At 46.9% G+C, this 144,179-nt stretch overlaps 1 protein-coding gene, 1 long non-coding RNA gene and 1 pseudogene across 5 annotated transcripts; 2 read left to right on the plus strand and 1 right to left on the minus strand.

Moving 5' to 3' along the window:
- Window positions 1-22,162: 22,162 nt before the first annotated feature.
- Window positions 22,163-97,008, minus strand: LOC144167402 (uncharacterized). Of its 3 annotated transcripts, none has more exons than XM_077696673.1 (5): window positions 96,886-97,008; window positions 51,881-52,032; window positions 35,679-35,746; window positions 27,188-27,274; window positions 22,163-22,383 (listed from the first exon to the last, which is right to left on the minus strand). In XM_077696673.1, the coding sequence occupies exons 1-5, from the start codon at window positions 96,928-96,930 to the stop codon at window positions 22,259-22,261; spliced, it is 477 nt and encodes a 158-aa protein (XP_077552799.1). In that variant the 5' UTR covers window positions 96,931-97,008; the 3' UTR covers window positions 22,163-22,258. The 3 variants fall into 3 exon arrangements, with proteins under 3 accessions (XP_077552799.1, XP_077552798.1, XP_077552800.1); XM_077696672.1 differs by lacking the exon at window positions 96,886-97,008 and adding an exon at window positions 96,723-96,879; XM_077696674.1 differs by lacking the exon at window positions 96,886-97,008 and adding an exon at window positions 88,714-88,790.
- Window positions 62,205-74,833, plus strand: LOC144167401 (uncharacterized). 2 transcript variants are annotated; one of them, XR_013321984.1, is made up of 5 exons: window positions 62,205-62,353; window positions 63,970-64,092; window positions 66,363-66,492; window positions 70,383-70,572; window positions 74,713-74,833. It is a non-coding gene; the product is annotated as an uncharacterized LOC144167401 (long non-coding RNA). The 2 variants fall into 2 exon arrangements; XR_013321985.1 differs by having other exon boundaries at window positions 66,366-66,492.
- A 31,120-nt stretch (window positions 97,009-128,128) lies between the features above and the next one.
- Window positions 128,129-130,093, plus strand: LOC144167403 (uncharacterized; annotated as a pseudogene).
- Window positions 130,094-144,179: the final 14,086 nt, after the last annotated feature.

Raw genomic sequence — 144,179 nt, forward strand, 5'->3', positions numbered from 1 at the left:
GCGCGGGGTGGCAGGGGGACGTGATCGTCGGCGATCCTTACCGCAGCACGGTGTTCGGTGTTCGGCTGCGGCGTCATGGAGTGATTGGAGAAAAATTTATCGACTTGGTCTGCAGATCCAATTATTGCGCCGTTGTCAGTCAAAAAATTTTATTCCCAGAATTACGTCGCGGGAGCAGTTAGGCAAAATGACGAACGCAGCAGGGTACGTGGTGCCGTCTAGGGTGATGCGCGATGTGCAAGTTCCACTCTGGGTTACGAGATGGCCTCCTGTGTGTATGTGCGGACCATCCCATTTGGTCATAACTTTCTTCACCTTAGACACAAATGGTCCGTTCATTACTGAGTAGTCGGGTCCTGTGTCTATGAGGGCGACTACATCAAAGCCGTCGATGGACACCTTGACGTCGGACGCCGCCTTCCTCGAGTTGCGGGTTCGGCGGGGAGTCTCATCTCGGCTTGTGCGTGTTGACGCTCGGGCACTGCGCGTCGTCGTAGTCGTTTCCTCAGCGGCAGGTTCGGTCATGTCGGGTACCCGCCGCGCCGTGTGGTTGACGTTGTGTTTAGGAGTCACGTCCGGGTTAGATCGGCTCTTCGGGCTGAGGGCATGCCGTGAATCTTCGTCTTCCGCGAGTCGTTGCGTCGTTGGAGGGTTTCAACTTAACCGCGGTCGTGCAACTTTACTTCCAGAAGTTGCTTCTTTTAGTTGCCCCCGTGTGGGCTGGCGGACCTTCCACGTGAGAAGCCAGCAGGGCTACGGGGTTTTACCGACTGGTACGGGTAGGGCGACAGTGAACGGCTGAAGCGGGCTGGTCCTCGGTTGGTTTTAAAAAGGTATTCTTCAATCTCAGTGAGGCGCTGGCTAATACAATTTTATTGCAGTCATCATTGTGATTGAGGATGTCGTGTCGCAGCTGCAGAAAGGCATCTTGGGTGGATAGCCCACTGCGAAAACCAATCCAACAATCTTGAAACAAGTAGTTTCCCTAAAAGTGCTTTTGGAGCCTTGTCGTGACAATTTTTTCGTACACCTTTCCTACGAATGAGGTAAGTGATATCGGTCGTAGATTTTCAATTCCCAGTGTCTTTCCTGGCTTTGGTGTTGTTGTAATTGTCGAGTGTTTGGATTGCTTAGGTAATCGGTTCGGCTTCCATAGCTTTAAATTTATGTATGTAGCTAATGCTTCAGCAGGCGTACACAAACTGATGATGACGATGATGACAATTGTATTCAAGCTTACCTTTCTGCTTCAGGTTCCTTGAATTTCTGAAGGATACTAATCAATTGGTAATAGGGGTTTTAATCTAAGCGAAGTTGTTTCCCGAAATAAATTAGTATTTTGAAGTCCTCACTAATTTCTGTAATTGATTTAGTTTGGTACGTGCCAAAAAGTTTCAGGGTTTCATCATCATCATTATCATCATCATTGCTAGCTGACATGTTCAGTCTAATGTGCGGGCTTGTTTTTGTGAAGTTGTGGGCGCGTGTCTGAGGCCATGTGCAGGATTTTTATGGGCGAATTCATCGTTTTATGCTGCTTACGTGTTCCAGGTGGTCTCAAGCCTAAAGCTCAAAAGTTAAATGGGTGTCCACCGGTTGGTAGCATTTTTGCTAAATACTAACTCATAGGAGCATGGCTGTGCGCTGCAAAGCGCTTACTGCATATTGGTGTGGTACACAACCGAACCTACCACCATTTTTAGTGCCTCATTCTATCATTTCTCATCTGGCAAGCCCGCATTTTACGACCGCTTTCAACTTTGGTTACGTTATGCAACATTGCACCTTCACAATGTTTGTGTGTATTCCTCGGGTCTGTGAGCGGCCTTTTGTCCTTGATAAGTGTGGGCCTATTTAAAGCTGACCGTAATCCTTATGGTCTTAGAGATTCGTCTTGAAGGCGCAATGAAACAATATTCAACACAACACAACAGCCCACATCAGCATAATAGACCTTTATTACAACCCTAAAATCAGTCTACAATCACTCAACTATTTAGCATTTAAAATCCTTCCTAGTTTTTTCTTCCAGTGGATTATTCTTTATAGTCACTGCTTTCATCGTACACAGGCACACCCAGCCGTGAATATCTTGGTATTGATGCATGCATGTCCTAGGAATCGCATTTACTTTTTGCGGTAGCGTCCAGAGAATGCATTCTGCAAAAAAAGTCAGTGCTAATCCTTCAAGAGGTGCGTAATGCCGTTTGGGATGCTTCCGTTTACAAAAATGCGAGGATTTAATAACTTATGGTGTCTTGGTATGGGTCATGGCTAGCACTCCCGGAAATAAAAGAAAAATCGGGTGACTGAAAACAGCCCTTCTTTGTGTAGCCCCGCAAAGCAACGCCCCAGGAAAGCTAAGGCGCGTATATTACAGTGATAGTAAAACTTGTGCAAAAAAAAAGCTCATCATATGTGAAGTGAGAATTAATGGTAGTCTTTTGTTAAAGGAATTTCACCTAAGGCACCCGAAATTCAATGATTTGCGATGTCTTGATTCAAAGGGAAAGACCTATCCACACGCTTGCTTGTTCACCACCAAGAATATGTAGTCATTAGACCTGGAAGGGCTTTTGTATTATGGTGATGTCCCGCTTCGGTGGTTTTTATTATTCACGCGCCGTCATTAGAAGGCACATTGAGATCGGTCGTAGACCAAGACTGTAGTTGATTAGCGAGCATTTATGATAAGCCTAGGAGGCTCAACTAAAATTCCTATATCGCTTCTGGCGGGTGAAGCATACGGATTCGAAGTCCGAATGTTACACATTACTCTGGGTCTCGCATTCCCCTGCCCCCTTCACAACAACGTTAGTCTTTACACTTGCGCTGGGTCTCTGGTCACCCAGGCGTTGCAAGGAATGGCCGCGGTCATCGGTGTGCCGAGGAAACTCTTTTCGGGAGCATTACGACGCCCTAGCCATGAATCCTTGCCCTTCCCCTCCGGTTTTTTACCATTTATGACCTTCTAAGCACATGTCACATGTTCCTCCTCTCCATTCCGAGTTTACCCGCCGGCCGAGCTTACCCTGCGGGGGTTGTGCCAGATCACCCGGCCAAATTTGCTGCACGTGGCGACGCGCCGACAGCGGGACTGATTCCCACCTCGACCAAACCAGACCAAACCGCCCGCGGCCGACAGGCCGAAACTTGCATCGCCACAGAGTCGTCTCTCCTTTTCCCGTCGTGGCGTCTCGGCCCAATTATGCATCGGGCGAATGACCGGTAACCGACATGCCGCTTCATGCCTGGAGACAGCTCCACTGAGACGGCGACGGCGTCGTCTTCCCTTTCCCCGTCGGGGCGGCTCGGCTGACGCAATCTCTTCGCCTCCATTCGTCAGATTTCAAACTTCGGCCAGCGAGAGTCCTTATTGGAGCGATTCAAACCTCCCGCGGCTGCAACGGACTTCCGGGGGTATAAAAACCCGCCTGGAGGCACAGCGAGGGCGGCACTTTTCGGAGGCACCGAGGGGAGAGGGGCTCACGCCTTTGTGCGAGCCATGTAACGCATTTGTTACCCTTGTACATAATGTATGTAAATGTTTCTTCAACTCTTTGGCGTCTCGAGAACTTCATTGCTGTGCTGTGCGCCGCGTCGATAGCGGACGGAGCAAGGCAACGTCACAACAGTGGTGACAGCGCTGGGAAAGCCAGTCCCAACATTGGATGGCAGGGATCCACCGGCAACGGCTACTACTTAGTGTGGTAAGTGCTCAATGTTCGCTCTCAGTTCACCAGACTTCTCTAGCACAGGTTATCGTAGTTTAGAGATGGGCTGTGTGAAGCACTGTGTGGAGCTTTGATTGTTTCAAGCCTAGAAAAAGTGTTTGGAAACCAAAGGTAGTGCCGAGAGTGTAACCAAAGCAATGTAGGGAATTACTTGCGCGTGCCTTACTAGTAGAGCGATAGTGTTGGAACGGCAACAGAATTCTAAAGTGGGCAAGCAGCAAGAAGCTTGTGCAAACGATGGAAGACCTTAAAGTGAAGGAACTCATCGAAATTTGCCAGGAGCTAGGCCTTGACTTAGGCCGTGCGAGACAGAAGCATGCGATCCTTGAGGTCATGCGGAAGGAGAACGTAACGGCTGAGGAAGTGTAAAAGTCCAGGGCTGAAATCAAAGAGCGCCGTGAGCGCGAGGAGGCCAAAGAGCGCCGTGAGCTCGAGAAGGCCAAGAAAAGAAAACTCCGTGACCGCGAAGAGGCGGAAAGACAGAAGCAGAGCAAGTAAGCCGAAATGCAAGAACGGAGGGAGGAAGCCCAATGCCAGGAACGAAGAAAGCAAGCCAAAAAGCAGCTAGAGTTGATGAGGCTAGAGTTGAGGCTCCGGCGATGCTCCGCCGAGCCCAGCGTGATTTCTACAACGGTTCAGGCAAGCACTCCGAGCGTTCGGGACCAACTGCCGCCGTTCGTTGTTGCGAGGGCAGGGCCGGAAGACGCAGCATCCCAGGGCAAACCAGAAGCAGAGTCATTGAATGCCTCTCTGGTCATGAAACTCCCGGCCAAGTTTCGTACGGGGACAAAGGCTACCGCGAGGGGCGCCACCGCAGATTGGAGGGCATTGGGCGCTGCCGCCGCGGCTCTGTAGCCAGACCGGCAGGCTGGAACGCAGTAACAGCATGTCTGTTCACACGAAATTTTTTCGTCACTCACAAAATGATCAGTCCATTTCAGCGGCCCACTACACGTAAAGCGAAAGCGCACTGCTGATAAGGTGCCGAGCGTCCGTCCCCTGCCAAAGGCGCTCTGACCAGTTCCCCGGCTGCCCTGCGATCAACACCAGTGCGGCGACGCGGCCTCCCTGGGCAGCGCACGAAGCTCTCCCATAGCGTGACGGCGGAGTTCAATGACCAGAAATGCAGTGAAGGACTCTGCCCGAAGCTACCGCCCTCGTGTTCTTGGACAGAGAAGCGAGCCAGAAAACGAGAAGGGCGCAGAGGCAGAGGAGCCGCTTCGAAATAAAAATTACACCATCTTCCCGTGGGGAGCAATGAGGAGGATGCGAAGCATCATGGGAGTTCCGTGTAGGTTGCATTTTGTTGCTGGTATGTTGTTTCATTTATCGGAGCACGAATGGGAACGTAGTGTTAACCCCCATATAGAGACAGAGAAATGTAGAGAAATGTAGAGAAATGTATAGACAGCGGAGAGACCGACACCCGCGTTACCGGATCGAACACCTCCTGGTTCTCGTCTTTCTATATTGCGTGCTCACGCTCCTCCCCCGCTGCCCGCCCTCTTCGCCCTCTTCTCTGGTTGAGCTGCAAGGCGCGTGGCACTTCCCGCCATAGCTCTCCCAGGAGAAATTCAAGATCCTCCTCTAAAGTTTTCAGTTCGTCGTTTCCGTTTACGTTGAGCTTCGCGTGCCTTCGTTGTATCAGTAGCTTCTTGACGTAGTTTGAATGAGTGGATGACAAAAGGCGCGTTCGTAGCGCATGCTCCCGTCTCGGTTTGTAGCGCTGCGGGAAGAGCGCCACGTACCTCCCGGTGCGGCCAGAGAGTCGTGGGATCGAAACCGGGCGCGGCCTAACTATTTCTTTTTATAGTGTACTGCGCTGACGTCAGGCCGAACGCTGATGGGGCTGAAGAGACGCGCATGCGCAGTAGAGTGCGGACGGCAGACAACAACAAGGGAGGAAGGGACACAGCCACGAGCATGAGACGCTTCGCATCTAAAAGATTTCCAAACGCTCAAACTGTCCGCGAGCAGTTGTCAGTGTATGAAAGTTCGCATGCGGGGAAGCTCTCGCAGAAACGTGACACTTTCCCAGCGAGGGAGACACGAAAAGATACCGAGCAGCGTAGCCCGAAGAACTACAGGACGGAAACTCTCGTGGTGGCTTAGTCGCGCCGCCAGCGGCTGAAGCGGGTTGCGTGAAACCCTTCAGTGAAGAAACGCAGAGGACGCAACCGGGTTACACCAAGAGTACCTTGGCCACAGTGTCCGATCAGCTGTTGCACGAAACCGAGTTCAACGCCGAAGCGCTGCCGATGGAGGAATCAAGTGAGCACGTAGCAAACGACGCTAACAAAGAGAGTACCGCCGTCTCGTAGAGCAAAGAGGTACCCATACGAGATAACACACTTGCTGAGACGACTGATAGAGGGCCGTTCGAGTCCGCTCATCGCGCTACCTGACGTTCAGGAATGGTAGACAAGCCCTGGTGCGCATGCACCAACTAGACATCAAAAAACAAAGATAGCGACCTTTTATTTTTGCCGGATGTGACGTCATGGTTAAAGAAAAATGGCAGCTGTTGTGCGGTTACCCCGCTGCGCTGTTCTCGTCGTAATTTTTATCTGACGTTGCAGCGGTGCATAGGTATTTGGCTTGCGATTGTGATGAGGGCGCTCTAGAAGAACTTCAGAAAAGCACTTATGGTGGTGTGCATTGTGTGATTGGGACGCTGAATGTGTGCGACTGTCTAATTTGCGCGTAGTACGGGCGCTCTGCATCAGTTCTGCCGCCTCGATTTACGACAGTGATGAGTGCGTTCCCGACGAACTTCTGTGCTGTGTTTTATTAGAGCGCTGTGTTGAGGCCGCTGAGCGTTTTGTCGCCTACGTGCCGTGGCGAGAGGCAGCAACGCCGGCCACACGAGGGCACTGGGACGGCGCATGATCACTCCCATCGTAACCAAGCTAACCACTGCAGACGATTCTGTGCGCATAACTTATTTCGCACCGGGCTGCTACGTTGACCACAGGGCTGTGTTTTTGTCCCAGTATAACGGAAGTAACCTGTGCGACGTAAGGTATAATTGTGTGTTCGTAGTCGTGAGGCAGGCAGCCAATGTTCACCATTGCGAAGGTGTAGTAACTATACCATGCTGAATAATCTGTCTGCTAATCACTTTGTTGGTGTGAAACCTTAAGCCAGTTGATAATAGGACATGCAACACGGTGGGAGGGAGGGCTGCGCTCAGGACGAAGTTTTTTTTGTTGTTGTTTCCAGCTGTAGGAGCCAAGCCCTAATAATACACATCCAGGCCTCAAGTAGTGGATGACAAAATGTTAACTAGTTGCGCTTAGCCCTAGTGCCAATCCTTTTTCTCTATGTGGGCCCTCTCAAGTTGCTGTTTTTAAAATATTCCCTTCTGGAGCACGTTCAAGCTGGTATGCTATGCATTCGACAGATGCTAATTCACCCAATATGACCTTGATGTGTGCTGTCAAATGCCGCAGAACAATATTGTACTTCAGTTGGTACTTTTAGGAACAGATCTTATTATGTGCAATGCTTTCAAGGCCATTTCTTATGTGTTTAGCACGACTGAGGACTTGTCTGCAGCAATCTGGACTGTCTGCAGTAGTTATTGCTTGTCAAACAGCACAAAAGTACCACTACAACTTCAAACTGAAATTAGTCAGCGATGAGGTTTTGCTTGTCAGTTTTCTCTCTCCAGCAGTGATGGCAATGGCAGCTGAGTCTTTTTTGTTGATACAAGGACAACTTACTTTTTGTATATATATATAAAGGTGTGTGATATTCAACTTGCATCTGTGAACTGAATACAAGAAGTTAAACTTCACTGTGAATTGAATAAATATCTTTGATTATGAGTAGTAAAAGCTGGCTGCCAATTGAATATTTTCAAACCACACTTTGTTTTGGTGTTCCTTTAGTGTATAAAACATCACTACATAGAAAACACAGCTTAGGCAGTTGGAACTAGACACGTCTCTGTTTAGGAACTTTTGCGTGACACGCAAAAGATTTAATGTAACCGATAAAATAAAACATAGACATGCAAAGCAGTGCAACAAGAATTTTGCACACATTGCCATGGAGAATTGTGGGTTCCTTAAAATACTGTGAACACAGTAAGCATATTAAGTATGTTTAATATGATTGGCAACAGTCTCCCCCCCCTCTCAATCATTGAAAGGAGGCTGGACATGCTAGTTGCTGGTGAGACCTAACCAACAATCCAGCAATGATGCTTGATTTCTCACTCGTGCCATTATATTTACAGGAAACATATTTTGCAGCACAAATGTTGCTCTCGTAGTGTTGCACCTGACCTAACATACACCACACTTAGAAAACACTTGTTTGGTGTGAGGCTTCTACATTGGGCTTTTGGCGCGGCTTCGGTGCCATGCAGAAAAACCAACCCGCAAGGTCTTACCATGTACTGAAGCTTGAAAGTTTGCAAGTCTTAAGAAAGAGCACACATTCGTTGCGCAAATATTTTTAAATTTCAAATATTTGAAACAGAGCCGCAAATAGAATATCAAAAACTATTCGCAAAGTATTCTAAGTTGCGAATGTTCACACACGTTCGATTATACTGCCTGGTCACTGCAGTTTAAGTGTATAATAAGTTTATACAAATAATTTCATGAATAAAATTAAAAATGCCGTAAGGGATTCATTATGCAAGTTTGGCGCATTTATTTGAAATCTTTGATAAGCATTGGGTGCATTTGATTGGACGGTTAACCTCTCTTTCTTCCCTGTACTATCTCCTTCCTTCCTTTCCAGGGTGGGCATTCACAGGGGCACGTGTTGGGTAATATGTTGTGTTGTGTTGTAGTATGTGTGGGTTTGTAGGCATCTGTACAACGGCTTTGTACTTAGAGGTCGGTGAGGGGATCTGGCGGGTATTTCCTGCTTTCTACGAGTCCCTAGTACGTTTGAGGGCAGCAGTGCGTGCCGCCTCATTCCCTTGTAGTTTCATAAAGCATGATGTCCAGATGAGGTAGATGATCGCTAGCTTTTGTATGCGTCGTAGTGTGTTTGAGCTGTGATGCATCCTTCTTGATAGAGGCGACATGGTTACTGGGAAGCATGGTGGAATCTGTCATGGCTATGCTTGCATCTGTTTTTCGCGAACTTTTGGGAGTCGTAGCGGTGAGTGTGGCGGGCATCAAGGGTTTCTTATGAGTAATGAATGGCAGAAGTCTCCGGGTTTTGTGCTTAAATATGCATCAAAACAGTAATAGGCAGCAGGACATTAACCTCCTGAATATAATGTTCCGGAGCTAAGAACAGCCGGCAGCGATTACAAGACACGGGGTTTGACGAACCAAAGCGACGCGCACGAATCACCTTTGCAGGTCGCAATAGTCTTGTCTTGTTATTTCTTAGTCAACGACCGTGTGTTGTGAGAAAAGTTTCGTGCGAACGATCCTTCGCGGCTTGCCACGATAGCAACGCCGTTTGTAGTTGCAGGCATACGCGCACTCACACGTCGGAGACGAAACACCCAGCGGCTTCAAGCGGTGCTCTAACAAAACGCAGCGCAGAAGTTTGTCGCGAGGGAACTCATCACTCTCGCAAATCGAGGCGGCACAACTTATGCAGAACGTCCGTGTTCACCGTCGTAACTCACTACGCGCAAATTAGGCGTCCGCACACAGCGTCCCAATCACACGCTGCACACCACCGTGTGTGCTTTCCAGAAGTTCTTCGAAAGCGCCCTTATCCCAATCTCAAGCCAAACACATATGCACCGCTGCAACGGCAGACAAAAATCACGTCGAGAAGAGCGCAGCGAGGTAACCGCACAACAGCTGCCATTTTTGTTAAACCACGACGTCACATCCGGCAAAAAAAGTCGCTTTCTTTGGTTTTTTGTGTCTAGTTGGCGCATGCGCAGCAGGGCTCGTCCACCGTTCCTGAACGTCAGGTCATCGCGCTCATCTGTCGGCTTCAGGTTCAACGATCTCGGCAGAATGCTCAGAATGAGGGAGACCTTGGAGACGGCTTCCAACTGCAGCGCGCACAGTGCGCGCGATAACGAGGTTTCGCGGAAGAGGGTAAACTGCGAGGCTGGCCAGATGACTCCGCAAGAGCCCCCGGAAAGAGAAGGTGTTCCTTCGCGTGCGAGCTCCAACTAGAGCGATGTTGTGGCAAAACCTATGGGCGGGACACGAAAGACATCGGGCAACGAAGCCCTCGCGGCGAGCGGACGGAAAGCTCTGGCGGTAGCTTAGTCGAGCCGCCAACGGCCGAAGGGGTTACGTCATTAGGGGTTACGTCCCATCAGCGGGAAAACGTAGCTGGGCGCGCCGTGCTAGGCGAACTCTACATTATCCCCAGTCCTGGATCGCTGGCATGCAATCAAGGTAGTGCACAGTTCTGACTTTCATCCGCATTCTAACCCAGTGGAGCGAATGCACTCAGTGCGAAGACGGAAGCTGAGAGCTCTCTGCTTAGAGCGAAAACGCGATTGGGAGGCATGCGTGCCTGCCGCTATGTTGGGCTTGAAGTCATCTCCGCACGAGATTATGGGCGTCAGCTCTGCGAAGCTTGTATGTATGACCGGGGAAAGAGAACGCATTTCAAATGACTAGACGAGCCGGGGTGCGAATAGCTAGTTCTAAGTCGTCATTCGTTTCCCTGTTAGGAACTGTCCGTCCCGTCATGTTGAGCTGCTGTCGCAAAAACGCGCCGTATTGCCTCTCGAAACTAACGCATCGCGTGTTTCGTGGCCTGTCGGAGTGAGCGCTCCCTTACCTCGACGATGTCGCTATCTTTTCTAACACATGGTAGGAGCATCTAGAGCAATTAGAGTCGTACTGAGCAGGCTCAAAGAAGCAGGCCCAAAAGTAAAACCGTCGAAGTGTCACCTTGGTTGCGCCGAACTGACGTACCTAGGCCATGTAGTGGGACGCGGCCGACGCAGACCGTCGGAAATTAAAGTAGCCCCGGTCGTTAACTATCGCCTACCAACCTTTAGGTGCGAGATATGGGCTTTTTTGGGTTTGGTTGGGTATTACCAGCATTATGTGAGAGATTACTCCACACTGGCGAGTCCTTTAACTGACGCTCTCAGAAAGACTGAGCCAGCAAAGTGTAATTGGACGCAAAGAAGGAGCACGCGTTTCAAACGCTGAAACGAGCCATGAGCGAGGAGTCTTACGACTGAGCCCGTCACTGGGCTTCGTCTCATCACTCCTCGGTTGTGCTACGAAGCCACTACGTGCGCCTTCCAAACAAGCCCACCGTGTCGGTGACGCATGTTTTGACGTTTCGACAAGCTTGGGTCAGACGCCTCCCTTTCGGCGCGCTTCAAACTCCGGCGGTTGCCAGCGACACGTCGAGACGCGCCCCAAGGACACATAGGCCCCGCGATCGCAGAGGAGTCCTCTCTCCCCTGTCTCGACTCAACGTGCGCCGATGCTACCGACTGCTCACGAACTCTGGAAAGGGCGTTGTGTGTGTCTGTGACGTTCGTGGCGTGTGCACATCCTAGAGGGAACGCTGTTTTGACCGTTGCCGCTTTTGGGTATAAATAGACCCGCCCATGCGCTGTAGATCCATTCCTGTAAGAGCAGAGAATCAGTACTGTCGCTCTGCTCGAGTCTTGTACTGTTACCTCGCCCGTCGGGGCGTTGTTCTTTGGCTTCGGCTGACCTGTCGCTATGAAGTAAACAGTTACGTTAGCCTACGGCTTCTGGACTTCTTCACGGCTGCAACAGCGGCTGGCCACTCTTCACACCACGCTACTGCACGTATGTCGGAGGCGACAGAGTTCGGCTCGGGTCGGCCCACGCGGTCGCAACAACTGGTGGCAGCGGTGGGATGGCAACTTCGCAACACCTGGAGCCAGTGCTGCGAGGTCCAACACCACGGACGTCAAGGCGGCTTCGGACTTCGCAGAATTCACGGCGGTCAATGGTGAGTGCGAGACTTTTCTTCTGTGAGTTTTACCAGGCTTCTGAGGATAGCTGGTAGGGCGTTTGTTTTGGTCGTGTGGGTTATTCCCGGAAAAAAATGTTTGGAGCAGTGGGAAAGCAGTACTCTATACCGGCCATGAATTTGAAGGCGTTGAAAAAACCGCAGTTGTTGGAGCTTGCAAAAGAGTTGCGCTTGGATGTTACGGACGCGCCGAGAAAGTCAGAGCTGTTGAGGCTGACGATGAGGAGCTGTCGGAATGCATTGAGCTGATCAATGGCAGGGAGACCGCGAAACGTCAGGCCGCAAAGGCAGAGGCTGAACGCCATCGTGAGGAGCTTGACAGGCAGAAACGAGAGCAGGAACGCGAGGAAAGAAAACGGCAGTACCAGGAAAAGATGCGATGGTACGACCTCGAGCTCGAGCCCTTGAAACGGGAAAGAAAGAAACTCGAGGGAGAGAGACTCCAACGGGAGAACAAGAAAATGGAGCATGAGATTCAACTCAAGCGGGAAGAAGTAAAACCTGAGTTAGAATTATTGCTCGAAAAAGACCTCGGTTGCGAGGAAAGCCCCGTGCCAGAGCTGCCAGTAGCAGACGCTCGGGAGCGCGAGTCGGAAGCGACCGTTGCGGCACAGCAGCAGGACGAGGTTGCTAAGAGAGGTAACGAAGGCCCATTAGCTCAGACAGTCGGCAGAGGGCAGTGCGTGTTCACTGAGTGCGATAATGTGTCGGCGTTTATTTTGGAGATCTCCGCAGAGTGTTCGGATGGTTCAAATTCGCGGGAGGCCTTGGGAACGGCAACCGACTTGAACGTGAACGCTTCGCGAGATAGCGATGTTTTGCAGGAATGCGTAAACGATGAGGTTACCGTGAGGCCGCACGAGTCCACTGAAACGGAGTGTTTTGTTCCTTCGGACGGTAGTGCAGAAACGAGCGACGTAGCGGCAAAGCCTGCAGCCGAGGCAGTGAATGGTTTGCACGGTTCAGTTGGTTGTCAGGACGATCTCGCCACTGAGCGAGCCGATTCCGTCCTGCCACCAGCTCAGGTAACCGACTTTGAGCAACGGTCAGCGGAGCGCGTTGCGATTCCGGTGACACGCGTGGCTCAGCCGTCTTTTAAGACAGGGCAGCTTGGATGTAGTGTACTCTTGACAGTGAGAAAAAAGAGCGGGAACACGCTGCGGTCTTCGCGTGCCGAAGCTGTCGATGAAAGGTCAAGGGACGACAAGGTAGTGACTGTTGGTTACTACCAAGGAGGTTAAAAAAATTGCTGAAGTGGAAGTCACCTATACCAACCATTGGGCTCGGCTGAAGCCTCCGGCGGCCATCTTGCTCGGGGAAAGAAACCAGATGCCGATTGCTTTGCAGCAGTATTTGCCGACTTTCTCAGCGGTTTTAAATTCCGTAACAGAATCTCATGCTCTAATTCAACACTGCGAGCCATGTCCGACATCTCCGTTTTGATTTCTACCACAGACATTTTCTTAAAAGTCAGATCTCCGAGTACAGGGACATTGTTTTTTTCACTTTATGGCTCGGATATGCAGCTTCCACAAAGTAAAAAATACATACGAACTCGTTTATCTTCTTTATTCTAAACTGTTCAAATGCAGAAATTGATCGTGAAATTTGTAAGAACAAAAAAAAAAACAAAAAATTACGCCCACCTCCCCTCGCGGGAACCCTGGTGTGATGCAACGCATCTCATGGGGGGTTCTATTGGCGTTTTCCATCGTATTGTTACGCCTATAGCAGGGATTCTAACGCGAAGGGGAGGTGGGTGGACGACCGTCGACTGAGACCGCCGCAGCGCGTCATGCCGCTTTATATTTACAGCGCCCGAAGGAGAGGAGAGCGTGGAAAGAGAGAGTACTGCACATGCGCAGCGCGCGCAGCGCCGAGTGCAGCGCCGAGCGCAGCGCCGTCCACCGGCGCCTAGCAACGGAGTGAGAGCGCGCTGCGCCAACCAGCAGCTTTTTGGCAGAGAGTGTTCGCTATCGGAGAGAGGAGAGGAGCAGAGTCGCAGCTGCGCGAACAACGCCGGACAGACGCAGGAAGGACAGAGGGGCGAGCATGAAATGCGTTGCATCTAAAAGCAATAGAGTTACAGCTGTTAAGTGAAAAACAGCAGTCATGACCAGAAAATGCAGCATTTTCCGAAAAACAACAGGAAACACCCAGAATTATTGTGATAATAGACAGAATGGAGTGACAAAAAACCGATACAGAAAGCTTTCGTGAGTGTATGATAGAAACCAATGCTATTACGTTCATTGCATTGCTGCCCAACCTAACACACAAACTGCAAAAAAAGAACCAACAATCTTTCTGGTAAATCACACCATGAGGTTACATTGCCAGTGACATGAACTACCCAAAAAAGATTAACCAATTTGTATTTTTGGAAACAAAGTGTTTATTTTTTGAAAGAAGACAGAGTTATGATACCAGACGTCAATTAAACTGCTAAAACATACCATCAAATGGCAAACAAAAGACACTGACAAAGGAAAGTGACTCAACATCTTTCGGAAGCCTAGCAGCAAAGAAATTGAACATTGAAGGCGCATACTACGCGACACAATGCAACTAGCATGACCGCAGTTTGGAATCAACTTGCACGCGTGCAAGTTACGTTCGCAATGCGACTCCCGGGGCCGGGTTCACACTGTTTGTACAACCGTAAGCCACACACGAACCAACCATACTTGTTTTCATCTCGTTACATGGCGCGCGCACGAATCAGCAACACTTTTTCGTGCACGCAAGGAACGCGCGCTGCAACAACTACGCGTCTTCTCCCCTAGCAAAATGGCGTCGCGGCGGCTTTTTTTTAACCTCCCTACAAGGTGTCTAAAGAGCTCTGCGTGCCCGTTTCACTACCAGCTGATGCTCCCGACGATAGGCCAACATCGGCTGAGGTAGTTGAGGTTCCTGTGTCGCCTGTGGCTGAGCCGAAGTTGGGAACCGACGTGCCTAGGGGAGAGAAAGAAAACGCGTTCCGACGTTAGTTTGCCGAACGCGTTCGTGAAAAGGCGAGCAACGAAGAGAGAGGAAACACTTCTGCGCGTACTTGCGGCGCGTGTTTCAGTGCGGGCACTCCGAGGGCCAAAGCCGTGAGCTCGCGTCACGCAAAGGAAACGTCGCCTCCAAGAAGGAGTGCGCGCCTCTCGTTTGAACGATGAAAATCCCTCTCGCTCCTCCGCGCGCTCGACCTTTGTCGAAAACAATGGCCGGTGTTCTTTCACAAGGTCGCAGCAGTCCCTTTCAGAGAACGGGCGCACCTTAAGTGCGGTGCAAATTGGGGAAAGCTCAGGGCAATGACGAGAGCTCAAATCGCAGCTCTCTGTGCGAGAAGTGGCCTGTAGACGCCTGATTTCTCAATTGCATTGTTTTTCCTGGAGCAGGTATCGCCCTTTACGATTACGTTTTTTGTGTGGGACATTTCCAATCACGCGAAATGTCACCTTTCAAGTTTGTGTGCTTGTCTAAAGTACTGCTAGGATAAAATATGACAAGTGCAGTTAGTTATTAGCGTATTTTTTTGCAACTAAAAGCCTGGTAGATCTTATGTGTGGATTTGTCATCGCACTTGCCGGCGATGCGGTTGTGTCTTCCTGTGTTGTTCTGTTGCTTGCCTGACCAAGCCGGAGACGTTCTTGGGGAGCCACTACTCGTCCAGTGACCGGTCCGGTGAAGCTCCAGCACGGTGTCATACAGTCCAGGCCTGGAGACGATCATCTGGCGAGCACTTCTCTCCAAAAGCATCCCTCCGGACAATGGTTGAAGACCCTTATCTATCGGGATCTCGGACCCCCGGCGGAGAAGCTGTTACGACTGAGCCTGTCGCTGGGCTTCGTCTCAGCACTCGTCGGCTGTGTGGCGAAGCCACTACGTGTGCCTTCCAAACAAGCCCGACCGTGTCGGTGACTCATGTTTTCACGTTTCGACAAGCTTGGGTCAGACGCCTTGCTTTCGGCGCGCTTCAAACTCCGGTGGTTGCCAGCGACACGTCGAGACGCGCCGCAAGGACACAGAGGCCCCGCGATCCCAGCGGCGTCCTCCTCTCTCCCCTCTCTCGGACTCAACCTGCGCCGATGTTACCGACTGCTCACGAACTCTGGAAAGAGCGTTGTGTGTGTCTGTGACGTTCGTGGCGTGTGCACATTCTAGAGGGAACGCTGTTTTGACCATTGCCGCTTTTGAATATAAATACAGGCGCTCAAGCGCTGCAGATCCATACCTGTAAGAGCAGAGAATCAATACTCTCGCTCTGCTCGAGTCCTGTACTGTTACCTCGCCCGTCGGGGCGTTGCTCTTTGGCTTCGGCTCACCTCTCGCTATGAAGTAAACAGTTACGTTAGCCTACGGCTTCTGGACTTCTTCACGGCTGCAACAGCGACTGGCCGCTCTTCACACCACGCTACCACACGTATGTCGGAGTTCTAATGGCCCCGACTTTTCGAAGGGTTTCGTGATTCAGTGCGATGTGAGCGATCGTGGCCCGGGATCTGTACTATGCCAAGAGGATGCAAATTGCCGGGAACGGCCAGTTTTGTACTTAAGCAGCAAGGTAACTTGCAGGGAAGAGGCTTACAGTACACCCGAAAGGAATGTGGCTGGGTCGTGTGGGAAATGCAGAAGTTGGCTTGCTATGTAGCCGGTTCCCAGTTTTCTGTAGAAACTGATCATTGCCCGGTAACCTGGCCAAATATCATGTCGACTAAAAGTGGTCGTTTGCTAAGGTAGAGTGTGATATTCCAGCACCGCAATTTTGTCGTTCGCTACAAGAAAGAAAAATTGAACGCTAACGCTGACACACTAAGCCGTTCGTTCAAAGTCACGCTACCTTCGTCCTCCCCGTGACTTCCGTTTTGTCTCTTCGTGAACACCTTTTAGCGTAGCAGGTACATGGGAGAAAAATTACTGCCCTCATTTAGAGTTTCCGCCCCACGTGATTTCAAGTTATCAACCTTATTTATGATCATTTCATGTCGTGTGTTATCTTTGACGTATAGTTTGAGTTCTCATTTAAGAGGCTTGCATCCCGCATGGGCCTCTTGGTGTAGAAGGTCCAAATGTGGGATAGGCACTCAGCTAGAAGAGTTTCTTATGTTTTCGAGTCTGGTGTTCTGACGGAGGACGGAGGTTGCTTGCTTGCGCTGGGTGTTGCCTGTTGTCGGTCGGTTCTTTGCCAGCTGCAGAACGATGGGCAACCGGTGCTGAGAAACGAGAGTGGAAGAGCCTTGCGAAGCTGGTGGAGGCACCTGGGCAGTACGGCGATGTATCAGTGATCCGGACCGGGGAGGTGGTCCGGTGGTACGTGGAAAGGAGCCTGGTGGAGCCGCTCTTTTCCGGGAGTACTTGAGGTGAAGCTGGATGAGCCTGGCGAACGAGCACGCCCGGCATCCGAGCCACGTGGAGGCGGCTCGTCTTCCTGGCGCATTGTCTGGCCGCGGGGGTGCTGTTGTGCTAGAGCGGCCGGCCCAAATTCGTTGCACGGGGCGACGCGCCGACAGCGGGACCGATTCACGCCTCGACCAAACAAGACCAACCCGCACGCGGCCGACCGGCCCAAACTTACATCGCGCCGCAGAGTCGCCTCTCCTTTTCCCGTAGTGGCGGCTCGGCCCAATCGTGCATCGGGCGAATGACCGGCAACCGACATGCCGCTACATGCCTGGAGACGGCTCCGCTGAGACGGCGACGGCATCGCCTTCCCTTTTCCCGTCGGGACGGTCCTGATGAAGTAAACGCTTCGCCTCCAGTCGTCGGATTTCAAACTTCGGCCAGCGAGAGTCCGGTCTGGAGGGATTTAAACTGCTCGAAGCTGCATCGGACTCCCGTTGTTATAAAAACCCGCGCGGAGGCACAGCGAGGGGGGTTTTGTAACGGCTTTCGTAGCCTTGCACATACTGTATATAAATGTTGCTTCAACTTTTTGTGGGCTCGAGAACTTCATCGCTCTGCTCTGCGCCGCGTCGATAGCGGTCGGAGCAAGCAGCGTGGCTACACCGGTAACTGCGCTCGGATGGGCAGTCGCAACACTGTGTAGACTTTTTGATGGCCGGCATCATTGATTTATGCTACTTACCTATTCAGCGAGTGAGAACGTGTGTGACAGCGAGCACCCATTCGGCGGCGATCTATGTTCGCAAATCTACAGGATTAGATATGTCCCCCTCACGGAGCCACCAACCCCTGGTTGTGCTACAACTTCATCAGGGTCACCTTTTGAGCGTAGGAGCGTGACGTCATCGGAGCCGACCAGTATAAAAGAAGCGACGCACCAGTTCTGCTTCTGTGAGCACGGCGAATCGAGAACGGCCATGGCCATAACCAAAACGCTGTTCTGCCTTCTACAGGTTGGTCCTTACACAAGCTCATTTCGCAGTGACTGTCGCAGCATTGTTGCTCTGCCGTGCCCCAGAAAATTGCCTGAGTTGTCCTATGGCTGTTTTATTGCCTGTAAACTGCTTGTTTGTGGAGACATTGAAGTCAACTAAGGTCCGACACAGACTGCACTGCTTCAAGAAATATTGGCAGGTCAAGCTTCCCTTCGGAACCAATTGCTCGATATGAAAAATCAGCTTTTAGAAACGAACAAACTAGTCGACGACCTGCACCGCATTGTCACTGAAATTGCAGCCATTGCAGAGAAGCCTGAGCAAATTCATTCAACATTGCAATCTATCGAAAATGTGATGACTTTTCAAACTCGAAAAATTGCTGATCTTGAGGAGCGAAGCCGCAGATCTAACCTCATCATTCACGGAATTCCAGAAGGCGACAACGAAACAGAAGCCAATTTAATGGGAAAACTAGTCGACGATCTATTTAAAATGAAACTTGATGTGAAATGTCAGTCCATTGGACGCATTCAAAGAATTGGCAAGCAACCCGGTAAACGGCCCGTAATCATATATCTTCAAGACTTTAACGAAAAGAACGCCATACAAGGTAATGCCAAAAAACTAAAAGGGTCCGAGGTTTTCATCGAGAACGACGACTCCCGGTCTACCCTAAAGAAATTTAAAAATCTTCGGGAAAGCGCGAAAGACGAAAAGGATCACGGCTAGAAGGTGTACGTGGTTCGCGATAAACTCAAGATTGATAAGGAATTATTTGTGTGAAATGAAACCGAACGCAAGCGCGTGAAAGTGTCAGATCACACCCCTCAGCAAACGCAGAAATAACGTCACCGGCAGTTTCCAAATAAAGAACTATGGTTAGTTAATGTTAACTCTCGCAGCGCAGTAAATAAAACTGACAAGGTCAAAATAATGCTACTACAGGAAGATCCCCACATTGCAATATTCACGGAAACTTGGCTTCGTAGTGAAATAAAGGATGAGGATGTTCCCCCCCCCCCCAATACACCGTGTTCCGAAAGGACAGGTCATCTAGAGGAGGAGGGGAGGCAGTCTTAATCGAAGACATAATTGAGGCCGTTCTATTAGAAGAGGTACCCGAAATAGAGCGCTTATGCATAAAAATTAACTGCTGGGGCCACATATTTGCTTTATATGCTCTTTATCGACCTCCCGATGCCACACTTGATTACCTACAAAATTTACAACTGCACATGGAAAAACATGTGAACAGCAAAATTATACTTGCAGTTGACTTTAATTTGCCAGACGTCGATTGGGAGCACCTCAGGGCGGGTGCACATAACAGCCACCACGTAAACGTGATTTTTGATGTTATGCTGACACATGACATCGAGCAGCTCGTTCATGGGCCAACTCGTGTGCAAGGTGATTCCCGTTCTGTTTTATATCTAGTGTTTTTTCCTGGCGCTTTTGTTGAACACGCCGTATCAGTTGAGCAAAGCCTTTCTGACCACCGGCTTGTGAGCATTAGCACACCCTTTGTACACTCACAGATAAATAAAAAATAAGAAATACGTACTTTCAAAGACTACTCGCAGGCTAATGACGCTAGTATAATGGATTATCTGGAAACCTGTCACCAGGAATTCAGTGACAGTGACAGTGACGTTTGCTCCCTTTGGAACCGCTTCACGACAATTTGTCATTTCTGCATAGCTAAATTTATTCGTGAGAAACGCAAAAAGGTTTGGAAACACACGCCTCGGATGACGCGTGACATAATTCACTTGAAGCGAAAAATCAAAAGACTAAAAAAGAAGCGGTCTTTCACAGGACTGATTAGAAACCTACAGAACAACGTTCAAAACGCGATAGGACGCGCCAGGAATTACTACTTTAATACTTCACTGCCAAGCTTTATCAAAAGCGATCCTAGCAAGTTTTGGAACTATATAACCGAGAAAAGGAGACCTGTGTCCCAAATAATCACCGATGGTACAACCGTTACTGATCAGAGAGGCATTGCTCAGGACTTCAACAAACACTTTCATGCTGTTTTTTCTTCTGCCGCTACATGTGTGACTAACGATGCAATATCCAATTCATATAATGTAGATTTTATTTCCTACACTGGTGTTTTTTCTTTGCACCTCATTTTGAAAACCAAAACTTCCTGTTGTCCAGATAACATCCCTACTGTGTTCCTTCGTCGTTATGCTGAAATTCTCGCGAAATTTTTAGTTGCTGTTTTTCGCGCTTCCTTGCGATCAGCCCAATTACCGGAAGACTGGAGGATGGCCCGCGTGGGGCCTATATTTAAAAAGGGACACCGTCTATTGATAGAAAAGTACCGCCCAATTTCCTTAACTTCGTCGTGCTGCAAAGTGATAGAACATATTATATGCCACTGCATAAATGAATATTTAGAAGAACACCCAATCTTAACAAAATTTCAGCACGGGTTCAGAAAGGGCTACTCTACTGCTACGCAACTAATTATGATTATCCACTCGCTTGCTTCCGCGGTAGAAAAGAAAGATCAAGTGGATGTCCTTTTTTTAGAATTTTGGAAAGCCTTTGGTAAGGTACCTCATAATAAACTAATTTTAAAACGTAGGAAAACTGGTGTCCCTGAAATTTTTGTCTCCTGGATTTCAGCTTACTTGATCAATCGCAAACAATTTGTTGATGCGGGCGGGCAGCACTCGGGCTGTCTTCCAGTCACTTGTGGAGTACCACAGGGAAGTGTATTAGGTCCCATGCTTTTTCTATTATATATCAATGACATTGTAGATGTAGTTAACCCTGGTGTTCAGATTCGACTCTTCGCGGATGATTGTATCCTGTATAGAAATGTTAATTCGGCAACTGATCCAGACGACCTGAACAATAGCCTAGGAAACATTTTGAAATTGTGTGATGAATGGGGCATGATTCTAATGCTAACAAGTGTGTGTATCTTGCTGTCACTCGTAAAAAAGCAACACTCAAGCATGTGTACAAACTAGGTTCATTGCCTCTGGAAGAGGTGAATAACTATAAGTATTTAAGCGTGACACTAACAAATAACTTGTCCTGGAACCTTCACATACACAACGTTTGCTCTTCTGCCTTCCGAAAGCTTTGTTATCTAAAACACAAACTTAAAAGTGTCCCGCCTAGCGTTAAACTTTTAGCTTACGTAGCATTATTAAGACCCAAGCTCGAATACGCATGCACCGTTTGGGATCCGTATACAGAAAATAACACTGATAACCTTGAACGAATTCAAAGAAAAGCTGTGTGGTTTATACATAACAAATTTTCCCGAACTGATTCACCCACCGAACTAATGAAACTTAACGACCTACCTTTACTCAAAATTCCAAGACAGCAATTCACACTTGACTTTCTTTCCCTACTCGTAGGTAACAAATTAGCACTCGACCCTTCACTGTTTGTATCGCCATTAACAACAAGAGTTACCCGGCACCGTCAACCCCACGCGCTTACTCCCTACTTTGCACAAACTAACCTTTTCAAGTTTTCTTTTTTTCCACGCACTATCAGTGAGTGGAATGACCTAGCCACCACAAATGTGCTGTCATAAAGTAGTGTATTGCTGTTGAACTGTGTTCACTTGTATCGCCCAGCCTGCTTGGACGTAGTGTCCACAGTATGTTATAAATAAATAAATAAATAAATAAATAAATAAATAAATAAATAAATAAATAAATACATAAATAAATAAATAAATAAACAAACAAATAAATAAATAAATAAATAAATAAATAAATAAATAAATAAATAAAAAAAAAATAAATAAATAAATTGTCTCATGCATAAAGCTGAAAATAAAGATCGCTGTACGCTGCTCGGTAGTGTTTTTGCTAAAAACTGACTGACTGGAGCATGAATCATCGCTGCAATACGCTTACGGAACATCGGCCTGGTACTGAGCCGAACCTACCACCTTTTTACTTTTGAGTGCGTGATCCTAACATTCCTTTTATCTGAAAAGTCTACTGTTTACAAGTGGTTTCAGCTTTGGTTTCCCCCCGTAACCATTGCGCCTTCACACTTATTGTATTGTATTGCTGGTGTTTTGTGAGCGGTAGTTTGGCCTTTGTAAGTGAAAGCTCGCTGCAATCCTTACGGCCGTAAAGCTTCATGTTGAAGATACAACCAAAAAATATTTAACGAATCGAACAAGTCGCATCAGTTTAAATGATGTTTATTGCAACCCTGAACTAAATGTACAGTCAGTCGGCTGCTTAACATTTAAAAACCATCCATACTTTTTGTTCCAGTGTATTACTCTATGTAGTCACAACTTTCATCGTACACAGGCACACCCAGCTCGCAGATTTCTCTAAATTGATCCATGCACGTCTGAGGAATCGCATTTAATGTTTCCGGTGGCGTCCAGAGAATGCACTCTGCAAAACAGAAAACAAATATTAGTGATTATTCTTTAGGAGGTCGAAGCTGGTGCCATTTAGAATGCTTACATTTACAAAAATACAGGTATTCAAGAACTTGTGGTGTTTTAGTACAAATCCTTACTATCACGCCTGAAATAAAATAAGATGTGGTGGCGGCAAATAATATTGTTTCTCTCTTCACGCAAAGCAGACACCGCAAAGCTGGTGGTCCTATATTGCGCTGATACAGTTAAATCTGGATGTAACGAAGTTGGCAAAAGTTGGCAGTTTTTCATTTCATGCAGGTTTCGAGTCAACCCTCAAAGGAATAAAGCAGAAAGGAACCCAAAATTCTAGACATCAGGGAAAGTGAACTCGCCCCTCACTGATTCACACAGTTCCCACTGAAAAAAATTCCGCCATCTCCACGAAGAGAATGATGATGAGAGGGGCGAAGCAAAAATGCTTATCGGTAAAACCGTGAAACATTCGCCCGCACATCATATAATGACTCGACACGTCAAGCTTTCCACCGCTCCGTTGACAAGCCTGTCGACGACGTCGATGTTTGTGGCGGTTATGTAGGGGTTGTTTAGGACGATGAGAATCTCCATGGGTAAGTTGGCGAATTCGGTGTGTGACATTTTAGCCACCTTGGCCGTCGCCTTCTGCAGAGCGTCTTGTGTCGCGTATGCCCAGTACGTGTCTTCAGCTCGCAGGCGACGAACGACAACCTCTTCTTCTTCCTCTTCTTCTTGTAGGGTAGCAACGAACGCGTTGAACGTTTTGTCCTCTTCGGCCAACCTTTGGTTGGCCAATCCCTAGGGGGATCCTGCCACAATCATCATTAATGTGCCGTGCCGTATACAGCAGCCAGGAGGGACGGGACAGGGCCCGAGCAAGAGGAGCTTCGCCCGCAAAACTGCCTGAGTTGCGGCTGCTGCTTTCGCAGAAGCTTCAGTACTACACGGAGCTACAAAGAAGCAAGGCCATATACCCCCGCAATAACAAACATAACTTAAGAAACATTTTAGCCTTTTGACACTCTTCTGTGCCTTAACCCGTTTCGGAACGAAACTTGTGCTCACAGGGAGCCTTTTACAAACTTGATGCTCTTTACTGTACTCAAACATTGTTGAGATGGTGCTAGCTGCGGCACTGGACCCGGCGTCAACATACTTCTTACTCGCCGGCGGAGATGGCATTTAACACTATGAGCTTGTCTTGAAAAGATACAACTTTTCAATTTCTGGCAGCAGAACTCATCACCAACGAACCGATACCATAGTTAGCAGTAGAAACGCGCAACTACACATCGACTGGACGGCCCACCACCTCAAAATGTAACCCCCGGTATTATGAATCCCTCTATCAAGACGAGTGCCCAGTCTATCAGACCCTTGAAAGCATGTTTAGGCTTTATAAACTAACATTCACTAGAGGGTGTACTCCAACAGAGAAGCCGCTCGGTGCTTTGGAGGAGCCACTCCAAGATATCATCTGTGCTAATTTGAAACGGCCATCCAGTACAATTTGTTCGAGATGACAATGAATAAATTAGGCATGGGTACATGGGCATGCGGGTACGGGCACAGCTCGCGCCTCGTGCCTGGGGCAGCAGTTCGTTTTCAGCGCAGCGAACGGGTGATCGGCTGTGTGGCTCCTTTATGGGTCGCATCTGCGACAATCTGGTGCTGCTAAAATAGGGAGACTGAAGCCACGAGCAGATTTGACTTGATGTGGCGGAGACTTCCAGGGCGCTAGGCGTGGAATCCTCTGCAAGCTACCAGATTCTGCGGGCCTTGTCATCAAACGTGGCCCGCCGCTTCTGCCGCTGCCGAGGATACACGGTCGCCTGCCTTTGGACCGTCTGCAATGGAGGGGCTACCTCACCAGCGTGAAATTATGAGAGAAGCCGTCACAACGGGTGTAGCTGATATTCGATCACTGCTGCAGGAACTCCTCAGGTCGACCAACCAGATCCGCTCGCACCTGCGTGGCGCCAGCAGCATGTACGAAGAATTAAAGTTTTTCGATAAGCACACCCACGAAACCACCGATTTGGACGAACTACAGACCGATCTGTTGGAGAGCTATGAGTGTGACGAAAACGTCGCCGAGATCCGCACGCAGGTCTGCCTCGCCAAACACTCCCCGGTTCCATTGCTAGTTTCTGCCCGGAGAACGGGAGCGCAGAACCATCACTCAGATGTCATTTTGGCACGGAAAGACCTCAGTGCATTCCGGTGAGAACAGGATAGCCGCGGAGGCTGACAAGGTGGCGAACGTGCCCGCTCCGCGCAAGCCTGTGTGTGTTTATCTGTTAGAACGTCCTCATAGCTGTAGATGAGTCTGATTGTCCAAAGCAACCAGCAACAAGAAATTCAATCGAAGGACGACTGATAGTACCCAGGAGCCTGCCAAACGACTACTGCACCGTACTCGCGGGCGGTCACGCAACCGGCCTCCACAAGGACCCCTTTACCATGATGTACGTTGATGCGGCTGACCCGGACCCGGCCATTGTGATGCTCCCCGACGGTTCGGACGTCGCAGCCACTCGTAGGGGTTCCTTGCTGAGAGAGTAAGTGGTTCTTGGTCGTAGTAAGCGGGCGCCGTTCCCACTTGTACGACGGTGGCAGCGTTGCTCCAAGCGCTGGCTTTTCTCTTGGCACCGCTCCTGGCGTCAGCGCTTTTTGGTACCTCCGACACCGATCGGCGCATTGGCGCTCCGATTCGGCTCACAGGAACCGTCAAGTAAACGTGGTTGCCGCGAATTAATGAACGCCAACCGGGCAGCTTTAATGACCGCGCTCGAAAGCCCTCTGGGGTCCTGGAAGGGTCCCTGTCTGCTGCCGCGGCCGTTGTTTTTTCACACTCAACATATTGATCGTACGCAAAGGAGAACAGGTCATTGATGCTTTCTGCCCCAATGATACACTCACATGACTGCACTGTGCCACGATTGAGGTTCCTTGGAAGCTGTTCTTTTTCTTCGAGTAGCCGCGCAAAGATAGCTTTTGCGTCGGAATGGATAACAGAACTGCAGATGAAAATCAGAGTTCTCTTTTCCCAAATGAGACAATGAATGTGCAGTGGGAATATTGTTTTCTGTGCATTAAAAGACTCTGGCGTGGTCGTCGAAGCTGCTGCTGCGAAGCAGCAACCGGAGACATCGGTGTCGGGAACCTCGGCCCTCCACGTAGCTTAGTTGGCTCTTTGAAATCACTAAGGATGAATAATCGACGTTCAAGCTGCCAGCCGCATATCGAAGGTGGCAGTTCCCGGAGGGGGAAGCACAGCCGCAGTGGTGTGGTCGTGGCGGTTTGCGTGTGGGAATGGTTCTTGGGGTTCGACGATGGCACGCCAAGCTTTCAGCCTTCACTTGCCTCCTCCAGGTGGTGCCGGCATCAGTCCAGGAGGGCACGCTCGGACACAGTTTGGTCCGCGTCCATTCTCAGAAGGCACCGTTGGCGATGCAGCCTCTGCTGGGTAGTAGAACCACGGGTGGCAGAGCAGCTAGCGGGGGGAGCGGCGTTCCTAAGGGTCGAGCCGCAAGAGTGACCGCATGAGGCAGCACTTCCGTGGAATCAGCGTCTCGGGCACCGAGAAGTGTCAACGACGGATCTTGGCGATAAATGCGTTCGAGTGGCTTTCGTTGAACTGGTAGCGCCCCACCAGCAGCGTGTACAGCATCACGCCGAGACTCCAGCAGCCGGCCGTCCCGCTACTGTAGCGGCCACTTGTTGAGCTGATCAGAACGTCAGGGCTGACGTAGGCCCATCCGTCCGTCCGTGGCAAGGACGAGCGTAGCGAGCGCTGGGCGGAATGGCTGGCAAAATGTCACAGGTGGTCCTTCCTTGTCGTGTGCTGCAACGCTGATAAAGCTGGACAGCAGCACCACAGTGACTCCGGAAAGACTATCGTAGCAGGAGGCAGGGGCGCTTCCAGGACCATTTCAAGGGGCCCACGAACGCGGCCATTAAAGCTGCCCTGCCGCCATTCACGAGTTCGCCTCTTCCGGAGTCTTCGCCATCTCGTCTCTGATCAGGGGTGGGGGCGCTGGAACTCGTGTTAATCTTATCGATCAAAAAACAAGACACGCCTACATTGGAAGAGCCGCGTACACAAAAACAAAATAGAATTATCATCTGCTACGAAAGTGTGCGTGCAGTGTGGCCAGACCATAAAACAGTCCCCTCTAGTCGTGACGACCTGGCTCGTGTCATTTTTGTGCTCGGCTCAATTACAGAAACTAATATCGCTGAAAATGCCTGTATGATTCCTTAACAGAAAATAAAACGTTAAATTGCTGTATTTGTTTAGCGTAATTTTACTTTTTAAATAAAAATTTTCAGTAACCTCACTTCCAAATTTTTTTCGTTCCTCCTCCGAAACTGCGATTTTGAGGGTCGCTCGAAATGAAGAATTTCCTGGGATGATTGGCATCACCATGTTGATGAAATACGTGATACCTCTAGTGGACGTTTTGCGGCACTCGACCGAGTGGAGGATACGGCAAAATTGCGTGTGAAATGCATAATAGCGTGTAAAATGCAACAATCCTCACCACTGCTTCCAACCAAAATGTCATTACAAGCTATTGGGTATGCGGGCAACAGTAGTTTTGAACAAACTCATTAATGATTCCTCTTCTTCAAAGTATTTCAATGGCAATCCCTAATGTGCTTTGCGTCCGTACGTCAAGGAGGCTCGGATAAAAGAAGAAAAAATATCAGAAACACCGTTACGAAGTGGCATGGCTAATGTATGAAGAGTATTGGGCGTATTAATAAAGCGTATTGGTCAAACGTTTTACCTGGTCTATTCATGATAGGAACCTGCCACACCGAGCACGTTTTGTATTCGGCATAAGCCACTGTGGCAATATTCTCTTCTTCATCACCTGTAAAAAGCGGATATTAAACAATCAGCGTTACTTCTCCCGTTGCACGTGAGTGCCTTGCCAACGCCTCCTGTATAAACATTGCCTGACGCGTGAGCGAAAAATTGCCAAACAGCCACTCTCCTGTTGCTCTCTTCTACCCTTCCCCGCTCCGTAGCCTTCCAGCGTGCTTTCGTGTCCGCCAGCCAGCGCCGCTTCTCGGAAACTATGTGGAAAGTTTGTTTAGCGTCCCCGAGGCGGCGCTCCTACGCCTTCTTGTTTTTCACCATGCCTGTCTGCCTTGGTCTGTCACTGATAAAACTTCCTTTGCCACGAAGCCAAATCCCTCACGCTGCCGCAGGCTGATGCCGGCTTTGCGCGCTTATCTACTCGGATCACAGGCCCTGAAATTTTCTGAGTGGGGCATCCCACCTCTATCCCCTCCGCATTTAGGTATTTTTTTTGACCCCGCTGTTCGCACTCCGCATCGGTACGCACTTCTAAAATTGAGGACTGTACTGTAGAAGCGCCCGGACAGCGTGGCGGGATCCCAGCTGCTTATCCTTTTGTTTCCTATAATTTTCTGAAGTTTACAAGCACATGATATTATTGGAAAGTAATCGTACAAGTGAGCGCCTGAACAAAAAACGTGCACGCAATTTTTTCTTCTCAAAATACTCCAGAAAGAAAAATATCAGTAAACTAATGGCTGCCCTATCCGAAAATATCGTTTTTCTGTTAGCTATATGTCTAACCGACAATCAGTATGTTCTTACACTATTTCAGTCAGCCTCCGTCTTTATCTTTGGAAAAATGCAGCAGGTATGAAGCGAGCGACACGTTGAACGAGATCCCCAGTGCGCCACAGAACTAGCGCCCCGTCGCGGCTAAGATGTAGGTGAAACAGCCCTTCAAGCCCAACAGGCAAGCTGACAGACACACGTCGTAGAAGTGGTTGCAGCGTTCGCGACTCGCGAGCAGTGACGTAAGGCGAGATGTCCGCCGGCACGCGCCACATAGCGGATCAGTGCCTGAACTAAGCGTCTCTACCCTTCCAATTGAAAAGCGCGCGACGCGTCAGGCAATGTTAATACAGGTGGCGTTGGCCTTGTCTACCATTTGAGAAAAGTTTCTGTATGAAGTATACAAGGTGAAGAGGCAATTCTGTTATTATCTTTCACGCTTGAGTAGATACGGGAGTTGACATGCAAGGCTTTGTCCTGCAAAGTACGATGCCGTGGTTTCAAGTTTCCTCAGCATTAGTTGCATGAAATGCCAAGTTCATAATAGACCACGCCCAATGGGAAACCCTGATTTTGTAGTGCGGGAAGGTAGCATGAAAGGGTTGCTTGGCTACGAGTACATTTAGGAGCCATCCAGGGCCTGTCATACCACTGTAATGGGCTGGTATCGGAGGTTTCCCTTACAGGTGCCGAGGCCAAGGCTGGATACTGCGAGCAGCGCTTGAGCCATTGCAACCTACCCCTAGAAGACTCGTGCAGTCATTGCATCAATAGTCGTTCCTTGCTAGGTGCCGAAAGCACCGTGCTTCAGGAGAAATAAAAGCATAGGCGCCTCCTTCTGTCCTTCTGGCGAATGCGCAGATAATTGAAATGGTATTCCACAGTAGGGCGGATATTAGAAATTTTCTGGCTCTTTGGTGTGGCAACGTTAACTAATGACGTGAGTTGTGCGTGCGGAAGAGAAGCAGTTGCGAGAACGTCCGTGCGCAGGGAAGCAGTTGCAAGTGCGTTATTATTGGATACTCCAGCCGATTAGACGGTAACGTGACACGGAGAAAGAAAGTGCACAGAAGCGACACCGCACAAACTAGAGTACGGTTGGAGTGGCTGGAAGTCAGCAAAGTAGAGACTAACTAGCTGCAGGGCTTGGGGATGGCTTCGGTTTTTAATGTACTCCTAGGGCGCACCAGATAAAAGTTTGGTGGACTGATTTGTTGAAGAGGCGTCGTTGCGGCACAAATGGTGGATGTGAGTGTTATTGAATGAAAAATTAATAAAATATCTACTGGGGGATCTAAATTGTTTCCTCCCTGGAACTTTCATGTCGAGCAAAAGTGTTTTGGGCTTTTGCGTAAAGTTTGACACTATAAGCTAACAAGGAAAGAAATTTTTATGCTTGTACAAAATTCCTAAGACAGAAACAGCTGAATATAATGCAGGTATTTCCTTTGATTTTATTTATTAAATACTGCAGGCTTGACTGCCCGAGCGGCAGTGGACAAGAAACGTACAAAATACAAGGATACGTGAGTCACAATTGTGTAGGGATTAATACAAGGTATAAAGATAAAAAACAATGCATGTAACAAGGGTGAGGCATCAGCTTAGCACAGTGGCATTAGGGCTAAAATATGCTTCGAGGGATTCAACAGAAGAATTTATAGGCAGCAATTTATAGGCATGTAATTTCCAGGTGAGAAGGGAAATAGTTTTCTCGACCGAAAATAGTCTATTTACTGGTTTTCTTTACGGCTGCGGCGCACTGTGCCTACAGAAAACTTTAAAAATTGGTAGCTTGAATATTTGGAGATCTATAAACATTTTGACAAATCAGGTTTTCAGTGTTGTTACCCACCCAGTCGTTATACCTTGTTGTCACTCGATCTCTTTCTCTTCTATGGAATCCGGTCTTCGAAAACGCAAAACTGGCGATGTATATTGCAAAAGGCATCCTTGAAAAGCTTTTCCCCAGAAAACCTGCACTTCTGGTTTCGTTCCCAAATACGCTAGAGGAATTCGGTTTGCTGTTGTCAAATGAATTCGGTTTGCTGTTGTCAAATGACTACATTACGGCCGAAAAGCATAGAGAATGCGGAAGCACCCATTCTCTGGCCCCCGCGAACATGAGGCTTGTCCCGATGCGCACGCCTGGTTCGTCGTTAGAAGACAGAAACACTGTATTTATTGCCCGCCCCTAGTACACCGCTCCAAACGCGTCTTGTGTTTACGGTCTCAGTAGTGACGTTTTTTCGCTTTGGCAGTGCAGCTGGCCACCTATAGCTGTTTTTTTGTAAACCAGAATGATCATTCCGTCGCCGTCATTTCCATTTCATCCTGTGACCCTGCGTTCCCGCCATTGTTCATTTGCCAAAGCGTGCAAGCGGTGAAACGTCGTTCCGAAACACCGGATGTTGACGCGTCCGGCAGAGGCAGTTGAGTTTCTTAATATCACCTTGTCACCGCAATAGCATTCCGCCATGTGAATTGTGGACGGTTTGAGAATCGGTAGTATGAGGGCAGGCCTCTGGATTTATTTGGAACCCCTAGTGATCTTTAGCGGGCGCTTAAAGGGGTCATGAAGATAAAATACACGCCTATTTGGTTCGAAATATTTCGCGTTCTACAGTGCATCCAGCGCTTGTCCGCAAGCAAGCGATGTTTTATTCACTGAGAAATTAATCAGTGTAGGCTAGTATTTTGATTCTCGCGCCAAAACGCGTGTTTCGACGACATTTGCTATGACATCATAAGAACAGGTCTTTCAGCTAAACTTGGTGTGGAGCGAAGACTTGTTTACTGTTAGTCAACCGAGATAGCGCCATGACACCGCGGCAAGCCGTTTTCTGTCTTTGGTTTGGTTTTGACCGTATTTTAACTTGGCTTGTTTTTGTTCAGGGAGAAAATAATCGCTTCGTGAAACATGGTGCTCACTCGACATATATAGTCACGTAGGACACCGCCGCTTGCGTCAATGGGCCAGTGTCGTCTGAGACAACCCGAAAGCCCCGCATGCAGTGTTGTGCATCGAAACCAAGCGTCGCAGTACCATCATAAGTACGCATCGGTATTTCTATGTTTTACGTGTACTTTCCTGACTTCCACTTTATGTCCCACTATTATCACTGATATAAAAGAATGTGCCCTAAATTTAAGCGCAAATATTGATTGATTGTATGGTTTAAAGCGCCGACGCAACGCAGGCGATGAGGCGCGCCATAGTGGAAGGCTCCGGATTACTTTTCCGAAATCCACCGAAATCTCGTACACACGGGCGTTTTCGCTTTTCGCCTCCATCATAAAAGCGACCGCCGCGGCCAGGAATCGAACCCGCGACCTCGTGCTCAGCAGCCCAACGCCTTACCCACCGAGCCACCGCGGCGGGTTTAAGCGCAAATAGTTCGTTCGGCAAGCTGATGAGGTCTGACTACTCTGCGTTTGCTGTTGCCGGCCTCCGCCAATCGCAGAGCTGGCTGGTATGACAGCATAGGTTCTGTTGAGGGAAATGAGCTAGTGGGTCGCATGGCCATTTCCTTTTCTGCTGATTATATAGCTTATTTGAGCGAAGTTTATGTTAAAAGTGGTGTCAGTATGATTCTAACGAGGAAATATTTTGAATGAACGAAACGTGCATTTTGTCTTCAGGGCCCCTTGAAGTCTCGACAGCTGGGCGTTTTCGCTTTTGCCTGCAGCTTAAACGCAGCGACCGCGCCGGTGATTGAAGCCACGCGCCAGGGCTCAGCAACAGAACGCATTAGCCAATGAACTACCGCGGCGGGCGACGAATGCATCTCTACTAGAGATGATTCTGTTTACAGGCAAGCTAGAATAGTTAAACGTACTATTAGCGATTTAAAATGAACCCAATATATTGGCTGCGTTAGGGCTTCTGTCATAAAATGAACCCCTGTGAACGAGCAGGCGCCTTACTGATGAAAGCCGCCTCGACTTCTCCTTAATCCTTACGTTTGTGACTGGGTGACACAAGTGCAAGGCGGAAGGAGTCGCTACCTGCTGGGGCTTTAGATACCATGGTGACTAAGCCGCGCTACTTGTAATCTTCAGCAGGGTACGTTTATAATCATGACGGCATAGTCTATGGAAAGCCCGGTAATTGACGACCGTGCAATGGTGTTTATCTTTTGCTTTTTCATTGCAACATTCAGTGAAAATAGGCCATCATAGCTCCAGTGGGAAAAACCGTAGGAATTTCAGGGCTTTCATCACCCTAGATGTTCAACTCGATTTCTGGATCCTCCGAAATGATCTTAAAAGTCGCTTGGCCATGATGATGCACAAGTGGTCAAGTTTGTCGCAGGCCTCTGCCTTTACCGGCACTTGTTCGGGCCGGTCAGATGAGGATAATTATGATGATGATGATTGATAGTGGTATCCCTTTTGTAGCGTTGGGGAACGGCAGGGAAAGATCGGTAATGTTGGCGTGCATGTGGTGATATGCGAAGGTGCAGCTGCGCTTGAACTCCCACCACGCCTCATGTGTCGAGTAGACATTTTAAGGCGAGAACTCAAGCGCCCCATTCTGCCAGAAATCGTTGCTGTGAATGTCCGGTAAAGCAGATGGCCGCAGTTGTTAGGAGCACATAAGAAACGCATGTGTCATTCGATGAACTTTAACCTATGGTTTTTCAGTAGCAGCACAATCTACTACCACTCCACTTTTTTCGCACGTTTCAAGTCGGAGGAAAAACATGGCTGTTCCTTCGTTCGCGGAGCAAACCCACATGAGGGCTTGACCAGAAATCGGGGAGTTTGAAGGACAGAACCCCGCCCCACGGATTCAGAACACTATGAATTGGAAACGTACACGTTGTTGCATAGTGAAAGCATTGACAGGTTTTGAAAATCAAAGTCCGTAAGCAGACTTCAGTACCGCGAGGTACGTTAATGCGTAGCATTCTTTGTGGAGTATCCCTACAGCCAGGACCATGTAACGCCCTGAATTTCCACAAAATGCAAATTTTGCGAAATATACACCGGTAATTCTTATCATGGTGCAAATGGAGGTAATTGGTGAAACAGAACTTTGAAAATAAAAAAATAAGATAAATAGAAAAGGAATCGCGAGACTTCGCGAAGCGTGTGAAGCCCTGATTTTCTATATAAATGGAGATGTGGTGGTAGTTCCAACTGTAATCTCTTTTAAAGAGGAAGTGTAGGTAATTGGCGGAATAGAGTTTTGAAAAACGGAAAAAAAAGAAAAAATAGAAAAAATATTGATAAGAGGCGAACTGTGGAAAGCCCTGCATTTCCACAGTCATGCAGGTGTGGCGGAAGTTCGACTTTAATCGTTATAATAGCGTAAATAGGGACAATTGGTTGAATCGAATTTTGAAAACTCCAAAAATAAGAAAAAAAATAGCGAGACTTGGCGAACAGTGTGGTGCCCTGCTTTTCTACCAAAATGCAAATTTGGCGGAAGTTCCACTTGTAATCGTTGTAATAGCGCAAACAGAGATCATTGGTAAAACAAAATTTTTGAAAAACCATAAAATGGGCTGTGAAGAACTCAAACTCTAGGCAAGCGGCATACGAATGGTAGAGATTAGTGGACAATTCCATGAATTTCCGCAAATTTTGTTTTCATTCACAGGGAGAACTAATGATTTATTTGTTTTTTCACAACTGGATAGAGCTTTCAGTGGGCAATTACCGCGCACAACTGTCTCGTTGAGTATATAGGCGATAAGCGTGACATCCAAAGCAGTTTTTAAAGCGCAACTTACTATGCCGCACTGGTGGCGCCCGGCGCACTGCAAAACGCACTACAGAAATGCCAACATTAGGCGAGCGCCCCAAGAAAAAAAAATCGCTTCCTGCGGTAGGAATCGAACCTGTGTCCCTTGCGTTACAAATTGATTGTGCCATTCCGACATTTTTTTTTCTCTGTTTGATGCATGAAAATTTTAGAAAAACCCAGACTTAATAACTAAGGCTTAACACACAATATAAACACTAACAGACAGCCAAGAGTAAGGATGTGAGTCTAACAAAGATCGGCACCATTTGAAAACTTGGGCAAGCAAAAGCACGCATCCGAAAGTGGCAGCCAAATCTGGTGGATCACTCTGCGCAGCATAAACGCTCCGTAACAACGCCGCCTGTTCCCGAAAAATGCACTTGGTGGGCCTAGGGGGTTCCGCATGCCGATAACTCATGCGGCTATTCCGAAAGCTGAACAATCCTAGAAGAACAAAAACGTCATGTGGCACCCGGTTAACATAATCAAATGAAAGTGAATGGTGTACGGGGTGATGTCAATGTATTTTTTTAGTGTTTGTTGCAAAGCCCTTCAGAAAAAGCCCAAGTCATGGCTCAGCACAAAACAATGTTTAACCAAGGGACATGGTCGGAGCAGTGCAGATTTTAAAGCGAACGTTTCTTCGATCCCTCACCAGATTGCGCATCGATTCGACTCGGTTTGCTGGGGAAGAAAGCTTTGCGCTTCAACTATCCTTGTCGTTAAAGGAGCCATGAAGAGAAAATGCAAGTTGGTTTTATTCGAAAGATTTCGTGTTTTATAGTGCCCCCAGCGCTTGTCCGTATACACACGGTGCTTTATTCACTGAGAAATTAAACCATTTATGTTAAAATTTTGATATTCCCGCTCAATCGTGCGTTTTCGTGGTCCCAAGTGACATCACGGGAACCGACCGCTCTGCAGGCTAGAGTACCTTCATTCACGCATCCGCCGTACAGGGTAGAGGCACGTAACGCTGGCGCCGCCATGTTCGGTTGCTCGCTCGCCGCCGAAGCTAGTCATTGTGTCAAAACCGCGCTAAAATTATCGCCGCAACGCGGTTTACTGAAGAAGTTTGAATCATATTGTCTGTTTCGCGTTACTAGCTCTCGTGGGAAACGAAAAGAATAACGCGTTGAGCCCGTTGGCCCAATTGCGGCGGCACGGGACCGTTCAAAGGTTGTCTCCACCCTGTACAGCGGTGTTGGTTTGTTCCCGCGTTTCTTTACGTTCCGTAACCTAGATGGCGCCACCATACCGTGGCAAGCGTTTGGTTTGTTTTTGCCCGCATTTAAACCTGGCTTGTTTTTGTTCTGGGAGAAAATATTCGTTCCCTGAAACAGTACTCGCTCGTCAAATGGGGTCACGTAAGACACCGTTGCTTGCGTCAATCGGCCAGTGTCGTCTGAGACAACCCCAAGCCCCGTAGTGCTGTGCAGCTAAACCAAAGCATGCTGTGCGCAGTACGAACAGCAGAACGCATCAGTACTTCTATGTTTACATGTGCTTTCGTAACTTCCACTGTTTGTCCCATCATTCTTATTGCTTTGTAAAGAATGTGCCCTAAATTTAAGCGCAAATCACTCGTTCGTCTAGTTTGTAAGCTCTACCTAATTTGCGTCTGCTTCTGCCAGCCTCCGCCAATCGCAGAGCTTAGCCCATGTGACATCACAGGTTCTGTTGCGGGAAATGAGCTGGTGGGTCGCATGACCATTCCCGTTTTTCCTAATTATGTAGCTTATTTGAGCGAAGTTTACGTTAAAAGTGGTGTCAGTATGATTCTAACGACACAATCTTTAGAATGAACCAAACTTGTGTTTTCTCTTCATGGCTCCTAAGCATTTGAACCTTTTGATTTCGCAATTCAAAGAGGGATACAAATCTTTTGGAGCTTTTTTTATAGCTTGTCAAACTGAATGATAATTACCATCGCCTTCTGTTACGAGCACTGTTTCAGGGGCTGGTCCAGGTTTGGCATGGAGGATGAAGCTTTGTCTGAAAGGTAGGAACCGTATTAGTGGTGTTCGTTCCCAAAAATGTAATTAAAAAGATTGATCGAAGAAAAAATTGCAAAGCCCGCAAGGTTCCTATATACGTTCAAGGCATTCTTTAAGGTGCACTTTTAAATTATATGTTGGATTGCCAGGTTCCCTAATAAAGCGTTTCGTGCAATCTTGGCTAACCCAAGCGGCTCATTCCGGCATAGCTGCCGTTCAGATAGTAAAATTCTACGAAGAATTTGTTTCAGACAATGAAGCGTGACGATTGGCGTGCTTACCAACAGGTTAAAGGGACACTGAAGTGAATTAGTCAAGCTCCCGTTTTTGCTTGCACTGCGTAGACTGGCTCAAATTAGCACACTTTTCATCGTTGATCCGGTTGACAAATCGGTAATTATTTTACAAAGCGCGAAAGAAGAAAAACTACCATGCGCGGTTTGCGGCGGCCGCACCAACTAAGGCTGTGACGTTGGGAGGAGGGGCGCCGTGATGGGACGATGCCCAAGGTTAGCAATCAAACAAGTTTCGGTTTCGGTTTCGGTTCTGTAAAACATAACCAATGGCGTTGTTGGATGGGCATTCTCAATATCTCAGTAATCATCGTACCGCGCTTCTGCCATGTTGTCGGCTGTAAAATGCACAAGATAAGCCTCCCAGGACGGCTTGTAGTCGTAGCATTCACTAGCCGAGACCTACGCAGTGCATGAACGCCCTCCGCGTACCCGCAGACGCCCAAATGTCATGCGCTTTTCCCCCATATTTGGAGCTTGCCTCCCTCATGCCTGTATCGTAAAAAGCGTGTTCGCACCAGGCCAAGGGTCTGTTCCTTCTGGCCTGTGCCCACTGCCTGCAAGCAGTCGGTGCTTATGGCAACAGCAGGCCAACGAGAACTCGCTAGCGCGCCAGTGCCAGCCTGCCCGCGTTTTGTGAACTAGTTCGTGTAGCCATGAACATTGCGGCCAAAAAAAATGTGATATCAATATAGAAAACATCGGCGGAAAACAAAAACGTTAACTACAAAAAAAAAAGCACGCACCCGCGGGGATTCGAACTCGTGACTTGCAAAACAATTGCGGTGACATACCCAGCGCCCCAGACCACTGAGCCACTTTTTTTTTTTTTATTGCCTGCTTGGCGACAACACAACACGCACTGTTCAGTACACAAATTACTAGCTCCAGCCACCAATCGGCTGGAGGGATTGGCTTAAAACATCTTAAATTGCGCTAGAACATCCAGAATGGGTAACCACTCAGGCTCTTCCGGCATCACTCGATAAACTTCTCTTATATAAGCAACGCTTTCAATGAAGTACTCTCGCACTGTGCGAGCATCCTCTTCGGCATTTTGAACCGCCATGCGAGCCACGGAGCGGGCCGCGAAGGCCTTGCTAATATAGGGTATATATTGTACAACCGGTTTACACTTTTATTTAGTTTTGGCATTTCAAGCAGCTTAGGTGACTATTTGTTGTAGTGCGATCGTGCAGTAAGCATCGCCCGAGTTTCCACAGTAGCTCACGTCTAGCAATTGCATTTCGTAGACGGAAAAGCGTTGGCAGATGCGTAGTCGTGCTGCTGACCGCTGTGCTTGTTCGCCCAGCGCAAAAAAGTGCTTCCCGCGCCCTAGTTTTACGCTGTACGGTAAATATATCAGTTGATTTTATTTCCTTAGTACCTATATTGACTTCGCTGACTCTTCTCCCGCCTTCAAGAGGCCTTATATTTTCCTACTGGCGTGAAGCGACCTTGACTTGGAGCTATATACAGTGTACAAACAAACCAAGTAAAGAAAGGCACATTCTTCCATTCACAAACGTGTCCTGGCTTCGTTTCAACTAAGCGAACGAATTGCGACCAAGCAATTTTTTTTTTAACCTCCTTGATTGCGACGACCCGCCGGCGGCCGGCGGACGAAACGCTGGGCCGACTGACTCTGTCGGCCGGGGAGCCGTGCAGTAGCGCAGCCGTGGCGCAGCCAATTGCCAGCTCTTCCCCTCCTGACGTCACACGAAAACGCCACAGAAAATGGGCGAGTGTAAAGAGAGGAGGACAGCATTTTCGAATTAGTTTTTCTACTAAATAAAATCGCTTAAACGCACCTAGAGTGGTCTAAACATGGCCTGGGGACTCCGGACTACAATTTGCGCTAGTAATCCCGCAATGTTTACATATCACTTCAGTGTCCCTTTAAGGGCCGACTGAAGTATAAATTAAACGTTTTATAAATAAAAGTTATGCATGTATTCTGCATCATATCTACACAGTCAGACAAAACGCTAGTAAACATCGGAAACATATAGAGAATAAAGGCCGAAACGTTTTCACATTTTCCCTGTAGTTTTTCTCTTTTTTGAAGAAAATCGGAATTGTGATGACCGAAATAATGACAAACACAACCATCAATGTATTCTAACGATTTTACTGACCCTAACTGGTGCTAGCATACTCACACTCCAACTAACTGGGGGAGGAATGGCAGTAGTAGAAGAAATAGAGCCACGTAGACGTTTCTGGAGATTACGACTCATACCTTTGAAATGCACACTGGCTGGCACGTGACAAATTATTTTCATGCGATATATTAGCAGCAACACATGTCATCGAGAAGAGAAATAATGCGCTGTCTGTAACAAGATTATAAGAAATTGGCGCCAGTCCACGCTGTGAAGGTGATTGGAAAGCAAAGCTTTAAATGATACCCACAATTGCCCATGCGACGTCTCTTGACTTCATACACATGGGCCTACAAAGAGTGAAACCAGAGATTCTGCCAGCCGTTACCTGGAATTCGTAGGGGCTGCGTCCCGAACGCAGACGCGTCGGCCACGGCCGGGCTAGAGCGGCGGACGCTGCCGCTGTAGCACGGACGTGCGTCGGCAGAAAGGAAACGGAGAGCAGTGTCATTCGAAGGGTCAGACAGCGGAACGTGTCCATCCCGATGTGCTAGCCAGGGGATACATGACCGCGCGACACAAGCGCGGACACCGAAATAATTCGGCATGTAAGCATAGTGGTTCCCCTTGATACTGATTAAAACTAGTTAGTTTAGTAAGTTTGAGGATTGCGAGAAAGCTGAGGGAACTTCTGTAATCGCTGTTTATCAGAACCAGTTACTCCTTTCGCCTTTTGTAATACCGGTTAAAAAAGAACCCAATTGGTAATCCCCAATTTAGAAAACGGGTCCCACTCGTGGCAAGCAGTGCTTTTCCCTAGCGTTTCTCTAGCGGCCACATGTCTGTATGTGTCTCTATATTTTGTGTTTTCGCCCTGAAATCCAATCCCGAACGGATCTTTGCCGCCACTCGGGCTACTCGGGGTGAAGGGGACCTTCTTTTTAACCCCCAGGCCGTGACTCGAGTGTCTACGACATGTCGAGAGTGGTCGACCCGCGTTGAACCCGAGTGGCGATGGCTACCACCCCCAAGTGTAGGAAACAAAAAAATACCTTAACATAAATACCCTAGAAAGTGGTGGGGAAACAGACCCGCCGGTAGCGTAGTGGTTATCGCGGAAGACCGGTATTCTAAGAAGAAAAAGGATAATAAGGACATACAGTCACGCGGTACGCACATGGGAAAGAAAGAGAGAAGAACCAAATCTTGTTTTGACCCCTCTTTCACCCCTGTTGCCACGGGGGAGGGGGGAATTACCTTGTTAATTTTTTCTGTTTGGTTCTTCTCTCTTTCTTTCCCATGTGCGTACCGCGTGACTGTATGTTCTTATTATCCTTTTTATAATTTTTTTTTCGCTCTCTCTTCATTCTTTTACTACCCACCAACCATGATCCCATTGTACAAACTCTCCCTTCTCTTATCTTGCCCTCGCCCTTGCTACATTTTTTGTATATATATAACTCTGAAACGAACTTGTTCTGTACTCTGAAGAAAGGAAGTCCTCTTCCTTAAACGTCAGTAAACTTATTTTTATTTTCTATGTCTTTCTCGTGTGTCTCTGTCTCTACTAACCTTATTTTTTCGCGCTCTGTGTGAGTTTTTATCTCTCCAGACAATATATATATATATATATATATATATATATATATATATATATATATATATATATATATATATATATATATATATATATATATATATATATATATATATATATATATATATATATATATATATATATATATGTATATATATGTGTATACACAGTAAGAAACCTCGGTAACAGCAGCAACGGAGGGTTTATTTCTACGTTTCGACTTGAGCCTTGAGACAAGTCTTCTTCGAAAATGATGGCTTCGGGAGAGAGTATACATGTCGAAAGTGGAAAGCGGGTCCACGAATGGCCAACAAAGCCACACACAAACGTACATGAATAAAAGAAACACGAAGTGGGTATCTTCCTAATTAGAAGAATGAACAAAAAAGAAAGAGAGAAGCCAAGATAGTTGAAGAAAGCAAAAAAAAAAAGGGAGAGATGGAAGAGCATTGAACAGGAATTCGGGTTGTAGAGAACTAGAGAAGTGTCAGAAACGCGAAAAGCTCAACAGTGTCCAAAACCGGGGTTGTGGAACTCATAAGAGAAGGCAATATACATGCCGCAGCTAGCCGTCGCTATGCAAACGCCCAGACGCGCAAAGGAATCGACTTTTTGGATATTTAAAGCGAGTGCCCGCCCAGGTCAAAAGAGCACATTCAAATTTCTTGACGCCAGTACCTTCAACAATATGTCCTGGTAATTTGTTTCATGCTTCCACAACACCAGAAAAAAACTAATTACGAAAGACGTCCGTGCGAGCAGCGAAAGGGCGAACTGCCGTTTCATAGTGTATTAGGCTGCTGAACTTATTCGGGGGTGTACGTAACGTTTTCTATTTAGTATTATTTGTCCTTGTAATATCTGGAACCGTAATCCTAAGCGTTTCTTCTGTCTTCTAGTTTCCAGAGATTCCAAACCGCTTAGCTTTAACGTCTCGGTAACTGATTCTGTTCCTTTATTCTTCGAACATATAAATCGCCCGGAAAGCCTCAGAATTTGTTCCAGTTTACCCATTAAATCCCTATATATATATGTAAAGATATATAAGGATATAAGTACCCGGAGAAACCAACCGGGCGAGGACGTTCTCGCAGACACGAGAGTAAAGGAGGAGGGGTGTGACCGTTGCAGGAATTTGTTGCGTGCAGCGGGCAAGTGTAATCCACAAAATCTCCGCTCCCGTTCTTTGTTTTTGGAAAGAGAGAGAAAGAAACAAAAAGAGGTGCGAAAGAATGGAAACCGTAGCCGGAACATTTTGAGTGCCGAAGGTAATGCCAAAGAGCTTCAGATTACAGACCCATCAGCCAGCTTTCAGTTATCTACAACAAATTAACAAAAGAAATTCCCATATTTAATAAGTATTACTTTTACACCTTCAACAGCATCGAGAACAGACGGTCTTTAGGTCAGGTTGCTCAAATTAAGAGCATATTCACGCTTCTAACCAGGTAATAGAAAGAGAAAGGCGAAGACGAAAAGCCAACGCCTAGCTCACCTCCATCGTCTCTTACTGGGTTAATTCTCTTCTTGCTGGGTTTTACTTGAATCATATCTCTGATTATCTAGTGTGTTGAGCGTCAGATATGCTCCCCGCTTAGGGCGCGGCCCCAGGTACGCCACCCTCCAAGCCGTGCATAGGTCAACCGCCTGATCAACCGCCAGGCGCTGCCATGGAGCCGGTACCTCCAGCCGTCTCGCTGTTCGTAGCCTTGTCACGCCCACCAGAAGCTACCGGTCGCCCATGTCCTGATCTCGGGTACTCCAGGTCGCCGCTTCCGCTGGGTCAAGTGAGTCCGATGTTGATGCCATCGCAAAAGCCTCGGCCAGATGAGGCAGACGACATGCCTGATTTTTCCGACTCATCATCTGCAACGGTCATCTACGGCAATGAAACCGTTGTTTCACCGGAAAAGTCAAATGCACTGGAGCCTGTGCAAAGCGCTGCCGTGGATCTAAGCGTGTCTACAGGCCACTTGATGTCAGCACAATCGCACGTCCCCTGAGACACGGTGTTGTGGTGATTAAACCTGTCGATTCCTCGAAGGATATCACTCGCTAAAACCCCATTGCTGTCAAGGAAGGATTAGAGACTCTGGCTCCAGATGGCGTGCTACAAGTACGTCCAAATTATCGCCTCAACCTGCTCGCGATTGACATTCGCAATGCGGATGCCACAGAGCGTCTCCTGAAAATCTTCGTTGCTGGCGTTAATGTCCACGCCTATGATCCATGACCGAGAAATTGCGGAGTGGGCGTGATCAGGCGAGTAGCGAAGAAGTTCTCTGCCCTAACATCCTTAGTGCGTTACCAGTCAGAGCGCCTGTCGAATCCGCGTGTAGACTGGGAAAGTAATCAGAGAGTGTGCAGATTGTGCTTGCCACAGAAACAGCACCAGAGCATGTAGTCATGGGATGCACGCGCTATCGCGTGTGTGATTACGCAGAGACACCGATACAATGCAAAAACTGCCAGCGGCTCGGGTACGTGGCTGGCATGTAAAAACTCTCACTTGGATGTTCTCCTTGCGGGGGTACCCATTACCAAGTTCAGCTGAAAATCATAAATGCCCAAACTGCTGCAAAAAGCATGAATCGACGTTTGTTCATGCTCTGTCCGCCGTGATGAAAAGCTATTTTCAGAATAAAGTCTCGAAACAACACTGACCACAAGTCAACGAAATAAGCCCTACTTGAACGCCGTAAGCCTGGGCATAAAAATTCTTCAGAAATCAGGAGGACACATCTGCCGGTCTTGGGTTAATTAACGACGAGGAGGAATTCCCAGCTCTGCCAGTCCTCCATCGTGAATCACAGCACAGCATCCGCTAGATCAGCTCTGCCAGGACGAGCTGCAGCAGCAATAGATGAGTCCCCCTCAAAAGATGCCGCCACGCCTGCATCTACAGCTGCGCCTGCTCGCCCATCAGACGTGACTCCGAAAATAGCTGAACGAACTTCGAAGCGTGCTCTTGCAGCATCTCTGCGAGAACAGCGTGAGCCAAAGGACAACCAGAGTTCCGGGGGCTTGCGATATCAGTTGTGACTTGGCGGCAGCGGCCTGTTCGCAGCTATACCCAGACGACTACGCTCGTTGCAGTTGCCGCGTCCAAGATAACCCGGTGCTTGCCTCATAGACCAAGCTGCTGCTCGACGAAAATCGCGGTGTTAACAACGATTAGAAGCCATCGTTCTCGATTTGGAAATCGGCGGACCTTTCTGCGGAAGGAATCGTCGGACGCCTCTGCGCCGGCGCGGCCTGCAGCATCGGCCCAGCGTAAGCGACGAACTTCCTGGTGGTGGTCACTTGGCAGCAGTGGCAGCGGCCTGTTCGCAGCTCTAACCAACGACTACCCTCGTTGCAGGTTAGTGCCTACTAAAAAAAATCGCGCCAATCCACCCCGTGAATGTGGTTGGAAAGCAAAGCTGTAAACGGCACCCATAACGATTACCCATGCGACGTCACTTAAATTCACTCACATCGTTCTACAAATAGCAAAACCAGAGAGAAGTGAAATGCACTTAACCACACCATTTATTCCTTCAAAGAGATATTTTTGTTAAGGGTAAATCAATGCATGAAGCATGAACGGCGTTTGGTTGAGTTGTATTGGAGTAGCACAAGAGTGGAAACTTTTTTTATAAAATGAAAGTTAGCTCCAACCCGGTGTTAGACGATCTGTATTCTCCGTCTCTGCGCCTCGGAAGGAGGCGACGAGATTAGCGGCAGAGAAGGAAGAGGAGGAAGAAATACTTCTGTTCAGATTTCTGAACGGCCCAGAGTGCAGCCCTGGGGAGTGATTCCTTCGTCTGTGGGGCCCATATGCAGTCCGTGCGGCCTGTGTTCTGTCCACCCGCTGAAGCTGGGTAGGTAGAGAGGGCCTGGAGAGCAGCATCTCCCATTGCTCTTGTTGGTAGTTAGCGGAAAGAGAGGAGGGTGCTCAGAGCTAAAGTCGCACACCCCGATTACGGGGCGGAGTGTTCCTACTTCTGAGCAAAATTTACATTCAGCGTCGTAGGAATTCGGATAGATTAAGTGAAGACGCGTAGGATGTGGGAAGGGGCCGGATTGTATGAGCCGTCGGGTAGTTTCTTGTTCTCTGGAAAGGTCAGGGTAAGGAGAAGGTACAGTCTGTCCCAGAAGGCGATAATGCTGGGTTATCTCCCTGAACGTGACAAGCGGGTGACTGTCCTCATGCAGCTCCGTAGCACGGGAGGTAAAAGCGCAGGTTTGTTGGGTGGGCGTATTTGTTGCCCGCCATTGAAGCGTGAGGGGGTGTCCAGATGAGCTGAATAAAACCGTTTGGGGAGTGGTTTTTTAGCACGCGCAGTGCAGGTCAGGACACCCAACCCTACTGGTAATTCCAGTAGGTGATGATGATGATGTTTGGAGTTTAATGCCGCAAGGCCGACTAAGGGCAAAAAGCGCCAAACAATAGTGATTACATGAAAGTGGCATGGAAGTAAAAGTAGAACATTTCAGTAAAAATAAACAAAGTAAAACGCAACGTAATGAAGGTGACTGGTGGAAAGGGCCAGGTTGTCAACATGCATGATAAGAAATGAGATGTAAAAATTTTACGTCGGTAAGAAACTCGAAAACGCGTTTGATTGAAAACATGGCTTCATCTCCTAAGAAGTATGACGGGTGTCGTGGAATATGTCGCGTGTGTAGTTGTGGGAAGTATTTGTGTCGTGTTATGTCAAGTGCCTTACATTGTATAAGGATGTGGATCACGGATAGGGCCTCTCCGCACCTGCTGCACAGAGGTCTTGGAGACCCCGTGAGAAGGTGCGAGTGTAATTCCAGTAGGCTTGCTGGGAATCGATGACTACCCTCCGAACCCCTGGTTGAGCGAGAACCAAGCTAATGGCTGCCTCTTCTGCTGCCGTCATTTCTTGGGTCCTAAGCGAGGTACACGCAAGGAGGTTGGTTCTGGAGGTAGCCACGATGATGGCGTATTGCAGCCCTCGATGTTTGGAGGCGTCTGTGTAGATACCTGCATGATCCCCACCGAGGGAGGTGTTTAGTGCTTGAGCCCGTGCTTTTCAGTGACCCTCGTCATGTAAGGGGTTCATATTTCTAAGCAAAGGGAGCATATTTAGATTTAGTCGCCAAGAGTCTGGGAGTACGTCAAGCGGAGTGACATTTTGGGCTGCCCAGCCAATCTGGTGAAACATGCGGTTACCCATCGCAGTTCTGAGTCGGACCTTCTGATTAGAAGGATAGGCTTCTATCTGCTCTTCCACCGTGTTGTGGAGCCCCGTGCTAAGCCACCTCTGTGTGGACGCACTCATGAGAAAACCAATGGCCTGCTCGACCGCCTTTCTAATCATTATATAAAGCATCTCTATGTCTTCCTTGTCGAGAAGAAGACAGGGGGTTGACGTAAGTAACTCTTGAGAGGACAAAAGCTTCAATTATTCGAAAGATACCGGACTCCTTTAGGCCTCGCTTCTTGGTGGCAACTGGCCTGATCATGTGTATGATTTGATTAATGCTGTTTTGAAGCGCTGCAAGGAGACGTAACTCTTGGTGTTAGCCTCGAGATGTAGGCCCAGGATCTTGATGCTGGGGCTTGAGTGATGGCCTGGCCATCAAAGAGTATTTGAATGTATTCCTTGGTTTGGCGTTAGGGCGGACGACAAGGAGCTGTGATTGTTTACGTGAACACTGGAGGCGACAGGCTTTAGCACATTGGCCTACTAGAAGTGAGATGTCATGCATTGGTGTGAGCTTACTTTAATTTTTGTAACTCTTAGCATATGAGCAAGGTGCGCAGAGGGCCGGTAGACGGGCGTGAGTGGTCGCGTGACGCTTTCACGTGGCATTCAGCGAGAACGCAGGGGTAAACCCGTAGATGTTCTTGGTGAGTACACCACCTGTCTTCCCAGTCTTCGCGTGGGCTCGTAGGTAAATCGGGAAGACAACGGGCTCTCGATTTGTTAGTCTAATAGTTCCAGGTTCGATTCCCGGTGGTTCCAGTAAATTCTTTTATTTGTTCGCTGGAGTTTTCTGGTGACACCAACGGTCGCGAAAGAACCCTTTGGGGGTAGAGGTAAAAAGCCTTGCCTTAAAAATGCGTTCTTGATTCACGCTTCTGCTACTATTGCTGCCGCTGCTGCTTCTGTTGCTGCCATTGACCGATATTCATTTCATTATCAGTGTGTATGGTATAAAAATTGAACCAATGTCTGACACTTGTTCGTCGTGTAAGGCCGTCTTTCACGAGGATGAGCCGAATGTAAACTGTGCTCTGGTCACAGGAATTTTTGTAGATTTTTCGAAAGCCTTTGATTTAGGAAGCCATGAACTACTGATCAAGAAACAAGCGTGTTACGGTATTTGGGGCACTGCTGTTTTGTTGATAACGTCATATCTAATACAACACAGGTTGTCTACATAAATGGCGCTTGCTCCAGTGTTAGCCCTGTTGTCTATGGTGTCCCGCAGGGCAGTATACTGGGGCCTCTGCTCTTTATTCTTTATTTGAATGACATTGTAAATATTAGTGACACAGCTACATTTGTTATTTATGCAGACGACAATAGTATGTTTTCTGGCTATAATATTAATGAACTTATCGATACATGCAATCTCATGATGGAGGCGCTGCACAAATGGTCTAATGCAAACTACATGCGAATAAACGAAACTAAAACAAAAGCAGTTATATTTCGCCTTAAAAACAAACCGCTTCCATCTCATTCTATTATTAAAATAAATTCGCGAAATTTACAGTTTGTGGATAGCTTCAAATGTCTAGGTGTCGTGTTTTCCGCAAATATGTCGTGGGATAATCATGTTGATCATGTTATAAATGGGTTGGCTCGAATCATTGGTGTTATTGGCCATCTAAGGTACATTCTCCCCAATCTGTGAAATTCCTTATGTACAATTCTCTTTTTATTCTAATTTAAAATATATTCAACTTTTTCGGGGCACCGCAAAGTATTCCTCTTTACATAAAGTTTATTTTCTACAAAACATTTCTTCGTCACGTTTATAACAAAGGTTAAAGGGAGCCAACCAGAGACTGCTTTCTTAAAAGTGGTGTTATCAAAATCTTCAACTTGTACAATTATCGTTTGAGTAACCGATTCTAATTAGAAACCAAGAGAAACATAAACTATATGAGTAATTTGTCCCGGTTGCAACAGAAATAAATCAGTTACCCTTTCAGGAATAAGGAACATTGGGTGGTTACTACACACCGTTTTAACACTGGGAAAGAGCGCATACAATATACCCTACCTTCTCTTTTAAATGTATTTGAGTGCGTCGATTTTTATATCTATAAATGTTCTAAGCGTCAATTACGTGTCCTGTGTACTAAAGTGTGTTATCGTTTCTATGTCTCTAATTTGCTTTCTTCTTTAAGTGTTCTTTTTATACCTGTTAAAAATAACGGGTACTACGTGCAAAAAAGTCCTATTGATAGCTTTTATTGTTACTTTTTTCGGTTGCCTTTATAACTGTGTGTTTTTTTGTCGCGATGCTGCTGTGTGAGCAAAAAGGGGGCTGCGGCCTCGTCAAGCTATGACAGCTTTTTTCCGCGGTTCCTTTTTCTGTATTTGTGTTTATGTATCTGTATCTGTGTTTATGGAACAGAAATAGTTTCAATATTATTATTATAGTAGAGGCTGTGTGCATGTTCCTTGCCCCCCTTTCATCACCGGTAGCAGTCGCTATCCCGACTCTCTTGGGTTATGTTTCACTCTCCTTATGCAATGACGTTAGCTGGTACAGCTGGTGAAATCCCAGTTCCTAGAGCACACGAAATTCGAGATAAAGCTACTATCTTGCAGTGGAACGCCTGCGGACTCAAGCAGCGCCCTTCAGACCTACGTCAATTCACACGAAAAGATCGTTTTCTCCTGATCGCTAATGCTGAATCACGACTGATGGAAGACATACGAGTTTCTGACTACAAAGTTCTGCGGTCGCTACCTGGGATAGTAATGTCAAGAGTTCTACTCGCCGTGAGAAATGACCACACCTCAATAGAGCATGGCCTTTTACCGGATGTGCGGAATGAATACGTGGCAGCCCCAGTTCGCGGCGCTGGCTTTTCCTTCACAATCATCGCCGCCCATTTTCCACCTCGTGTAACACTGGACTCAAATCGCATAGAAGGCATGATCAATACTACACCAGCCCCGCACATCTTGACCGATGACTTCAACGCCAACCACCCTATCTGGGGCAGCAGAAAAACAAAGGCTAAAGGAAGGCACCTTCTGGACATCGCCCACTGGCAGGGTAATGCGTTGTCAACTCTGGAGAGCCCACCCACCTTCTAACAGAAAAAGATGTTGAATTCCCTCGACGTCACGCCTGTTTCGTCACAACTCCTCCTTAGGACAAGCTCGGCAGTGGACATTGAACTGCATGGCAGCGATCATGCGCTGACACATTGCAGTGGACGGTCTTCCGGGCTCTTTTCCTTAACGTGTGGTTCGGTCCTCCGACTAGGAGGGCACTTAGAACTGTAGTGGCGGAAGCCGTTGATTCGGTGAGCTCATATAAAGACTTCGTGGACACGATGTAAAGAGCTCGAAAGTCAAACCACCAAGTGCTTAGGCTTCCGCATAGATACACAGCCGCCAAATCGCAGCATGAGGGGCTTCGCGAAGCGCCTCGAAGAGCGCAAAGATGAGCGAGGCGGACACAAGCGCCTGAAGATATCCAAGCTTCAAGACAAGCCCAGTAGGCGATTCGGAGGCATATGAACCAGCTCGCCAAGCGTAAGTGGAAATCCTTCTGCTGCAAGCAGGACCCCCACAGGCCGCTCTCCGGAATAATGCACGTGCTCCGAAGTTTGAGAATCCATCAGGCCCAGCTGCACCCGTTCAAACCCGTCTGAGCAGGAACACCAGTGACATCCAAGTCGGTGACACTTTCTGCAGGAGAATTACTGCAGCGCCAGCAGGTCTTCTTCCGCCACAATTTCCCCCCAGCGAGTAATGCTCCTGATGTGTTACAGCATGCCTGATTTGGTACCTCTATCAAAACGAACTGTCAAAACGCTAGATTGCCTGCAAACACAAATCCTTCGGGTCTGCATTGGCATTTCAAAGGCAACCTCTACCATCGGAACCCTGACAGAATGCAGGCAGCTCTCACCCCTCGCTCTAAGCACGCAGTAATTGCTTCGTGCGCGTCTGCGGATTGTGGCAACACAGCGGGGCCATCCTCTACCCACAAGCTGGGCCGAAGAAGGGCGGGAAGTTCTGCCAAACGTCTATTAAGAGCCTGCTCTTCTTGAGCACCCGCCCTGGATGTTCCTGCTCATACCAGTGACGCCTACTGCACCCGGCATCACAAGGAAGGAGCATGTTCCGGCTCCTGCACTAACGTTCTTCGCTCTGGGCTACATTTCGTGGATATACAATGACCAAACATGTGTACACTGATGGGTGGCTGTCATTAACATCAGCCACTAAGAATCTGGACACCGTCATCACGCACCACCATAAGTGACATGCTCAGACACAAAACGTCAACTACGGCTAGCGAACTTGCAGCTGTGAGGGTGGCTTTCGCTCATATCATAAGGCAACCCGTAGGAGAGTGGGCTGTCTTCACAGACTCAAGGGCTGCCCTTCAATGTCTAGCGTCATTTCCAAAAGTTCAGCTTGTGGCTGACGTACACGCTTTACATCTCGAAGTTCTACAAGCGCACCATCACATAGCAGTTCAGTGGATTCCAGCCCATTGTTTGGATAACTGGCAATGTGAAGGCGGCCATTGCTGCATCTATTTCGCATAACGATCGTTCATCGGCAACATCCATACCAATCCTAGAAAAGATGCATCTGTCCTTGCATCTAGCGTGGCATGGAAGATGCAGCGCGCAGCCTGGATTGACGTACAACGTCATTACGCGCCGCTATCTTCCATTGATCCAAACTGCACATTCGAAATGCAACCAGGGCCCTCCAAGCGGGTAGAAGCCATTCTAAATCGCATGCGGTTGAATGTCGCATACACGCCCAACTTCCTTTTTAAGATGAAACGAGCTACGTCGCCACTCTGCCCTCACTGTGATGTGCGAGAAACCCTCCAGCACAAGCTCTGGGAATGAGCTCGATTCAGTGCTCAAAGAGTGTCCTTCGCAGTGTCCTAGGGACTGCCGCTTTCCGTGGACATTCATCTAAAGGACGTTTTGGGACCGTGGGCATATCTCAAAAGTAGTTTACGGGCTACAAAAACTCGGATAGAGTACCTGCAACACGCAGGTCTGGACTAGTCTCTGCAAATAACTCAACGTTTCTTTGCGCATCACGTTTTCGAACATCATCGCTATCATATTCATCACGTCATGAACTGGCGTAGAAAGTTAAGCATTTTGGCCCGGCTAACATCGCCAGACTTTACTAAAGATCGTTCTAGATCTCTCGTTCTTTCTAACCAGCTATTAGAAAAATGTTGAGAGGATAAGGCATCGTTCTAAACGGCATTTATTATAGAATGTAAAAAAGCATTTGACTCAGTACACCCACTTCACAGCAATTCAGGTATTACGCGATCATTGAAGCGACCAGCCATCCATTGAGCTTTTCAGTGGTAAATACCACGGATTTGATGCAGGGAAATCAACGATGGCTCCATCAACAAACTGGTAAGTTTTCACTCTGTCTCCGCCTCTCTCTGTGTGCGTAGGGTATATATATATATATATATATATATATATATATATATATATATATATATATATATATATATATATATATATATATATATATATATATATATATATATATCTATATATATAGAATGAAAATGTCACTGCGGCATGTCGACTCTCTCTCTCTCTCTCTCTATATATATATATATATATATATATATATATATATATATATAGAGAGAGAGAGAGAGAGAGAGAGAGAGAGAGTCGACATGCCGCAGTGACATTTTCATGCACCCTTTTTATCATCTCTGATCTAGGTTCTTGCCACAGGCTGGCTACTCTATCATTACGGCCAAGGCTCACCCAGTAAAGCGTAATCCAAGACTACTGCCCTGTACCTCACTTGTGGTTGAGAAAAACTGCCTAAATACCTTGTACCTTCACCCCCGCCAATTGGGTGGTCTTCCAAGCCGGCATGTACAACATTTTACCTTCACTTTACCGCAACGTTACATAACCGACTCCCGTAGCGGTGATGGGCCCTCCCCACCATGTTCATCTGCTGCACTTGGGGAAATTACCAACCGGCACCGCTATGCCCAGATTTTTATCTTGTTCTGTAATGAGAGTAATAAGGATGGGCCAGAAAATTACAAGCTTATCACCTCTGGCAACCTGTGGACGATTCACTTCGCCTGTTGAACGTTGCTTGCCATCTGCGGCACCTATCGATGATATGGTATTTAAACAATGAGTACGACTGCACCAACGAGCCGTAATTTATTTCGCAGCATCGCCTCATCTTCGGCAACTCGACTACTCACACGGAAGCAGCTAAATATAAATACAAGTGCGCAATACAAGACAAGCGCGCAAAAAGCCGGTGAGTCCCATACTTCCTTCATCAAGGATGTTGTAGCATTATGTCGACACGGGAAGAAAACATGGCTGAGGAAAAGCGACTTCGCTCCCAAGGCCTGCCTTCTTTGCTTTTGGCGCTCTCGTAGATTCGAACCCACTAGCGGGACCCATAACAAAATAATGTGTCAGCTCCTTGACGATCTTCAATCACTTCTCGCGCATCCATTTTAGATGGACAGCGTACCGCAAGACCACCTAACCATGTCAAAGATTTGCCTAAAGTTAACTCTCAATCAACGCTTTGATAGATCAAGCCTGAAACATGTAACAGGCTATGCTCTATGGCGATCTCCAGCCGTGTTACTTGTCACGTCCATGTTCCGAAAGGTCAGGTCTTTGTCACGGAACCAAGAAAAAAATATCTTATAAGGGCGGCGGATAAGCGGTGCCTGCTCCGTTAGCCTAATCCTCCGTTAGCCTCTTAAGCTTTCTTTCCTTGATTTGTTCTTGCATCAGATATACCGCTGGTAGAATTATTAACGCATATACCATGTAAATTAGGATAAGAAATTAGAAGGTGCAACATGTTCTTGACTACTGAATGCTTAGTAACCTTTCTTAATGGTTCTTGATTGGATTTACTCACTTATCTTTCCCATTTCTGCCGCCAAATTTAAAAACGTATGTTGCGGTCCGAGCGTCCAGGTCCATTGCTGTGCGCACGGCGTAAAGGCAGTCGAGGTCACCGTCCAGGTCTTGGTCAAATATCGCGAAGGCCATTGGATACCATTCCAATACCTGAAAACAATGAGAACCAACAATGTTATGAGCAACTTAAAACACGCACAAACTATACCATTTTGTGTTCTTCAAGGACACCTCACGACTTTTTTATAGCAGAATTAGGGGGAAAGATGACTTCTCATGCTCTCCAAAAAACGTAACTCTCCCAAGTTGTGATTCTACACATCAGAATAAAATACAGCCGTAAGCCCGTTTGTTGCCTTTGCTGACGACAAAAACCATGTTCTTGTACTAGAGTGTTCTGCTTGTAAACACGAGCATATTCTTCAGATTGCCGTCGGCTAAATTGAAAATGTCACTTATGAACAATGGCCGAAAAGTGTCAACCTGTTGATAAGACTACTGATTACCCGTTATTAATTTTGTGTCGGTCATACAAGTTCAGCTTAGACGGGTGCAGCCCAAACGGGTTCCATTAAACAGGATTGGGTTAAACAGGCCCCGACCAAATGGACCCTAACTCAATGGGTCCAGTCCATATGGGATGCTGTTTCGTAATTGTGTTCAATAGCAGCCGTTAACTAGATATTTCGATAGGAATGTGTATGACAAATCGTGGAGTGCATGCGTTGAACGAGCTCAATTTTGGTATAGTTGACCGCATCCATAGGCTGGGTAATAACACAGCCGGTCGTAATTAGGCGAGTGGCGCTGTTCGAGCCTGCTCAATGTTAAATGCGACATCACATATGGAGACAAATTCGGTGGCACTAAGGTTGCTTTTCGGCTGGATGGAAGGTTGGGCGAGTTTGTGTTTTATATATGGTGAACAAACAGCGCGGTTTGCAGAGAGCGCAAGGGAAAGAACCAGACAGGACGAGCGCTGACAAACAATTAGGGTTTATTAAAAATGAACAAGCATTTATACATTAAATAAACTGCGCATGCGCTTCGTCAGTATCGCATGAAACACTGTAATCGATAAAAAGAAGGAATAAGCGTTCTTCCACATTCAACAAAAATCGCTAGGTGACATCTTTATCGTGTAAAAAAAAAACAGGTCTGACTACTGTATTTGTCACGAAACCTGTTTATGTTTAAAGTCGCTATAATTTCTCGCTTGATCAGACTAGGATGTTGGAACTGTACCAGAGTTATATCGAGATGGGGATGACATGAGCGTGACGAGCACAAACGACAGTCAGCGCGTTTCGCATTTAGTTTGTCGTATTACCCTACCGCATCGCATGCAAGCAGGACAATTCGCCTGGTGGGCTAAACCAGGGTATATGGATATATCCAGGGTATATCCGGTGCGCTAAACCAGGGTATATGGAGAACGCAAGTGCGACTCTCCCGAACGCATGTAATGGCAGTCGCACCGCATTTGCTGAACTGATGGATTGGTGGAAGACACCCACCGCGCTGCCCGCGCGGGGTTCTTCGATTCGAGCGCGCGGCATCCGAACTTCGGACGAAAAAATGCAGCTGCCTCCAGAATAGGGGAACCTGGCGTTGGGGTTTCCAAAAAGTTAGGGAACACAAGCGCAATGCGCTCGCGCTTGGGGAGTTTTAGGAGAGGGGCGCGCCCAACTGCCCGCAACCTGGTGGCATTGCTGGGGTCGGCTCGGGTGTCAGGAACTTTGAACTGTGCATCGCATCGCGACGGATATTTGATCGCCACTCTCTGTGCAAGTGCAAATGAAAACCCATAACACAACGTTTCACCCCTGTATCAGCCCCGTTCTCGTAAGTGGAACTTTATTTTTATGATATTTGCCACTTAAGCGATTGATGACCAAGGCATCTTCCGTGGCCTGTTTTGATTCTTCCGCGTAGGTAGCGCCATTATTCGGCACTCACCGCATCACGCGTCGCGTCGCGGTGCCGGGTCGGATCGTCGAAATCCCGCGGGCTGCCGCTGTCGGAAGGGTCACTTCGGCAGCCGTTCCGACGGTGGCGCGCGACAATGGGATCTTGAGGAAAAGCCGCCGCTGCCGTCGGTCAGACGACGATGATTACCCCTTCGTTGCCTGCTACGTCAACAATCCTCAGAACTTGGCGGAGCCGTCTGCATTCTTAAATGGCATTATTCCCGCGGCATTCTTCCGTCCAGACAAGCCGCCTCCCGAACGCGCCGCAGCGAATTGGTGACGGCCGCAGCGTAGTGTCCGTAGTGCTGTGCCGCCAGACCGAGCGGCGGAGATCTATCCTTTCACGCGCAAAGCCGCGACGCCTGACCACTGCCCTCGGCAGGGGACCTTACAGCTGCTATAAGGGCAATTCTCTGAGATGCGCCACTGGTGACAGCAGGTGTTTTCGACACAAAACAGACTGTAAGGAACGAACACATCCGAATTCCATTTACACTGTTATCACTGCACAAGTATAAAGTGGCCACGAAGACGAAATACCAGTTTTGTTTATTAATATGTCTGTTTTGCGCCGGTAACAACAATACCAATGTTATCACAGGTAAATGGGAAACTAAAGAAAACGTTCAATTCTGCCGAATCTCTGGCTATTATCTGGCAATTTTTATACAAGCTACAGAGGACTTGTGATATTGGTGGGTACGAACCTAAGCCATTGCTGAAAAAAACATTACTGGGCGATTGTAGTGGAGTCTCTAATTCTGTTTGATAGTATCAAGTGTATGCTAACGCTCAGTTAACACACTGGTAAAAATACTAAAAAAACCATATCACGTTACACCTGCCCGTATTACATCACTTTGACGTGAAATTTGTAAGTTTGTATATTTCCAGTGCTTTTTAAGTTAAAAAGCGTCTTCTTCCGCGGGAATGGAGCAAAGTGAGCTACCAAGTTCTAGTTCTTTCAACTAGAACCGCAGTAGTGTTTTGTCTTCACGGGCGGCTTTAAAGTTCTTCCCTGTCAATGCTGTTCTGTGTAGCCAGCATTGAGGTAAAAAAAGAAGAGTGGTGGTGTAGTTTCCCCTCTCTCTTAGGCAGAACAATTGTAAAAGTGCCCGATGACAGTGATTGGCTTTGCTGGTTGGGTTGGTGCATTGCGACTAAAAAAAAGAGTGCAAAGATGGAACATGAAAGTAAAGCAGGATGAGAAGTTAACTGGAATCTGTGTGGGTTATATCTAAGAGAATCTGGAGGGGCGCCTTCCTAAAAGAGCATCAATGCTGAGCCTCTCGGTGGTTCATCTGCTTAAATGAAAGAAACGCAATGCTATATTATTAAGAGTGATGCACTTTCCTTCTCTTCTGCCGCTTCATTTTGCTGTTTGTCGCAAAGAAATATCGAGACACGTAAGGCAATAAATGATTCTATTGCTACACACAAAACACAAGTTAGCCTGAATGGGAGTTTTTTTGGCTGGGATACGTCTTTTAAACTTCTCACGGCAGGTGGCCTGCTCCCACGTGTGGTAGTATGATGGTGGAAAAACTGCCAGTTTATACCGCGGACCGCAAGCCGTCGTAAATAGGCGCATTTATCACGATTTTACCTCTTCACAAAACGCATTATCTAGCTGTGAATACTGCGTTTGTCCTAATGGGAGTATTAAAAACTCCCACGCCTCCTCCATCTCCTTCTTCTCCTCCTCCACCCCTTCCTCTTCTCCGCCTCCTTACAAAATGGCGGCCAGTTGGTGTTGTGTGAGCTCCAGCGTCCAAGAAAATTTATTGTCGATGAGAACTTGCAGCCGCACGAACGGATGTGAAGTTCTTCCCGGCAATTGAAGCTCGTTGCGAACATTGTGGAACCAGCCTACACTGACGTGCGACAGACTGCAACGTCGCCTCCGTGTCACCGACCTTCGAGCCGACGGAATACGCCAGCGAGCCGACGCGAGGCCTCAATGCAGTGATCGCTGAGAATGGCTCGTTAAAAACAACGCGGTTGTGCCTCTGCGAGGTGGTTGAAGGTAAGATTTTCACGTTTTTGATTGTACCCAACATTTTGGGAGACTTGTGCCCCTTCTAGTGTCAAATAAACTGAGCGTGTTTCCCGCGTCACTGCACGGGCGATTCTCCGCAACTGGAGGTGAGCGTTGTGCGTGAAAGACGGCGCCATGCCCGGAACGTCATTGGGGAGGCCGAACAGTGTGAAAGCAATGCGTATTTGCGCGGGTCTCGAGCAGAACACTCACTCATTCACACTCTCGAGCAGAATGAAAACTGTCCGAACTCTGAACGGCTGTTAGGTGTTTTGTGTCTATGGCTTACTGGCAGGCAAAGGTGAAGTTGAACTGAGATTTAATTAGGCTCCAACCAATACAATGCAAAAAGGCAAAAAACCCGACGTTTCGCAGCCGGCTCGGCTTTTTCTTCAGGGGTGACAGTGGCCACGCTGCAGCTTCATCTTATAGTCTCACATTTGCTGGCCTCGCACAAAGCCCCTCGCTGCGGCACGTAATCCGTGTGTGTACACCGAGGGGAGAGTGCCAAGCCAGCGATTAACATTCCCAGGTGTGCGTTGAATATGCCACGATTCAAGGAAAAGCCGCTTCCTCCAGTTCGTTTCTCTTTCGAGGATGGCCGTTCCGGAGAAGTCAATTTTGTGGTCGGCCATTTCAGTGTTCGGCGACTGCGCTGCGAACTCTATTCTGCCTCCGGACGTCGTTCTTGTGTTGCCTAATCCTCTCCGGCAGGTTTTTGGTTTCACCGATGTACGATGCGTTGCACCCCGCGCACGGAATGCGGTAGACGAACCCGGGTGCCTTCTCTATAGTCGTCCGGTCTTTGGGGCGGGGGATTAAGCGGCCTATAGTTGTCGAAGGCTTGTGCGCTATGTATACTCCTACCCCTTTGAAAATTCGGGCCAAGGCCTCGCTTGTTCCGGGGATATACGGCACCGGCACGCGTTTCAGGGGTCCGGCGGTTGAAGTTCTTGAAGAGTTTGTCACCCTCTTCTGCTCTTTGCGGCGGGTTACGGAGTGAATGAACTTTTTCGGGTAGCCGTTTTTCTTGAGGTCCGCAAATACACGGCTTACTTCTTTCTTACGTTCTGATTCGGACGAGTCAGAACGTAAGAAAGAAGTAAGCCGTGTATTTGCGGACCTGAAGGAAAACGGCTACCCGAAAAAGTTCATTCACTCCGTAACCCGCCGCAAAGAGCAGAAGAGGGTAACACACTCTTCAAGAACTTCAACCGCCGGACCCCTGAAACGCGTGCCGGTGCCGTATATCCCCGGAACAAACGAGGCCTTGGCCCGCATTTTCAAAGGGGTAGGAGTATACATAGCGCACAAGCCTTCGACAACTATAGGCCGCTTAATCCCCCGCCCCAAAGACCGGACGACTATAGAGAAGGCACCCGGGTTCGTCTACCGCATTCCGTGCGCGGGGTGCAACGCATCGTACATCGGTGAAACCAAAAACCTGCCGGAGAGGATTAGGCAACACAAGAACGACGTCCGGAGGCAGAATAGAGTTCGCAGCGCAGTCGCCGAACACTGAAATGGCCGACCACAAAATTGACTTCTCCGGAACGGCCATCCTCGAAAGGGAAACGAACTGGAGGAAGCGGCATTACTCGAATCGTGGCATATTCAACGCACACCTGGGAATGTTAATCGCTAGCTTGGCACTCTCCCCTCGGTGTACACACACGGATTACGTGCCGCAGCGAGGGGCTTTGTGCGAGGCCAGCAAATGTGAGACTATAAGATGGAGCTGCAGCGTGGCCACTGTCACCCCTGAAGAAGCCGAGCCGGCTTCGAAACGTCGGGTTTTTTGCCTTTTTGCATGGTATTGGTTGGAGCCTAATTAAATCTCAGTTCAGTAACTTCCCAACCAGACAGAAGTCTGTCGAAATGTTCACTTTCAAAGGTGAAGTTGGCCGTTCAAACGTCACAGGGTGGCCGCTTTTTTCTTGAGAAGTACGTGTGGTGTCAGCCGCGCCTGCTACGAGGAGGGTGACTGCCGCGTGCCGCCGGCTATTAATTTCTTTCACTGGAAAGGGAGAAGGTCGCGGCCCTGTGGGAGCTCTCCGTACGCAAGGCGCGTGTAACTATAACCTGCAAACGCCATTCGAGGGAGCATTCTGTAGAGTCGACGGATGACTGCTTATTTATTATTTTTTGAAGGGGGGCAGGCGCAGTCGTCACACCGACCAAAAATTTTCCTTAACTTTGGGTGAAGGGAGCGAGCGGCAGTGCGGGTGGCAAAACCTGAAGCTCGCTCCCAGAACACTACACGCGAGGAAAAGAGGGAAAGGAAGCATTTTGAGAAGTTGGTCGCCACAAGGGTCGCGAACCCTTTCGAACTGCAGAGCACTTCGTTTTGACGAACTAGTGTGCGCAGGTGACTCGGACGGAAGTGCAATTTTGCGTAGCTTTAAATAAACATTCAGACATTACGGAAAGTTGTACACAAAAGTGACAAGTTCAGCGTCTTTACAGTGTCGTTTCTTTTTTTTTTCAGGTCACATGCCCAATATGCTTCTGTATTTGTTGACGCAGATTTAAAGCGTTTTGCTATTCCTCTAATGCATGTTCTGCTGTGGTTTCCTGGGGAACGTGCCAGGAGGTGCGGCAACGTCAGCGTTTGGGAGGCAGGTGCAAGCAAACAGAGCACCGACGATATGCTGACCTCATTGTTTGCAAATGGCTTACATTTTTTTCGTTGAGCAGTGTTGTAGTAGATAAAGTTCGTACCAAGATACCTTGTGTTCTCTATCTGTAGGTGTGTTGTTGATTCAGTGTTTTTATTGCCTTATTAACGTGTTCACACGTATATCGTCTGTATTTAATTTTTATGCAATAAATTGACTGTGCAGAAAACAATTTTTTCACGGTTCGCCATTCAACGTTTAAAGTGGCAAAAGACTTGAAATTACGTAATCCTAAACGAGAAAGAAAAATGCGGCCTGTGCGCTGCCAAATATAGTAATAAATTCCTCTGCAGCGCTTATATCAAGCGCACAAAAACAAAAAAAAAACCCTCGAATGCAGGTCAACACTGTTCCCAACGCGCCCCCTGAAAACTCCCAGTTGGAGGGAACAATACACTCTTATGGTACCCCTGAAAACTCCCATTGTAGTGGCACTAAAATGAAACTCTCATATGCTACTGAAAAAACTCTGGAAATAATGGGAGTAAGGCGAAACTCCCATTGGAAGGAGTTTTGAAAACTCCGAATTGGTACTGAGTTATGCAACAAGCCATTTACTCCCATTCCGGCTTATTTGTGTTCTGTTTGTAGTTAGCACTTTCTTCTTCGACCGTTTATTCTACCTGTCATCCCCGCCTAAACATTGTTGTGCGTGAACAATTAAGGCTGGCCCATGAATGCCAAAACATTACTTGTGTTCACGTTTTATAAAAACTCTGTTAATACCCTACCCAAAAATTTACGAACAAAACCTTGCACACATTTTGTTTAAAATATGATTATTTCATCCGACTAATTACTCGCCCAGCTTTCTCGTAAGTGCGAACAGTGTGGCTAGTGCCACCCCTGTCAGCTTTGTAGCACTAAGGCCGAGAAGATAGTCGATGACTATGTAAATGCTTAGCGCCTGGTTGGTAGCACAAGTCGACTACCCAATGCAGAGAGAATGCAATAAGAATTTCCTGCACTGGCTGGCCGACCTTTAGGATCTGGTCTTCAACCAGCACCAAGCAGTAACCAGCCTCTGCACTAGCATGCCACACCGCAAGTGGATGCTTTGCAAACAATGGGGTCTGGAAAATATGGAAAGAAAAATCTGCCAAATGCAGTTTGTATGCATAAAGTAGTTAACTTGGACTAGCACCAATCGGCTTATTTAACTTCATGAATTTTACTGAAAAATGGTGATGTATTTGTAGTCCTGAAAGAGCTCTGGATATATACCCAGTCATCTCCTAAATTGTTTGCGCTGTAGTTCTAAAAAAGTGTGAAAATACGCATGCCCCAGCTGGTGTGGTCAGCCGCTAACCGTTGGATAATGTATATAACCTTCAACATTTTTCCTATACAAAGCGATGTAAGCAACTAAGAAAAACAGGGTGCAGTTACGAACACTGCCCTGCAGCTCTGTAGTCAGCCATCATTGTGATAGAGCACAGCTGTGCACGAAGATTTTAAAAAAGAGCAATGGAGTCACTCGAAGAAAACCTGGTCAATAATCTTTGCAGTGCTTTAGAGGAGAAGACAGTAGTTTTTTTGTTAATTAGAAATACTAGTCAATCATTATCTAACTGTATTAGTACTTCCCTAATCATCAAAGCGTCAGTGAGGCGCTTGTACGCACCCACGAGAGGAATATAACAGCGGCATTTTCAGAGGTGATTAATTGCGTACTCATTAATTCTGGGTGATAAAACAGCTAAATATTAAAAATACCAGGTGATGGCGCTGCCGCCGTCATATATATATATATATATATATATATATATATATATATATATATATATATATATATATATATATATATATATAATATATATATATATATAATATATATATATATATATATATAAATATATATATAAATATATATATATATATATATATATATATATATATTTATATATATATATATATTTAGTAGTACCTCGTTAACTCGAACTCGCATATCTCGAAAAATCGGCTAAGTCGAAATTTTCCGCGCCACCGAACATTTTCCTATACGTCCCATATATATTTTTCCCTTTATCTCGAAGCATTTTTGGGTCGGATTGCGGATAACTCGAAATCTTGACTGGGAGTGGAACTAAAATTCCGCCGCCGGACCATTTCACAAGATTCGCGCGATGCTGCCACGCCTGAAGTCCGTCGATTTTTTTTCTTATTTAACCGCGCCTGCCATAAGTTGATGCTTTCCGCGAACGCGAAGTGCGTGAAGTCTCAGCCCAGCGACATATCAACTTTGTCAAGCAACCCTGTGGCACGTCATGTGACACATACGCTGAGCAGGGAGGCCCTCTGCCCACGCTTGGCGTAGTTTGTCTCGTTCGCTGTGTGCAGTGCACATGATTTTCCCTGAGGTGTGATTTCCGTTCATCTGCGCAAACCACGCGGTACGGATTTTTCGCTGACTGTGAGTGCAGTGCTCGTGATTTTCCCTGAGGTGTGATTTCCGTTCATCTGCGCAAACCGAGAGGTAGGGATTTTTCGCTGACTGTGAGGAGCGGCAACTTAGCGCGAGTGCGGCAAGCGTGGCGTCAAAGCAGTGCAAGTACGACCGCAAAGCAGACGAGCATTAGGCAGTTTTTCTCTGCTAAATAAAATGGCAGTGCGGCAAAACCCAGCCGGTTAGTCTCTTGTATGTTATTTGTTTCTCTTTTAAACCTGCACGAGAAGAAAGATTAGAAACTACCGCTGAAGAGCCGATAAGTAGTAGTGACTTTTCTGAAGAGCGCTCATTTTTTCCGGTGATTAGCGCAACTTTGCTTATCTCGAAAATCCGTTCCCGATCGCAAATCCCACCATAAATTCTGCTGGGAAATAAGGTGGGCATCCTGGGAAATCAGGTGGGCATGGTGATCAATACTGGAAACTTACCTGGGCAACGTTTTTAAAGCTGGGAGCAGGTGGGAATAATGGCGGTAGGTTAGGTGGGCACCTCGGCTATCCTGGGCAATACTGGTTGCCTTACTGGTCAACGTGACCCACCACAACCATGCTGGCGTTAATAGTGTTGACTGATCGTCTGCGATGGGGACGCCCTTTTTTCTCCTTGGCAATGCCCACCGTCGTTTGCCGTTAAAATGCGCTAACAGTGAATAGCGCCATGAGCGTTCGAAAAAAGCGGTATAGACATCGACAGCGCCCATGCAATTTGTTGTGAGCGGAGCATGTTTATATTCGCACGTAAAGTATTTGGAAGCTTAGTCAGTGATATACCTCCAGGCCTAGAAAGGAAGCTTCACTTGAGTAAGCCGACCTGCGTGCGCACAGGCGTGCATAACGCGAACTTATCTAATATATGAACTACAAGATGATATGCCGGCCTCTGCATGTATATGAAAAGATGCAACACTACGAAGCCAGCGAGAGACCCGCCACCGTCGTTCCTAGCCGTTGTCGCCTGCAGCCCCCGTCACGCCATGAAATAGCTCATGGAACACGTACTGTTTGCTTACAGAACAGGCTCTCAACTCCTGCTGGATGTAAGTGGCACCTGACCTTACCGTTCACCGACAGCTTAGGCGTCCATGACAATGCTAGAGTTTTATTTATTTTTAACGCGTTTTGAACGGCGCGCGTCACTCGACTCAGTTGGCCGCCGGCAGGGGGGCAGCGCGACACAGACATCGGCGGCGACGTTTCGGCGGCTCGCTCGGCTCCCACCGTCATGGCTGCGTGCAGTGGTTCTACGATTCGGTAAATGCTCAGCGGCGTGAAATTTCTGGTTACGTGATGACTATGGATTTATCTACCGGACGAACAAGTACGGCTGGGCAGTTAAGGTAAGTGAAACGTCGTTTACTAGTCCAGTGTATTTAACGGAGCACTGTTGTCGAGCCGGTGCCGGCCCTTAGGACTGACGTTCTGTCTGTGCAACGTATCGCTCGCGTTGGTGTGCGATATCTATCATATCGGCGTTACGCAGATTTGGCATTTGACAAGCGACCTTTTCCGTCTTGTCACGTATGTAAGCAGCACTTGCTCCAAAGCTTGCGCCTTGGGTTGTGCGAAGTAGAATCATGTGTCATTAGTCAAACTGACCGCACCGAAAACGCTACCGCCTTGTTCTTCGCTATGAGCCACCCAAAAATACCACTTCCCTCCAGCCTCCAGGTTATAAAAATAATGCGTAGCTGTGTAATCGGCTGAGTACTCTCTTTAGGAGAACTGTACACTAACAAAAAAAAAGGTAAAACGCGGGGTGTGCCTTGAATTCAGTCTAGAGCAGGGTATCGGAGTATATTTAGGGCCCCCTAGCACGCTCCGCACTATGAATGTTTCAGTATTAATGTGTTCAATTATGAGCGTGAATAGTGTTGTGCACCCGTCAGCCGCCTCGGGAATATGCATTTATACGAATTTTTATGCGACCACGTTGAAACATTGCGCGTATCGTGCCTCGTCTAGACGTTGGCGTGCTACGGACGGATAAACGGCGTTGTTGTAACCAGGTGGCCGCTGCCTTGCGCGCGCTGTAGAGGTCAAAACTTTTTGTAAGTGGCAATAAAATGTGCGTTCAGACTCTCCATGTCGAAAGGGGTTTGCCTTCTGGTTCTCCCATGCCCATCCAAAGTATCATATTCCCCGCGAGGCACTCCTTTCATTTCATTCCTAATTGTGAAAAGTTACCTTGCAGAAGCGCAAGTGCTTCAAAAGAGCATGCCTGTTTTATCTGCGCTGGCTTTTTCGGTAGTGATCCGCGGCCATTGCAGTTCTTCTGATAGATACAAAAAAAAACAGTAGTGTCGATATTTCAGTGCATTTTTACGAAACCAGGGTGGTTTAAATTGGGAGGATCCCACAAATTCGCGCATCCCGTAGTCTGTGTGCAGATTCAGTGCGTGGAACCCCCAAACTAAAAAAGGGGTTCTCAGTTCTTTTTCATGTAAATAAATGAGCAGCTGCTAAATGTCTTGTGCATTCCATCTGGGAACGTTTTACCTTCAGACAAACTTCCCTGATATGTAAAGCCCAAGTTTTGCACCCCTGTATACAACACTTGTGTGAACAGACCACATTCCCGCATGCCTCTACACATCTTTCGAGTGGCGTAGCTTCTGAATGCGCAGAGCGTGTATATTTCAAAATAAATGTTTGCCTTATCATTTTATTTTTTGTGCTATTATTGCGGTAAATGTTACTGTTCTTACCAATAATTCTCAGAGAAAAATTAGAAGGATCATTTGAAATATTGATTGCTGATATTCATGCCCCGTGGTTTTTGCCAGTTACGGCATCTTTACGCTCAGCCTAATGTTGTATAGGAGTGATTTTCATAATCTACCCTACAGTGGGCAAGGCAGCCTGGTGATCTCTGTGATTCTGCATTTGGGTGCACCAGGTTCGAGGAAAAATGACTGCATCTGGCATGTTGGTTGATAAAATCTGCATTTTGCAGGCCATTGGCCGCTTGCAGGCAGAGAAGTTGCTTTGAAGATAAAGAACGGGCACGACGTACTCCCAGTCAATGGGCGAGACTTCTCGTGGGACGTTGAGTGTGTTCGGGCCTAGTAAAAAAATGGTGACCACATTGCTTTTCTGCAGTTGTGAATTGTCTTGCATTATGTTCCTTCTTCAATTTCAGTAAGCTGAATTTGCCTATTTTAGTTTAAGGATTGTTTTAAAAAGCATTTGAGCCTTAGCAGTGTTACTACTTTGCTTATAATGTTTTGACACAGATAAGGTTGACCGATCAGATGGCTAGGTAACATAACGAAGTCTAATTTCCAAACTTGCACCATCTTTGCACGCATCTAGATAAGTTATCACTGCTTTCATCATATTGCTGCCTAGAACTGTTTCAGTTTGTCATTAAACGTAACGAGGCTTGGTGTTGGCTTTCGGCTAGCGTGATGGTGTCTGCTTAAGCTGAATTTGCCTATTTGAATTTAAGGATTGTTTTACAAAGCGTTTGAGCCTTAGCAGTGTTACTACTTTGCTTATAATGTTTTGACACAGATAAGGTTGACCGATCATATGGCTAGGTAACATAACGAAGTCTAATTTCCAAACTTGCACCATCTTTGCACGCATCTAGATAAGTTATCACTGCTTTCATCATATTGCTGCCTAGAACTGTTTCAGTTTGTAATTAAACGTAACGAGGCTTGGTGTTGGCTTTCGGCTAGCGTGATGGTGTCTGCTTAAGCTGAATTTGCCTATTTGAGTTTAAGGATTGTTTTAAAAAGCATTTGAGCCTTAGCAGTGTTACTACTTTGCTTATAATGTTTTGACACAGATAAGGTTGACCGATCAGATGGCTAGGTAACATAACGAAGTCTAATTTCCAAACTTGCACCATCTTTGCACGCATCTAGATAAGTTATCACTGCTTTCATCATATTGCTGCCTAGAACTGTTTCAGTTTGTAATTAAACGTAACGAGGCTTGGTGTTGGCTTTCGGCTAGCGTGATGGTGTCTGCTTATTTACTTCGGGGTTTGTTCTTATGTTTTGGCACATCTTACAGCTTTTTAAACCTGCAACACCGGTTGAGCAAAATAGTGAGCTTGATGTGCTCAATTTATTATTAGTTTTCTTACCCTGTGAACAGTTTTGTTCCACCATGAACATGCACATAATTTAACCGCATTTTGAAGCAGAAATATAAGATGTTACAAGTGTCAAGTAAAAAAAGATGGAGGTAGTCTTGTAATAGTTGGCTTTATCCAAAAAACGAGGAGGAGAGCCGTCACGATACCACAGCCCGAATTGGGAGGCTAAGAGGTGTTGACGTACCTAACTAGCTTGTAATTAATATGGAGCTATAACTGCAAATTAGTTTTATGCATGACTAGGATGGCATGCACTTAATGATGGCTAAACGAAGTTATCTTTAACCTTTTTCTTCATGTGAGTGACCGCAAGCCTTTGAACTATAGAGAACAAGTTGCCAGTGGGTTATTCAGGATTAAGTGTTGCAGGTTTCAGGTTTCACATTTGAGCTGATGGGAACTGAGGAGCTGTTGGCCATGGCACGTTTTTTTATTTTTTCAAAGCAAGGCTTCTTTGGGCTTCATAATCACCCACGGCAACTTAAATTACTAATGTGGATGTGTGCCCCCTCTCATTGAATGGTTAGTCTAGCAGCAGACATCACATCTGGAAGTGCGGTGAAGCATGGTGATGGTGATGAACAGTAAAAAAGGAAAAAAAAACATCAGATGGCCCACCATATTTTCTTTTTTCTACCGGGCCTCTCTTCATTAATGATCTCCACGTGTGCTCTGCTGGTTCGTTATGTCAGGGTGACGTGGGCATCGAAACAAACATGCTTATTCTCATCTTAGTGCTTAGAAAGCTTTTACTGCTTTCCAGCTCTGCACTTTTTCCTCCCACTTGTTTGGCAGTTCCAGTTAATTAGTACATGTGGACATAAAAAAAAGCTGGCGAAGAATCGGACAAACATATTTGACGCTGATCACGCTGCAAGCAAATGGCTACCAATGATGGAGTAGAGGAGAATAACCTTTGCCGGCTGCAGGCTAGTCTCGAGAATGTGCACCTGCTTCCAGGGCTTTCTCGTAAAACAAATTGGTGGCAGATGTGCGGTGACAGTAGAATATGCTACTAAGATCCACTGCACTTCTGTCCTGATAATTAGTGCCTTCTGGTGCACAATTCAACAATTATTGCCCATAATAGCATTGCTTGGAGCAGCCAGCTAACCACACGGCTGACCATTTTTCTTAGGAACCCACGTGGACTTTCAATGCATTACATTGAGCCTTTATGTTTGCATTTGAACTGTTTCAGTATATTGAGCCTGATCCTCATTTGTATCTGCTTTTAGCAGTTGCAGTGCCGGTGCGACCACCACCAGGTTCGCTTGCTGGAGGAAAGGTGTTGCTGGAGCTGTGGTGTCCCCTCTTCCCTTCCTCCCTGAGCCAGTTTTGAAAATGTTTGCAGCTGTAGATGGGCAGGTAAGCAGAATTTTTTCCCTTGTCGTTGCTGTACACTAATGAATCATAAGGAGACAAAAAACCAGAATTTAGCCTGCAATTTAAATCTCGGCAGCACTTTTCTTTTAACTTACCACTTCAGCTGGATGCATGCACAGCACTCAAGAGCAAAGTTCTATGAACAGTTATTTCTTAGAAAATATTGGTTCTTAAAGTATAACTGCACTTGAATTTTTGGCCATGCAAGAATGCTGTCTAATAGTCGACATAAAAAGAACGGTAGCGTCAACAACTGGTTTAAAACCTGATTGCACACAGCACAGACGGTCCAATAAATTGGGGTTTGGGTTTTGGGAACCGATGCTGAGAACGGCAGCCGCTCCCGACAGCCTGCAGATACGTGCCGGAAGTGGCTTGTTTCGCACTTTTCTTTCTATGGAAGAACAATACTTTGTCGTGGCTAATTATGTCGTGAAAAAGCAGTGAAAAACGTGTACAGTAAGAAGTGTAACGTGTTCCTACCACACAAGTCGCAGTAGACAATGTGGCCTCTGTACTAGCCTTGGCGCTTCGAGTTTACGAATAGTGGCCTGATTGCAGCAGCTATTTGTAAAAGATGAATGACCTGGTTTCAATCGTGTACGCATAAAAATAACCCGCACGAAGCAGTGATACAGCACTCCAGAGTTTTACCGTCGCACATTTCAATAGCTGTCCTGCAATAAGCTATTCTATTAACACTGTTTTCTCAGTTGCATGTGCTCGGTTATGGCTTACTTCAAAAGCATTAAACAAAAATTTTGGGTAGATTAGAATTTATTTTAAGAAGCAGATTTGGTTGTTGCGGATGCGGCTTGCTACATTATTGTGTACGCGTAGGCCCGGCCAGAACTGGGAGCGCTGAAGACCAACCGCCCAGGTGGGCAGTCGTGTTTGATCAGCCATTTCATACTCGTGGTGATGATGGCACTGATGATGATGATGGTGCTGGTACAAAACTTCCCCCAGTGTGATAAATAGAAATGAAAGCACGTTATGGTCAATCTGCCAGTATATACTCATAGACACTGGAATGCTGGACTACGGACTGGCTTTTATGCAGCATTTTTCTCCCATGCGCGCTGTTTGAACAGTGCAACTGTTGTAGCGGGCTGTAATGTGTGGCGCTAATGCGTTTAAAATACCCAAAAAATGCCGAGTGCTCGTGAGCGTGTGCCTTGAGTAACCGCCAACTGACCCCTGCATGCAGAGTGCCTTTAGCAAAAAAAAAAAAGCAAAATGTTGGAGGAGTGCCTTGGGTTGCCTAGCGACCAGCAACGCCACAGTTGCTAAACACCTGCTCCATGAAACCTCGACGCAAATCGAGGAAAGCAGCGCGTGCGTCGTGCATGTAAGCGCACCACTGCGCCCCAGCTGTTGTCAAGTGGCGCATGCAGTGCTCGTCAAAAGGACCACGACGATATTTTTGCATATGATGACTACTACTACCACAGTGCAAAGCATCGCGGAACATGTAAACAGACAATTTCAAACTTGTACAAACGTGTGCTGCTGGGTTATGCAGCGTTCGCGTAGAAAGAAATCCTGCAGCTTCACTATGGCTCAATCCTTGCATGACTTAGTGCAGTGAAAGAAGCCAAATGTCGGTGAAACATTAACATTAATCAACTTAATTAGCATCCCAGACACCAGACCACACAGCCAAATGGTTGAGAGCAAAGGAGTTCAAAAAGTTCTTTAGCAAACGATTGTCCCTATGTGCTCTCCATTACCCTTCGAGCTGCATTAATTGATTGTTGTTGTATTCGCCGACGCTACAAAGGCGATGAGGCACACTGTAGTGGAGGGCTCAAGATTAATTTTGACCACCTGGGGTTCTTTAATGTGTGCCAAATCTTGGAACATGCACGCACTTATGCTTTTCACCTCCAATTAAAAAAGTGGCCACCGCACACATTGGGCTTCATTGCAAAGTTGGTTGGCACGCATACGTTGTACATTCTTTCATCACTGAGTGGTCATTCCTCTTTTGGGGTCTAACGACGACACCGAGCAAAAAAAAATTGCTTCCAATCCACGCTTTAAAGGTGGTTGGAAAGCAAAGCTGTAAACGACACCCACAATTGCCCATGCCGTTTGTTGAATTCACAAACGTGGCAGTGCAAAGAGTGAAACCACATATTCTGCCAGCCATTATCTGGAATTCACGGGGGCGGCGTCCCGATTGCAGCAGCGTTGGCCATGGCCGGGCTAGAGCGCCGGACGCCGCCGCTGTATCCCGGCCGTGCGTCAGCAAAAAGAAAACGGTGACGAGTGTTTTTCTAAGGGTGAGACAGCGGAACCTCGTCATTCTGATGAGCTAGCTAGGGGCTACACCACCGCACGACACAAGCGCAGACACCGAAGCAATTCGGCATGTGAGCTTAGTGATTCCCATTTATACCGATAACTAGTTAGCTTAGTAAGGTTGAGAATTGCGAGAAAGCTGAGGGAACTTTTATAATCGCTATTTATCAGATCCTGTTGATTCTTTTGCCTTCTGTAATGCCTGTTAAAACATAACCAAATTTGTATTCAGTAATTTAGAAAACAGAGTCCCATTTGTGGCAAGCACTGCGCAAAAGGTAGCGTTTCTCTAGTGACCAGATGTCTGTAAAGGGGTCTGTACATTTTGTTTTCCTGCCCTCCAAACCAATCCTAAACATATCTTTGGTGTATGGCCACTTAATTCTGTCGGATCTGGGTTACCCAGGAGGTGCTGTAGAGCAAGTTAGAAAATTCGTGTGAAGGAAGCGTGCAATGTACGCGAAGCTGCACAAGAACAGGCCCAAACAACCGTCGCTAAAGCAGATGACAAAGCCAGCGGAATGGTTTAGCCAACGTGCCCGCCGGGGTGCACAGCTCCGAAAGCAACTCCGGCGTTCGGGGAACGCTGGGTAATAGCGCCCTTTGCCGCTCCATCTACACAGTGCTCCATGAGTGAAAAGAGCCCTCCTCCTCCTCCTCAGCCACGTTGGGAGTTTCTTGTTGCGCACTCCACGAAGAAACCGTTGGCTGGTAGAGGCAGAAAGCTTTCTTTTAAAACGTGTCCGCATTTCAAAACAACTACACATAATACTTGGCCGAGTTTCCAAGCATAACCAGGCATAATCTTAGTTGAACCAAAATTAAGCTAGGTGGGGCGGCCGGCTTTGCTCTTTGCCCATCTACGCGCCACTAGGGTAAAATTGGCCGGGAATCCAACCCATGCCCTTGTGCTCGGCAGCGCAACGCCTTAGCCACTGAGCCACTGCGGCGGGTGTGTGTTATCTTTTGGCCTACCAAAACTTCAATAGTATAGCAGCGCAGTGGTTCGCGGTGGTTCGCTTGCGAAACAGTGGGGACCCCACGATTGAGCATATGTTGATCGGTGTCATTATGTCAAACAATTTGTACTTGTATGTACAAGTCTTTGAACAGTTATATGCTGCCTTAGGTAGGCCTTTTTATCTCTTGTCGTAGCTGGCATGTTGTGCGGAAAGAAGGTGTTAAAATATGCACTATGCAGAGAAACTAAACGTACATCTAATGCAGCGAGGCCACCTTTTTGCATATCAAGAAAGTTCTGGCAAAATCGAGAAAACAGTGGCAGGGGAAAAGTTTTGAAAGAGGCTTCACGGACCCCTGAAGTGCTCTCGCGGACCCCCATTTGAGAACCAGTCGTATAGCATGTTGCAGAGCACGACAACATTTATTTGATCAAATCTTTGGATTTATGTGACCAGTAAAGTTTGGTTACATTATTTAGCTTTCTAATAAAGTAAGGTACAACCTCAACACAGGATATAGTACTTTATACCTGATTCAAAGAGCGCAAGTTGATCAGTTGGGATTTTAAAATTAATTGCTTTGTTTTCTAATTGCAAGTGCAGATTGGTCCAAATGTGGATGTGCCTGACGAAAAATGGACGTGGCTGATGCGGAACACATCCTATGGAGACTTCTGCCTCGATCTGGCAACCCTACAGAAGCGGCGGTACAGGATGGACGGGGCAGACCTTCTACAGCATGGCATGGGCGATAGAGAAGACAGCATCTTTCATCAATGTGGAACTTGAAAAAGTATGTGAACATCTATATTATCCTGCGCTTTTTAAAAAAATAGGTCAAGATTATATTGTCAATTCATGTAATATTTAGAGCATATAAGATGTTTCCAACTGGCTGACACGCCGGTTTTGAGTTGGTATTTTTACTGGGGAATAGGTATTAATTACAGAAAAAAAACGTGTTCCCAGCTCTTCAACTTGAGTTCAGGCTGAGGGGTAGTTTCTAGTTAAAAAATGGGAGGGGACTTCAGACATTTATGATTGTGGGAAACAACACGCTGGAAAAGAACAGGACAACAAAAAGGGGAAGAACACTAGTCCTGACTCGAACTAGTGTTTATTAGGCAACAGAAAGAATGCGCATATACATGCAACTACGCACCTGCACAGAGGGAGAAGAAAAGACGGATGCAGCTTTGCGTAGGATAATGCGCTAAAAAGACAAGAAGTTGGAAGAAAAGGGGTGTGGAGAGGGGCTGACAAGTCACGTGAGCATATGGCCAACTAGCTTGGCTTTTTTTTTTTTGTGGGACGTAATCGAGGTCTGGCTTACGCAGTCACCTTTATAGACCATAATTGCCTGGCTCTCCCTGGGCGCAGCATTTTTCCGTGATCAATGTGCTGCCATGCAAGCACTTTGTGGGGGAATGTGGGCACGCCAGCTGCCGCCCCCGCAGCGTGGCATCGCTCGCATCGTGGACTGCATATCGTGCGTCTCGTGTGGCTTGAAAATTGGTAAGCGCCTTCCCATTTGATGTATCATGCCACAGTTAGCTTGTTCAGCAGAGAGCACATTCAAGGGAAACGAGAACTAATTCTTATGCGAGGCTTGACCATGCTGCACAGACTGTGAATGCAGTGTGTGGCATGTTGTTTTCGACAAAATCATGACTTGTGTGGCTCTATTTTGTAGTGCCAGACTTCTTGATGCCCACTGTTGTACCCGGGTTATTACAGCCGCTTGCTTTCTTTTTAAATCCCACCTCCAAGTCACCATGCCCTGCGTGAAATACACCATGTATGGAAGCTACCCGTTCAAGCATGACTGCGCTGCTTTTGACTGCACTAACAACCAACACAACTGCAAAGTCTTCATGCAAGAACTAACCCACAGAAATAGGCGTATAGATATTGTACGATGGTGCAAACACACAGAAGCATAAGGAAGAAAAGACACAGAGCTTGCATGTTTTTTCTTCCTTCTGTCTGTGTGTTAGCACTGTTTTACGAAATGAACTTAGCCAACTCCCCCAATTTAATACTTTACTCAAGCGTATACATGTGCGAAGTCTATAAATTTTCTGGAGGCTTGCAGCGCTGCGCAAATGGGTCTTCATGTTGAACCGAAAGTACTTCCTATCCAGCAGCTTGGCACGAGCAGCAAAAAAGAAAAGGTGTGGCACGCCAGTTTAGAAGGCCGTTTATTGACCTAAATGCAGTTGCTGTCAGAAACTCAGTTTTTCTAGAAGTTAGCTGTGTTTATTTTACGAGGCCAAGGTCTGCGAAAATCAACCCTTTGCTTGCGTTGCAGCACGGGTATGTGAAATGGGCGAGTGTGCAGCTAATCCCTCGAGTATGGCAAAGTCACCTACAACAATTGACCACAAAAGGGTAGTGCAGCAAAATAGATCCTCACAGGCCACAATTTGAGCGAGAATGATTGACAGCACGCTTGTAAATACCCAAAGTCAGCAATGGACGTCAAGGGGGTCAGTAACAGGTTTCTAGAAGAAACATGCAGCCACTCTTTTTTGCTCTTTGTGCCAAACTGCTTGATTCAGTGTTTTCAGTTCAGCGTGATGACCCATTTGCACAGCACCGTGAGCCCCAGGAAAATATATAGGGTGATTAGACTTCATGTAGGAGTAAAGCAGTGAATGACACACTTGGAGTGAAGTAAGGAAAAATACGCAAGCAATGTGTGTCTTTCTATTATGCTTCTGTGGGTTTGTCTCATTGTATATCTATACGCTTATTTCTTCAGGATATTTTTGCACTAATATTTTGTGCTTCAATTGCTTGTTAGTGCAGTCAACAGCGGCGCTGTCACACTTGAACGGATGGCCTCTGTGCATGTGAATTTCTGTCTGAGCACGGGACTTGAACGTGGGAATTAAAAAGACGGCAAGTAGCTGTAAACACCTGGGTATAACAATGCACATTAGAAAGACTGGCACTACAAATTGTGGGCTAACGTACGGGATAGCAGAGGACCCCGGCTAGCTTCGCTAGAGAAAGTGCTACGAGCCGTACACTAGCCCTGAGGAATCCGAAGACTCGCGCACGGGTTCGGGTTCGGCGCATCGCATGGGGTCACGAAGAGGTCATGGCTCACGCGATGCGCCGGCCGCCCAAAACGGCGGCTCCTGGTTCGCGAAAGCATGTGCAGACGAGGCGTAGGGAAACACAGGTCCCTACAAAATCGAACCACATAGTTCGTGATTTTGACGAGAATGCGCAACACCCTTCATTCACGACATGCGACACGCTGTGACACACTGCATCTGTGTGCAGCGTGGTCAAGCCTGGCATAAGAATTAGTTCTCGTTTTCCTTGAATGTGCTTTGAGGCAGTAAGCTGTGGCATGATGACACATCAAATGAAAAAGCATTTACACATTTTCACGCCATATGAGACGCACAAAATGCATTCCAACGTGAGCGGTGGCATTCGGCTGGGGCAGCGGCTGGTCTACCCGCAGTACCCACAGGAAGCAGCCGGACGGTGCAGCCCAAGGAGTGCCGGAATATTTTGATTTATAAAGGGTAATGTTTAAGGCTTCTACTATATTCCTAAGCATCCGATTTCTATGCTCGAAGAGCCCCTCATTATCACCGAATCGAGGTTTGCATGCACACTTTTCTTCACTGTGCGGGTAAATTTGCATACGTGTGATGTTTTATCGTCTGTGGGTGCTCTTTTCAGCAGCTCCCATATGCCCCACGTACACTGTTATGCAAGAGAGCAGTATCTGGTAAACGACACGCATTTTACAAGGCACAAAAGCACGCGTGTGCTTGACTTTGGAAGTTGTAAAACTGGCGTTATGTGGACGCTATTTGTTCACCAACAAACAAAGCCTGCCTATTTTGTTCTTAGCTGAGAAAAGGATTTGCACGCCATATCGAGACCCCACATTTTTCAGCCCATGTGCCATCTTGTGCATGTAGGGCATGACCGCACGTTTCACGAGTTCCTTTGCTGAGTTGTCTTGCCGTACATGCACAAAACGGCACGCAGGCAAAAAATGTGGGGTCCCTATATAGTATGCAACCCTTTTACTCAGCCAAGAACAAAATAGGCCGGCTTTATTTTTTTCATTGGTGAACAACAAAAAAAACGTTCACACTGTGTAAACACACGTGTGCTTGTTGCCTTGTAAAATGTGTGCCGTTTACCCAATACCACTGTCTTGTGAAAGAGAGTACATGAGGCAGGTGGAGCCCTTCTTAAATGTAAGACTAGAAGCGCACTCGCGGACGATAAAAGATTGCACGTACGCAATTTCACCTGCAACTTGCAATAAGTGTGGGTGCAAACCCTGTTTCGATGATAGCAAGGGGCACTTCGAGCTTAGAAATGGAATGGTTAGGGAGATACTAGAAGCCTTTTACGTGAACATTTAAAAAGCTGACTGCGTAAGCCACACCTTGATTACGCTCCACAAAAAAGAAGCCAAGATTGTCGGCCATATGCTCAAGTGATTTCTCAACCCCCTCTACACACGCTTTATCCTGTGTTTTCTTGTTTTTCAGTGCAATATTGTTTGCAAAGGTGCATTAATATTTTCTTCTCCCTCTGCGCATGTGCGCACCTGCATGTGTTTTTCCATTTTGCTAATACAGGTTGCGGGTCAACGCTTGTGTTAGGCCTCTTACTGTTATACTATTCCTTTCCACGCCCTGTGGTTTCCGTATGTTAATGAAAGACAGAAAATATTTTTAGTGAGAACTATATTTCCCGTAGTTTTTTTTTTTTGTCAATGGTTTTCACTCGTTCATCCTTAAACCAGGCTGAGTTCATATATCAGAATAAGAAGGCGACTTAAAATGTTAATAAGAAGGAAAGAGCATGTTTTATTGCGAACAAACAAAACATGGAAGGTCTGTGTGAGTTTCCTTGACCAAATATGTGGCCTGCCTTCTACTTTCAGAATCCCCTGGTGAAATGTGTGTCAACTATGCCCTCAAGTACCTGTGGAGGTTATTTACAGAGGCGAGCCGCCGTGAAAAGAGGGTCTGTGCACAATAAAATGAAGCTGTGGTGTGAGCGCACGGTTTCGCATTACTTTTTCCACATTAAGCAGCAAAAGTGTCCCGGCAGCCACGCATTCTATGCATATTCTGTCAAGACGGCTGCCATTCCAGAAAAATTCACGACCCACTATTCTCCCTGTGACGCCTATGCCCGCTAGACGGGTATGGCGCCATCTGTACCACCATGCCCCCCAAGTGACGCCTGAGCCCGCTAGACGGGTATGCCACCATCTGTACCACCATGCCCCCCAATAGTGCCCGCCAATGCCCGCCAGCGGCGTGCCCGATAGTGCCCGCCATTTGGCATGGCGGGGTCTCCACTACAATAATCCACTATTTTGACCGGCAGCAGCTTCCGCTATGCCCGGCGTGGCGGGATTTCGGACAGGGTTTTTATATATATATATATATATATATATATATATATATATATATATATATATATATATATATATATATATATATTCAGAGACGCGTCAAGGACAGCCGTCACACAGAAGGACACCGGAGAGACAGTCGACACAGCGCGTTTGTTCCAAGGGGCAGCCCAGGACTCCAGCACAAGGAATGATGATGTGGATGGGTATGACAAACAGATGAGGTACGACGTGATGATGACAATGGCCGTGAGAAGCAGACGGAGTGCAAGCTGCACTAGACACAGAAGTAACAAGCACCTTCCATGTGTCCCTGAAGCGAGCACTATCGCCGCGCCCACACTGAGGCTCGGTTGTGTTCCCCAAATTCCTCTTATTCCCGCACTTCAGAGTTTACGACAATTCAACATCCAACTAAAATGTCGCCATGCAAATACAAAAGAAATTTACTACACCGCTTGTTATAAACTTCGCCGTTGAATCCGCCTGGTCCTGGCCTACAACTGTAGCCGCGTGACTGGATTTCAGGTGCATGCAAAATTTTCCCTCGCAGAAAGTTACTGCTCCTTTGGGATGTCTCATTAAACGGGGTGATTCGCAGTTCCTCGAGAAAAAGACAAAGTAAAACAAATATGGGCGTGTTTAGCGTTCTATATATAAGACGGAGCAATAAGGAATGCTAAAGTTTTGTCCAGGGAAAACGAAACTCGCGGTGGGAGCGGTCTTTCTTTATTTTTAGCCAACTGGTGAAACCGCGCCCGCACACTGACTAGCCAAAGTACTGTTATCTATTTTTCGCTATTAACAGTGATTAATAATCAGTATGTAACACCCAACCGCCACCGATAACTGAAGCAAGGCCCACGTACACCTGTAGTTAAAAACTAAAGGTGTACGTCGGTCTTGGCTTCAGTGAGCGGTGGCGGGTCGGCCACCTGAGTATAAATCAAGACCTACTGCTCTCACCCCATGAAGTGTAGCTATTGAAAAACACAGGCCACGACCGCACAAAAAGGTCGCGTATCTGCTCTTTTCGTTTCAAGTGTCGAAGAAAGACGATATTCGAATAGGGCCCCTGGCGGATAAATGCTTGCCCTATTCTTCCCCGCTCCCCTCTGATGCTGTTCTTCTCCCATCTCGTTCCACCCAAGATAACAGGCTAGAGGTTTGCTCAAGTCAATTTAAATTTACACATTCCACTGCTATATGTAGGCTGCGTCGATGCCAGCGCTGGCATACGGCGGAGACGCACGTGAATCGAGGCAACCTAGTACAACTTTCATAGAACCATGTTTCCCTACTCAACGAGCGTTTTAAGCGGAACGTGAAACCTATATAGTGGAACCTTCCGTTGCTGTTGGCATTTGATTTTTTTAAATGTCACCAGGTAGCACTGGCAACAGCAGGTGACGGTTTTCTGCAGTTAATGTAGTATTTCATTTGTTATCGCGAAAACCAAACATCCTTGAATTTTTTTATTAAAGGAAGACTGCAAATGGCACTCATCTATTGATTTTCTCTCTTATATTTCCATAATGTCTTGTTCTTGTTCAACAATCTTTACAAGTATGAACATCAACACCGGACTTGGACGTTTAGATTTGGCAATGAGTATATAAGACTATTGTGCACTTTTTCTTTCACTTTGGCCGGGTGGCTCAGTCGAATCACCGACAGGCACGCAGACAGACATACAGAGAGACCAAAATTTCTGCGTTTAAATAGCCCAAGAAAGACTATTGTTTTTAAAAAACCCTGCCTAGGGTGAATGGCACCCGCGACTACGACGTCGCAAGCCGAGGCATAAGAAGAACGACGTAAAATACCCAGCCAGGGGCAATTTTCTAATCAGCCGGTTTGATTTCGATCCAGACGGCACTCGCACTCCACTGTACTCGCACACACCATCACTTCTGTGTTAGTATCCCTTACCAAACGCTAGACTAGGCAAACGCGGGGGTGAAAGCTGCACTTTCGATTGTTTCGTTGTGGATCTGCGCCGACTGTCGCATGTGCCCTCATATCAAACAACTCGAAAGAAACAGGGTGCATTTGCTGCGCACCCAGCCGCTGATAGCACGACAAGCTGGAACTGCCCATACAAGCATTTGCGGAATTGCATAGTGATCGATAAATTAACGCCGTTACTACAAATACGGGCGTTTTGAAAACAGCATTTACCCTTCCTGTGAGCAGTTTCTTTGGGAAACGTGGGCTTTGTTTTGAAGTTTACAGTTGATGCTTGCATACATGCTGCTGCTGTGCTCGTAGATGAAGAGAAGTGCAGTTTAGTATCATCGCCGCCGTCGAATCAATAGGAAGCGTCCACCAATGCGGAGGCGGTAACGTTAGCAGGGCGCACGCGGGTCACCCACAGCTAGCAATCCAGGTAGCAAGGCCGATTGCCAACGTTGGGAAGCACTATGGGTCCCCAATGGCCCCGAGCTATCGATCACTCATAGGTAACTCGGCTGTAAGATTTATTGAGCTCCAGGCAAATGGCGACCGGAAGTAGCGTAACACGGCAAACCCACCGGAGGCCAAGCTTTAACAGACGGATAAAAGCGGTTTTTCGCTACGCGCTTGCCCATGATGATATAATGATAGATGATGATTCATAGTGAGATCCCTTTTAGATGCAACGCATCTCTTTAACTCGCCTTGTCCCGCGTCGTTGTCGCGGCGTAGTCCGCATCCCTCCCCCATTCTCCTCGCCGCGGCAGTTGCGCGCTCCACCGCTTTCACCGCAGCGCCATCTGTGCGTCAGCGCGGTCAGCGCGAAGCTTGCGCTCGGCTGCGCTCGCTCCCGTCGCCGTGCCAGCTGTGCGTTAGCGCGCACCTTGCGCTCGGTTAAAAATTTACACCGTCTTCCCGCGAGGGGAACCATGGGGTAGATGCGACGCATCGGGGGTGAACATGCTGTGTAAATAGGATACCCAACAACAGCAATCCACACGCTGACATCGCTAACATAACGGAAACGCAACGGCAACCCCCGATGCGTTGCATCTACACCATGGTTCCCCTCGCGGGAAGATGGTGTAAATTTTTTAACGGGGTGATGACGCTTCACCTTACCAAAAAAAACTAATATACCTAAGTTTTACACTCTTTTAATACCAGCGCTACTCTCAGGGCAGGCACAAAAAGTGACTAAGCACAGATTACTTATTTTTTCTGTTACAGGTGTTAGCTGCCTTAGGCAATATATCCCTCTCTACTTTTCGTCCACCAACATTCTAATCTTCTCTTCGTCACATTGACAGCCTTGAAGCTAACACCCTCTGTGCTACCCCTAAATGCTAGGGCTTCTAGAAGCCGAATATTTCCCTTATGTAGATTTGGATGCATACATCTCGCATTCTTGCACTATGTGTCGCATAGTTTCTGTTTCTTTTCCGCAGACCACGCATACCCCGTCATTTTGCGTATACTTCCCCACAAAGCTCTTACTTCGCAAGCAACCTGCTCTAGCGTCAAAAAGCGAAGCACTGCCCTTGGAAGTATCGTAGAAAAGTTTCTTTCTAATCTCCAACTTCTCAGCCGTGTACATCTCTAAAGACGTTTTATCTTGCATTTTGTTTCTCTCCATTTATTCGTTGCTATCTGCCATGCCTCTTTTTTGGTTACCTTGGCTGTCTTGGCCTCGCCACTTTTCTTTGCGTATTTCATCGTTAGCCGTCTAGCCCTCCTTAGCAACTGCATGTCCACGGTTTTCATGTATAGGTACCTAAAACATTACCTGTCCGCCTACATGAATTTATTGCTCTCAACCTACTCTCAAAACATATTTTACTCTTCGCTTCTGAAACCTCAAAATACGCCCAGCCTATATCTCCATGCCTAAGGCCAAGCGGCCTACCCCCCTCTGGTTCACTTCAAGGCCTGCTAGTGCGTCTGATTTTAAACGGTGCTGCATTTGCAAATGTGAGGAGACCCGGAACCATTACTACTTTCTATTTTCCTATCACTACTTCATATTTGTTATACCCCCACAGAGATCTATGCTTCAGTAAAGCTGCGTTTCGCTTTACCTTAAGTTGCTCCTCGTGAATTTATAAGTAGTTGTCCCATTCGTTTGCCCAGAGACCGAAATATTTATATTCCTTCACTCTGGGTAATTCGGCATGCTGGATTGACACTGCGTCAGTGCTAGTGTCATTACCGATTATTCCCCATTTTTCTGTGCAAAAATTTTGTGCCATTTTTCTGTGCCAGCCCATCAGGTCCTCTTCTTATTACTCTCAATTTATTTCAACGTTCATCATACATACTATCAATTTGCGATAGATCTCCCCGAGTTTTCCGCCAGTTTTCTTTTGAACATAGAATAAGTGAAGTTAGAACGTATATTTCGAGGCAACATATCGTGGATTGTTCTTTATGGTTTCTATCTGCATGGTGCTTAATATTGTGTTAACGTTTCAATGTGTTGGTAATAGGAATGTATATGTGCCCCCTTGTGAGGGCCTTCAGGCGCATCACCATCAATAAATCCATATCTTCCAGTTATTGTAGTTTGAATGGGCAACTTATACAAACAGTACTGAGGCACAAGCAGTCGCAGTTCTCTACGTCACCGGCAGGTTTTCTTGTACAGTGCCGTTGTATCCCGTGTTTGCAGCTCTAAAAGAATTGAAAAAAAATTGGGGGGTCTTCTCATCTCCTCTTTTACAGTATATGCGGCCGCATTTGGATATAACCTTTAATCTGCTCATCGTTAAAATTAAGGGTCGCATGGATTAAAGTCGTTTAATGCGGGTTAGGTGGTACAATGTGGTGTACTAGTAAGATGAGTGGATGAGCTAATGTGATTTAGTAGGATTGATGTGTTGATGATTTAAATTAGTGGAATCAGCGGGTCCGTTCAGTTGGATTTCAGGGTCGGACCAACCACGATATCTTTGGGGCACTTTGAATAAGGAAAGTTTGCGGTGCTCCCTCTGTGGAACCTGTTTTTGTATTGTTGCAATTGGGTATAACCGGTTGTACTTCGTGTGGTACCAGGGAGCTATTGAAAGCACCATTTACTCGATGTCGAACAATTGGGGGGGGGGGGGGGAATCTTACTGCCGGCCTGCACGTGGCCCCCCCTGCCGGCGGACTGGGCTGTGTCGGTCGGTTTCGGCTGTTCTGCTTTGGTCCGTCGCAATGGCAGGAGTCAGTGGTGTGCCAGGCCCACTGTATTGGGTATTCAACGCCCATGGGAGCTTGAGCAACTCCCAGGCACTCTGAGGGCAAGTGCCTTCCAAGAACACCGATGCGTGATGCGGACGCAGGCCCGGACAGCCTGGGTGGCTACCGAGGTTGGTGCCTGGAATGGTAATTCGATCAAAATTTGCGGTCGCAAATTTCTGTGGATCAACTATGATTCTCTTTGGCCGGAGGCGGTAACGCGCTCCTGTAATCCAGTGTGGGTGGAGGACGGGGGGTCAATGTTGCGAAGTGCAACTGCACCAAGCGGTACAGTTTGTGTTATAGTGGCGCACGGTTGCTGAAGCAATGTGAGCGCGACTATGAGGCCGGGGGAGTGGCGAGCCCCTGTAACCGCAGCTAGGAAGGGGCCTATAAACATGAACCGATCTGCTCGCCGAGGGAGGTGACGAGCCCTTGCAACCCAAGTCATAGGGGTACATGCTGTACAGTTCGTTTTATCGTGCCATGCTGAAGCATGGGTACACACAATGAGGCCGGGGGTGTAGCGAACCTCTGTAACCGGAGCATGGAAGGGGCCTTTAATGCGAACTGGTCTGCTGACCGAGGGAACTTGATGAGCCCTTGTAACCTTCAGTCTTGGGGGTGAGAGTGCAGAGCCAATGGGAGTTCCTTAGAGGATCCCTTGTATCCCGAAATATGGTTTTGTGGAGCAACTATGACTCTCTTGGCTAGGGGCAGTAGCGAGCCCCTGTAATCCAGTGTGGGAGGAGGCCAAAGGCTGGGGTTGGTAACGCGCCCCTGTAATTCAGCGTGAGAGGAAGCCAGCGGGTCAATGTTACGACGTAAGCACTGCGCTCAAGCGGTACAGTTCGCACGTAGTGTTGGCGTACCATTGCTGAAGCAATGGGTAGACCACTACCGAGCCGGGGGCGTGCACACCCCTGTAACTATAGCTTGGGGCTCGTTCTGTTGAACTTGCGAACTGGTCTGCAGGCCGGGGGTTGTGACAAACCCTTGTAACCTAATGTCATAGGGGCCAGAGCGTGGAAGTACGGTAATTCCATGAGACTTCCTCGAGGAATCGGGGAGGCCGCACAATCCCTGCCCAGGGAGCGTGCAAAACGGCCGCCACAGCGGAGGTTCCTGGTCAACTGGAATCAGGTCCTACGCGGAGGTCGGGCGGTCGGGTGTCAGCCCGGCACTTGGCAATGCGGTTGAAGCAGGAAGACGTGTCGAGATCGATCAACTATGACTTTCTATGGCCGTGGGAAGTAACGCACCCCTGTAATCCAGCGTGAGAGGAGGCCGGCAAGTCAAGTTGCAAAAGTAGCAAGTGCTGGTCAGCGTACAGTCGTTTGTATTGGGAATACCGATTAAATTCGGGAAACCATTACGGGCTGGGGGACTGGCGACCCTTGTAACCGCAAGCTTTGACGAGGCCAGCGACCTGATCGCAATATGTCGAGGGGAGTGACAGGCCCCTGTAACCGAACGTCAAGGGGGCTAGATGTTGTACAGTCCGTATGGGGCCGGGGGGGGGGGGGGGGTCGCGCCTCCCTGTAACCTTGCTGCGAGGGGCCTATAGCCTGATCTTCTCTAGCTGAGGCGCTTGCGAACCTCGTCACCCAAATGCCACTAGGACGTACTTGCACGAGCTACTTGGTGTCCAGCACGGGGACAACGGGGAAAGGTGAGGTTAGTGCGCCGACCGGGGAAACTCTCCTGGCTTACTAACGGCTAGTAGGCCCGGACCGATCTCCTCTGCCATATGCAAGGCAATGCCCGAAGACTCTTGTTCCTATGAGCGACAGAGTAGGCAAAGAGGAGGACATAAGGATAGTCCCGATGTGCCGCAGGGACCTTGCGAACGGGCCGTTGAGGCACCGTTCGCATACAAACTTCCGGTGTCCGGAGACCGTGAAAAGCAGGTGTTGCAAGTATCCGTGTATAGTGGAAAGCTTCACTGGTGATCCGTGAGTACCTGGTGCGGGGCCGTCGGTCAAGGACGTTAGTACGCATCGGCCGCTGAGCTGGGGGTCGGGAGGGGGCCTGGCCGTCGCCACCAAATAGGGTACTTCCTGTCTCCGACAGTTGGGGCCCAGTTATCGGACCCTATGGGTGAGCGGTAACCCGTGGCAGGGACCGCATATTTGGCAGCAATTGGCACTGTCTGATGCCCTCGCTGAGCAATCAGTCTTGGAAGAGAGTCAGACAAAAGGATTGGAGCAAAATTACTTCCCTCATTCCCACCCTTTTTCCCATAACCCATCCCGATGTCCAAGTTCCCGTTCCCAGCAACCCACCCTATCCGGCTTTTTCCTCGGGGGGACAAGAGCGGTCCCCCCGGGCTCGTCCCCCTGGCGGTGGGTCGCAAGAAAGTCTTTCCCGTTAATTTCTCTCCACCTTCGTGTGGACACAATTCTCTTTGCCGGTTGGCCTGTTTTTGTGCTGTTGCAATTGGGTATAACCGGTTCTACTTCGTGTGGTACCGGGGAGCTATTGAAAGCTCCATTTACTCGATGTCGAACAATGAGAAAATTTAGTTGCGCACGAAATCACTGGACAGTTTTTATGTGACGAACACCTCAATGATACAAAATGTCATTATTTATGCACGTATTGCACTGTATGTTGTTTCTAGCGTAGGATTCACATCTCGCACTGAAGTAACAAATAATTTCCTAATGCGTACTTTATATGCATCCAAGGGTTTTCCAATCGAGTATATATATGAGGTAACACTATCAAGCAACAAAATTATAAAAAAATGAACAGCGATCAACTGGTTTGATGCGATTACACATCTGATAGCATTCTCGAATGCCTCTTCTTCTTTTGTGCTACCGTTCTGCAGCCATCGACAGGTTTAGCATCTCAATACCCGGCCACAGCCACCTCCATGGCGAGAAAGCGGTGATAGCAAGTGAGCTTTGGCAAAGCGGCGCCAACATTATCTTAAAATACTCTAAGCAGGCGTGCCGCCACTTTTAAAGACGATAGTCTTTCTTGGGCTACTTAAACCCAGAACTTTTGGTCTGTCTGTATGTCTGTCTGTCCCTCTGTCTGTCCGTCTGTCTGTGACTCGATTCAGCCGCCCGGCCAAAGTAATACAATGCCTGCGCAATAGTCTTATATAGTCACAGCTAAATGCGCCCGTCTAAGTCCGGTGTAATGTTCATACTTGTCAATATTGTTGAAGAACAACCACACATTACGCATATATAAGACAACAAATTGATGCAGAATTGATATTTGCATCGTTCCTTTATAAAAAATCGTACATGTTTGATATTGGCGAGATTAAATACTTCATCAACTGACGAAGAAAATATCACTCCGCCGTCACCTGCTGTCGCCCGCGCCATATAGCTTCTTGCGGCATTTGAAGAAATCAAGCGGCAAGAGTTACGCAAGGTTCACTAGATAGGTTCCACGTTCTGCTTGCAACGCACGTGGAGTAGGGAAACGCGGTTCTATAAACGTTGAAGTAGAGCGCCTCGATTAACGCGCGTCTTCGCCGTACGGCAGCGTTCGCATCGAGACACCCGGTTTGGAGCAGTGAAACGCGGGAAATTTAAAGTGATTTAAGCAAACCTTTGGCGTCTTTACCTTGGGAGGAGCGCTACTCAAGAGGAACAACATTAGAGGTGAGCAGGAAAGCGAAGGAAGGCATTTACTTCGCAAAAGCCGATAATGACTATCGTATTTTGACGGCATTTGCAACGAAAGGAGCAGATACGCGGCCAATTTTTTTCAATGGGTGATTGCCTGTTACAACCCTTCGAATAATCAGAGATCACCACCGGGACCAGTCAGGATTGTATGGGCACCAGCTCACTGCAGGTTCCTCGGCAACGCGGTCATCAACCACGTGGCTTGAGATTTGACCCGGCCAGCCAGCGCTGCTGAAGCAGAGCCCGAGCGCATGCATCCTGTAATCACACACCAGGAAATTACTCAGCAGTGTAAGCTCTCCCGTAGAACGTATTCCTCCCCGCGCAAATTGCTGCCAATTAACCAGGAAAGATTATTCACTGCCCTTTGGGTTAACACCTTCCCACAGCTCACCAGACTTCACCTAGTTGACCGGACACACAATTCTCTCTGTTTCACCGCTTCTGTGGAGAGCCGGGACCATCAGAAACATAGTTGGAAGCTGCGAAAAATCTACCCTAGATTCATCCAACTTTCACCTTTCCATAGAGACTTGAGAGAGCCTTGGCCGCTCTGGCCTCAAGGATCAGCTGCGCTTGATGGAAAGGACTATCGATGCGGCCCGAGCTCAAGGCGTCGTGGAATGACGACGCTTCTCTGAAACGTTTCCGCTATTTAATTACATTTCTCTCACTCTCTCTCTCTCTCTCTCTCTCTCTCTCTCTGTTTCTCTCTACGAGCGACCATTCCTGATGTTTTCTGACTGAACTACCAACTGTCGTAACTAGAACCCAATCGCTGTCCCTTGTTAGAGTGACCTGGAACACAGAGTGGTTCAAACGCCAATACTTTCAATACATCAAAATTGAAGCAAAAAACGGGTAAAATTTGTTAGGGGAGGTGCGGTAGCATCACTTCAAAATGTGGCGCAGTGGTAGAATATTCGCTTCACACGCGGGAGGACGGGGTTCGATTCCCATCAGCGCCGCCGTGTTAAAGCTTTCTTTTATATTTCCTTTTAATGTCCGCGAAACCTTGGGTAACTACGCTTAAGGGTTGCTATATAGTCATTTGTTATTTATTTTCTGTTCGGCAGGACATGTACAGACAATCACGAGCAAAGTTGTAGTTTGCGATTGTAAAAAAAACACCGCAATTTTCTTAGCACCGAATACGTCATATACATATTTGCGCCTACGCGTGCCCATGGTTGTTTCTGGTGATGTGTGCCATTACTTCCCTTTTGAAGCAATTGTTATTACTACTCGGAGGAGACATTGAGACAAACCCCGGGCCTGAACTCGCTCAAATGAAAAACAGCTAAAAGAAATTGCCTGCGACATTAAGGAGATCAAGGTAACGCGATTGGCAAACATTGAAAGCAAAATGGATGCCCTCACACGACTAGAACAAAATGTTGAGTCTTATCAGAAAGAATCGACTTCCATGAGAGCTCATATCCAGGTTCTAGAGCACAGAATTGATAAATTAGAAAACCGCAGCAGGAGATCAAATTTAATCGTTTACGGAATATCATAGGTTGAAAAGGAGACCGGTGAAATGCGGGAGCATGCTGTAAACAATGAAATCATTGAAAATACTTTGAACTAAAGCCAGTCGCAATTGAACGCATTCATCGTTTAGGAAGGCCGGAGTCCAACAAGACAATGCCTGTAATTTTCAAATTTCTTGACACGTGCGACAAGAGCAGCATTCTGAAGAACGGTTATAAACACAAAGGTACGAATTTCTCGATTGGGGAAGATTTTTCCAAGAAAATGTGAGAAGTACGTAAGAAACTGTGGGATAGTGCCAAACCAAATCGCGATAAAAAGGACAAAGTTGCATTAGCATTTACCAACTTTTACATAAATGACAAAGCCTATGTCTGGGACAGCGATAAGGGTGAAAAAGTACCACTACAAAAAAACGAAGCCACGAACAGAAGTCGCCTTATCACACGACCACACGCACAGGCACAAGGCACATCTTGCTAAACCAGAGCGCACCCACAGCAAAACGCCCCAATTACTTTGACAAACACTGTGGAGAAAATACTGCAAAAGTACCCAAGGAACGACAACTGCGAATTATCAACTTAAATGCTCGAAGTATTAATAACAAAACAAAATAGTTGGAAATTTTGTTACTTCAGCATGACCCTCACATTGCAGTGGTAACTGAAACCTGGCTGCGCAGTTATGTAAGTGACGACCACGTTTTCCCCCCTCGTTACACTATATTCCGGAAAGATAGGGAATCGAGGTGGGGGGGATGGGGTTGCCGTTTTGATCAAGAAATCAACAGAAGCAGTTGTTATAAATGACGTTTCCGAGCGTGAGTGCACATGCCTTAAATTATCTTGTGTGGGCTTCAGCTTCATTTTCTATGCTTTGTATAGACCACCTGACGCCGGAATCGATTACGTTGCCAAATTACGAAATCACATGTTGCAGTTCAAAAACAGCAAGGTATTACTGATTGGTGACTTTAACTTCCCAGAAGTTAACTGGGCGTGGTTGCAGACAGAGTATGAATCCAACAAACAAATAAATATTGCATTTGATATTATGCCTACACACAATTTGGTTCAATTAGTTAAGAAATCCACTCGTATCAAGGGTACATCCAGTTCTATATTGGATCTTGTTTTCGTTCACCGCGATTTTACGGAGAGTACTGAAGCAGTGGAACAAGGCTTGTCAGATCACCATCTTGTATGTACCTCTCTGCAATTGGGCAGGTCAGTGAGTACTGATAAATGTTCGTTGCGTTCCTTCAAGAACTATTCACAAGCTAACGATGAATGTATCATTGCACATTTGGAATCGTGCCTTGCTGATTTTGACGGCAACGACATATGCGCCCTTTGGGACCGGTTTAAGAAAATGTGCCATTACTGTCTACAAAATTTTGTTCCAACTAAGCGAAAAATATCATAAGCTCACGCCCTGAATTACACGCAAAATAATTGACTTTAAGCGAAGAATTAAATGCTTCAACAAAAGGCCCACACAATCGTCTGTTGTCGAAAAACTCAAGCGTAGTTTGGCACGTGAGGTTCGTAGTTCTAGAGACTATTTGAAAGCATTGTTGCCTAATTTTATTCAAAACGATCCCAGCAAATTTTGGAATGACGTTACTGAAAAAAAGAAACAGGTGAAAGAAATGGTAGCAGACGGCTCTGTTGTTTCAGATCCGCATGCAATCGCTCAACATTTCAACCGATACTTTCAAAGTGTATTCTCTGCTTCTTGCGCATGTGCGCTCACGCACACAGTGTATCGCCCGTCTGATGTTAACTTTAATTTGTACTCTGGTGTGTTATCTATGCTTTTGAACGTTAATACTAAACAATCCTGTGTCCCCGATGGTATTCCAAACTTATTTCTGCCGGCTATGCTGAGTCACTAGCAAAATGTCTTGTTGTGTTGTTTCGCACTTCTTTAATGTATGGGGATCTGCCCACAGACTGGAAGATAGCTTGGGTCGTGCCTATCTTTAAAATAGGTGACCGCCTGTGTTTTCAAAATTACCGACTGATATCACTAACATCACCTTTTTGCACAATAATCGAACACATTATTTCCACTGGCATTCTTGAATGCTTTGAGTCATAATATTCTAACAAGTTTCCAACATTGCTTTAGGAAAGGGTATTCTACCATAACACAGCTAGTTACAGTATTTCATTTGTTTGAGCACACGCTTGACGACACCGGTTGAATCGATGCAATTTTCCTGGACTTTAGCAAATCGTTGCTATTCTAAAGATGCAAAATATTGGCCTCCCCGAAATTCTGGTCACATGGATTGTGAACTATCTAACAAACCGCAAGCAACTGGTCACAATAAATGTGGTAGAATCTAACTATCTTGATGTTACTTCGGGAGTTCTGCAAGAAAGTGTGCTGGGTCCATTGCTTTTTATTCTATACATAAATGATATTTTTGATGCAATTACCTCTGGTGTACAAATTCGATTATTCGCCGATGATGCAGTTTTGTTTCGAGATGTTTCATGCTCTGACGATCAGTCGGAACTTAATACCAATAATACTAATATATTTGAATTGTTCAATAGATGGGGAATGGTAATAAATGCAGAGAAAACATTGTATCTTCGAGTAACACGAAATAAAGTGCCTTATGAATACCAATACCCATTAAGAACATCACCATTGAAACATATAACCAGTCACAAATACCTTGGAGTCACATTAACTAATAATCTATCGTGGAATATACACATTGACAATATTTGTTCATCCGCATTCCCTTAACTTTGCTTCCTAAGACACAACCTAAAAAATTCCCCCGCAAACGTAAAACTCCTCAGCTACCTTCGTTTTATTCGGCCGAAGCTTGAATATGCCTGCTTAGTTTGGGACCCCTATAGTAATCACAACATCCGCAAATTCGACAGAATTCAAAGAAAAGCTATTCCAAATACTCACGCGCCGATTCTCCCTCACAGTTAATGCTGACTAACAACATCCCAAGCTTCTAATCGAGGAGAAAGTGCTTCCGCCTAGACTTTCTTCACTCAGCAAAGGTGAACTGTCTATAACCCATCTTTGTTTTTTTCCCCATTATCAACACGATATACTACACACCCCAAACCAAATGCTTTCACCCCATATTTTGCTGCTACTGACACATTCAAATATTCCTTTTTTCCGCGTACGATTCTAGAATGGAATGACTTACCCACTGTACAAGTACCTTGTTATTTGTATTGTTTGTATTTTTCTTTGCCTTTTATCTATTGTGCCCCCCTGTTTGGACATAATGGTGGTCTGCAGTATCTATTAAATAAATAAATAAAATAGAGCTTCATACAAACATTATTGTATGAAACTATGCCTATACATGCTTTTGTTCTATGCAACGTCACATTTGCAGAATATTCGCCCCATAAGTCAGTGTTCATGCAGCAAGATGCCAGTCAGAGCCCGGCAGCGCTTTTCACAAAACGTTAAAAACTGAGGGTAGATAGGCGAAGAAACATATATTTTGCGAACTGATGTGCTGCCGGCATATATTTTAGCCGAGAAGACTACTCGCTTCACGGCCGGTTTTTGACATGTACGCGCTGTCTTCAAGCCACGGTGTGGATTATCTTCCATGCAACGGCTCCGCGTCGCAGTTCATGTAGCAGATGACGCGAGTTGTTGATGGCTGCCCCATAGTGGCACCACCATGGCAAAAATAAAGGGAATTTCTCTTCACTTTCGCTGTAGTAATATTAAAGTGAAATTGCTTATGTAAATGTATATTTTCTTGCTTGTATTTTTATATAATTTCATAAATATTTATTTGTTTGTTTTTTTTCTTTTAAATTATATACGCAGAAGCTGAAGTTGTCACTGACCACTGCGTGGCGGCGAGACGATAGCAAGACTTCAGGGGATTCCCCTGTCGTTACCCTGTTCTTGCTTCATTTTTGGCAGCTGGTTTGAACCACTTTGTGTTCTAGCAGAGTTTCTTACAATATACACTAGAGAGGAATCTGGCGCTAGCGTCTGTGCGGCTCACATCAAGGGCGTCTGTGTCGTCATGGGCCGCAATTATACATTGCGCTCACCTTAGTTTCATCATTGGCTTGGATTGAAACGTTTCAGTGATCGCAAATTTAAACAAAGTGCCGCAAAAACGCGAAGAATAGTGTGCAAATATGTAAGTGGAAAATAAAAACAGGCTGTTTTAAAACTAAGAAAACAAGGAAGTAAAGCGTATTTTTTGCCGAAACGGTTGTGCCTGCTATTCCGCAGGCCAAGGTTGTAGTTACGAACAAGGATAATATTTGAGGGGGAAACTCATTAGAGACTCTGGTTTTATTAATTTTACCAATATTGCAAATAGTAAGTTGCTTGAAGAGTTTGGAAAGTCTTTTGAGCGTGCCTATCTATTAAAAACGTTGCCTTCATGGTGAACCGGTGCACCGACCGCCAACTAGTTTAACAAGAAAAAAAAACACGCAGTTTTAAACCTAGGGAAATAGGAAGCCAAGCGTATTCCTTTTAATGAGCGTATGTCGGAGCGGTTGTCATGGCATATAAATGCATAGTGAGGAAAGCAAACCGAAAAATTCCCCCGCATTTCCCCGAGGGGGAGAATGTGAAAGTGCGAATGCACGGTTGTCGGCCCGCTTGCGGCGCTTGCGCTCGGCCCCCGCAGCCCACCGCCTCGCCGCCTTCTCTTCCATCTCTTCCATCGGGTTTGTAGTATCACGTGTACACCACGCAGTTATCAAGCCGCTATAACGCCGCTGAGTCGCCAACGCACGCCACTGACGACGTAGTTTGAATGCGTTAAAGATATAAGGCGCGTCACTAACCGTGATATCACCGTCGCGTCCGTGGCTTGGTCGGTAGAGCGTCGCGCTGCGCCCGCAAAGTCCTCGGATCGAAACCTGGCGCCGGATGCTGTTTCTTTTTTAAATATAGAGGAGCACTGCGGACGCCGCCGCCGCCGCCGCCGCCGCCGGCGGTGGATGGTTTGGGGTCGCTTATAAAGTGCATTCGCACTTAAAAGGAAACGTGGCATTAAACAGTCGTGCACAATGACAAGATAGGACGCATACAAGCGCCCGTATCTGCCGCATCCCCGTGGTCGTATCTTGTCGTCGTCGAAGTACGTTTTGTTTCTTCTTTTCGTCGGCTACAAATTTCGCGGCGGCATACTACCCGCTAAGTCATGCGCCCTTCGACTGCGGCATGAGCAACGTCAGGTGCGATCACGCACTGCCTGCTGTTTCACCGAACACAGGTACCACAGAACAGGGAGGATTTCGGCTTCCTTGTAGCTCGTAAACGTGTTAATGCATACTGAAGAATGCAAATACGAAAAACCGCTTAAGAATCCAATTGTCATGCCAAGCCTAAGCCAAAAAGTGGGGTCTTCCCATGAACCCCCACGACGACATCGCTTACAAGGCGCAGTTTCCTCTCTAGTATACTTACTAAAAAACTCTATGCTTACACCGAACACGCTACGGCAGAACAGAAAGGATTTCGGCTTCCTCGTAGCTCGTAGATGTGTTAATGCATAGCGAAGATAGAAAATCCTAAAAAAACACTTAACAATCCAATTGTCATGCCAGCCCAAGCCAAAAAGGGTGGTCTTCCCATAAACCCCTACGAAGACATAGATTCCCAGGCGCAGTTTCCGCTCTAGTGTACTTATAAAGAAACTCTATGTGTTCAAGTACACTCTACCCCTTCGCAGGAGCCGCATTAGTAACTTGCTCTCGGCGGTGTTTCCATATATTAGTTGAACCATTTTAGCTGTTCCTTCCTTCTAGACGGTCTGTTAGCAGATGTGGAAGACGGGCAGAATGAAATTGCTCTAAAAGTCACCATCCACGCTTGACACTGGAAGGTGACAACGATGCTGCAAAGTTCTCGACTTTAGCAATACTGGTAAAATCGTGTTAAAGCAAAAACGAGGTTGAAACTATGGGTACATGAGAAGCGAAGCTGACCAACCAATTTATTTTGAATGTTTATTTTTTGCCTTATTTTGCGAAATTACGCCTGCGTTTGCGTACGTGCTTAGACTTTTGACGGTAGCAGAAAAAGTGGCGGGAGCGCAGGCTCTCTGCTACCCAGAGAAGTGGCCTGACCACCAAAGCGGCTGCCCGCTTGCCAGTAAACTATACCGGTCTGTTTGCCTGCCCACCAGTCAGTGATTGCGACGAGAATGCGTGATTTGGAGACGCGAGGCGTCCGGTCACGAGTCAGCGAGTGGCTGGGGAGCGTGTTGCTAAGGCGCACCATGACGACACTCCAGCGCAACAAAGGATGATTGTACACTGACGGGCCGTCTGTTCGGTGAACGGATGTACATTGGGCTTCCCATTGCCTGCTTCTCATTTGTAGGAGATTCAGTGCAGGATGGATGAAGGGGGAAGGCGAGGTGGGTGGAGCTGGCATTGGAGGCTTCGGGCACTGCACACTGGCAAGGAGGCTACATGCATGCCTTCCAGAAGACGTCGGCGAGGACGCATCATTTTGAGACGAGATGCGGCTAGTCACAGGTCGGTGAGGGGAGTGGATAACAAGGCAGCACAGCGGCGGCTACGTAGAAGGTTGTTTTAGAGCGTAGGTGTTAAGAGCTTGCTCATGTCGTTTTGCATCGTCCACCAGAGTCGGCCTCGTTGTAACCGAGAGACGGAAGCCGCCACCGAGGATAGAGCGAGCAGGAGAGCGGGGGATGAAAGTATAGCGAAGGTGTGAGGTCGAGGGCGGAATGCCGGGACCGCCCGAAACAAGCTGTCCGTCGGCGACGCGCTACGAGATAACGCTAGAGTACACCCGTAGTCGTGCGTTCGCTGATTACGCGATCACTTCATGAGACGGAGAAGCTATGCGACATTGCCGAGAAGTCTGCTGTTGGCGCTGCACAAAAATTTCGCCTGAGTGAGTATTGTAATCGGCGGCCATTATCTCGATCCTCTATAAAACTACTGCGGGGTATGAAACGGTGGGTTTATGAGCCAAGGATAAAAATTTATTAAACTAAAAAAATGACGGAAGCTGAATAAAATAATCGTGCGCTAAGAAAGAGTAATTCTCTCACATTCACACACACCCGCAGCCTTAAGTGTCCCTGCGAAGCTTTTACAGTCACACCTGGAAGTAAGAAACCGCTAAGAAACAGATTCTTGGATTTAACAAAGTTTTTAATTTCAAACCTGGAAGTAAGAAACCGCTATTTAACGGATTCTTGGATTTAAATGTTTTTAATTTGCCCGTTTCCACCTCCATTGAAGCTCATTTGTTTGCGACCACTATGTAAAGAAGGAGTTGCGACGGTTAACCTTGACGTAACAAATTCGCTACGCTGATGAGTAACCGTTTCTTGCTCTTTTTCTGAAAAAATCGGCTGTAGAAGTGCGCAAATTCAGCGAATTTCGCCCCCTGCAACCTCCCGTTCGTTTTCATGTGTGAATGCGGTGTCGGGTAAATGCTTGGCCTGCCCGTCGGAGCCTAGTCGCGCGTCTCTACTAATATCCGTGGGGTCAGTTCGTCGGGACCCACGTGTAGTAGCAGCATCGTGGCCGCGTAGTACAGCAGGCGCAAATCACGCAGTTTTTCAGTGTGAAATATATCGTTCAACAAGGGGAGCTCAGCATCACTGATGTCTCGCGTTTCGGTTTCTTGTCTGCTTCATTCACGCTACCTTTAACTCGAAACTTGGAAGTAACGAAAACCCGGATGCAACAAAAAATGCAAATGTTTCTCAACTTCGCTTTATTCAGGTTGAACTGCATTTGCTTCACGTATTGTAATCGCTGACCTCGCAAATAAAACATTTTCTAATGGGTTATACAGTAAAAAGGACTCTTCTGATTTCCCATCAAAGCTTCCACTCATTTATTCAGGGCCGGAAGCACTGCCAAAGGTATAGGTATAGCCAGCACTAAGCGGCCCTGCATGATTTGGTCGTTGCAGCGGATACGCATTCCGTTTCTGCTTCGCTTTTGTGGCTTTTTATTTCGGCTAACTATCAAGTGCGTTCTTTGCTGCAAGTGAAAAAAATTCGGCCAGTGGCCGCTACAGCCCCGTAATGAAGTACTTCCAGCGATCACGAATGCCAGGACCAGGAAGCAGAGAAAAACACTTCAGGCGATTTTCTGAGTTTTCTGATGGGCATAGAAAAGTATATTTGGTATTTGGCTAAAGCCCTTTGGGACCTCCTAATCTAAGTACTGGATGTGCTGGTTGACTACGTTCTCCAAGCATCCAAGATTATGAAAAAAGTTGACGAAAGTGTTACAGGGTCTCCAAGTTGGCCAAGCCAAACCATTTGCACAAAAATACAGAGACTATGAATTTTTTGATACGGACATGACAGAGAAACAAAAACTGAGCAAAAAAACACGCCTGCTCCCCCCGCCCTTCCCCAGGAAACAGGTTCGAACCGGACCAGAAGCCTGCTGCGGGACCAAACCCGGAACCGAACCCTCAAGGCTTGAACCCAAACTCAAACCAAATTCGAAAAAAATTCGGTTCGACACACTCACTTTAAATATCTTGTAATCCCTCGTCAACTCGAAGTCGTAAAATCAGATGGGAATTTAGAGATAAGGGTAGTTTTGAGTTAAGCGAAATGCCGAAAATTTGCGATTATGTAACAAAAGCTCCACTGAACAGGGGAGCTTTCGTAATAAAGGCAAAATGGTCCGTAGAAAAAACGAATTCCTATTATAGAGAAAGTAAGAACTGCGTGATGCTCGCCGTGATCGCCTTTGCACCTGTTCTCAGAAATGCGTTCTCGAGCTGCTCAATGTATCGCCTCGATTGTCAGTCACCACCGCTACATTCTATCTTGTTGCGAAGCAGGCGCATCATCTTTGTTGTTTCTGCCCTTGTAGTTACTTCTCGGGACTCCCCTTCGTCTTCATGATAAGAATCATCGACCACAGCTCTCTTCAACGATGTAGGCGTCGGACGGCATTCCGCTAACAGAAACACCGGCGTTTTACAGCGTAAATTTGCCCTTCACGAACGCGTTCCGCGCATAGTGGGTGCTAAGTGTTAAAACGGAGACCTCATCAGCTCTCTGCAGCTGAATTTGCCCTGTGTCCTCCCTGTCTACATTTTGAGATATCCGACATCCCCTAAAAGTGTTTCGGCGTACAAAAACATTGCGCCCGGCAGGTAAATGCGCGGAGAACAATGTTTCGACTTCAGTGATATTTAGAGATATCCGAGTTCGAGTTAACGAGAGAACTGTACATGAAAATTATTAGGCAACTGTACCGTTACGCTCAGAATTGTAACATTATTCAAATGACTGCGGAAGTTTCAGGTAATTGTGGCTTCTTGTGCAACAAAAATTACGTTGCCAGTTTGCACTGTGTGAGGGTACTTTGCTCTGTATATGTGAATTGGGCAAAACAGAACTGCCTAGGGAATCTGGTCGCGCGGTTTCATTTTCTTTACAGTGGCAAAATTGGTTGCAAGACGCAGCTCTCTCGTTTATCACGGTAAGGCTACGTGAAACGTCGTGGGTGGTAATGCAAAAACTGCGTGTGAACGACTGGCACTAGCTTACATCTTACGCCGACTTCAGAATCTCGCAGCATGGCGTTTCTCTACACTCGTCAGGCGGTTTGATAACAGTTCATTGGGTTGCAAAAGTGTCAGTGGTTTAGTTTGGTCGGCTTAGCAGCGGAATTTGCTGCCGGTGTATCCGATTCCTTTCCACCGGTGTCAGAAATTAGTTGCTGTCAGTGTCAGTCCCATACTATGCTCTTTTGCAGTGCTCTAGGCCATCGGCAGGCTCCGCACTCTATTGTACAACGCATAAAATGGTGGTAGTACGTGTCGAAACGCCGTGCGACTGCTTTGTTGAACCAAGCAGGGGGCAAGCTGTGCTCCGACTTGACATTATCCTAGCCGCTGTGTCGGCCACCTTGGGAACAAAGCTCTCTCCGCACGTCATTTGTCATGCTCTCCAATTCTGTTGCCAACCTTGCACGAATCATTAGCAAATACGCTTGCGAAAATACCAAGTCAATAGCACAAGCAACAAAAAAATGGGTTAAGGATGACTCAAAAAAAGGACAGCAGATCAAATACAAAAGATTAAAAAAATAACAGTTTTGCACTGACAAGAGCTGCGTCAACCCAAAACAAACAAGACAGAAAGACTGTGGCTAGCGTTATCGGTTCAACTGAGGCCTATAAAATCCATTCGGAGATTTTACCCACAGTATTTGGTGAACTACGCCGTGTCGATTGATTGTCATTCGAAGCGAGGAATAAATACGTTGTCCCGTGCCCGACGGGGCAACAGCCAATGTCTGCGGTTGGGCAAGTGCGGTGCAGTATTTCCCTCTGACGTATCTCACTACACGCAGCGACAAATTAGGGGCATTCTTGTTCTTGTAGGTGTCGTCGCTTGTATTTGTACGCGATTCTTGGCGTATTGTTGATATGCAGCGTACTGATTCATGCAAGTTGTTTAAGACGGTAATCTATCCTGAGCAACATGAACGGAAAATTTTGTTGCTCTGTCTGTCGGTCAATGCACTTGCTCCGCGAAAAAATTGTTGAAAACGGGCTTGGTAACAAAATGCATATAGACGAGACTGTTCCAGGCTCCCAAAGATGTACCAAGACTACTACATGTCCACATTTTTCCACTCAAGGGCAATTGAGGCAATATGTAGCAGTGTTATCAGTATTAGCATCGTCCCTTTAGGAAAAGAAATTGTACTGCTTTCAAGATAGCAAATTAAAAGAAAAACGCCTTAGAAACGCTTCTGAAGAGTTAAAAAAAAACTAATATTCTAAAATTAAAGTTGTCGGCACAAGCTCCTCAATGCTCAATAAAAACCTAAGGCCCGCACAGATGGAGTAGGAGCAGTGCTCGCACGGTAAAATGCAAATGATGCAAGAACACCTCCATTGCATTCATCAACAGGGAAGCGAGGGGAAAGAAAAAAAGCGTTACGGCAGAGATAGGGAGAAGGGACACGAATTGTTGCGGTGGCGGCAGGAAACTATCTTCAGTAGAAATGTGCAGCGAAGCAAGCCACTACGCGGCCAATATTTGTAAACACAACTGATGCCGCACTAAAATAATTTGACGTTATTTAAAGCGCAAAACACAAAACATCGAAACGTTTGGTGTGGAGAACCTTCCACATACAAAAAATCAGTATTCATTGCCTAATCGCTTCGTAATAGTGAACTGGTCAGTACCTTGAAAGCATCACGGACGTTCCGCTGTGGCGGGTCTTCTTTGCTCGAAGCGATAAGAAAGACCATGGCCAATACGTACAAGCCGCCCATGGTGTAACCAACTCGTAAGTGCATGTGTCAGCTTATGCGCTTTGTGTACAACTGCGTAGCCCACGCCACTTACTTTTGTACCTAGCTCCACATCTAGATTGTCAACAATGGCAACCATCCTAAATTGAGCCTACGGGCTCGCACGAACGTATAAAACTTTTCAGCCGACAGGAATGCAGTACAAATAGCCCAGGACCACTCAAACGTGCATTTTAAGAAAGGTGATGGGTTTCATGTTTTTTTTTTGATGCAGAATTCTTCCTATAATGGAGTAACATAGTTGGCTTCAACTTTAATATCCTTTCATTTGTGACAGCGGGATCGTTGTTTTTGACATCCTCTGAAATTGGATTTCGCACGATCAAAAAGGTTCTTGACGCGAAAAAGATAACTCAATCAACCAGTGGGGGTTCTAATCTGGGCCAAACAGTTTTGATTTCAAACAGAAGTTGGCGGTCTTCTGTACATGTTGGCTCGACGGCGGGATTCAAGTGACACAAAATTTGTGCGAATTCACCCAGAAACTCGTCTCCCACGTGGGTATTAAATTGTATAAATATTTTGGCCTCCTTTTGTCGTCTGCCACTACCGAAACCAACCTGATCAGTGGTCATTTTCCTTTACCTACCGCAAACTTTGTCGAGTGTATAACCACCGGCGATACACTTCCTTGAAAGGAATTTGTTCAGCTTACGGGAACGGGCTGATGACTCCAGAAGGAGAAGAAACACATTTATTTGTGAGCACAGTTAGTTGACGATGGTGGCCACTGTTTCGGCGGCGACCGCGGCAGCCCAGGAGACCGGTGAAGCTTGAGCCTCCTGGTCTAGACAGCGCTACGGCTCCTCCTACTGCCCACATGCGGTTATTTCGGGATAGGAGGAACTAGCTAGGGCATCCCCACATAAGGTGCTGAAGGCTGCCGAGGCAGTACAGTTAGGTGACCTGCATACGGCAGGGTGAATTAGATGTACACTCTAAACATTTTTTTCTCCCATATACTCCCTAGAGGTTCTTTTTCGCCTTTCCTCTAGTGGTCCTCCTTGTAGGAGTTTTTTTACTACATGGAACAGGGAGGTTTTGTTTACCTCCTCAAAACAGGGCGTTTTTAGGTGATACAAAGGAGGTATTTAGGGAGTGTTAAGAAATGTTTGGGAGAATTTAAGGAGGTCAAAATGGAGTATTCTTTACTTCTTAAAGGGCGTTTTTAAGTGATGTTTATGGAATTTTTAGGCGGTTGAATAGGAGCCTATTATGGCTCCCTTGGGAAGTACTTTTGTTAGTTTAGGGGCGTTTTTAGGAGGTTCAAGGGAAGCATTTACTTCTTTTGCATGGAGTTTTACGAAAGCTTGGGGAGTTTTCTGGGCCTTCCGAAAGGAGGTTTTCAAGGCCACAAGCTTGTGGCCTTGAAAACCTCCTTTCGGAAGGCCGCAGGGAACTAGAAATTCTCCCTAGGGAGAATTTCTAGTTCTCTGCGGGAGTACTGATTTCACACGGTTTTTCTCGATTTCAGGTTTATTTCAAACGAACTTTCGCAGACAAGTTTACATGGTACATGGTGAACAAAAGGAGGTTCCGAAATAAAAACTTAGGGCGACCTCCTATAAGAAAGCACAAATGGTACATTGCTAAATAACACGCCATTTAGGAATTGAAGACATCAATACGATGCTAGTTGAACAAACCGTAGAAACAATATTACTACAAGAACTGGAAATACGCGAAAAACACGGATAGGCAAAAACACAATCGCATGGTAAGTGAAATTATTATATAATACTAGCGGATCGAGAACGCGCCAGTAGTTATCAGAACTTATCAGTACACATCAGTACTCTGTACACAAAGTGAAAAAAATGGTTGCAGTGGTTTACAACAAAAAAAAATGTTCAGTTGGTGGTGAAATGAGCGAGAGCTGTGTGCTAGTTGAACAAATTGTAGAAACAATATTAATACAAGAACTGGAAATACTTGAAAAACAGATAGGCACAAACACTACCGCATGGTAAGTAAAATCATTATATAATACTAGAGGATCAAGAACGCGTCAGTACTTATCAGAACTTATCAGTACGCATCAGTGCTCAGTACACAAAGTGAAGAAAAAAATGGTTGCAGTGGTTTACAACAAAAAAAATTCAATTTGTGGTGAAATGAGCGAGAGCTGTGCAACGATTTGATATTGAAAGGTAACTAGGTGGTAAAGGCACAAGAGATAAATGATGTAGGAGACAGACAGCAGTGAGATGGCTATGGATAAATGAGTAATATAAAGAACGAAAAATATGCTGCGGCAAATACCAGTGCGTTTTGATAAATACACAAATGCGCCAAGAAAAGTGACCGAGTCTGACGGGTTAATTGCAATGATATAGAAAGAATGGGTGGTATCGCGACAGCTTCTTTAGGGTACGAACAAAAAGCCATGAAATTCGTGTTTTAAGGATATTTTTTAGTTGATACATTTCGCACCAGTTGCCAACATTATTTAGATAATTGTTTCAAGTTAAATGAGTTTGTTAATATTACTGCTTCACTGAAAAATAGCTGTATTATCAGCATACAGAACGGCCGATCAAATATCCCCTTTTCAGTAAAAACAGAAAAAAGGAAAAGTCAGAAATATAATACGGAATTCTTTTTGACTACTATCCAATGATTACAGGATTTAAAACAAATAAAATATTAGTGACCGATATTGATGCGATAAAAGTTAATTAGTTCTAAATCCTTCACACGTGGTTTGGTGTGGCAAGGTCCAAAAAAGCATGTTGCACAACCGTTAAAGCTCTGCGTGCCTTCTTGGGATATTGAATGTTGACAACCCGCAACGATCCAAACAGACTACACAGTCCTCCCAGTAAAGATGATGCAGTCAAGACACGCTGGCCATCGATGTGGAGGCCAACTTCCCTGTTCACGGAATGCAGGCAGGGAGTCAAAGGAACATCTACCTGAAAAATCAAAAAAGAAAAAAAAAATGCCCGGCACGTAAAATTCAAAACAGACACAATGGTTAAATGAACTTAATAATTCAGTACAGTAATAAAATTGTAAGGCCAGGTTCCCTGCGAATTCCAGTACTTAAATTCGGAATGCAAAGGCTTCATAAAACCAAGTACCAGTACATTAACCGTCGTGGCTTTTGCAGCAATAAAAAAGATATTACTTCCGCACAATATACTCGAGCACAACTTTAAATGACAGTGAAGATAAAATGCAAGTCTCTCTAGGTTGATAGATTAGTTTTTCTGTTTTTGACTGAAAAACACTTTGGTATTGCATGATTTTGTTAACTGCTGTTTCTTGCTAAGATGCCAGCTTGCATCTATTCAAGTGAGTGGGCACACAGTGAAAGACGCAAACCCTTACACTGCCTCTCCCCTACCATGGTGGCTCACTTTCATAGAAAAAGTGCAGCTTTTGCGAGCTGGACGGCTGTTGCGTGCCGTGGCAATATTCACTTCTGCTGGAGGGGCCAACTTGGTTTCCGAATGCAGCCTTGCCTTGTACAGCACAGCCTATTCTGCCTTAAGATCTATGAAGTCATTCAACTTGATCATGTATCAGGATCTGCAGAAGAAAATCGTGTCAGCAAGTAATGAATTCATGCCGGACAGCCACCCACTGTTCCAGTTTTACTTGCAGATACCTCACCTATTTCCCTCCTGGTGTTACATCCAAAGCTAATTTGTTACGGCTTGTCTCATCAAGTATGGTTATCTGTCATAACACAGCTAGTCATACAGGAAAGTCATTCACTGGGTCAGAAAACACTTTCTTTTTTTACAGTAGAGATAAAATAGGCAAACCAGTCATCCGTATTTCGACACCTTAATATTATGTGTCACCGTGCTGACAAGCATGATTGGTGCATAAGGTCATTTGTAGCCGCAACCGTTACTAAAGCCTTGTTAGCTAACGTAAACCTCGTTCATGAAATTACTTGTGATTGCATGGCAACAAAAAAAAAATGTTGAAATGGAAACGCTATTCTCGCAAACTTACCAACGCTGCAGGCCACACAAACCTGCCTTAGTTTATGTTAGCGTGATTATAGAAGTTTCCGTCACGCAAAACCACAGTGCATTTTTTGGAGCTGCAAGCTCCGTGTCAAACTCGAGTGTCAGATGATTCGAGTAATTTTTGTGTATGGTCTTACTATTCATTATTACATAAAGTTATTACCAACAAAAGAGTGTGCATTGCTCTTCTAAAAAAATGATAACCCTTTTTATGCCCGGCAGACTTGTGTCATACTACTGCTAACTCGGTGCTCTTCCATAAGGGCATGCACTTTCGTTTTTAATTACGTGGCCTTAGCTGGCGACTGACAGGCCCCGATTGTATACCGACCCCTCATTATCATCCGAAAGGGAATAAAAACATTTCGGGTTCGAACCACGTCGCTGTCGTGGACCACACTATATAGGCTCATAGCATCTTTTACGTATCTCACCGAGTCCTTAATAGGGTGCGCTGTTAGAAGATGGGGGGAGTCGACTCAAGCGAGCAAACAATCCCACCGAATCTACAGGGCACAGGTGACAATGGGGGTGGCCGTCTGATGTGCGGCTTTCGCCGACCAGAGCGGTAAGAATGAGTCAGAGCCTTGAACGAAAACAACACAAAGAAATATTTGGACAGGCAAAACACGGTACAAGCACGAGGACAGGAACGTAAGCGAGAGGTAACTTAGAATGAATACAAATGCGAGCAACAGTTCAAATACAAAATGTACAATGAGGAGCGTTAACAGATAGATATTACAAAGTAGAGCAGTTAACTAAAAAGAACACGAACAGTTCGATGCCTTTAAGAGACAGGGTCACACAATATTCACCGACCGGGCCGGACGATGCACCACTGTCGGAGGCGATTCGGCTACCTGTGAACGACGTCCAAACGTACCTAATTTGCTTCGGCGCGAGTCTTTTTTTATAACTGCGCACTTCGCGGAGATAGAGGGCACAGCCGGCAACGCGCCCGCCGCCGACGATCACACCACTTCCCTCTTTCTCCCTTCTAGAATCATCGACACGCCTTAGCACTGGCAAAGCTACGCTCGCCCCCTTGAAAGAACTGATCTTCGGTGAAAGCTGAGCGGAAGAGTTTTTATTTTGGTATTTTCTTGCCGGCGAGCCGGCGAGTTTGTCGCGTTACCGCTGCTTCGTTCGATAGAATTCCAGCATTTTCTCAGGACGAATAGAACTCAACTGAATGAATCGGACGACTGTAACAAGAATTAGGCGCTGTACAATAAAAATGAAAAAAAAAAATATACGGTACTTTTGGATGTCGTACGCTCGAGTTTGTGGCAACGTACCCGTGTGCGGCTCTGTCCTGAAGTTCGGAGAAACGCAAGCGGTTTGCGTTCCTTTTGTCGTCTTGCATTACGGTTTCTTTTAAATATGAGCGCCCTCTTCCCTGACCTCTCAACCTTCCTTCTCGCTTCCGTCTGACTGCGCTGATTTTCGCCAGCACGAAGTAACCGTCACGTTGCTTGGAAACGACGCCGCGCGACAAGCGATTTTATCTCGAATGCCCTATTACCAACCGGCCAACAAAAGAATGCGAATGCATACCCCAAAATCCATAAACAAGTAGAATAAAACAAGTGAGCGCTTTTTTTCTTTGCCCACACGTGTACGTGCTGTGTGCGGCACGGGTACTTCGCAGTTAACCCTATCCAAACGTTTGACAAACGCATCGACTGATGACAGACCACTTACCAGCGAGCTGTCCACCGCTGTCGCCGTATCCAAATGCTGTTAGCGGCCGTTCGTCGTGCGACAGGGGCACATAAAAACCTTTCCACCAAATGGCACTACTAGTCCTTTTCAAATAAGAAAAAATGATCGCCCAAGGCGAGGCGCTTGAAGCTCCGGCCGCACCAAGACACCGGCCGCGCTGCGCTGATACACTTGATAGCACGGAGGTTGTTTACATCCGGGCAGCAAGTCGTGCCGACAGGGCAAGTTGAGTCGCTGCAGTCGGGTGCGTTGGCGCGCTGGCACGAGAATTTAAATCGTCTATATATGCGCAAGCATGCGAAGCAGATGAACATTGCAATTGTTTGCAACGGCGAGAACTGTCTCTTTGTTAGCAGCAGAGTTTGACAACACATATCGCCAAAATAAACAGATTGAAACAACACGGCCGCGCTGTCTGCCTGTGATCGCGCTGGCTGAAGCATCTATACGGGTATACGTACGGTATCGGTTTTGTAGCTGCATGCAACCGTCGCGTCCTGCTTTCGTTCTAGTTAGCATTAGGCCATGGTTGAAGTGCTGATACACGGAAACAACACAAGACTAACATGGCGCCCGCCCGCTTGAGATGATTACCCCAGATGGGGAGTTTATTGTGGACGTGGTTGTATACAAGGAAGCGAACGCCATCTCACAGATGGTGTTAAGTCGCTCTAAATCCTCCCTTTTGCCACACGGATGGGCAACGGTAGTACCATGGAGGTGCGTCCACTTTTTTACTCCATGCCTAGGGAGTAAATTTTTTGCTATAGGTACTTTTCAGGCCACATTACATGTTAAAAACTCCATTTCCGGCTAGTTTCCGTTTACAGTGTAGTTTAGCGGGATTTGGAAATGTGATCGATTGTAAAAGACGCCATGTGTGTTCTTGATGGACGGTGAGTTGTGTGTGTCCCGAGGGTAGGAACGGCGAGAGAAGCGGTAAAGGGTTGTAATTTCATTGTACGTGATAATCCGATCTCAACAGGATCAGCCGCCATGGTAGGGGAACGAGCTGAGCCCGTCTCGGATGCTGTTCTCGAGCCATACTATGGGAAACTTCAATCCCCTCCAAACATGCGTGCGCCGCAGCCCACAATATTTCTACGGACAACGTTTGGGGTGCGTGTTAGAGAAATTTTAGTGCCTTTGGGGAACTATACGCTGGACTTGATTGGAACGGAACTGGGAGACCAGATTTAGTAAAAGCGTGGTGTAATGATGTGTACTCGACACAAATGAGCAACAGACCGTTATGCCCTCTGAACAATTATTATAATTTCCTGTCTTCAGGAGTCGTTCACAGCAGTCTCCATGAGACTGAATAAGCTTAAGATCAGACTGTCTCACATTGCCACACCGATTTGTTCTAGTGTCAGCGCAATGTTTCACTACTAATAAACTGCCTTGGGGTAGTTAAACTGGGTTAATTGCCGAGTTTTACAACAGTAATACGATATAACAATTGTATTACAGTATTACAATAGACTGGGTACTACAAAAAGTTCATTCAGAACTAGAGTGCCAAAACCAAGCCCTTCTTTACATACAGAAACAAGGACACAGAAAGGCTGTCGCTTGGGGTGAACCCCAGGGGGCTGTATTTTCACTCAAACAAACGCTTTCATCAGCAGTGATTTACCAAAAAGCTGATCTGACTGAACCGTTTGTGTTAGACACCACCACCTCAAACACCAACCTTGGCGCCGTTCTTCCACAGCGTTGACTAAGATTAGCATTAGTTGATGACAGACGCAGTTACGGGGTATTTCACTGCAAATTTCAATCATTGTACTGTACGCCGAAAGAGAGAGAGCTAATAACGAGGCTATACTGCGAAATTCTCCGTTCGGCTTACGCTACCAGCTGCCATGATCAGTGTCACCGTTTCACATTTTTTATATCTTCCATCCATCAGTCATATCAACTTCTGTGCGCTGACTTCCCCGGTGATATGTCCCGCGTCAAGTGTGAGCACAATTTACCGTTTGTCAGTGGCTATGGTGATGTGATGCTGAGGTCTCGGGCAAGGGTTCTACTCCTGCGGCGGTCCCGGTTTTCTGATGGAGGTTAGCAACGAAATCATCTGGGTAGGAAGATTGCGGCAGTCGCTAAAATTTTGAAAATGATCAAAATTATTGGAAAGCCCTCCGCTTACTCGGTCAGTACACAAAACACGAGAAATCAAACTGGAATACAAAAGTAAAGGGCGAGAGCTGAGTCTAGCAAACTTTGCGGTAATATGACTCTTGTACCATAAACCCTGACAAATATACAACGAGGGCTGGCGCAGCAAATCACTTTATTTGTGACACCAGTCAACTCATCGGCACGGTGGGCGCCTAACGTATCTAAAAATTGTAAATGTTTAACTAACTCAATTCGTATGTGTCCCATCCGCTGTTCCGCCGTACGTCCTACACACGTAGTTTTCAAGTAAAAAAAATTCAGGGAAGCTTTCGCTGACGCGCAAGAGTTGAATGGCGGAGCTGTTGTGGGTGAGCATCGCCGGACAGATAATAAGGTTCAGTATCATGGTTTATTTCCATAGTTGCGGTGCTAGTAATCGTCGTCATATGCATCGAAGAGGCCGTCATCTCCACTGCGGTGGATGGTGGATGGAACTTCACCCTGAGCATTGTAGACTTCCACCAACTCTTCGTAATCGACTCGAGGAGGCGGCGGCGGGATCTGCAAGTCGCCTCGGGAAGGACTGGCACATTCGTCTTGTCTCCGATTATGCATAATGGTTTCTAGAGGAGGCGGCGTCCGTGGTGACCTCTGCTAAGCTGGGTGTCTTTTCACTTTTAACGTTAGCGCTGGAGTTCTTGTGTTTGCCTGCGCGGTAGCGCTTGGCAGCACTGCTAGAGCTTTTTCAATTTTTGCTAAAGGCATTGCGAGAGCGGAAGTACTCGGCGGTCGCCGGGAGCCACGTGATAATAAGCGCTCGGCATTTTCCTGTTTTTTTTTTCCTGCATCAGCGAACTTACGCCCAGTAATAACAGATCCGCTGTTACAATGGAAGGGATACAGTGAACACTATAGTAGGGAGGCCACAGCTGAAAGTAAGTAATCTTTCGTGCCAGCATTCTGCGAGCAGATGTTTTCTGATTGAAATGTCACCCGAGAAAGCCGCAACATTCGGAAATGTGGTAGGGGTTATCCCCAGGCCGGATACTAAGTTGCGGAATCGCAAGCGGCCCCTAATTTTTGTATGTTGACTTTTATTTCCTTTACGTTGCTTCATGTGGCGGTGGAAGTGGTTGTGAAGCTAAATTTATTTCAGGTGAGACGAGGTTCGCAGTAAAAAGCGGGAGAAGCCCGCAATCCAGAGCTCCTGATGCTTTTGGTCCGCTCTCCACCAAATGTCGTTGGTCGTCCAGGGTCGAGCTGCACAGCCGTAGCCGCCCACTGCTCTGGGATTGGGGTGCGAATATTGGGGGTTTGTGTGAGAGAGAGAGAGTGAGATAAAAAGAGAGAGAGAGTGAGGCTCTTTATTAGAGAGGAAAACGTAGAGAGGTTTGCTGACACGAGTTCGCCGACACGCTACCCTTCGAGTAAAGAGGCTAGGGAGAAAAGGTAGTAGGCGTGGCGAGGAGAAGTAGCAGAATACAAACCGGCTTCAGGGAATTGAGGTAAAAGTTTCTTCAAATGACGGGAATGCTACAACGTTGTAGATACACCAATATCTTGGAGAAACACCATAATGCAGCAGGGCTTTGCGTAGAGCAGAACGAGGTGGCTATGGTCAAAGCAGCATTCTCAGTGTTACTAGCCCATGGTTGAGGCAATCAATTTTTTCTGTAAATGGCACCGTGATCCGGCATCAGACAAGCACCCCAGTAAGATGTGTTGTACAGTTGAAGGTGAGCCGCAGTTATCAAAACATGGGATTGATGTCCGGCCGATTTCAATACGAATTTCTTAATGCTGCGTTGAGACGAAGCCCACGGAATAACGTCTCCACTCGACGGGGTAGACGTTATGGCAGCATCATTATAATATGTCGTCTGGAAATCCCATGGGGTGTGGTGCAGAGATCGTTCTTCGTTGCAGTGTGGGCGTGTTCGGGGATACATGGTGAGGTGTATCATATGCAGAGAGCTGTTATGGGGGTATGTGTTTTTCTGTACTTGCCGCCAGGATACCGCCTCTTCCCGGGTAAGCTTCTGGTGCTGTGTAGGGTACAGTGATAGGGTACAAGTTCACGGTACTGCGTCTGGATGGACCGTGGGTCATGGGTTGACTGGTGTGCTGCCCGGAGGGAGCATTCTCGGGCTCTAGCGTGTGCTCGCTCGTTTCCGTCGAGCCCTGCGTGTCCTGGCGTCCATATTGCAACGTAGCCAAGGACAACGTAGGTTTCTTCAAAGAACAGAGTTTATTAGAGCGCAGTTGTTCTCCGCTAACAACTAAACGAATACACAAGCGGCGGAGGAGCAGACAAGAAAGGGAGGTGGGCACGCAAGTGTCGGTGAAACGAACTCCGCGGCGTTTGGTCTTCGAGCACTTATTTTTCCGCTTGTACATTCTGGAACCATCGAACCAGATCTAGAACATTGGTGATCAAAGAAGAACATTCTATCTACTGACAAGCAGCGGTACACTCTTCCTAGTGTCACTAGATAAGATACAGAGTACCGTTACTGAAGCGCACAAGTGAGCACCCGCGGCCCTTTCGGTCTTTATCAGTGTTTCCAGACTGCCGCATCTGCGGCCTTGCCACTACCTTCGACGAGGTCATTTGTAAACAAAACTCTCCAAGTCGTTACTACATGGCATCTTCGGACGCACTTCTGCAGCTGAAATGTTGCGAAGTGCGTTATCTTTGATTCACGTTTTGAAAGATACCAGTCGCGTACAGCCGCTGAGGTGGTTGACCGAGAGAAACCGAGAGACTACCGAGACTACCACAGTTGACCGAGAGAAAACGCATAAACAACAAAATGGCGGTGCTCATGAACAGTGGCAGTGCAAACATCACGTGATGTGAACTGACCAATGATCACGGCGGCGGCACTGAAGAAAGGTAGAAAAGAGTGCCGAGACTCTGTAACATGGGTGCTGTGATTACAGTGCCGATACTGTGTGTAGCGGTGGCGTACAGGTATAGCATCCGCCTCGCATGCAGAAGGACCGTGGTTGGAATCTCGTCCGCACAATTCCCAGCGGTTCAAAAAATCCGCGTGTTGATGAAGTTGCTGGAAAAGGCTTGGGGTACGGCCTGACCCCGGTGACCATTGCTTGTAACGCACTCCCTCACCAGAGCAGTATTGGCCATATTGGCGTAGTAATGGCGACAACCTCCCATGAATACGCAATTTAATCGTTGGTCCTGTGTCCCCAGCGGCTGCAAAGAAACTGACCACGGCGGCTGTCAGAACTGGGATGCAGCAGAGGGTGCTAAGAATCCACGGACCCGGACAGGCCGCCATTGGAATCAGAACTTGCCAACACTTAACAAGAGGACTTTGTCAAGCGAGGCGAGTCTAGAGGTTCTCTTCAAGGAATTATAGGGAATTTAAATGAATAAAACTAGGCTTAGTGAGGTTAGCCGGACAGGTGAAGCATGTACAGTACTGAAAAATCGACACGTCCTATTTACCATGGTCTACTGGACAGAAGACAGCTTGGAGTGGGATTTCTGGTCAAGAAAAACATAGCTGGCCACATAGACGATAACTACAGCCTTAACAAACGGTAGCCGGTATTCGCAGCCGGTACATCAGGCGTAATAAGACGTACAAATGCAAGGTGGTACAGGCATACGCGCCTACATCCAGCTATGATCATCAGCTATTTGATCGCTTATATGAAGATGAGAATCGGCAATGGCTCAAGTAAAAACACAGTATAGGGTAGTTACGGGAGACCTCAATGCTGAAATGAGACAAGAAGTAGACTGGAGACAAGGCAGTTGGGAAGTATAGTCTGGGTTGGAGAAATAACAAGATTGGAGTTATTAAAAGAGTTCGCACAACGCAATGATTTACGCATCATGAATACTTCTTCCGCAAGTGGAAGAGCAGCAAGTGGATGTGGTCGCCATCCCGCCTTGCGAAAGTGGATGCCCAGCAAAGCTGTTCTTAACCCCTACGAATGCTGATGGAGGAGGGTATGAAACACAGATTGAAGGCGGGCCAGTTGGTACATAACTGAGTTATAAAACATCGCTAGAAACAGGACTACAGATAGGGCACACAGACAGGGCACAGACGAGATAGCTCCGCGTTCAACCGCCGTCGTCATCTTCCCATAGGGAACCCTGAGTAGTATGCGAGGCCTTGCTCCGCTCCTCTCCGACGCTCCTCTCCTCTCCGGCATTCCTCCTCTCCTCTCCGGGAATGCGCAACAAATGGCAACGCCTTCGGCTCCGCGCGCGATAATGCAAAGCAGCTTGGGGTTATAGACGCGCCGGTAGCCGTTGCATACTCCGATGGGGGTGCCACTGTAGCTCCGCGGTATAAATGGCGCGCGCGCCCGCTCCGTTCCCCTCATTCTCCTCCCGCAATGCGGCGATCGAACTGAAAACTAATGGGAACTTGAGTCGACCCCATGGCTGCTTTGCAAACTACTCAGGGTTCCCTTACGGGACGATTGTGATTTTTTTATTTTATTGGGAGTATTCTCTCCGATAAATTAGAGTAATCCCTCGTTAACTCGAACTCGCATCTCTCGAACTATAGGTTAAGTCGTAACTTTTTCTCGCCCTGCACTTACCTTCCATAGGTGCTATATATTTTCTCTCTTTACTCTCCAAACGTTTTGTCGGGGGACCCACGATTCCTCGAAATGTTGACAGAGAAGACACAAGGCAAAGTCCGCTAGAGGCCACTGATAAGGGTTTCGTTCTAATCTCAGCTCCCACGACGTAGCAAACGCGGTCGGGTATGTCAAATTAACGCGGAGTACACCCGGTTAGAGGCCGAATTCCTCTAATCGGTATGCTCTCCGACCCCTACATCATTGCAGCATCTATGGAAGACAGGTCATCACGCAGATGATGGGGTGCCTGCAGAGCTTCCTAAAGCTGCAGAAATAAGAAACAAGGTGCACCTGTTTCTCAACAAGATACAATACAGCGGTGGCAACGAGCATTTGACGCCATGCACTGAGCTGCTGGATAACGCTTTTCTTGGACCAGATGTGTACGCGACACAGGCTAGCATTACGAAGTTCAGTGGCTACGTTTGGGCGCAGTGAACACACTGTGTTTGTTGCAGGCATTCAATAAAGTCTTTATTTCATACCATTCCAGTTCCCCGCAAATAATAAAATTTGGTTTTACCGTGAACTTACCATAAATATACAATGCCTTCACCGCGAAAGGTGCCCTTTGCTGTGGAGATTTTGTTACCAGCAGGGGCTCTAACTTCATTTACCTGGTCACAAATATTTGGCATTTCGCTTAACTGAAGACTCCGTTTCTATCAAAATTTTCAGCCAAAGCAACGACTTCGAGGTAACGAGAGATTAATGTAGCTCAATTGACGGTATTATAACGATTACTGGGGTTTCTTGCCCAATGTAGAGTTTTGTGGAAATGCACGACGTTGCAAGGTTTCTCTAGATTTTCACCATTTCTTTATTCGTAGTTTGAGCTTCTTCTCGCGGACTTTTTTGTTTTTTCTTGGGTTGTAGGGGCGGCCTGGAAGTAGCATATATTTGATTTTATCAGATCATCTTGTGGAAATGTAATTTTTCCTATTTTTAAGTTTTTGGTTTCTACTTTGTTTATTTTGGGGTTTGGGGGGAGATGGATAAATGCATATTTTTGATATTTTCATATCACTTAGGAATTTTTTTGTTTGTTTTTCTGTATTTTGGGGTTTTTGAGTACTTCGTTCAAACAATTATTTCACTTTAGGCTTATATAATGGTTACTGGTGTTTTTGTCTCCCAATGTCTGCATTTTTGTATGAAATTAATCCGCTTAACTGTTTTTCGTCATTTTTGCAGTGTTTCTATTCCACGATTAACGTTTTGTTTTCATTTTTGTTTGTTCTTTGGTTTTGGGAGCAGATATATATTCTCCATATTTTTAATTTCGTCAGGCCAATTTTTATTTATATTTTCTCTATTTTCTAACCTTGTGGTTATTTAAAATACTGTTGAACCAATTATATCCATTTACGCTGCAGGTGTTGCTTCGGCAAATGTGCATTTTTGTGGAAATGCAGGGCGTCACTCGGTCCTGGTCATTCGGGTACTGAACAAAGAATGCTATGAATTAAAAGTGATTATTCGTTTCTAAAACTAGGCCGTGGTTTCCCAACGTGATTATCAGGTGCGCGCTCATCTGGCATGTTTGCCCTCCGAGAATAGCACATCGCGGGAAGGGACACTAAAGTGACTTCTATATATTGTGAGATTACTGGAGCAGATTAGAGCCAGCAACATCTAAGGTATAATTGGAGCACTCTGAGTGAGCTTACGTGATGTATCAAGTAAAGAAAGTCAATTTGCAAGTGCTGGTGGTCTTTCTGCATTTTTCTTGGAGGATGTCTCATGGCGTTTCCTATCATGCGCACATTTTTTAACTCGCTTGGTAGTGATCACTGCGGGGCTCAATCGCCTACTGAAAACTGAGCCCCGACAAGATTGTCGCGGATAGCGACGCAAGGTAGGAGCCGGACAGCCGGTCACACACCCACTGCCACGAGCACGAGGCGCGAGCTATGCCCGTGCCCGCATGCCCGTGCAGCCCTGCCTCTTTTACTCATTATCCACAACAAATTCTCCCCGCCGCCAGGGGGTGAATGCGCATATGTATTAAAACAAATGGGAGGCTTCGGCCGGAGTCCCCCGTTTGTTTTCGTGTTGCTGGACGGGTGCATCTCGGCGGCGGGGGAGTGTGTTGTGGATAATGAATAAAAGAGGCAGGGCTGCACGGGCATGCGGGCACGGGCATAGTTCGCGCCTCGCGCCTAGCTCGCGCCCCGAGCACGAGGCGCGAGCTAGGCGCATCATATCCCCGTGTTCGTGCTCGGGGAAGCGGGTTCCTGATCAGCGCAGCGAAAGGGCGACCGGCTGTCTGGCCCCCTTCTTGCGTCGCTACCCGCGACAAAGATTTGCTGTCCTTAAAATATGTTTTCTGTTTGTTTGCAGACCGCACTAAGCTTAGACCACATTAAGTCAAAGTAACTCCGCACTAGCGCACATGTGACACATATATTGGCTAATGACACTTCGCTTACATCGCTTCACCGGGGTGGCCCGCTGCACATGCCTATATTTCACGTACGCTTGCAGTAACTTTAGAGGCAATGAAACGTTGATGGAGGGTCAGTGAAATTACACCAGTAAATAAAATAATAAAATCAACCGTATCATTTATTTTCAAGTGTAAAATTACGGTACGGGAGAACTTTTTCGCGGAACAAACAGCTGCCTTCAGCACGACCCCCCATTTACCCATTTCCTATCGCTTTTCATGCCATTATGAACGCTGCTGCTGTTTATATGCTATTTGTGCAGGCTAGGGGGAAGCGCTATTTATGAAATTGTCAGCTTAATGGCATGGAGTGCAGCGTTCGAACAATTAACCACCAATGTACGACATGGCTGGCTAGGCGTCGGGAAGTAAACTTGCTATTCGCGAACGGCCTAGCGTGTCCCCTAAGGTTAGTGGTATGAAGCACTACTCAAATAGCCTGCCCGTGCGCGTTGGAATCCCGAAAAGGTTTATTCTTTTTTACCTCAGAATTGGCCGATTGTAGGCCTTGCATTAACGCGTCTGTTATGACATAAACAGTACTACAGAGAAGAGGCAGGCGACTTCCAAACACGCGGGAGAAACGCATCTTTGTTAAAACGCATCTTTGTTAAATATCGATGGCGCCGAAGGAGCCAAGCTTTTGCGTGTGCCTCGGCTCGTACTTTGGCGTTAATGGGACTATACTTGGCTGCCCTCGGTGGTGCGGGCAGGCTTATACGGCCCATTCGGTATCCGACATTACGGCAAAAGAGCGGTTTGGTAATTCAAGAGGTGTCGAGGATATTCTACCTAGGATAACTCAAACGCAAAGCGTGTTGTTTCAGCGAACTACTAAAACAGAAACTAATGATAGGTATCCATAGGAGCTAAAGTACTTACGTGTTTCGTAAATGAGAGACTAAATTAACACAACTCAAGTGTAGAAGCACGAAATTTAAAGCTTGGACATCGTCCAACCACCCCTGAAGAAAAGGTTCCGTCATTTTGTGTCCCTGCTGTAGTTGTTGCAGCAGCCACAGACGTCGCTTGGTATCTGTTCTTCTTTCAGGATTTATAAATTACCTGCTGGCTTAGCAACCGGTTCAGTGATCTAATATACGTAATTTCACCCGTCTATGCAATGGAAACGCACATGACAAATTCACTTCATTGTTCGTTTAGGAGAATTTGCCTTCCCTCCTTTCTTGGCTTTATGCGTTCCCTTGGGACCACATATCCCTCATGCGTTGTCACGAATGCATATTTTGCTTAGGGGACCCCGGAAATTTTATAAAGCAGGATATGATTCCCTACGCGCAATATCTCGCTGATTTCTTCAGAATGCTTGTCAATGGTGTTAATGCAAATCGGATTCACCTATCCGGACCAAATCTAAGTACGTAGGTTGCCGTTCGAACGGCCATGTCAAATTCGGTGCGTTCGCACGGACAAAGCGCCTCAAAATGTTGTCCGTTCCATTCTCCAAGATTTGGCCGCCGCAGCTGTAAACAAGTAGGCAATACTGTCTATGGACTCAATACAAATTAGGTTACTTCCACCACACTTTTCGCAATGCATTGGGATGCTAGGGGCCTCGCCTGTGTATTCTTTCCTCTATGGGTGTGCGAGAGACACCGGGCAGCGAGCAACGTTCTGTGCGCCGAGTGACGTCACTGCTCCTCGCGCATGCTCAGCACGGCTCTCCAGGAGCCACGCGAATCTGCATGACCTCGGCCAGTATTGCTCACGTTACAAAACGTAGCACCCGCGGGAGAAGGAAAAGTACCGCAATGGTAGCCTGCGCGCGAAGTGAGGCCACCTGGTGTATGCCAGCTGCTTCGGTGTGCGCTGAACAAGCACGCGGTGAAGGGTTTGGAAAGCTGCGGAGGCTAGTGATGCATTGAACTTTAGCCTTCGGCTTCGAATTTTACGAAACGTAGTCCATACAGACGGGCAATATGCTTCAAATTACCCGGGTACGTGTTTTAGGATAGGATCAGCGAGATTTTCCCCCCATTCAATTATACACAATGGACCAGTTCGAATTATGTGACTTCAAATTAACGAGGTTCGAGTGTATTCAAATGCATCACTCAAAGTTATTCATTTTTATTTCGGTATCTCGAATATTTTCACGAAAAGGACGCGACAATGAAGATTTTAGGCAGTAAAAAGGAGGAGAGAAGCTAAAAATATTCAGGAAAGCTTGCACTCACGCGTGAGACGTGAATGGCGAAGCCGTTGTAGGTGCGAATTGCCGGACACATAAAGTTTCAGTAACCTTATTTGAGTAGTTGCAGTTATAGTAATCGTCGAGATATTCATAGGAGAGTTCGTCGTCTAATTCTCATCGCGTGGTGGACGCTTCGTCATCCTTGGCATTGTAGTCTTTCGCCAAGTCGCCGCCATCGACTCGAGACACTAATAGAACACTAATAGAACACTAGCAGCGCAGGCGATGAGGCACGCCGTACTGGAGGGCTTCGGATTAATTTTGACCACCTGGGAATCTTTAACGTGCGCAGAAATCTCGTACACACAGGCGTTTTTGCTTTTCGCCTCCATCAGAAAGGCGGCCACCGCGGCCTGGAATCGAACCCGCGACCTCGTGCTGAGCAGCACAACGCCTTAGCCTCTGAGCACTTACGGCGGGTGTCTTCCTCGTTCCGAGCAAGTATTGCCAGGATTACGGCGAACGCTGGACTTTCTTTTTTTGCATTTTTTTTTACAATCTTGGCACATTTCGCTGAGCAGGTATATGCTCGGGAGTTTGTGGGAACTGGCAGTTACGGCCAGTAAAAAGAGCTTCGCTGTTAAAAAAAGTACAGTTGCACCCATTTCGTAAACGACCAGTACGCCGTAATTATCTTCCAACCTAAGAATAAAACTGCAAAATCGCGTAGGTAAAAGGACGTTTTCACGTGTCCCCTTGAGAAAGCCCCAAAGAGGGAGTTTTTTCTATATGGATACGCTCCCACGCATCTACTGATATGGTGCAGCACACAAGCGAACTTTTAAATGCAGAGCATTTCAGTAACTCACGATGTCACCCGCGTTGACGTCCGTAGTCGTAGTCCGCACCGTCGTTGTCCACACCCCTCCCCATACAATATATAAAAAAAATACTATCCTGCGCCTGGTTTCGATCCCTCGACCCTGCGGGCGGAATGCAACGTACATGGAGCTCTACCCACTGCGCCACAAAGCCGACACAGAATGGGAGGCTAGGAACGCGCCTTATATCCTTGACTCAGTCAAACTACGTCAAGAAGCTGCTGATACAACGCATTCACTACCACCAACTCTTCAAACACTAAACGTTAACGCAATACACCCACCCCCTATGCGACGCATTTACTCGAGTCCCCCTCACGGGGAGATGGGCCCAATTTTTAAATTTTTTTATGCGCAGGAAGTGCCTGAATAAAACGACAAAATAAAAGATTCTTAAGGGTGTTATTCCGAACTTACTGTGTCACAATACAAATCTGAGCACTTACAGGGCTTTTGAAGCAATACTTCTAAGCGATTAGCCCCTCTTGAGATATGGCAAGTAGTTCTGTACACGAAGTATAACTTGCAAACGCCGGAAGGATTAATGGTTTAGTATTATCATGTAGTATATTCTGCGTCGCGATTATTTCGTCGCCGTCTTGGTGCATCCATTTCTAGCCACAGTGGCTAAAGCATGCCTGACAAACAGAGCCACTAAGAAGAACATATAGATAAGACCTCTGCAAAGTTCTAGCGCGAAGGAGGTTAGGCAAAAACTAAGTACATCTGTGCACAATACAGCAATTAAAAAAAACTGCCATCTTATTACTGAAAATAAAAATCAACCTCGCACAATGTTCATCAAGGCGGCGAAACAAAAAGCGAAAGTAAAGCAAATGGTGTTAAAGACTGCCTTGCGGTGCCACCTGTGCCGTCTTATAGAACACCAACAAAACATAGAAACGCATCGCTGGATTGCGATTGCGACTCGAGCGATGGTAGCAAGGCTATGTTCCGACTAGCGACGCAAAATTTATATAGTGATCTATGGACGTAAAAAACGGCGTGTTAGCTGAGCTTCGGTTAGCTGAGACGGAAAAAGACATTCATTCCTTAAAGTTGTTACGACAGCCACAGTCTAAACCCGGCCTAACTACCACGCCTGGTTATTGTGAATTCCCCCGCGGCAATTAAGAACATACGCCCCGTTGTTCTTCTTGGGGGTGCCGTAGTGAGTAATTGTAAAAATACAGAAATTAAATTGTTTTCAGCAAAATTGATTTTCATGCCCAACAAAATAGCGTGAAATAAATGTTGCGGCGTTAAAAGCGTGTAATGGGAAGAAGTACGTTTTTTTGGAGTTACCAACACCATGCAGACAGACTACTCCAACCTGTTTCTAATTTGTAATTTTAATACAACCGAACTCAAGCGTAACCCGGAAGGTTCGGTGATGTTGCGTGCTAGCCGCTTGTTCTCCTTGCACGAAGCCATGTGAATAGCCAGAACGACTGCGTAGACGTTTACTAGGGAGACCCACACTTGAAAGCCCATCTATCAACTGAAATACTTAGCGCTGAACTACCTAGGCCATGCCGTGTCCTCTTATACATGTTATTAGCATGCGTAGAACTTACATTCAGCCAATGGGCGCCAACTGCGATTGCAATTATTTGCAGCTGACAACAACGCAAACAAACAAACCCTTCAAAGGCGGCCAATGGCGTTGTTTTAGCTTTTGATGTTCCTTTATCAAGGAAAGCACAGATCACGTCATTGGAAAGGTATATTTCAGTGCGAAAGGTGAGTATATCAGTTCATTTTCTAAAAAAACACCTGCTGGTTGTTGTTTAGCTGCTCTGCAATTGGGCATCGCTCATATAATGATATACACTACGGAAAAAAACCGCCATCAATCTCCCGCTGGCGGCTCCAACCTCGGTCAATTTAAGATAACGTCAATCATTCCGTATATGATGGATTAGCAAATTCGGCCCATCCGGCTAATTGGGTATATGCTCGGGAAGTTTTTCGCAACTGGCAATTACGGCCAGTAACAACAGCTGCTCTTGAAAAACTAAGGGCAGTTGGCAGGCATTTCGTAAACGTCCAGTTCGGCGTAATTATCTTCCAACCTAAAAAGAAAACTGCAAAATCGATTAGGTAATAGGACATTTTCACTTGCCCCCTTGAGAAAGCTCCAAAAAGGGAGTTGTTTCAATATTAATACGCTCCCACGCATCAACTCATATGGTGCCGCACACAAGCGCACTTTTTAATTTTTTTTATGTTCAGGAAGTGCCTGAACAAAACGACAAAATAAAAGATTACAAAGGGTGTAATTCCGAACCTACTGTGTCACAATACAAATCTGAGCACTTACAGGGCAGGTCTTTTGAAGCAATACTTCTAAGCGATTAGCACCTCTTGAGATATGGCAAGTAGTTCTGTACACGAAGTATAACTTGCAAACTTCGGAAGGATTAATGCTTGAGTATTATCACGTCGCATATTCTGCGTCGCCATCTTTTTTTGCGTACATTTTTAGCCACGCTGGCTAAAGAATGCCTGACAAACAGAGGTACTGCGAAGAACTTATAGGGAAGACCTCCTCAAACTGCTAGCGCTGTTTGGAAGGCGGGCACATGCAAACCGTTTTCTTGCGCGAAGAAGGTACAGGGTCCATTTTAGGCAGAAACTTAGTACATCGGCGAACATTACTGCCATTTTTAATAAAAACTGCCATCTTATTACTGAAAATGAAAATTACCCGGCAAAATGTTCATCAAGGAGGCGAAACAAAAAGCGAAAGCAAAGCAAATGGTGTTCAAGATTGCCTTGCGGTGCCACCAGTGCCGTCACATAGAACACCAACAAAACATAGAAACGCGATGCTGGATTGCGATGTCACCTAGAGTGATGGTAGTGAGGCTATGTTCCGACTACCGACGCAAAAGTCATATAGTGATCTATGGACGTAAAAAAACGGCGTGTTAGCTGAGCTTCGGTTAGCTGAGACGTAAATTGACGTACTCTTCGGTAAGCTGAGACGTAAAATGACGTCATTCTTTAAAGTTGTTACGACAGTTGCGGCCACAATCTGACCCCGACTAACTACCACGGCTGGTTATTGCCAATTCCCCCGAAGCAATTTAGAAAATACGCCATGTTGTTCTTCTTGGTGGTGCCGTAGTAATAAATTTTAAAAATACAGAAATTTAATTGTTTTCACAAAATTGATTTTATGCCCAACATAATACCGCGAAAAAAATATTGCTGCATTAAAAGCGTGGAATAGGAACAAGTACGTTTCTTAAGGTTACCAACACCCTGCAGACAGCCTACTCCATCGTGTTTCCAATTGGTAATTTTAATAAGACCGAAGTGAAGCGTACCTCGAAAGGATCGGTGATGTTGCGTGCTAGCCGCTTGTTCTCCTTGTACTATGTCACGTGAATGTCCATAACGACGGCGTAGAGGTTTACGAGGGAGAACCGCACTTGTAAACGCATCTCTCAACGGAAATACTCAGCACTAAACTACCTAGGCAATTCCGTGACCTTTTATATATGTAGATGATAAGTATGTGTAGAAATTAAATTCAGTCAATGTGCGCTAACTGCGATTGCAATCACTTGCTGCTGAAAAACATACGAACAAGAAAATCGCCAAACTCGGCCAAGGGCGTTTTCCTTGACTTTCAATGTTCCTTTATCAAGCACCGCACAGTTCACGTCATGGGAAAGATATATTTCGGTACCACAAGTCGATATGTCGGTTCGTTTTCTAAAAATACAGGCGATGGTTGTCGTTTCGCTGCTGCGCATTCGCGCATCGCTCATATAAAATGATAGGCACTACGGGGAAAAGCGCATCAGTCAAATGTTTTTACTAGAGATAAAGTGATAAGGTCAATCATACTGTACACAATCGATTTCCAGCTGAAATCAACAGAGACGGTTTATGTAGTCCCTTCCCCTGGAAAATAGTCTGAAAGTTCACCTGCGCTTTATGTTAGCATTAACGTCAACGAAAGTATTTTCCGTACTTCGGTTGTATTGTAGGCTTTGAAATTAATCATCAACATTTTTTTTTTCATTTTTTTCATTCAGCACGAGTTTTGTGAACTTGCTTACCTGCGATGAAATACAGGCTTGTAGTAATTGGTTACCCCATAGGCATAGGTACACCCTTGGGACTTTTAAAAAATAACATTTGTTAAAGTGACCAGCCCTTACAGGCGCAGCCCCTCCGAATTCAAAAGCCTCAGTTTCAGATCACGAGTAGCAAGGTCACTTCAAGTTTACTTCAAGGCCGTAAAAGACAACGTAAAGTTTACTTGGTTTCAAAAATTCACCTCTCATTGGGTGAGGTCGATGGTGAGACTAACCGCAGACTAGGCTGTCGTGTGGGCACCACCTTTTGACTTTACGCTCAATGCCGCCCACATTATGAAAGTCTCTAGTGAGATTTACCTGAATAGACCTTCTGGTATACAGAATAACACCTGTCCTCAACTACGAAATGTGCAATGGGAATGGTGTACAGTACCTCTCGTTACAATTTTGTGTTTATATTTAAACTTAATGGTGAAACATCACAGATTTGGAGTGGCATCAGTAGAGATTTGAGGCGATACGCGAACATTTTACTTCTACATTTCACCTGCCATGAAACCCGCCACAGCTTTGACTTCAGTATGCACTGGATTTACTGTCCTCTTCTAGCGTGTGGAGAACTCTGGGAGCCCCTGACAGCTTTCACACGGTCTAGCAAAAAACATTGCTTCACTAACTTTCTCATGGATATCCCACACGTGCATCATGCCCCCTTCTGCGGTTCAACGACACCCCTCCTATAGACGTAATGATACCGTTGCAACCATACACACAACCATCAGCCAGTGCGAGCCATTAGCATAAACGGCAGCTTTTGCAGATACCAGAGAAACGTGGTGTGCTTTTGCGTTTCCCATCAGTACTTAACTTCACTGGTGTAGTCACCGCCCTCCGGCTGCCTGGCGAACTTTTTTGAGCAAACAGTGGGTTCGAGTGGTTCAGTATTCACAGTGAAGCGACGAACGTTCGTCGCGTGAAAATACCCAGCGCGCCATGTGCTACCTTTTGCGCCTCAACCTCATCCGCCTCACTTACCCCATCGACCCCATCGACCCCTCAAACCACTACACAACTATCAGCTGGGGATACGTTCAGTTGGCACGGGAGAAGATACGCCTGTCAGGATAAGATCTCGTGCTTTTTCGTTCCAGTGGTGAGTATTTCTAGAAATTTCCAACTGTAGTGATTATCGTGGTCTGCTCTGGTCCTGTGCCCGCACGTGCTCTGATATTTCCTTATAATACTGCCGATAGCCATTTAATTTTCGTGTCTACATGATATGCAGTTAAGCCGATGGCCAACGTTGTTTCGCAACGCACAAACGGAAATATTGCCGGGATATCCAGATGAGCGAATGAATGGCATTATTTTTTGTGATTTTTCAGCTTCTCAAACAGCGACAGTCAGGTTTAGTGGAAGCAGATGTATGGTCAACATGCATCCGCCGCAGGCCCGAAATCAAGTAGGAAGGTCCGAAAAAGCATTGTATATAAAAATGGCTGTATTAAAAACCTACTGGACTATCTTAAATAAAACAAAACCGGTTCACCTGCTGGGCCGAAAGAAACAAGCGCCATGTTTATTTGACAAACACGAACCCCGTCTTTCCCATTTTATAAAACACTGCATCCCGCCAACAGCCTCTGAGGCGTTGGTGGATTAGAAATGTCATCTGGAAAGGCGAGGGGGGGGGGGGGGAGGTTGCGATTAAAGCCCATGTGTGCATCTTTCCGTGTTAACTGCGGTCGTAAAATGTCCCAGCGTTTTGAAAATCTTCTATCAAAACCTGAAAACGACCTTTCGCGAAGCGAATTACTAGAAGCGGTAGATATTGTCATTTGGGGTTCAGAGACGCATATTTTATTGTTATTCTTGCCCTTCATAATTTAGAAGGGGTGACTCGAGGTCTAGTCGGAATGGGAAAGGTGGTAAATGAGGTGAGAGCGCACCTAAAAGTGGGCGGAATACACTGTCGTCAACAGGGCATGAAGATACTAAACGTGATCGCTGCAAACACGGTGCGCGCTGAGATCGCGCTGCCATCGCCCCTGCCACAAAACCACCTCGGCGTGCTGAGAAGTACGACCTGGCGTCACGACAGCGTAGTGAGATGGGCAATCGCTACACGCACGCCAGTTTGAGTACAGGCCAAAGGTGCTCCGTTTCTAAGCCTTCAAAAGGCGGGCAGCTTTTACGTAGAGGTGCTCCAAAAAGTAAACGGAGCACGGGCTGGAAATTTTGAAGTGATTTCTCCGCAATGTACCTTGCCAGGAACCTGTAAGTGACATTTCAAGAAAGTCAATCTAAAATAAAATTGCTCCGCACGTATTCTATTGATGCATTCAGCCGCACAAAATAGAAATTACTCTAATTTCACGGACCACTGCTCCGTTTATCTTTGGGGCACCTGCACAATATTACGTTTTGATAACACATTCTGCCAGGCGCCCAAAATATGAAAGCTTGAGAGCCGGAGTCCCTCGATCGGAGAACACATAAGCGCCACGGCCGAAACAAAATTGGCGACACGAAACTCCCGACCATTTTTAATATAAAAATCGTGTGAATAAAATTTCTTGTCTTGCTTTTGAAGCAGCAGGTGTGCTGCAAGCAGCGCAGCTATTTAATTTGTGTTTATCGTTCACAAAACGGGACAAAGGTCTCTACTGGCGACTATGAGCAGCCTCGTAGGAAAACCTGCAAGCTCGCACGTATTTTCTCCCCCACCAGGAGAATGGGTATGTTATGCATAACGAGCATGACCGTGACACTGAATCCGTCATACCTGCTTATCGGAAGAGTGTCCACGAACAGATTTTGAGAAGACGTCCTAAGGTGTATTGCCGTTTTTTATTACGAAAGTGTTAGTTCTATATGTGTGTTGAAAATTCGGCAAAACGGCCTCCTGCTGAAAGTCTGAAAAGAGGTTGTAGAGTGCATGCCGCGGAGTTGTTGAAGGAGGGGACCAGACCACGTAGCAAAACTGATGTTATAGCGAACGTAGTCGGGTCTCCATTTTTTGATGCCAGGGGCACGCTATTCCTCCGGCGGGTGAGCGGGCTGGGTGGTCTACGTCACGCTGCTGCCGCTGCCACTATGGCTTGCCGCTACAAGGTGAATGTATTCTCAAATGGGCTCCGCATTTCTAAGGGAAGGTTCTGGTAACAAAGTATCGAATGAAGTAACAAGTAAACTGGGCAAACTTGTTTCCGAGTTGAATTTGAACCAGGAGCTTCCGGACTGCGGAAGTGGAAAGGAGCAGGCAAAAAGATAGACATAGTAAAGGACATCAACAGCGGTCGTGCAACAGGGTAATGCGCTACAAGTCACCGCTTAAGATGAGCTGCTGAGGCGGCTGCTGAACGCAGCAAAAACTGCCACATAAGCCGCCAAGCGATCACCAAGGGGCATTATATAGGCAAACCAAAAAAATACAAAGCTGGGAGCGGGGCTTCAGATACGGTGAGAAGTGAGAACCAAGTGGATGAAGAGGAAAGAAGCTGAAGCCAATGCGATGGACTACACGCCGTCGACCTCCAAACGAGCTGTTAAACAACTGCAAATGGACGGCGCCGTCCCAGGAGATTGCGGGCAGGCAGTGCCAGGTATGTGGTTTCTCGATTTGAGCGCGTCTTCACTGTACAGCGAAGAGGCCGTGACGTACATTATGTTACTGCCATTTTGGGTCACCTGCTCGCCGCCGCAGCAAGACTCCGAGCTATGACTTTCGCCGCAGAGCGGCTTACTGGCGAAGTTTCGATCTTCGTGTTTATTTCGCTTTGTTTCATCTCATCGAAAACGAATGCTCAGCTGTTTGATTGTCCCACTACTGTACCATGAAAGGCAACGGCCCGTCGTCCTTGCAAGTTAATGCTTAAGAGAAACTTCTCATTGGACACGCGGAGTACACCTTGAAAGTACAGCGTTCGCGAGAACAAAGCACCAGAAGCGTTTTCGCTGTGTAAGCCGCGTGACCGACCATGTTTAGCGTAGTATTACGCAATACATTGAGCACTTTGACCCAATATGGCGCCCTTGGGAGGTTGAGGCGGCACGGCACCATTCAAACGGTCTCTCCATCATGTACTCAGGTGTAGTCATCGACGAACCATAAACAGGTAAACAGACGAATCTAACACGTCATGACGTCGTCTGCGATGCATCATGACAGCGCGCACAATGCCTACATGTCTGTTCAGCAATTCGACACTAATTATGCGGTGGTACTCACTGCACTGTAAATGGCGCTTATGCGTCCGCAAATATTTTTCTGTGTAACATTTACAATCTTACTCAGCTCGCCATTGTGAAGGCGCGGGTTTTTTTTTTGGCTGTGTTGATTAAACTGCAAGGGCCCCTGTTGAATTATTTCTTGCAGTTGAGGACGCTAGAGATTAGGTCAGCGGGAGTGCGGCCCTCGGAAAGTGGTCAAAAAGTAAATTTTGGGAAGATATTAAAATTGATCACGCAATAGATGAAAATATAATACGCGAATATTTAATTCTTAGACTTCGGTGTGGCTTATTCCTGCTTTTTACCCCTATCATTATTTGTCACAAAGTGCTTGTAGTCATGGGCCTATCACGATAAAAAATTCCATCATATAGGCAGAGTCCTTCAATGCTTTGAAGGACTCTGATATAGGTTTTACCCCGCGTCAGAATTTTGCTTCGCTGGTAGCCGATGCTACAACTGCTATTATGTCGGGCCGCGAATGCTCTTTTTGCAGGGTCGGGGAAATTGCGTTTCTGGCTGTATTGCAGCGTGCGTGGTCCATAAAATGAAAAAGACACGGGACTGAAAACATTTTGTATTTTAATGGGGTGGTATTCATTTAGGTCCAACTGATAGGAACGGCCGCCGTACTGAAACCGTCAAAGTTAGGCACAGCTGCTCCACTACACAGCCATGGACGTCCATACAATCATTTTGGAATGCGGGTATAGAAAAACCCGACAGACGGATAATACCTTAAACAGCCAGCACCTGTTACAGAAACAATTCCAATTTAGCCTTGTCCCGCTTGCCCCGCATAGGGGTGCTGCACGGGACGGGAGGACACACAGCGTGGACGCACAGTAGAGGAAAAGAACCAGAAGGCTCAGGACAAAGTATATGAAACCTGGAAGTGCAGGGGAAATGACCAAGGCAATAAAAAATGGAGTGAAAGAAACAGAGACAACGACCTTGAAAAAAAAGATGAATGCGAAGAAGTCCTTATATCTACACGGTCGGGAAGCAGGAGATCACAACGGAAAAGTTATTCAAGAATACCAAAGGGAGTGCATTGCTTTTTAAAGCCCGGGTGGGTTGCTTGCGGACAAAAACGCTTATTCGCGAGCTGGTACAGGAAAAACTATGCGCAGGATGCGGAAAAGATCCAGAAACCAAGCGACATATTGTAACGGAGTGCAAAAGTAACCGTCCAGTCCTCAGTGAGGGAGCCATCTAGCTTCCGGAGGCCCTTGGCTTTAAGGATAACGGAAACGTGAATTGGACAGCAGTAGAGGTTAGTAAAAGAAGGTTAGAATGTTGGTGGGAAAAGAGCAGAGAACAATCTGTGAAGACATGCGTACACGGAAGTCCGAATAGCACAAAAATTTCGTAGAAGTATTTTTTTATTTGATGATATTTTTTATTTAATTTTGTATTTTTTGGCGAGGTGATTGTGCAGTGACGTTGCGACTAAGGCCGCTGTGCAACGCTACCCCGTTACAAAGGGGAAGCCGCTAAGCATCATAATCATCGGTATTTTATATAAATTGTTGCCACAGCTTGCCAGATGGTATTTTCCATTACCCCGAACAAAAAGCCGGTGTCATTAGAGATTAACCAGGAGCGTCACAGAGCGGACGCGTTGACCTTGGCGTGTACTGTGGCTTTGAATTTTGACCTTAGCTATTTTGCTGATCGTTCTGATGTATATATATATATATATTACAATGTCATACAAGAGCACCGAATATGTGTCACCAAACAACAATCAATCTCCATATTTACTTTTTCCAACCGCAAGCTTACTTTTTCCAACCGCAAGTTGCATTAGAGATGTGCGCTGCTGTCGATAGCCAACTGGATGTAATCATTTTTCTGGTTCCCGCGTATGCTGACATGCTTCAATAATGGTTTCAGCGTCCTCACCGCTTGTGGACATTTGTAAATTAATCCACTGGTATTGAGAATATTTAATGTCATACCGAATGAAATACAAACAACTGCTGTGGTTGAACTCGGTTGAACCAGAATTGTTGATTGACAGTAGAGTTTTCGAAGGGAAAGGCGGAAACCGCCAGAAACAACACAGACTCTTCTGGGGCGGTATTCTCGAGTTTTGTCCCTTTTGCGTCCCTTTCAGAAGTGTCCCTTTTGGCGAGCCCTAATTGGCTAAAAGCAAACAACAGGAAGTGACGTAACGCAAGTGCGACAAACCTATTGCCAAAGCCCACTGCTTAACCGGAAGTACGTCACGATGAACGGGACGCAAGAGGGACGTTTTCAAAAGGGACGTTTACGAAAATACCGCCCCTTTTTCTATCACCGGCCTAGACTGCGCAATATCACGAGGCGGTTGCTTAACCTTTGTTGAGCTTGAAATTCAGACTGGCGTTACCAGCCCTTCTATGCGTTTGAACCTAGAAAGAGAACTGTCCCTGCATAAAAGGGGAGATGAATTGTTTTTGCACAAAGTAGGCAAAGGTTCACTACTCAACCAAAGCTTGAAATGGGGCTAGTTCGTTTTTTACTCGGAACATTGCTGGCGCTAGGCGGGACAAGGACGACGAATTACACACAAATGAAGCGCACACTACCAACCAAAAAGTATAAATCAGTTGGTAGCGTGCGCTTTATTTGTGTGTAATTCGTCGTCCTTCTCCCGCCTAGCGCCAGCAATGTTCCGAGTTCACTACTCAACACGGTATTTTGTTTAGTCGTCTGCTTTAGTGTATTTCGTGGAGTAAGGCAAGGTGACACGCCGCGAAGGCTTAGGAGGAATAGACTTGACGGCGCTCAGAGCGCAGTGAGATTGCCCCCCTATCTTCAGGGCTTCTTTCTGGCTCAGCTTATTACTCTTGCCTCGATATCCACTGCAAAATAATATCGCTTAGCTGACACTTTAAAAATAAGAAAATGAAAGCATTACTGTAGTGTGGTTATTTGCAATTAGAGTTAGTCCAATATTGCCGGCTTGATGGAGCCATGAATAGAGGGTAAGCTTATACAAACTGCCGTGGTATATGCTGGCGCATTACTGTCTCACGATCGGAATTTTGAACGACCCACCGGCAAAATAACGTGCGCCGGCTATTCAAAGTTACCAATGTATCGTAACTTTAGATTGTTAATTTTTTTTATCTAGGTTGCATTCATCACATATTCTACTATCTCACTCAACACTCAACTAGACTTGGCGCTCTTCGGCGTGGACGCCCTCGCTCCATAAACATAAACATGCATTATAACAGAAAATTGAGACACCCTATAAGCAAGGAGAGGGTGCGGTGATGCCATCTTTTCTGAAAAAAAAAATGGTGTGCGCTAGGATTTTGTCACCCCTTCCGAAATTTCCGTTCTCCGGAGGTGCGGGAGGGGGGGGGGGGGGGGCGGGGTGGACAAGATATCGCATGACTTAAAGGAAATCGTAAGTAAGGGCGCTGTTACAGAAGGCTCGAGTTCTGTCTACTTCGGTGTATCCAACTGCGTGGGTTATGAAAGTAGTGACCGTGGAGCATCCAGCAACGGGCGCAATCGCCCGAAGCAGGCCGGCAGTTCAGCACGCCGTATTCGAGCCGCTTACGTTAATAAAGTACGGCTTGTGATGTCATCCGCATGCAGCGGCACATGAAATTGATATGCATTGCTTAATCCCTAGCATAAACTAGACAAACGCAGATATACGCAGAAGACACCATTATATCTGCCGCGAATGAGTCTCTAACTGCTCTTAATTTTCTTTGGAATCACACATTTCTAGATATTATTAAATGGTGCTATGAGAACAACCTTATTATTAGCGCTGACAAACCCCCAGTTTATGATTTTTGGGTCTGCTCAAAGGTCATTGCCTGCTCGTCAGCACTTAAACCCAGGTCCTCACTCTATATCCGCCTGTGATTCTGTCATTTTTCTTGGTGTACATCTTGACTGCCATATGAAGTTTACTCTCCACACTGATCACCTCATAAAGAAAACTGCCTTCGGAATTCGGGCTATAGTAAAAGCTCGTCAAGTGTTTCATATAAATGTACTTATGCCTCTGTATTTCCCCTTCATTCATTCCCATATCATGTACGGTATTGGCGGTGAGATGTTTGAGTGGCGCCCCCTGGCTCTGACGTCGGCTTAGGGACTCGCGCCACTGTCGTCTGCTACGCTCCTCTCGCGAGGATCAGCAGTGCCTGTGCTAGAAATCGCCCGCTGTGATGCTTTAGTGCATTAGGAAGCATATCTCTAGTAATGCTGTTACTTTTGCCAGCTTTTGACACAACTTAATAATTTCAAGCTGTATACCCCACAAGTTTGCAACAGACGAGGAGAAAGTGAACAACGTTCTTCGGAGGATCGGTCAGAAGATCCTGTGTATAACTCGTCCTCTAACTCGTCCTCATTCGCAAGGTTGAGCGCTCAGAGCTACTCGATAAGTATTCAAAATGCTTATCCTCCCCTAGAGTATTTTTGGGATGCTTTTATGAAGATCTACACCATTTAGCACGCGCCTGCGCGCTAAATTTTACGCGCTCGCGCATTCATGCGTGCCTAGGCGCGTGTCGGAGACAGCGCCTGAAGAAGCGCGTCGCGTTCGGCAAGGTCTGGCTATGCCAGATATTTTTCCACGCGCCGGAAGTTGCTTCCTCGGCAGCAGCCAGTCAAACGCCGATGCCACGGGCTTCCACTCCTCCTGTCTCTCAACCGCAATGGCCGCCTTCAGCAAGCTGTCCGTGACGGCGGTAAACAATGAAAAATTGATCTCTTGTGTGGCCAGCCAGACGTCCTTGTGGCTGGCCACACACAAGGACGACAATAACCGACAAGTGAAAGGTGCCTTGTGGAAGGAAGTGTGCGAAGTAATGTTTCTGGGAAACGTCAGAAAAGGTACGTACGGCGCGTCTCCGCCGGCGTGACAGGTTGTGTTGAAAGCAGCGGCTGATATTTCATTTCGTCTACGCAGAGTGCATAACTGCGCTACAAAAACGGTGGAAATTCTTGAGGGACAAGATTAGGAGGCTGTTCGTCTTAGCCAAAATAAAAAATAAGAAAAGTGGCATGGGAACCGAAGACGCCGACGACTCCGACACACAAGACGACGACGACGATGAAGGGAACCCGCCAGCCGGCAGTGCAGTGCAGCCGGCTTCGTGGCCATTCTACGAGCAGCTGCTGTTCCTGCGCGACAAGATGACCACCCGCAAGTAAATTTATTGACGCTTTTATTGTCATTACGAACTAGCGAAAGAGAAAAGCTCGCGTATTTTTCGCGTCGAATAAAGTAGCTTGTGATTGTGAGCCTTGCGAGAATGTTGGCGAAAGTTGCTAATACGCCACATAATTTTACACGAAACACGACGAGTCAAATTAAGATCGCAGAAAGAGTGCTTATTGCGTATGTGTATTTCTGTCCAGTACACACCCAATGTGCATACTTTTCCGCCGTGCCCCACGTTCCCGCCCCAGGATGGAGTCTTGATTGAAAGCTAAAAATTGCTTGCAACAGTACCATAACCGCATCTGTAATGTGCGGTGTAATGTAAGCTTTAAACTAGGGGTTCTCTGAAAGTGGAAACCCATAATAATAAAACTTGCTTGATTATGTCGACCTGAAGCCAACAAAAGTGAGCATTTTATTGCTGTCAGTGATTGGTGGGGCCGCTCATTGGAGAATGTCATTGCAGAAGCAGTTTTGTCCAGATGCAGAAGTGATTATCTTGCAGTTCTTGGAACCATCTAGCAAGTCTACACTACTCAGATGTACAAGCGGTGCCAACGGTGCCCAAACCCTGTTGCATACAATCATTATCCTGGACACCTTTCAGAATGTAGAACATGCAAACAGGGAGCTAATCTTGCACATATTTTATGGTAATGTCTTCGAGCTATCTCTTAGAACCACATAATTATTACTGGTGAGCAGTGGGAGACTGCTCCTCAGCTCAGATCCGGCGGATCAGCTCTGGGACATTCAGAAGACGCTGTTAGGACCCAAAGGCAGTTGGCTGACGTCTAGTATAGAAGGCTAGCCCTCCTAAACTGAACAAATAAATGTTCTTTCCTCTCCCCCCTTATAATTAAAAACAAAACAATTATAATTGTGTTCCCACGCACTATGCAGTAGTGTAACAAGCATGCATTTATAAACAATGGGAATGTTGGCATGTTTGACGTTGTATTAACGATCGCCTGCGTAAACACACTAACTTGCTCAAATGGTCTGCCGGCAGCCGGAAGTTACAAAAGGAACTCAGAATGGCATGCGAGATCCATGAGGCTTTCTATATAACACAGTGCAGCAACGAGTGTGCTAGTACACATGCACTATGGTAGTGTAAGAAGCATACCTTTATTAACAGTTGGAATGTTTTTATTGCTGTCTGCTGGAATATTTTGCCATGTTTTAGGGCAAATATTGACACTATGTTACACACCCAGACACCAATACATACACCTTCATTTTTGCTGTGCAGGACGTCTGGCAATTTCCAGCCACAGAAGAGGCAGAAAAAGCAGGACGCCCGGCAAGTGGGACGTGAGGAGACGGCGGAAAGCCTTTTTAGAGAAATGACTCACAGCCAATTTGACAGCATCGAATTTGATAAGATCGACGACCACGCCGATCTGTACCCAGCGCCGGTGGTGTCGGCTGAGTGTGCCCCGTTGCTACCGGAACCAGCGTCGCCATCGCTTGAGTCAACGCAGTCATCAAGTGAGTCGGCACCATCAGCGCTGGGAACTGCGTCATCGCTTGGGTTGGCGGCGACGTCACTGCAAAGCCAGGGGTCCAGCTTTGCCAGCATGTCTGCGATGCAACCACCTAAAAAATAAAAAAAGAAATACGACGATGACAGTTTGCTGATAGAGCATCTTGGAAAACTAACGAACAGTCTAGAGAAACAGGACGACCGTGGTCATTTTGCGATGCCGCTCGTGAGGGCAATGAGACAAGTAAAAGAGGAACACCACTTGCATATGCGCATGAAGATTATAGAAGTGATTAAACAATTTAAGAGTAGCTGAAGTGTGGTGCCTCTTGTCCTTTTTAGAGCTGACAAAACGTGGGCATACAGAATGAGGCATGTTGACTTGCATGGTGATACACGAGTGGGCCAAGATTAGAGGGGTAAACATGATTCAGGGTGTCTTTGCTATTAAAGAAGAAGTTTACCTTCAGCAAAGTGGGATGAGCCCCTGCTCTTGCAGGCGCTTGAGAGCCCCTTCTTTGGAGACCCCTGGCTGGTGCGACTGCCAAGGCACCTCTCCAGCGCTGCTCCAAAAGTAGGCAGAGAACAGGGCCCTGGCATCTGCAGCATCTGAACCAAAGTTCCTTGACTGCGTCCCTTGAAGCGGGAAATAGCAGGGGTTCCACGTGCTCCCGCCCCGACGCCTGCTGATTGCCTTGCCTCCATTGTCCGGCGACCACATTCCCGAACTTGTCTTCGCGGTCTAGGAACTGCTGGGATTGTTCGTTCAGGACGGACAGAAAATTGTAGAGAACGCACGCCGCTTTCACCACCAAATCCACATTCTTGGGTAGGAGTGGGATTGTTCTCATGAGAATGCGCCACCTGACTGCCGTGATGCCAAAGGCATTGTTTGAGCACCTCCTGATAAAACGAAATAACAATAGTGCTAAATAGGTTTCGGATGAAGCAACCTTTTAAAGGGACACTGAAGTGAGTTTGTCAAGCTCCCGTTTTTGCTTGCACTGCGTAGACTGGCTCAAATTAGCACACCTTTCATCGTTTATCCGGTTGACAAATCGGTAAATATTTTAAAAAGCGCGAAAGAAGAAAAACTACCATGCGCGGTTTACGGCGGCCGCACCAACTAAGCTGTGACGTTGGGAGGAGGAGGCACCGTGATTGGACGATTCCCAAGGTTAGCAATCAAACAAGTTTCGGTTTCAGTTTCGGTTGTGTAAAACAACATGTTTGACATCCGATGGCGTCGTTGAATGGGCATTCTCAATATCCCAGTAATCGTAGTACCGCGCTTCTGCCATGCTGTCGGCTGTAAAATGCATAAGATAAGCCTCCCAGGACGGCTTGGAATCGTAGAATTCACTAGCCGAGGCCTACGCAGTGCATGAAGGCCCTCCGCGTCCCCGCAGACGCTCAAATGCATGCGCTTTTCCCCCATATTTGGAGCTTGCCTCACTCGTGCCTGTATCGTAAAAAGCGTGTTCGCACCACTCCAAGGGTCTGTTGATTCTGGCCTGTGCCCGCAATCAGTCGGTGCTTATGGCAACGGCACGCCAACGAGAACTCGATAGCGTGCCAGTGCATACCTGCGCGAGTTCTGTGGACTAGTTCTTGGAGCAGTGAACGTTGCGGCCCAAAAAAAGGTGAATTCAGTTTAGAAAACATCGGCGAAAAACTAAAAAGTTAACTTATAAAAAAAAAGCGTGTACCCGCGGGGATTCGAACTCGTGACTGGCAAAACACTTATAGCGCTTTCCATTGGGCGAACAGGAGCACTTCTAACTGCACCCAAAGTGCTCTCGCGAGTTCTGGCGTCTTCCAGTGGTCGGGCAGGAGCAGGGGCGTTGTGTTTCATTCGTCGATGAGGAGCACTTTTTTGGCGCCGAGAGCAGCCGAGAGCAGTTCTCGGTGCTGCGTCGCCAGCGGCGGAGTAACAGGGAACGCCGAGGAAGTCACATGACCTCTTTTGCGTCACTTCTGGTTTTATTCCCGGGTGGCGGAGGAAAAATGGCGGAATCCAGCAGCCGCGGTAGTCGCTCAGTGCGTACGGCAGCAGCTAAGAGCGGCCGTCTGGACAAGGAATTGCTGCTACTTTTAGATGATGAAAGCACCACAGACTGAAGTGCAAGCTCATCATCCGACAGCAGCAGCAGCGACGACGACGACGATTTGACATTGCATGAGTTTATGTTCGAGCACCTGTTCACCCCGCCGGAGCAGCGACCGAAGGTAGAGTCGTATCTGGAAAAGACGGCGGACGCTGTTATCGTTCGCAGCTAATTTTTGGGAGACACGATGGTGACCCCTTTATCATGAACATGAACATCCGCTCGGCTTCTTTATTCGTCGCCATGCGCAAGGCAGACACAAAACCACCGGCACGTATCTGGCAAAACTGCCGAGGAATAACTGCGTGCGGACATCACGAGCGCGCGAAATGCTCCGGGAAGTGAGCGCGGGAAACGTTTGGTCACATGACCCTTGACATATCGCCCTCCCCCTCTTTTCACTGCTCCCGGAGCAGCGCGAATGTTTCATTCGCGGAATGAAAGCACACGTTTCCGTTACTCCCGTGTGCTGCTCTGGCTGCTCGCTCCACTTGCTCCTGTTCGCCCAATGGAATTCGCCATTAGGATGACATACCTGGCGCTCCAGACGACTGGGCCACGGGCGAGAGCCCTGCCGACTTCGGATATATAAGGTATATAATGTATAACCAGTTTACACTTTTATTGAGTTTTAGCATTTCAAGCAGCATAGGTGACTATTTGTTGTATTGCGCTCGTGCAGTAAGCGTCCCCCGACTTTCCACAATAGCTCACGTCTAGCAATTGCATTTCTTAGACGGAAAAGCGTTCGCAGATGCGTAATCGTGCCTCTGACCGCTGTGCTTGTTCGCCCAGCGCAAAAAAGTGCTTCCCGCACCCTAGGTTTACGCTGTACGGTAAAAATATCACTTGATTTTATTTCCTTAGTACCTATATTGACTTCGTTGACTCTTCTCCCCCTTCAAGGGGCCTTATATTTTTCTACTGGCGTACCAGTCAGCGAAGCGTCGCATGTGAGCTTGTGCAGCGCTTGTGTGAAGCGACCTTGACTTGGAGCTAGATACAGTGTACAAACTAACGAAGTAAAGAAAGGCACATTGTTCCATTCACAAACGTGTTGTGGCGTAGTTTCAACTGATCGAGCGAATTTCCATGACCCCTCAGCGGCCGGCGGACTAAACGTTGGGCCAACTAACTCGGTCGCGTAAGGTCTGCGAGCCGTGCAGTAGCGCAGCCAATTGCCAGCTCCTCTCCTGCTGACGTCACACGAAAACGACACAGAAAATGGGCGAGAGTGCAGAGAGGAGGACAGCACTTTCGAATTGATTTTTCTACTCAATAAATTCGCGTAAACGCGCTCAGAGTGGTCGAAACAGGGCCTAGGGACTCCGGTCTACAATTTGCGCTCGTAATCCCGCATTGTTTACAAATCACTTCAGTGTCCCTTTAAAACCGAACCTGTAGACTATATTTTGAACTACAGCTACAAGACCACCAACGTAAAATGAGTTCAGTGCTAGTACCGACTAACTTTGGTCAGCCCATGTATTGGTAAAGTAGCACACACATGGCAAAGCAACACAAACACTTTTCGTGTCTTAGTCTCGATTAATCTTTCCACTCGCACTGATCTTCTCTGCGACAAACTTGTTTCCTGTCTTGATCACGTTAATGTACGGCTGCATCATAATGACTACACAGCATTTATCGCCGAAGCAAAAATGTCAGATCATTTTTTTACTGGCTGTCAAGTTTTTTCTCTATCCGTGGCTATGTGGCCAGACCTCTTGCATTACAATCGATACTATAGTCTAGTGCCATGTGCACCTGTTGCCCTTTCATCTACTGTCAAATACTTAGGTTTATTATTTGATTTTTGATACATCTTAAGATAGCCAATCAGCACACGTATATAACGAACTCCAAAAGGATGCTTGTCTCATGTGTTCCATTAGTGTTATGCCCACTTTACATAAATCGTTTGTGCTTTGTTACAGTGCGTTGCGGTATGGCATTCTCAGTTTTTATTTCTGTACCACCTTCTAGAAATACGCCAATTAAAATCTGCACTTATGCTTGTAATGTATAGCTTACCACAAGTCGCATAAGCTGCTATGCATGCCTGATTTTTCTGTGCTGTTCAGACAGACAGAGTGCTACTGCTGAAAAATATTTTTCACACCGAGTTTGTACTAAGTATGGTGGGCTATACCGAGAGTTTGAACTAACTATTGTGAGCTGTACGTTATGCACTTTTTCTGTCTCTTCTGTTTTCAGCTGTTTTCTTTCTGAATCGTTTTTGCTCAGCAGCCGTGTACTGAAATTAAGAGCTGCTGTTTTAGAGCTGTGGCTGACTATATGCTTTTGAATGTTTTTTCTGGTACCTTTTAAAAACCGTGTCCTTTTCGTGTTCATTGTTTTTATTTGCTTCATTTTTATTTCCCGTCATTAATGTCACAACGTCAAGTGTGTATTAAATGTTATTTCAAATGTATTTTGTCTTTGTGTGAAATTAAGTACGCCAAGCTCCGCATACCGAAAGAAATACCCTGATATCATACCGTGCTCGGCTGAGTCTGTAATTGAAGACTCTTCGTTCGTCTTCCAGGTGCTTAGCTGGGAAGGGGTGCATAAAGTCTCGCCGCAGCTGAAACGCCTCATCCCCAACGAAGGTGTAAGGGGCAACTCTGGTTGTGCCTGGGAGCTGCCCAAGTGAGGGGATGGCCAGCTGCCCCTTGGTGAGGGCCTTCCCGAACTCTCTATTCTTGAAAACGCCGCGACACTATGGCGGCCCTCAGCATCCACGCCCACCAACATGAACTTGCAGGTGCTGTCCGCCACAGTTATGAGCACTAACGAGAAAGTGCCCTGCAACAAAAGGCATAAGACACAACATTAGCACATGCAAACAGTACGTATAGGCGGGATCTACCTTAATAAGTGATTACAGTAAGAGCTCATTATTTTGAACCACAAGGGGACGCCGTCTCAGTTCAAATCAATGAAAGTTCGAACTAACAAAGGTGAATAACAACAGTACACAATGATAGGGAAGCAGTAAGATATGTCAATAACTTCTTTCTTGAAAAAAAAAACTCGGAAATAAGCGGAAATTGTCCGCTTTGTCGTCACTGGCGTCGGCGGGTTTTGTTTCTGAACTAAGAAATGATGTCATCTGTCAGCGTGCCACAAAGCACTTCTCTCTGGTTCATGCCGTTGTAATCAACAAAAAAGCTATCTTCGAAAGCGTGCACCATGGGGGGTTTGAATGGGTTTACCCAATTTTACCTTCTCTCTCCGTTTTGCCCTACATTCCAGAGGCGACCCACCATTGCGTGTAGGCAGCTGGTGCGTTAATATGGCCGTACCACATGCACCAAGCCCCCAGCTCGGAGGCACAAATTCAAATTATCCGTGAGGGAGCCCACTCATGTTTGAATTAAAGGCTTTTTTTATACATAGGCTTCTATCAGAGCTCGGATGGGCTAAATCGTACAGTTCAAATTATCCATAAATTTGAATTATGAAAGTTTGAATTAACAAGCTTTTACTGTACAATGAAGTATGACAAATCTGATTGAAATCACCTACGCTCTCCATGCATTCATTTTTACCTGCTCATTTTAAAAGATTTCTGCGATGTACAGTGATAACATCTAATTTATCTGTGAATGCTCTGAGGGACACCACTGTTGAAATAAAATTTCAAATCAAGAATTCACTTAAACTGTCATAATACACCCTGCCAGGGAATTAGCAAAATTAGCAAAGGTGCTCTGGCAAAATGACAGTGTAATGAAACTCACAGTTTATAGAACTCCAGCCTCATTTCTTTTTTGTGAAGCCACGGCTTGGCGCATCATGCCTAGAGCAGGCGGCTGTACCCCTTCATTTTGACAAATGGAGAGCTCACCCCCCTCCCTCTGTTTCTGGAGCCCCTCTGCACTACTCAAAACTGGTGCATTTGGCACCGCGGGGTTCAGGTCCAGACGTGTCCGAATACTTTAAATAAGAAGGTACTTAAAGAAAGGGACGAAGAATTTTAGGCAACTTCTTGCATTGCTGAGTATGCAAGCGTACTGAAACAAAAATAACTTGGACAAACCCTTTTACCACTGCAATTGTTAGCGTCACTTCTCTCCATAACTGTCACAGTATTGCTATTGGCACCACGTTCCTACAAATGGGTGCTGAACATTGGCTGTCTACGCAGCTAACACACATCCTCTGGGAAACATGGGCACACTACTTCTCCCGCACCACTGCTGCCTGTTTCAGTATACGGCCATTTTTAAGGTGAAAGAAGGGTCAAAGGTGCATAAATGGCCAGACTGACTTACCTTGCAATTAAAGTAGACACTACCAGATTTTGGGGGGCAGGTTATGGCGACGTGTTTTCCATCAACTGCCCCCTAACAGTTTGGAAGCTGCCAACTCGTGGTGAAGTCCTGAGTGATCTTGTCCCACTCAGGGTTGGTTGGTGGCTGGAATAAATTGCAAAGCAACGAGTGACAAACTTGTTGGCTGAACAGTATCCATTTTTACCTCAATATGTTTGCACGGTGCAATGCGAAAAAAACGACTCGATAAACTTTTCTTTGCGCATATATCCATTGGATTCTGCAACAAAATCTATTAAAGGAGTATTGACACGAAATTGTAGTGTTACGTTTTTTTCGCTGCTTTGCGTGCCTACCAGCCCACACAAATAGAATGGCAGATTAGATGGCCGAGCGCAGCGTAAACATTCATTTACGGCGTCGTTTATTCGTGTCAGTTTCGGTTTCGAAAAAACGAACGCCGAGCGGCCGCCATGACAGGAGGTATCACGTGACGTCACCATTCTTGCCGTATCGCTGCCGCTCTGGAAGCGCGTGCACCCAGACCGGCCGAGGTCTTCGCCATCCCCACAGGCCCGGGTAGCATGACGTCAGTCCCAAAACCATGACGTGTACACATGCCCGAGCAGTGCGTGCCAACCACAGCCGGCGCGTCGGCTACATCACGGGAGCCCCGACGTCGGCAGTTTGGGGCAAGTAGCAGATGATGTCATGTCGGTCCGCTCTGGGCTTTCTCATGCGGGCGAAGATTCAAATGGATTTTAAATATGTTTCGTTGAACGGTTGCTGTTGAAAATTGCTGGGAGATATCTCCGGGTAAAAAGGAAGCGTTCTACATAGTTATCTCAGCTTTGAAATTTCGTGTCAGTACTCCTTTAAGAGAAGGCCCCCAATTATGCTGAAGGCATGCTATCACTTGCTGCTGAGTTATACTGTTTGCTGCACCATTTGTTATTTAGAAAAATGCAAAGCTGTGATTACTGCATTTTGAAAGCCAGATTAAGCAAATAAATTACATACTGCCACAAAAGGCAAACAGACTGGTTCGCAGACTTTTATTCGGACACCTTCACGGCACGGCCACTTGTCCCATTGAAATACATGTATATCCACGACCGATAGTTGAGACGCCACACAGCACACCGTTAGATTTTGCGGACTCCAGTTTTGATGTTCTTTGAATTTCTGCAGCCGTATGCCACCAGTCGACCAAGTTGCCACCAAGAACTCGAAGCTGCACTACCGATTGTGCCTCCCGAATTGCGCTGTTGTGTGTGGACAGTGACAATAGCTATGTTGTGGATGTGCTGTCGGCTATCAGTATACTGTCTGACGCTTGGAGGCCAATGACACAGGACACAATCCGCAACTGCTTTCAGCGTGAGGGATTTGTGGTTGGCGATGAGGACGAGGATACTGACACACTCCAGAACCCCACAGCTAGGATGCCACCTGCCGCAGCATCCGACATTTTTGACGACCTCCGTGCTAGCAGTGTGGGATTTTGGAGCATCTACGGTTGAAGATCTCACACACATCGATAGTGCGTTCTGCGGTGTGCTGAGTTGGATGATGCAGAAATAGTACGCTAGGTACTTACACCAGCGCAGGATGACAGTAACTTCGATGATCAAGCCTTTCAAGGAATTGTTTGCACCGCATATATATATTAAGTGTAGCATTCACTGAAAGGAAATTTGCTGCAGGGATGTAATGTTCCTTACCTTCATAAAGTGGTACTTGAGACGAGCCCAAATGGCTCTGCAGGTGAGGTGGATGCTGGTGCGGGCAGTTTCGACACCGACACGGTAGGACAATGCCACGCTGGAAATGTCTTGCCTTGAAGCTAGGTAGATTCAACACAGAGAAAACGTAATTTCTCATACACTTCACCATGCATAGCCAGCACAACTGCAACAAAAGCGTTTTATAACATTCAACACTATTTTAATTGCCTTGTTTAAGCTGAGATATGCATCTCTGGCCTGTCTAATGAAATGTTTATGCTCTGGCATCAGCATCAGAACGCAGCTTGTACCAATCTCAAGATTATGGTAAGCCTTTCGCCTGGCTCCAGGGGCTCACTGATGAAGTACTGCTGCGTTAAATCCGCCGCAACAAAGCCCAGAAGCTTGTCGAACAGCTGGGGCGTCATGCGGTAAAACCTATTAAAAATTGGTGGTCGCCCTCACGCATTCGACGCATCTGTAGAGAGAAAGGAAGTATACTGTTGAAGTGGAACATAACCATTCTATTTACTTGCACGTACAGTCGAGGACTTAATTTTGCAGACCACGCGAGCGTGTGGCAAAAGCCACCGATGCGCGCTCTGCATGCCCGGCGCCAGTTGTCGAGACTGGCGCAGCGCGCATGCGCGTCCTGTTTTACTCGCAGGCACGCCGATTTTCTCGCTTCATGCAGCGGTGCTGCAATGACCACTGAAGCTCCGCATAGCGACGCCTTTGTAGCATTCCTTTCTTCCCGTTGGCACATCTGGGGTCTAACGTGACGATTGCGAGAATTTTGGCGCAAGTGCTCCTCGCGTCCTGTTAAAAACTTGCGCGTAATGTTTTACAGCAAAGCTGTAAATGGCTAGGATCCAGCAGATCGTCTCCGGTCCCAGAGCGATGTAGACAGGAATCGCTAGCGAGCGTAGCGCCACGTTGCGGAGCCCACTCAAATCCCAGGAATCGTAAAACTGCGCGCCACACCCCAGGGGCATGAAAATAATCATACAAAAAAAAGGTCCTAGGGCCTTCATAAAGCATGCGCCGTGATTACCATACACGTGCTATAATAAATTTCTACCCACGATTACTGTTTGTTTTGTAGCGTAAGCTACACTGGCCAAGGTTGAGCAGTTTCGCGTGTGCCGTGAAGGGCCGTTCTGCGCAAGCGCGAGGGGCATTGGATTTTATTGGATTGGCTTGGATTGGATTGGATTTTGATTGGATTAAAGTGGATTGTGTTGGATTGTGTTGCGTCATAGCCGCGGCAGACGCACTGGCGCCGGCGTGTGCCCAGGTGTGCGCCTCAGTTGCGCAGTATAGCCAAGTCTTACGCTGCGTCGCAGCCGCTTGATAACCGTTTCACGTGGCTCGGGAAGATCCGTGCTGAGCATGCGCGAGGAGCAGTGACTATACAGGACTGGACTTTCAGTTAGTAACCAGGAACAATGCTCAATCAAAAATTACAAACAAACATCTTTTGCTTCGTGCACCCCTTGGACTACGACCCAGTCAAACATGACGTTAAAGCTCGGTACCGCAGCTTTGCTGGCCATCCCTCTTCACGGGGTGGAAGGGCTCTAAATTTTTATTTGTTTGTTTTGTGCTTTATTGTGTATAGACTATGAAACTAGCGGCTTGCGAATGGCGTCCCCGAATGAAGCGCGTACGAAGCACAGTCTCACGGTACCGCGCTACCGACGACGAAATGCCAGCTATATGAATAGCGAACCTTTATTCACCTTGTTTATTGTGTAATTTCGCCACTGAATATAGATTCAAGCTCGCTCTCCTCTGCCCATAAAGAAGGCGGTGTGCAGTTTTTATAAAAGAAATCCGCTGTTTTATTTTTAATGTCTACTTCCTTACTTAAAATTATTGAAAGACATACCCGTATGAATTTTCTGTTCGTTCTGCACGTCGGCATTATTTCAAACGGCACCTCGAGTTCCCATCGAAGAACGCCATAACATTATTTGCTACTTTTCGCCGTTATATTAATCGCTACTTAGGGCATTCCGAAGGCTTTTCGTCACTAATGAACGTGGGTTTAATCACTGAAAAACAATCACCGTGTCCTCCTGTTTTGTTGTTGACCTTGTCCTTCCGCTCCGCTGGGCATCTGCAAGGTGGCCCTTTTCTGATGGAGGCGAAAAGCGAAAATTCTCAAGTGTGTTCGGGATTTCAGCGCATGTTACACATTCCCAGGTAACAAAATTAATTCCAAGCTTTCAACTACGGCGCGCCTTATCGGCTGTGTAGCATCGGCGCGTTAAACCGTCATAATCAATCAATGCAAGCCGACCTAGAAGAATTGCTCCGGCCTTGGAGCAATTCATTCCTGTAGGCATGAATGCCTCGGCTAAGAGAATTCTCCTGGCCGGCAAATTTCCCTTTGGAAAACAGCTTCTTAAAAGTAGCGAATGATTTTACGGCATTCAATGGGAGCCCGAGGTGCCATTTTTACGAATGCGACAGGCAGAGCGAACAGACAATTTATGTGAGTAAGTATTTCTAGCAGTTTTAAGTAATAAAGTAGGCAGCAAGTACTCCGAAATAATTTCTTTTATATAACTTGCAAATCGCCTACTTTTTAGGCAGTGGAAAACGAGCTGGAATATATGTGGGGGGGGGAATTACACAATAAACAAGGTGAATAAAGGTTCGCTTTTCATATAGCTGGCATTTCGTCGCTTGTAGCGCGGTAACGTGAGAGTGTGCTTCTTACGCGCTTCATTCGGGGACGCCGTTCCGAAGCCGCTAGTCTCATCGTCTAAAACGATAAAGCACAAAACAAACAAATAAAAAATTGCCCCCACCTCCCCGAAGGGAATCGTGAGGAAGTGCGAATGCATTTCTTGCGCCGAGCGTACACGGCGTAGTAATTCTGCCATCGCCTTGAGAGGCGCAGTACCGGCGAGGGGGAGCTGTCAGGCGAGGGGAGAGGCGCGCGCCGAGGGTGAGTGCAAACCTAACGGGGGAGAGGCGCGCCAGCTGCAGAGCAAGTGACGTCACGGCGCGAGGAGAGGGGGAGCAGACGCAAAGGCGCCAGCGTGCGGTCACGTGGGAGTGTGACGTCACGGCGCGAGGAGCGGTGCGGGAGCCGGCGCGGGCTACCGCAGCCACGGCGCGGGAGGCGGAGCGCGCGCGGGTCACGTGGGGTGTGATGTCGCTGCGCCGTTGCTACAGACGCTCCTCTCCGCTCCTCGCGCCGTTGCTAGGGGAGAGGAGGAGGAGCAATGCGGACGGCGGATTCAGGGTCGCTTATAAAGTGCATCGCACTTAAAACATTACGCGCAAGTGTTTATCAGGACGCCAGGAGCACTTGCGCCGAAGCCCTCGTCATCGTCACGTTAGGCACCAAATGTGCCATCGGGAAGAAAAGAATGCTACAAAGGCGTCGCTATGCGGTGCTTGAGTGACCATTGCAGCACCGCTGCAGGAAGCGAGCAAATCGTCGTGCCTGCGAGTAAAACAGGACGCCCATGCGCGCCGCGCCGGTCTCGACAACAGGTGCCGGGCCTCCAGAGCGCACATCGGTGGCTTTTGCCACGCGCTTGCGTGGTCTGCAAAATTAAGTCTCCGACTGTACACTACGGAATCTCGAAATGGCCGTGAAAAGTGTGGATAATTGAAAACGTAAGTAGTGCCAGAATGACTCCCTTCCGTCTCAAGGAAACTTGCGACACGCAAGAGGAAACTTGAAAAGCAGACACTTGTCAAGAGAGTTGTCAACAGTGGGATGCTTCGTTTACGCAACCAATGCGCGGACAACGAAGGACAAGCGAGCGCTTGTTATAATATGCGCTCCCGTGCACACCCTGTGCTTAGAAAACAAGCAACAATCTCCGTTGTGACTACCCCCACTTAGCTAACCATGCCTACAATAACAGGGATCAGCATTAATTCACTGCGAAAGAGCAACAAGTTGCTCACGGCTGTGTGGTACAGGCCTTCCTGTTTGCGCGCCAAGAAGGCAGGCCGCACCCAGCAACGCCGCTGCCATCTTCGCTGCTGTCTTCGGATGACTGTCCTAGCTACTCGCGTAGCCAGCAGAGCGTAGCGACCATTTCTCCAGGACAAATCAGGATAAACGGCAGCGGACGATGGAAGAGCGGGACACGAAACTAGAGAGCGAATGCGACCGCGAATGTACCACCCACGGCTAGTGTGCTCGGCTCGTGGCTAGGCTCGGCTGCTGTGTGTACTTGGTGTCGCGTCGACCCAGCTGCGACGGCTGCATATATCAGCTGGGTCAAAGAAACAGTAGCTTTTTCTACGTCTCGGAATAAAAAGGAAAGCTTTTATTCGTTTTAATATCGATTTTGCGAACTGTAAGTAGTGCACATTTGTGTCCTCAGTCAGGCGATTCCGGCCAGTGTTTTCTTAGAGACATTGGGCTGCGCTATTCGAGCGCGGGGCGGTGGTCGTTCGCGCGCCCTTCGTGTAGTTGATCGCCCTCCTCCTTCACACGCGCCTCGGGACGCGCGAGCGCGTATAATCTAGAGCCCAGGCGCGTGCCTGTGGTTAGCGCTTCACGCTACGTTCCAAGCAGCAGGCCCCTACACGCGCATCGTACAGCAGGAAAACAAGCTTTTTTCGTTGTTGTTTACTTGTATCATATGAATGTTTTTTTCTGTATCCAACGCATTATTTCTGCGCCGTCACAAACATCTCATTAGTAGGTTTGGAGGTGTTTGGGAGGATCAGAAAGATTGTGTGGATATTTTCTTCACGCTGTACGGTATACATTCCCTTCTTCGCAAATTGGCTTGCGTTATGCCTGCGTGCAAGAAGGTGCATACCCGCAGCGTGCGTTGTTTATTCAGATGCAAATGCAGTGAGAAGGTTAGTGCTATGCCACAGCGATCGCGCCCCAAACAACCTTGTACAGAGTACTAGAAGGCGGCTTTTGTGCCCTGAATTTCTATCGTAATCGTTATCATAACGAACTGATGACACGATTACGGTGTTGAAGGCTTGATAAACCCGCTAACTAACGCAATAAATAGTATACGTGCATGTATTAATAGAATCGAAAGCGATGAACATTTCCAAGCGGCTGTTTATTGTTTTCCAATCCTTCCAAGCGTAAAGAACAAATCCTGGTCTACTCGTGATTGTGTTCTATGAATTGAAGAAAGTTATTCTTGCTCTCTTGTCCTGGACTGAGGGCCCGGCCCACTTATTTAGCTCGATTTTTCTGCTAAATAATGTTTCCTCCGTTTCCTCCTCCCTCTCCTCTTGAGTGCACTTTTCCTATAAAGCATATCTGAATATTGGGGAGATATGGCAGTGGGAAATGTACCAAAAGATCCCTCCAGGTCCGAACAAACAGTGTTAGTGTGTCTTTGCCGTAGACGTTACTTCATTTCGCTCAATAAAGCTCGATATTTGTTAGAGTCCTAGTATAAAACCAACACGCGCCTATAGACACAGTGGGATATTTGTAACTCAACCCACAGTTTTTGCAGCCCATTGGGCATGTCGGCATACTTTCATGCATAACAGCGTAAAGAGATGCGATACAATACTTTCGAGCGTTCGGCAAGGTTGCAAAAGGTTTTTTACCTTACATGTGATTACCGGGAACCGTAATTCCTTCTGCCCAAGTCGACAGTCGCGAAGGCCTGCAATTTGTTTTGATGATGATGATGGTTGGATGTTTATGGCGCAAGGCCAACTAGGGCAAAGAGCGCCAAAACAATGGGTAAATATGACGGATGAAGATGTAAATACTAAAATTGCTCAACAAAAGCAAAGAATAAATCAGTAAAATCAGTAAAAGACAATGAGGATGGCTGGTGTAAAAGGCCAGGGTGTGATAGTGAATAGCATGAACTTAGGTGCAAAAACTACGCGTGATATGAGATGAGTTGTAAAAATTTGATATTACTAAGAAACTTGAAAGTGTGTTTTAGAGGAATCATAGGATTATCCGCTAAAAACCGTGCTGGGTGTAGTGGAATGTGTTGTCTGTACAGTTGAGGGAAGTGCTTGCGTCTAGTTGTGTGGAGTGCTTTGCATGTAATGAGGACGTGAAGTACAGACAGGCCCTCCCCACACCTGCTACACAGGGGTCTTGGAGATCCAGTGAGCAGATGGGAGGGTGTCGCGTGCGTGTGGCCTATCCGTAATATAGCTAGGGCAACTTCAATGAATCTGTTGTGTGAGTAACTAGTGTATCGTCCTAGATGTGCTTTTATTATGTGTAACTTGTTGTCTGTCCGTGTACCCCAGTCGGCTTGCCATGTTTTGCGAAGGTGTTGTCTTATGTGTGGCTTGAG

The sequence above is a fragment of the Haemaphysalis longicornis genome, unplaced genomic scaffold, assembly GCF_048455015.1.
Source record: "Haemaphysalis longicornis isolate Haplotype H1 unplaced genomic scaffold, Haemaphysalis longicornis Haplotype H1 scaffold_2, whole genome shotgun sequence".
NCBI lineage: Eukaryota > Metazoa > Arthropoda > Arachnida > Ixodida > Ixodidae > Haemaphysalis > Haemaphysalis longicornis.

What these genes read in the sequence shown, in the direction of transcription:
- LOC144167402 (XM_077696672.1), bottom strand. Translation starts at nt 96,836, where the DNA reads ATGCACTTACGAGTTGGTTACACCATGGGCGGCTTGTACGTATTGGCC. An exon ending in ACGTCCGTGATGCTTTCAAG is followed by an intron (nt 52,033 to 96,722) that starts GTACTGACCAGT and finishes CATTGTTTTCAG; the next exon opens with GTATTGGAATGGTATCCAAT. An exon ending in GCTCGTAACAGAAGGCGATG is followed by an intron (nt 27,275 to 35,678) that starts GTAATTATCATT and finishes CGCTTTTTACAG; the next exon opens with GTGATGAAGAAGAGAATATT.